Source organism: Chelmon rostratus, chromosome 11, assembly GCF_017976325.1.
Source record: "Chelmon rostratus isolate fCheRos1 chromosome 11, fCheRos1.pri, whole genome shotgun sequence".
Classification (NCBI taxonomy): domain Eukaryota; kingdom Metazoa; phylum Chordata; class Actinopteri; order Chaetodontiformes; family Chaetodontidae; genus Chelmon; species Chelmon rostratus.
In genome coordinates this window covers 966,073-1,087,595 of record NC_055668.1, presented here as the reverse complement: position 1 = coordinate 1,087,595, position 121,523 = coordinate 966,073, and the positions used below count along the sequence as shown (strand labels likewise).

At 41.3% G+C, this 121,523-nt stretch overlaps 1 protein-coding gene across 2 annotated transcripts; it reads right to left on the bottom strand.

Moving 5' to 3' along the window:
- Nucleotides 1–1,379: 1,379 nt before the first annotated feature.
- Nucleotides 1,380–99,796, bottom strand: LOC121613563 (sodium/potassium/calcium exchanger 3-like). 2 transcript variants are annotated; one of them, XM_041947014.1, is made up of 17 exons: nucleotides 99,495–99,796; nucleotides 57,168–57,290; nucleotides 23,883–23,959; nucleotides 14,787–14,861; nucleotides 14,571–14,655; nucleotides 14,105–14,208; nucleotides 13,343–13,417; nucleotides 12,811–12,836; nucleotides 12,628–12,681; nucleotides 12,088–12,215; nucleotides 11,319–11,479; nucleotides 9,954–10,194; nucleotides 9,368–9,534; nucleotides 7,930–8,044; nucleotides 7,129–7,241; nucleotides 5,649–5,714; nucleotides 1,380–5,465 (listed from the first exon to the last, which is right to left on the bottom strand). In XM_041947014.1, exons 1-17 carry the CDS (start codon nucleotides 99,685–99,687, stop codon nucleotides 5,316–5,318), a joined length of 1,953 nt encoding a protein of 650 aa, XP_041802948.1. In that variant the 5' UTR covers nucleotides 99,688–99,796; the 3' UTR covers nucleotides 1,380–5,315. The 2 variants fall into 2 exon arrangements, 1 of the variants encoding a protein (XP_041802948.1); XR_006007206.1 differs by lacking the exon at nucleotides 1,380–5,465 and having other exon boundaries at nucleotides 5,695–5,714; nucleotides 7,129–7,383.
- Nucleotides 99,797–121,523: the final 21,727 nt, after the last annotated feature.

The window sequence follows — 121,523 nt, the reverse complement described above, 5'->3', positions numbered from 1 at the left end:
ATCCTTGGAGTTTTGGGAGGATGTTGGCTAGGTGTTTGGCAATGTTTGAGACAACTGAGTTGACGGGTTGGCTGATGGGTCTGAGCAGGGGTCCTTTCTCGTGTATCTTGGGGAGTCTATAAATGCGAGGAGTGGCTTCTCCGGGGTACAGGTGGTAATATAGTGGTTGGTCAATGGTTTTGTCCTTTTCCAGTAACTGTAATCTTCTCCATATAGCTGCTGGTGGGAGTTTGTGTCAGTGTCTCACAGGTGGCTGTGTCGCTGGGTAGACTGGTCACCTTGGTGTGGTAGTCAGCTGTGTTTAGCACAACTGTGCATCTTCCTACATGGTGGTTGTTATGGTCCGGTCTCTCTGTAGCGATATCAGGGCTTTCCTTTCTTGGATGGTCAGATTGGAAGGTGGTGATTTGGCACTGGTGAGGGCAGCTAATACCTTCAACCTGAGGTGTTCTGCCTCTGTATCTGCCATCAGATTTTTGTCCAATGAGTATAGTGATGGTTGAACAGTTTGACAGCAGCAGGGGTGAATGACCTGCAGCCTGTCACTGAAGAAGCACATTTCTGCCAGGAAAAGAAGGAAAAGTTAGGAATGACAAACATAAAATAATTTATGATCATTCAACATTGTCAGACACTAAGTCAAAATTATTATATAGTAAGTCAGAAATATGATTAAAAATGTGAATTAAAATTCTGACCTGATTTTTTTTTTAATTACTTCCATTCCATAATTGTGACTTGGAAGTCAAAACGTTGACGTAGGTGTTCATCATTTTGACTTTCTACTTCATAATGTTGACCTACTTATGTCTCATAATTTTGACTTTTCATGATTTTTTTTTCTCTTTTTCTGATGGAAATGGGCTTCCATACAAATTCCTCTGGGAATCAGCAACTCAACAACCAACAATGTACGTCACATACTGTCTCTGAATGTTCTCTCTATTTTCCCTAGAAAACACAAAGTTGTTTCAGGAAACCTTTAAAAGCAATGATGGTGCCTACTGAATGAATGTGTCTTTGGTCACAGAGGTGCAGTAACATTTCTACCCTGGTATAACATGCCTCTGATAAGACAATCATTTCTTCTCACTCAGTTCAGCAGTAATTTGAGAAAGCTGTGTAGTGGAACAGCCATGATGATGTAAAGAGTTGTTGGGCTCTTTATGTTCATAACAGTCCTGTTTTGATTGTGCGTGTGTGCGTGTAAAAGTGTACATTCACTTATTCACTCTACATAATAAATAAAAAGGTACTGGTCAGCCCTTATAGGTACGTTTCTGGATGTATCTGTGAGTCTGTAGTAGGTCCAACAAAAGCTAATGAAATGACAAAGCTTGTGTTACCTTAAGCAAACACAACTTTATTAATGCTCAGGTAGCAAATTGATTTCTAAAATTACATTTGAAACATCTAAACACAAAGTAAACCATTCTGCTGAAAAGTTTCTTGTGCAGAAGAGGTAAAGCTTGGATATGTAGAGAAATGTATCTTCTGCAAACACTCTCTCTCCATCTCTTATGTCCTATACTAGCAACAAACATGCAGTCATCTAGAACGTCCAGTTCAGACTAAATCCAGTGCCATCTAAAACTCATTGGACTCTCATCCCAAAGTACATTAAGATTTACAATGAATAATTTATTATATTGCAATATCTCCATGCGAGTAAACAAAGGACAACAGCTTCAAAGGTCCCAAATGCATCAAAACAAAGAGGAGTACAAGGGAGACCTAGGATCTATGAAAATATATTCAACAGATATACAGATTGAGACAAAAAATATATAAATACATTTACACCTATCTATATACAAATGTACATCAGCAATATCACCAATGTGAATATCACAAATTATTTAGAAATCTTCTCTACAAGACAGCTCTTTTCAAAATGTGAGCATCTTTGTGGTAGTTTGGTTAGTTTGAAAGACATGGTAGCCTATGTTTAGGTGCAGTGAATAGCAGCACAGAATGCATTGAACCATATAGTCTGTAGAATCAGTTGTACATAGACGATACAAATATTTTCTAATACATACGGTAAACTGAAGAAATGCCCTGGGTTATAAAGACACCGATAATACTTGAAAACATTACAGGATGATATATGCCTTGTGGCTAGTGACAGATACTGGTTTGAGCCAGGAATGCTACAATACACAGATTTTTAGAATTATAATAAAATCACCAACTGTTGATATTTTGAAACTTAACTTTGTGTACCAACAGTCATCAGCCTTTCAGGGTTGGGAGAGATAAAACATAATTAGTTGACACTTTATTTCATTGGTTCCCTGGCTTCCTAACAACATCTTAGAATTCCAACAGAGATAGTGGTCAGGTGGTACACTTCCAGTTAAAGATAGCTAACAAGTATTTAAGTCAGTGCACAGCACGGTTAAGATGAATAGACAAAAATTGTATAATTGTCTACGGCCGAACACACAATTAATGTACATGATGAACCAAGTTTCCAGTTCTAAAGAAATATTTACTGTGGTTTAATGGGTCTCTGTCAGATTCTCCATTAACAAATAATCAATTCTTTCAAAGAATTCATGAAAGCTCATTTCTGCCAGAAAAAGAAGGAAAAGTTAAGAATTAGCAAATATGAAATAATTCATGATCATTCAAGATTTTCAGACACTAAGTCAAAATTATTATATGGCAAGTATAAAAATCAAATCTAGTTTATTTAATGCCACAATAAAATTGCTTTTACTCCAACCAGATCATGAGATTGTAAAGCTCAATGATGAGATATTCAGAAATATAATTCAGAAATATGATTTAAAAAATGTAAGTAAAAATACTGACATAAAGTTTTAAAAAAAACATTCTTACATTCTCATAATTGTGACTTGGAAGTCAAAACGTTGACGTAGGTGTTCATCATTTTGACTTTCTACTTCATAATGTTGACCTACTTATGTCTCATAATTTTGACTTTTCATGATTTTTTTTTCTCTTTTTCTGATGGAAATGGGCTTCCATACAAATTCCTCTGGGAATCAGCAACTCAACAACCAACAATGTACGTCACATACTGTCTCTGAATGTTCTCTCTATTTTCCCTAGAAAGCACAAAGTTGTTTCAGGAAACCTTTAAAAGCAATGATGGTGCCTACTGAATGAATCTTTAAAAGATGTGTCTTTGGTCACTGAGGTGCAGTAACATTTCTACCCTGATATAACATGCCTCTGATAAGACAATCATTTCTTCTCACTCAGTTCAGCAGTAATTTGAGAAAGCTGTGTAGTGGAACAGCCATGATGATGTTAAGAGTTGTTGGGCTCTTTATGTTCATAACAGTCCTGTTTTGATTGTGTCTATAGTCTAGAAATATTTCATAAAGCTGTTACAGTGTCACATGTTGAGACAGCATTTACAATTTGAATACAGCTTTTAAACTATTATACATTTGTCTTGTCAGTTTACACATTTGTAAGCTCATAGTTATTGCATTACATTAGATTTCAAACACATTTAAACCCTGTTTTCTGGTCATACAACAAACAATGGTCAACAAAGTACTCACCCTGTTTGTCTGAACGAAAGGTATACATGATATATAAACAGAAAACATTCAGTCGTAACATTTCCCAGATCTGATATTACTGATCAATAAATTAAAATTCACCTGAAACTAATCAGACATGTCTTCCCTCAATGAGAAAAAAAAAAGACTGGGACCTCTGTGACATTGTGATGGATACTGTGTGAGAATCAACAGGCTCTGACAAATGAGTGTTCACTGTTGCAGTGGTAGAAGTCTCTGAGGAAGAGTGTAGCTTTGCTGGCGTGCCTCGCCTCTGCAGTGAAAGAAAAATCACCTGTAGGGTTCACAATCCACACTACACATGCTCTAAAAACTAGTAGGAATATTTATGTACCACAAACCTACCATATATGGACAAATCTAGATATTAGGCATTACAAAATCAAAGAACTCCTTGATCAAAATAATGTTGATATCCCAACTTTAAGTATTAGAGCTGGGACACTTTATATTGCATCTTTACCCTACGACACCGCCACTGAAACACCTCCCCTCCTCTTTGGGACCACAGGGGGTGAAGTAGGACATCCATCCACCACAGAGCAAATACTGGACCTCATCCAACTCGATGTTGTTCAAATAATGCCACACTGCTTTGAGTCTATTTGGTCAGTGTCTTTGAGAAGAGAAAAGCAGCAGTCCATCTCACCACAGAAATCTGCAAAAACACAACCACTGCGTCTTTAAAACCTTGATATTTTCATACAAAGCTGCTTCATTTTACAAGGATGCCATCCTTATAATCAGCATGCGTTAGGAGGAGGAACAGTTACAGTCTCCCGTCAGTGCAAGTTTGAATTCTGTTTTTAAAATCCACACACATTACATAACTAAATGAAGTCATTAATAAAGTCGACTTTCAGAGGACATTGTGCTTTTCTGTACATGAGTGGTCATCTGAACAGATCTTAGGTGTGGATTTCAGCAACCCTGTGTCCATAAATAAAACCTGCCCAGGCGTTTTGAGACCTCCGGAGGAGAAATGTACGTATGTCAGGAATAAATAATAAAAATGACATCTGGGGGTATTTACAGAGGTACTGTATGCTATTTACTGGAGGACTCTCCATAAAGCTAACATAAAGCTAATTTATTTCCAGTACAAAACACAGAAGCTACAGCTGTGATGCTATGTAAGTAAGTTCATAAAAAAGGGACTGGATAATTCTCTGGCTCTTTGTGTGTGTCTGTGTGTGTGCATGCATGCGTGTGTGTGTGGGGGGGCATACTCAACTACACCCTCCCATCCATTTACATCATTGCTTTTATCATTACTACTCTCAACTAGTAGATGTAAGAGATCCACCTTTCCTCTCAGGAAAGAATAGCAGCTAGTAAACATCACAAGTTTCACACTTAAATACAGGGAGTTTCAAGCAGTCATTACACAAATACACCCCCCCCCCCCCAGTGCTGTGCTGTGCGAGGGCTTGTAAAGTCATTTCCTTCTCTGCTCTGAAATCGCGAAATCGCTCCAAAACTCTGTTTGTGAGCAAACACAAGAGCAGCTCCACATTGTGCCGGGGGGGATCCCATACAAATGTTATTTACAAATGATTCTTGCTTCTTGCTGCCCTGAATTTGGAATTAAATTTCCTGGTTGTCATGCCATCATCTGACACCACCATCCATTTAATATTTCACTTCATGTGGAATTCCTCGTAAACACCACTTCTAGTATGAATGTGTAAATCTGTGTGTGTGTGTGTGTGTGTGTGTGTGTGTGTGTGTGTGTGTGTGTGTGTGTCAGTCTCAGTCATCCCGGCAGGTTGGCAGGTTCACAAAGGTGAAGATGTTGTACTCGATGAGGCAGGAGAAACACAGGAAGACGGAATAGAGGAGGAGACAGATGAGACCCAGACGCTTGTCCAGTGTCCACTTGTTTAGGTGAACTCCCAGGACCTGGACAGACAGACAGACAGATGGACAGACGGACAGACAGGGAGGGAAACAGGTGGGTGGAGAGACAGGTAAACAGATCAATAGGCAGACAGAGAAAAAGCATGGAGAGAACTCAGAGGTCTGTCAGAGCAGAACCTCTCCTGCTTATGGAACGTGTGATAAGACTTGCTGCTGTATACTCACAGTCAGAAACACTGACGCCAGCAGCAGCCCCACAGAGAAGATCAGTCCTTTGCTGTTGAGTTTGATCTGCAACAAGGAAACGTGTGAGAAATCATTACGAACAAAAAGATCTCCTTTCATCACACTGGTAAACTTAGAGCTGCTCTAATGAATACTTCCCTCTCAGCTCTATAGTGAGTTTCATGACAGGATTTAAAAAGGGGAAATTTTGCAGCAAAATCACTTCATTGCGGTGGAATATCTGCGGACAACAAACAGAGCTGACCTTGGAGGAGATGGAGAGGCAGAGTCCAAAAAAGAGAAAACCTTTGCAGCTTATCAGCCGTGCTGCACTATCCACTTTCATTTACCCTCCTCTGTTACAGTAAAAACTGTTCCACAAAGAGAAATGTTTGCAGACAGTTATGTGACAAGAGTTAACACAAACACATCTGTGGTATAAACTGCGTCAAGTTATTGTCCCATTAGTGACTGAGCTAAGCTTGCAAACTGACTGTCTGAAGCTCATTAACTCGGTGAGCGTTATTTTCCCTCTTTAATAATTTTGTTCTTGAATAAAACGGCGTGCAGCGGTGAACAAAACACCACCAACAGAGAAGCTCTGGAACCACAGTGGCTACAGTTAGCTAACAGTTAGCTCACCAGCTACAGCACTTCACCAGCGGCTCCGGGAATAAGCACGATCTCACTAAGCACATTGATGACACACAAAACCGCACAGGTCCGTATATGGATCACCATGACAATCAGTCAAACTGATCCAGGTCTCGTGGCAGTTTATCGTTACAGATAAACTGCACCATTTATACGACAAAGCTGATCCACCATGCTGTCTTGTTGAATGTGTGTCATTCTAGTGAAATTATGTGATGGGCTGTTGAATGTATGGAGTTTTTATCAACTTTATTGAATGCTATAGACTGTTATGTAACTTTATGTAAAATGAATATGTGACCTAGAGAATGACGGCTCCATGAAGCTAACACAAGTAAGAAATGTACACAAATGATGCATCTGCTCAACAACTATTAATGATTTTAGTATAATAAATAAATAAAAACACGTCTGTCATACACACAAACACACGCACGCACACACACACAAATATATAGCTTGGCGCAACTTTTTCTGAACATGTAAATGTATAATAAAATAAGTAAGCATGCTTTTCTGGCTATTCTGACCCCCAATCCTCTGCACAGCAGAAGACTCATCACACTGGCTGCCTTTAAGTCTTGGCACTGATTCCAAATCGTATACTTTTACTTCATATTTTGCACTGAAAAGTTTGAAAAAAGTATGCTACATGGAACGCAGGTATGGAAAGACAACAATTAACTAGATTACTGCTGAAACTGAAGAAAGTCAAAATTTGATGAGCATGCTGCGCTGATTTCAGTAACATGTGTATGACATATATGTGTTCCAGTGTGACCCTGAGAAGGAGGGATGTGAAGAACATTGAGGAGTTGTTACTTACATCAGAGCCGTAGTTGATGGCCAGGGTCTTCAGGGCCCAGGGGAGACCCAGCCCCACCAAGATGTCAAACACATTACTGCCGATGGAGTTGGACACCGCCATGTCTCCCATTCCTAAACAGACAGACAGAGTTGGAGTTGCAAAGCAGCAGAAACTGATGGGTCGGGAAAAGAAAAGTACAGACAGACAGCATGAAAGAAAAGGTGAGTGGGCAGTGAGGAGACAGGAAGGTACAAAAGGGGTGTGGGGCTTAGGCTGCAAGAGGTTGGGACAGAGGTAGATTGATACAGGCGAGATCAGTGGAGCTATCTGTCCAACTGTTCCACAGAAACAACAAAGTGGTGACGTGCCAACAGCTACAAAGCAAAGGACGAACAAATAAACTATGTCAGCGAGTGTGTGTCTGCCTGTGAGCCCCTGCATACAGACAGACAGACAGACAGAGAGACAGACAGACAGACAGAACCGCTTAAATATTTGATGACAGGAGCAAGAACAAACACAGATGAAAGGTTGGAGGAAGTGACACCAAAGGGCTGTCTTCCCTCTCCCCCTTCTTTTAAAGCCTCAACACAGGGACAAAAGAGGGACAGTGGAAAAAGATGACAGGCACACAATCTTAAGCCCCCACCCACTGCTCCCCACCTATCCCTGCCTCTATCATCTCCTCGCCTCTTTGATAGTGGCTTCACTTTGATTCCGTTGTTTGGCTTCCATCGATCGTAGATGTGTGTGTTTGTGTTAAATGACAGATTGGCGGCCTCGGCCTCGGTCATCTGGTGTGTCTGTGTGTCTGATTACCTTGTCGTGCCACTATGAGGCTTGCCATGCAGTCTGGGACACTGGTACCGGCTGCCAGGAAGGTGATGCCCATGATGACATCTGGGATACCGAGAGTGAAACCTATCACAGTTACCTGACCAACAGACAAAGACAGAGAGAGACTATTACCGTATTCTGGAGGACATGTGTGTCCTTCTGTGTCCTTGGTACTTAATGAACATTATGGGGACCCACTCATAGAAAAAACAGCTCCATTTGCTACTAAAAGTCTACAACTCCACAGGGACCCATCAGCTAGCCAGAAACGTCTCCAAATGAATATTAATGTTGCTCTGTGTCTACTGAATCTGTAAAAAAGACACTGTTTGATGACATGCTCACCATATCACCTTTATCAGGTGCTAATATATCAATTCTGTACTTGGAACTTGTCTAGAACCTTAGCATTAATTTGGCCACCTGATGAATGTCCAAGTAAAATATCTGGCTCTCTAGCTGCTAAATGCTCCACTATGCTCACCAGCTCGTCACTAACTGTATCTGTCTGCTGAATGTGAGGTGTGCAGTGGGGTGTTAGAGCTTCTTCATTGAAAACAGCTGCCTGCTTCTGAAAACAAGGCTGATAATGAACCAAAACAATAATGTCAATCAAAACTGAAAGCTGCTGAAAAAAAGCTGAAAAATGCTACAAGTTCTGTACAGTTGTGGGTGTATGAGTTAATGTCAGCTGTCTGTGAGCATACCCTTTCACATTACACATCGTCAGCTGACCCAGTGTTCAAATAAAATACTGATTCCTTTAAGAATAAAAGATGTTTATTCTATTTTTTTAACTAAATATTCTAATTTTTTCTCCCTTAAGTTGGTTGATGGTGGTGGAAAAGATACAGATGTATACACCATCTAAGATACAACTGAGCTACAGCATGCTATCTGTGATCACTAGCAGTGTAGCAAGGTGGTGGTAGATTTAGCTTGCCAGCTACCACTGCAGCTTTCTGTTCGCTAATCACACTACTGATGTTTAAATGTTAAACTTTTTTTTAGCATTCCTCAGGGCTGCAAACGAAAAGAATAAACCTGACATTTATTTTGTCTGCAGTTTCTTATGCATCTTTTCTGGCTGCACTTGTCAATGTGCAACTAAATTGCATTTATTTCATTTTTGAACATTAATGTACATTGGTACATTAGTGAAAAAAAATGCATTTTTTTTCACTAATGTACCAGCAGCAGACCTTCCCTCCTCCTTTCTCCTGTTTGGTTTTCCTTTTCATTCTATTTCAGGTGATCAATCGTTTCCTTCTCGTTTATATGGCAATGGACACTTAATTTCACATGTAATACAAATAAGAACTTAAAGAAACAGAATCACAAAGGCTATGGCAGAAGAGCATAGCCCTCAAATCTGAGTGAGTGAGTTTGCCTTCCCTTCTTTTTTCTACCCGTCTCTCACCATCCAAACCATGATGTAGGAGAAGGCGGCGATCCACAGGGTGGAGGCGACAAAGGACAGCATGAACCAGTTGTCCCAGCGAGGTGTGGAGCAGTTGGGGACGGTGAAGTACAGCAGCAGGCAAAGAGGCCAGGCCAGCAGCCACTTCAGCTTGTTACACACACCGGCTGCACATACACAGGGCAGGATACAGAGTCAAGACTGAGATGAAGACTGGAGGGTTAAAAGACAGGTTATCATGTGCTATAAACACTGTCCACACATAAGAAAAGCTTGTCGTCCAATTAATACATTTTTGAACAAGATTCATTAAAGTTTTATCTAAATATACAAAATAAAATAAAAGCTAACTGGGATTTTGTGCATGTAACAATATTTTGTGCTGCATGTAGTGCTTGCTCAACCTGTAAAGATACAGAAATGCAAAAATTCAATTACAATTTGTGGTTCTAGGGGGAGCTACATGCTATGCTATTTGTTGCCAGCAGCAGTCAGGCACAGGCTTGTGCAGCAGTCACTAAACAAAAGCAACACAAAAATAATCACAGTAACAGAGTGGAAACACATTGCTGTCTCCAGCAGGTACCTGGGCACTGGAAGGGTACAAAGGGACCCTCGCCATCCTCTTCCTCTTCCTCTTCATCGTTCTCATTGTTCTCATTGTCCTCATTCTCTGTCTCGTTGCCCGTCTCTCGGTCGTCATGGCGAATGCCGACACCTCTCTCAGACCCGGAAAGCCCATTTTCAATGCCCCGTCTACTTCCCCCTTTGGCTGGAACATCTGAGTCTCCGTTGGTCAAAGTCCGTGTGTTGATTAGACGCTGCCTCTGTAACACACACAGTTACAAACATACTGTCATCTTTAACATGTACATATATTTACTGGGAATTCTCTCCATTTTTTCTTCCTTTCCTGACTAGCTAGGCTGCAAACCGATGTTAGCAGTGCAATTTTCCCCTGGGGGATGTTTGTTTGGCCGATCAGTCAGCAAACGTGCAGGATGACGCAGGTCTTTGTGGGACGCTAAGAACGAGAATTCAGGCATAAGGTAATGTGGGTTGCAGATCAGTCTGTGACTCTTTGTGTGGCATGTCTGATGCTACAATATCATGTTTATATAAAAATTGTTTAAAGAGTGTATCTAAAAATTAAATTGAAAGTCCTGCAAATATTAACAGTGTTAGCCAGTCAAACTTGAAGCCATTAACGGCTGTCATGACAACTAGCAAATTTAATTAGATTCAAGATTTAAGAGTCTTTATTGTCATTGAACATGTCAATGAAATTTTCATTGCAACCCCCATGTTAGGAACAGATTGTAAGAAAGATAAGAAGACTAGAGAGAATAAAATTAAGATAACTACAATAAAATTAAATAAACATGCAGTAAAAATATTTGTAAAAGCAATTAAAAATATAACAGAATGAAAATATACTAAGGCAATAAAATATACTTAACAATAAACAATAAAATATGGAAGTGAAATGTGCCAACAGAATAAAATAGATTCGAATTCGAAACCCATTAGAAGATCTCAGTGTGCCGGCAAATGTTTGTACTTGGCCTAAGACAGGACCTGTAAACAATAGAGCACATATGTATGCCGTAGGACAGAAGAAGGTTGGTTACAAGGAAGTGAAGCTCTAAGGTTTGCTGCAACAGCTTCATTTAGTGTAATTTGGGGACTTTAGATTTGTCAGTTAGCAAATGGAATGGAGTCAATTGTTGGATCAGGCTTCTGCCTCATGTCCCGAGTCCTAGTCCTTCAATAATGTAAAGCCTAGAATCTTCAAAGGTGGAGGTGATTTGTACCCTGGGGCTTCACCAGATTACCTCCCCTGAAGAAAACACACTGCAGCCTGGTTCAAATTGGAAACAGCATCAATCTGTTTTATCTCTTCTTCAATCAAAAGTGCAGATCTAGTGCGACGTGCGGAGTGAATCCTTACCTCGGTGATGAGCATTCGTGAGGCCATGGTGAGGCGGGTTCTGGGGGAGAAGTGGCTGGTGATCATGATCCTCATGCCGGCCTCTGAGAAGGACAGCTGGTGGGGGTATGCTGACAGCAACTCGTCCACCATCAGCACCGACGGCTTCCTGTGGTGGTTCGCTATAGGCCACACACACACACACACACACACACACACACACACACACACACACACACACACACACACACACACGTGATGACACAATTTACGCATGCACTTATGACAGCAAGAGAACACATCCGTCCACTATGTTCCACACCTTGTAATATCTGTGCTAGAACATATAGTTCAGTAGCAAACAGAACAATCTTTGATGACTGATTGACTGAATGTATTACCATAGCAATGAGTCCACACAACTCTGCTGTCAACAAGCAACAAGTGGGATAGGGTTAGGAATAGTTCAACACTTTGAATAATACACTTTTTTACTTTCTTCAATACTACTTCCAAATCATATATTGAGCCTTAAGTATGGAGGGGCAGGGAGGCATTTAGCTTAGCTTAGCATAAAGCCTGGATGTAGGGGGAAACAGTTAGCCTGACTCTGTCAAAAATAAATTTACCAGCACCTTTAAAGCTCAGTTATTAACATGAAATGTAAAAAATGCAAACATTCATCATTTAAGAAGTTGTGTAAACTATTTGTTGGCGAACAACAGTTTATCCATCTGCCCAGCAGTTCTGTGGACCCAGCTGTTGAATTCCAGTTCAACAAAAAGCGTACCTTTCTTCAGCAGAACAGTGGTAGCATCACAACCATCATCTACTTCAGCATTATTGGTTGCTCCATTCCTCAAAGTGGACAAGTTCTTCTTCCGCCTCTCCAGAAAACGAACAACATGGGAGTTCAACCTGAAACACACACCAACTCAAACATCTACTGTATGTACAGTGGGAAATTGCCCCATCACTTGGCATCACAAAAAACTCGCTAGTATATAACACTAGTGTTGTTGTATTGAGCTGCTATGGGGCTCTTGCTAGACCAGCAGCACTTCACATAAAATCCAGATCCAATGATTTGCTGTGTTTTGATATTTATCTGCCATTGATATTTAATGTAGGTTTCATTTTTTCTTAGCAGTTGCTTTACAATAAAAACAACAAAAATGAACAACAGTACACTGAAATACTTCGGCAGGTTAACCGCAATCAACAGATTGGGGACACCTGCTTTCAAGTACGTAGTTCTGACTACCTTTTAATTCTGTAAGAAAATGAAAGGTATTAGAACTGCGACTGGGAATTAAGCTTGTTTACTTACTTCATGATCAAAATGTAGACGAAATACATCAGAATCAATGTGAGCGCTTCCCACCTGGAAAACACAGTTTGCATCAAGATGAATGATTTGTAAATTTGATAGCTGTAGGTGAATTTGGTGATTGTCTTGCCATTAATTATTGTGCTTCATTTTAAACAATCAGCACTTATGAAATAGACTTACCAAACCACTTTTTCATCATATATGAACTGTAATATAGAAGAGGAAAATCATAGACTTGAATATTCAGCTGCTGATTATGTAGCTGATGAAATCACATATATTATATATACATGTAGGCATAATTACAGGTGGACAATCATGTCATCCAAAGTGGTTGTTAAGTAAGAAGATAAGATCTACCATTCCTGTACAATTAGCCCAAAACCACTATCCTGGAGGAAAACTGAAAGCTGTTCTTAAACCATCTGGAGTACATGCATGCTTACAGGAGTATCAACAGAGACAATGTGGAAGATTATCAGATCTGACAGCTAATTTGAAATTATGCAACATTTTTCTGTGGATTATTCTAACGTTTTGGAGTAAATATTTTACTGGATTGGATCAGTTGGACCTTGTTTGCTTTTGGTGGTGTTGATCAGACCTGCTGCTGTGATTGTATCTTCTATGTCATCACTGGACAGCTTTTACCAATGATGTGTCACATGAGAACAGTGTTTGACTGTTTGTGTTGTGTCAAGCTGTTCCTTACCACTATAAGAGCAGAGATAGACAAGGTGTAGTAAACAGAGTCTCTGAGCAGAGGCCAGCAGGAGAGGCGTATTGCCTGGGGAGGCAGGCAGACAGGCAGACAGACAGACAGGGTGAAAGAGTGAGATGATGCTAAAACTTGCAGAAAACATTTTTTGTCTTGTTGAGTAACACATCCCACAAGATACTCACTGCTGTGCACCACTAACAGGATAAACCAAGCTCTGTGTGTGTGAGTGTGTCTGTTTTGGTATTACGTAACATGTAATCTAAATAGAAAAAATCTTTCAAGTATGTTTTTCTTTTCCTCGTGGGATTACACCAGTGAATAGGACAGATATCATTTTTTGACTCATACACGGTTGCTGCAGAATAAATGCACTTATGATGAGGAAGAGAGCATGAGAGAGTGTGTAGTCCCCATCCAAGGTTGTTAATGTTAACTGTGATGTATCAGCTTAGGCGCATGGAAAAAAATCAGACTTGCTTGAGGCAGAAGATTAAAAATACTATATATATATATATGGCTCAGTTTTGCACTTGTCTCAACCTTTGTCTGTCCTTGTATAAGTCTGTATGTATAAGGTTGACATCGTGGTTTAGTTGGTGATTGTACTTGTATTGTTCTCATGGATGTATACGTAATAGTGTTTAAAATGCTTCCTAAAACTTTGTGTGAATGTTGCATGGAAAAATTGTTAGCAAGAGAGAGACAGACAGAGAAATGTCATGGATAGATGTGTGTGTGAGTTTTGTACTGTACCTGTACGGCGAATATCCCACACACTCCAATAATGCAGAGAATATTGAAGACAGCTGAGCCCACGATGGTGCCGACCCCAACGTCACCTTTAGTGATGAAAACTCCTATAGAACAGATACACAGACACTGGTTACCACACATGACAAGCTATCTGTTCATTTTTGCTGATAATTCCTGTTGGTTGTGTTTTTGGTGATGAGTGTCGTCAATACTCAGCTGATCTACAATGATTTGATTCGATGATTGCTATATTAACCCTGATAATGATAACTCATAATTGAGTTCACATTAACAAGAACAGTATTCTCAATTTAAACAATGAGTTGAAGAGCTGATGTTAGTTCAGTCTTGTCACAGAAAATGGGACTTTTGACTTTTGTAATCAATCAGGTTCCCTCAAAACACGTGTAAATACATACATGCAAACGTGGGTGTGTTTGAGTGTGACTATGTGTATGTTTCTCACCAATGACAGAGGTGAAAAGTTCAGGAGCTGAACTGCCTGCTGCCATGAAGGTTGCTCCAGCAACATCTTCACTCAGATGAAGACGCTGGTTGACCAAAGAGAAAGAAAGGAAGAAAGAACAGAACAGAACTACATCACAAAGCATTACTTAGAGAGTTCTTGTGTGGTGACATAAGCTCAGAAGTCATGCAGTAATAACCTGCAATGTTTTCTTACCTCACATATCTTCTCGAGTGAGGGGACAAAATAGTCGTCGCACACCAATGCCAGGGCATAGAACATGTAGACTGTCTGTAGGGACAAATGCACAAACAGATACGATAACACAGCCATACATTATTAATCTGTCTGTTTCTGAAGGAACCTTAATGAATAATATAATAACAACTAATAACATTTTAGGAAATATGCCTATGCCTACTTTATCATATTTTGCATCACACGGCGTGTTAAATGTTTCACCAGAGACAACAGAATACTGGACTTACTGTATGCAAACACAAAGGATGCTTGCAGTTCTTCACCCATCCCCCCACACGGCCACTCTGATCACAACCTGGTTTAATTGCTCCCTGCCTACAAACCTTTGGTTAATAAACAACCGCCAACCATTAGGCATGTAAAGAGATGGTCAGGGGAGTCCAGTATGGCACTGAGGTACTGCTTTGACACCACTAACTGGGAAGTGTTGTGCAGTCCACAATGGGAGGACATCAACAGTTTAACAACCTGCATCACAGACTATATCAATTTCTGTGTGCACAACACAGGAAGGTACGGTGTTTCCCAAGTAAGAAACCCTGGGTGTCCCTGTAACTGAAAGCCCTATTGAATGAGAAGAAAAGGATTTTTAGATCTGGGGACAAAACTGAGCTGAAGAGGGTGCAGAAGGATCTGAAAAGGGAGATTAGGAGAGGCAAAGACAGCCGCTGGTGGAAGCTGGAGGACCACCTTCAGGGGAACAATGCCAAGGGGATCCTGAGAGGCCTGAAAACCATCTCAAGCCACGCAGTGAATGAGATCAGAAATGTGCAAATGGGCCTATTCCTGATCTCCAGGAGCCATCAGCCATCATCTCCATGCCATCAGCTCCAGACAGCTCAGGGACTGTGCAGATCAGCTCTGCAGGGTCTTTACACATGTATTCAACCTGAGCCTCAGTCCGGAGAGAATTTCAACCCTGTGGAAAACTTCCTGTGTGGTTCTAGTCCCAAAGACTGTGCATCCCAGACAGCCAAACCACTTCAGACTGTAGCCTTAAGTTCCCACCTGATAAGGACCATGGAGAGGATCGTACTGAACCACCTCTGTCACCTGGTGAGCAGTGAGCTAGACCCCCAGTTTGCAAACCAACCAGCTGCACAGATCTCTTTCCAACCTGGAAAACACTGGGTGCACTGTGAGGGTAATTTTTTTTTACTTATCCAGTGCTTTAAACACAATCCAGCAATCACTGCTCAGGAAGGAGCTGGAGTAGACAGCCGCCTGGACCACCGACTACCTCATGTGTGGGATTAGCTCATATGTGAGGCTTTGTGACTGTGTGTCTGATCTGGTAGTTTGCAGCATGGGTGCTCTACAAGGTACAGTGCCCTCTCCTTTCCTGTTCAACCTTTACACATTGGACACAACTCAGACAGCTGCCAAGTCCAGAAGTTCTCTGATGATACAACCATCGTTGGATGAGTATCACAGGGGAACAAACTGGAATAAAGGGATGTCATCACCAACTTAGTCAACCGGTGTGGATTGAACCACCTGTACATAAACACCGGCAAGACAAATGAGATAGTGACAGACTTCCGCAGGAAGGTATCACAGACTACACCAGTGAACATCAAGGGTTTGGACATTGAGAGCATGGGAGTCAAAAATTTTTAATGTTTGGCTGTTGGCTGGCAGTTTGTTCGCCGAAGGGCTGGAGAGTGGCACAATAATGAGTGTCTGCAGACAACGGTGAAGCATGGTGGAGGTTCCTTGCAAGTTTGGGGCTGTATTTTTGCAAAAGGAGTTGGAGATTTGGTCAGAATTAATGGTGTCCTCAATGCTGACAAATACAGGCAGATACTTATCCATCATGCAATACCATCAGGGCGGTGTATGATTGGCCCCAAATTTATTCTGCAGCAGGGCAATGACCCCAAACATACAGCCAGTGTCATTAAGAACTATCTTCTGCATAAAGAACAAGTAGTCCTGTAAGTGATGGTATGGCCCCCACAGAGCCCTGATCCCCACACCATCCAGTCTGTCTGGGACTACATGAAGAGACAGAAGGACTGGAGGAAGCCTACATCCACAGATGATCTGTGGTTACTTCTCCAAGATGTTTAGAACAACCTACCAGACAGGTTCCTTCAAAAACTGTTCACAAGTATACCTAGAAGATTTGATGCTGCTTTGAAGGTAAAGAGTGGTCACACCAAATATTGATTTGATTTTTCTTCTGTTCATTCACTGCATTTTGTTAATTGATGAAAATAAACTATTAGCAATTCATTTGCATTTTGCATTTTTTCACACCTGCCTAAAACTTTTGCACAGTACTGTGTATACACACATACACACACACACACGCACACGCACACACACACACACACACACACACACACACAAAATAAACTACTTATTTTGTTTTTTGTATTCTTTATTTTCCATTGCCTTGCTATTGCAATTTCTATTGATGCAGCCTTTATCACCAATTTAACCCATCTGGGGATTAATAATAAAGTTTATTTTACCTTATTCTCATATGCAGTACCTTTTTGTTGACACTTCATGGGCCATTATTGTGTCATCCTAACAGGTTCACAGGCTCAGTAAATAATACTGGTGGTTGGGAATTGATAATACTAATATTACTTAACTTTGGGAAAGTGTGTCTAAACGATGCATTGAACTTTTTATGAAGTCATTAAGGTGAAAGGTGAGGATAATTTCAGGATTTATGCTGAAAATGTATATATTAATAATAACTATTGACAACTAGGCTGGTGGCAAGCATTATTGAAGTTCCAGCAACTACTATAAGTCTGGGAAACATACTGTCCAAACCATGACCTACATAAAGTAAAGTGACAGTGACAAACTATGCGTTTCTGTGAAGGAAGTACCATCTCTGCAATTGAATGAGTATAAGTGATCACAGTGGAATCTAGACATGCCCCAGGAGGAGGAGGGGGGACTCCCAGTGGCTGGGAAATTTCTGGGAACTGGATCCCAGCCTGCTAGTAGCCAAAAAGGCAATTATGAGTGCCTGGCACTGTAACAAGCACCGTTAATTCTGCATTGGGTTCAAATGATGTAAATTCACCCAGGTCAATGTCATTATACACAAACTGTGTAGAAAAAATGTCTGCAAGAAGAAGAGACTGGCTGTGGCTGAACACTGACGAACCTAAGATTCGACAGGTACCAGATGGTCTGTATTTGCTACCACCAGCTGTTTAAGATCACTTGTATGTTTAACCCCTTGACGCACTAATTTATTTAGAATTATATTAAAAAAATAATTCTTTGTGTTTTTGCATTGAAATTGATCCTAAATTAAGAGGAGTTTGTTAATTTTTCTGTAGCACATACAATAGATATAAATGTAGGTATGATGCAAATTAGTGACAACAGGCGTTAATGCTTGCATTTAAACATTAACACCTGTTGTCGCTAATTTGCATAAAAATGTTTTTTTCAAAATTCATAAATGTGCATCATAAAAGCCACAAAATTGGCGTACAACCATTACATTGTAACAACAACACAACAAATGTTTTCACTTTGACCGGTCCGACGAGACACCAGTGCTTGCAAAAGGTTCCTAGGTGTGTGTTGAATATGCACAAACCAGCATTAGAGGAATGCATGCGTGATTCGGCTGCGGATGTGGATTAAAGCGGTATGATGCAAATTCGCGACAATCGGCGTTAAGGGGTTAAGGAAGTAGCATGGTGTCTGCCTCATTTCTGACAGACACCTGGGTGATGATACTGAGTGGTTGTCCATCTATCAGAAGGTCTGTTGGTTCGATCCCTGGCACATGTCACAGTATTCTTGGGACAAGATACTGACCGTGTGAATGGTAAATGCTTGTAATCAGCAGCTTGGCACCATCATATGTGTGAATGGGAAAATGTAGACTCTTGTAAAAGTGCACTGAGACTAGAAAAGCGCTGAATAAATACAGTCCATTTACAACTTTATAGTTCATCAGTTTGACTGAGCTTCAGTGTGGCAGTCAAACAAACTGATTGTGATTGTGGTGGAGGTGGAGAGGGGATTGTCTAATTGGAATAGAGACATCCTCTGGATGACTTCAGTAATGTGAAGCAATGCATCGGGTGAGGATACAGGCTGTGTGCTGGCCTTTGTGCTTATCTGTGCATTTTTGCATACATGCATGTCACAAGGGTCCAAAAGCATGTCACAGGTGGCATTGAGCAGTCTACAACCAGTGAAGTTTGGATGTATCCCATCAGGCTTAAATTGATCTTAACAGATCCAAAAGATGTTGAAATTGTCAACAAATCATATCCCACAGGTGAGACCTGCCGATGTCAGCCATATATTCAAGGCAAGGAGTCTGATGAGAGATTTGATGCCTTTTCCCGAGGTTTGAATGAGTCCTGTTAAGAATTCATGTTGTGACTGACATCCGCTTAGTTTCTCCAGTAGCAGGCTAGTCTTTTTTCAGGAGCTCAGAGCCAGTTATCCTTTGCAGAATGTCAAAAGATCCACTGTGAATAATAATCTTCCTGTTGCTTGGATGTGTAGAGAGGAGAACTGGCAACTGCTCTGCTAGCTCTCTGACAGATTTGTCGGCCATAGTAAGATTTTCAGATTTTACATATCTTTTACTGTTTTTGTATTTTTTCTTCTACTGAGCAATACTATTAAGGGCGTATTTATTATCCGTGTTTATCTGAAGGCAACATATATTTTTTATACTGTAGTAGTAGCAGTATTGTCATAATCCTGCATATAATATACACAGCTGTTTTTCTATTTTTTATTCTGCATACCTTTTTTATTCACTATTTTGATCCTCTGATGTGTATCTTTTATTGTTATTTTGCTGCATGTAACAATTTGATTTCCCTGCCACAGAATTAATGAAGTCTTTTCTTATCTTATTTTGAGTCTTTTTCATTATTACATGCTTATTTTATAAGGTGTAGAGTGAGCAATACTTCTTCTAGCACATGGCCTAGCAGTAGTTTTGGGGCTATAATGATAGTGGTGTGATTAGTTTCCCTGGGTTCAACATAATTATATTATCATAGCTTTCGTTCAGAGACAGTGAGTCATACTGACGTTGCAATGACAGTTCAGGTGAGCATTAGTGATCTCTTATTTGGTTTTGTGCCAGATTAGCCTTTGCAGCAGATGACCTCACCCCAAGTCCTGGCGGGAGTGGATACTTTTGGTTCAGCTGTGCCAGTCATAAGCATTATTAGGAGAGGCTGGTTTGGGAGCCACAACAGCTGATCCAGTGGTGTTAGGATGCAACCAGGGCAGTGTGTCAGTCAAACCCGTGGAAGGACGCTCTTGATATAATCCCATGTATAAAAGTCTGTCCATTTTCAGCACCTTGTACAGTAGTTGCAACAGAATCAATTACTTTCTCATTCTTATGTATTTTATGCAGTGTTTCAATCTTAGTCGCTCACACTCACTCACAGATTTTGCCATCTTGTCCCTGTCCCAACCCCAGGTTGCTAGTCACAGACACAGCAAAAAGACTTGTGCTGTTTGGAGGTCATGCTTGCACAGTACTGAAGAAGAATTAAAAATGCTAAAAAACAGGGTAGTGTCCTTCTGTGAGTTCCATAAACTAAAGTCCCAGTGATTTATAAGTATCCAGAATTTACTTTCTATAGCTTTTGGCAGAAAAAAAAATAATGATATCATCAAAAGAATATAAGCAAAGCAGGGAGCAAGCCGAAAGGCATCTGCTCTGTTAGAGAGCAGGAAGTATAATTCCTGTTAATTACGAATATGAAAGTAATTATGGGGAATGATGTAACCTCTGTTTGACGTGTACAGCAGTTTTGCTTCTGAATCTGTACAGAGTCAAACAGTGTGTCCTCACATCACACATAAGCCTCCGCTCAACATCTGCTAAACACTGCCACACTGCACCACACTGAGCTGGCTCGAAGGGTGGATGCACAGTGTGGTCTGTGTGTGTTAGCTAGTGTTGGCTTATACTGAAACTCATATTTCTCCCATTAATCTCCAGGCTGTCATAAGTTTTTAACAGAGACAGTTTTTTTTTCCTGACTTCCTGGTTGTGATTTGTTGTTGTGTTTTCTCATCTTTTAGTGAGGAGTCTTCATGTTTTCTGATCATTTCCAGGTTTGATTTGCTGGTCATGCCATTTGCTTTTACAGTAAACTCAAACTTCTTCCATGTCTACATTGCACTTATTCCAGCAGCACTTTCATGAGTCATGTTATACTTACCGCTCTGCTGCTTTTCTTTAGAAGAAATACAGTTGTCACTGATTCATTCCCATTGCTTCTACTTTGTAGTTTTTTGTATCACTGCTCAGGTACCATCAATGAAAGTCAACACCACATGCACAGATGTTTCACACTAAAAGCCTTTCTGTGTCTCAGTGGACATAATTCATCCCTTTGCTGCACCGTTATGTTTAATTGGTGGTAACATAACAGCGATTAAAAGAATCGCACAGGAGAGTTAGAAATTGTAAATAACAATATTTCTGTCAAAAATAAAGTCAGAGCAGTAAAGTGGTGAGCATGACATGACTACATCTATAGACTAGACATAGTCATAGTAACTATTTGTTAACAAAATGAATATTTTGTGTGATTATGCTGATTCACTGAGTAATCTGTTGCAGTAGGGGTAATTCCACCTTCTCTATATTTTTCAAATGGCCTTTATTCACAGCAAGCCTTTGTGGTTTTGTTAGCTGTTATTTGAACACTTGAACACAAGTGTGGAGGCAATGGGGGAATGACACATTCACAGTTTCTGCAAGATCAAGATATGCAATGAATTTGTGTTACTTGTTAGGCAAATTAATGTGTTTGTCATGAAAGCTAGGTTAGCTTCAGCTACAGAATTAACTGGAACCTCAGTAGCAGGGGCGTAGCTAGTGCAGCCAGTGCAACCACACTGGTGCCTATGCTGTATTATTCTGCCTGTATTACAAGCAGGCCACACCTGATAGCAGGTGGGCCCCTAGTAAAGATGTGGTGAAAGAGCTTCAATGCTCTCCCATACGCTATCCATTACCTTCCCATTACTGTGTGTTGGGGAGAAACAGCAGTGCACTCTTACAGTATCTGCTCCGGTAGCAGGATCAGCCTGTTGCAGAGCGCAGGAATCAGATCACAGTGCGATCCTGACGGTTGTGCTGATATTTGTGCTGTAATAATGCAGAAACTAGGTGATTCGCAGGTCAGATCAAGTGCAGGTGTTGATTAACACATATTTTCGTTGGTCGGGCAGGTGGGTTGGCTCTCTTGATGGCCATAATATTATAATAGCCTGCACTGGGGCCTGTCGTTACTTAAGTCACTGCTCAGTAGCCTACTTTTGAGTGTTTGTAATTGACGAATCAGTTTTAGATAGCAGAATATTATCTTGGTGAAGTTAATTTTGAGAAGGATCTTCGAAAAAAGATCACTCCAGATCATCTACTTACTCAGTTTCACTCAGCGTGAGCAGTGAGAGACAAGGGTGGATCAAGAATAACATTCATAGGGCGGCGAAGGGGTTGGCAAGGAGACTTAAAGGCACACATTTAGTGATGGCAATTATCAAGTGTTTATCCAGTAATTCTGATTACACAGCAAAATGACTTTTCTCTGAGCTTCATTGTGGTGAAACTGGAAACTCTCAGGTACTTGGCCTCAAATTAACTCTCAGTACATTGCTGACTATGTGCCCTTTTGTTTGGGGATTGGAGTGAATGATGTAAATGCTTTTCAAACTGGGTGATTTTGTACGTTCCACTTGCATGCCTAATCTGAAATGTGATGTTTGTTTGCAGGATCAGCAGTTTCAGAGATGTTGGTAGCTGTAGGCAATTCGGAGACACTGGTGAGCACCAGTGAATGTTTGGGTTTAGTGAAGTTGAACCCATCCCTCACACCAATAAACACAAGTTACTATTATAAAACAAAACATGCTTTAGCAAACAAAGTTTTGTTGTTCTGTCAGTTTTTGGAGGATGATGATTTTTGGCATGACACCTGGACAGGGAGAGGCTTCACAGAAATCTGCCAGAGGTGGGATAAAATGGATGACCTGCCTGCTGCAAGGATGGCTAGTGGCCACCTCTCTGGTATTGTTCCTGTGAAGGTGCTCCTCCAGCTTTCTCCTTTTGTTATCATTGTCTCTCCTAATCTTCTTCTTCAGCTTCCTCTGCACCCTTCTCAGCTCATTTTTGTCCCCAGATCTAAAAACCCTCTTCTTCTTATTCAATAGGGCCTTCAGTTCAGGGGGCACCCAGGGTTGGTTATTTGGGAAACACCACACCTTCCTGGTAGGCACAGTGCTGTCCAAAGAGAAGTTTATGAAGTGATGCAGGTTGTTAAACTGTCGATGTCCTCCCTGTGTGGACTGCACAACACTTCCTAATCAGTGGTGTCAAAGCAGTCCCTCAGTGCCATGCTGGTTTCCTCAGACCAGTTTCTCACATGCCTTCTGGTCAGCAGTTGTGTATTTCCCAAGGGCATAAAAGGCTGAACCAGGTTGTGATCTTTGGTGTTTGCATACAGTAAGTCCAGTGTTTTATTGTCTTTGTGTGGCATCTGACATACGGGGCGATGGTGGGGAGAGTTGAAGACAGGAAAGTTTGATTGAAATCTCCAGAGATGAGGAGGAGGGCCTGGGGGTGCGATGTCTGCAGCTGTGAAGCAACAGTGTGCAGGAGCTCACATGCTGCTGCAGCAGTGGCCCACGGGGGGTGTACACCGTTATCGCTATGACATGTGGCCGAATGCTAACAGCTTGCAGCTCTATGTCTCTTGTGCAGCGCTGCTCCTTTACACTGTTTAAAGAGTTTTGTTGCAATCTCAGCATCCTGATATCCCTAACAAGAGCCTTATCGATAATCTTTTCCTCTGCTCCCCCTGTAGCTCGTCCTTTAACTACTGGATCACTGTGCTAAGTACCTTAACACAGAGGTAATGAAAAAAATAGGACAGAATAGAATGGTTCAGTTACAGCCATCCACAACTTTTGACGATAGAAATGCTGAAATACAGAAACCTTCAAATTGGGAAACAAATCAACCTGACAGGTTAAGTGTGGTTACACAGTGCTGCATGTGACACTCACACAGAGGACATGCAGGCCCACAGCTCCTTCAATGCGCTCCTGGTTGGTGAAGTAATCTCTTGGGAACTCATGGATTGCTGCAGAGAAAACACACAAACACACGTATGCTGAAAGGAGAACAAATATGAAAAATTAACTGTGGTGAGAGATGGTCTCATTTAAATAAACACAGAAAAAATAAGAAATACATAAAATCAATGTGACATCACAGTTATAAGTTAAATAGACAACTGAACGTAATATTCAAGAAGGGCACAAATACAACGTGGTTGAAATCCAACACCTCAAAAACAGAAAAATTAGTTTGATTCTTGTTCTGTGTTGGTCACTATAACAAGACTTTGTTATAGTGACCAATGACAACCCCAACTTTCCCTCTGACTCACATCATAGCTCTGTTGGAGGGGGGACCAAACCTGCATTTTTCAAGCAAATAGATGCTGTGTTTGCATATGACGTCATGTCACTCTTTTGATGTGGCGTGGACTGCACATGGAGGGCAGGAAGTGATTTTCTGTATAGGGAACACTGTAACACACACCCACAATGTCCTATGTTTTGCGTCGTTTATCAAACAATTTCACATAAGACATGTGAATGTAAATAACGTACACTGTCTTGTTACGCGATGATCCACATATTTGGTGCCGTTTCACTTAATCATTGTGAGTGGTTAACCTTCCATACAACCGTAATGTAAACATTAACATTCAGCACCGCAGTACTGAACATTTGTTCCTAGGTTAATCCACAAGACAATAAAAGTAACTAACCCTAGCAGAAACGAAGTTACAGTCATCCCGGAGCTCCTTAGTACCAAAGGTCATGGACCCAACCACTAACAAAGAAGTTGTGTGCCTCCATACTTTTGTATGCTTTAGAACTACATTTCCATGAGCAGGTAGTTGTATCTGGTTATACTGTATCTAGTGCCTCAATAGCAGCCAAATCTGTCAGTTCAGCTGCAAAAATTGCTCCTCCTCATAACATAACGGTCACATCCAACATATGTTCTGATTTTCTGTTTATACCCTTTTCAAGTAATTTCATCTGAACTAGGACAGTAAGAACTTTCCTCCATCTCATCCATTGCAGTTTTCACTGCCTGCCCCGATCTGAATTTAACGTCACATGACTGCAAACAACCTATTATTTAGAGTCAGTCAAGATCAAGGTGCGTGACACTGCTGTGCAAATAAAAACCTGAACCAAGGTCGGTGCAAAGCAGCTCTCAGTGGGATATCACTTTGACACTGCTCTGTCCCTCTATCCTTGACCTAATAGGGGTGACACCATGAATCCATCACTGCGGCCAATCACATCATGCCAAAATACACCAATATGCCACATTCACAGCCATCATGTACAATTCCTGTTGTATATGACTCTGGCTACGAGTGGCCAGGCTAAAAATAGACTCCAGTCCAGTCGGCCTGAGTATGTGTGTGTGTGTATTTGGGATTTGCTTGGCTTGCTCTGTGTGTGTGCTATCTGTGTGCTGTGAATGTGTGTGTGCACTTTCTCGCTTTGTGTGTGCGCTTGTGTAACATGAAGGCAACTGAATGTGCAGTGACATTCTGTCTCTCAACAGCCGAGAGCTTATGAGTCAGACGGCCTCAGCTTCAGTCTGCCCTGTGTGGCCCAAACACAACACGGGCCTGTCTGCTCATAGGAACTGACAGCAGCATGGAGAGAGAAGAGACAAGAGCAGCAGAAAGGGAAAATGAACATGAAGAATCTGACATGATGTGGAGCTGCCATTGAAAAAATGATTAGTGTGAGGAGAAAGGCAAGGCTTGAGCTTGGAATGAATAACATAGATCTTTATCTCTTATTCAATCACAAAAACTGAGAAATCCACTACATTTTCAATCCAATATAAATTCCTACATATTTTCACTTGTGCTGTCCTCAGTTTCACACCACTTACTATGAATTGAGCAAAGAATTATGGGTTTTGTCCTATATCACATTCCTGCTGTCGTGACTAAAACTGTTAAGACAGGTGCTGTAAATAGGGTATGGTTCATTGATAAAAACTTTGCATTGCAATAGCGATATATAATTTATGCATTTTTGAGACCAGTGCAAGATGAAATAACCAGTACACACATTGGTAATGACCACAGTCTTAACTGACTTAAATGAAAAGTTCTCAAAAAAAGTTCTCAAAAGTACAAAAGTATATACACATTGTAAAAAAAAAAGAAATCCCATGCACAGCAAAATGCTTTACATTGGACACAACACTGAAAGGACTTCAGAGTAAGGACAGAGGGGGTGGATATCTACATGTTCTTTCACAGATCAACTGACTCTTTTAAGGGTCAATTAAACAGGTTCCTTATGTGATGAAATTTTTTTAGCATTACCATTTATTTAACCTTTTATACAGGAACTGCAGTTCAAAGTGCTTCACAAGAAAGAAATCACATATAGCAAGTGAGTGCTTCACATAGTGGACATAAAAACAGGAGTTATAATATGAATGTAAAATACGATGGGGAATAAAACCCACTTGATAATGAATGGCTATTGCTGTAAACCTCCAATAGACAATGATCGTAGTGTTCTTGAAGGGAAGTAATAAATAAGGGAGTTAGCGATGTAGCTTGGTCATAGTCCAGTAAGGGCTTTGTATACAATGGGGAGGACCTTAAAATCCATTTTGAACGTCAGAGGAAACCAGTGCAGAGCAGCTAAAACTGGATAAATGTGCTCTCTCCTCTTGATTCTGGTTAATAGCCAAGCGACAGAGTTTTGAATGATCTGAAGTCTCTCAGTGTTTTTTTTCGGGAGGCTAGTAAATAATGCGTAATGAAATAAAGGTACTAATCTTTTTTTCTGCATCTTTTTGATCTGTAAATAATCAGAATTTAGCTATGATTCTAAGGTGGAAAAATTACGTTTTTATTTAACATTATCTCTCTTTTTGTCTTAGGGTTATAGTTTTCTTATCATTTAGCTTCAAGGAATTATTGCTCATCCATTTATTTATTGCCAAAAGACAGTTAGTAACAGAGTCTATAGCTGCAGCATCATTTGGTTCGACAGAGATGTACAGTTGTGTGTCATCCGCATGCTGTTGTCTCCTGTTGCTGGGCTGATCTGTTCACAACCTGGTTCATCTGCCCAGCCGCCTGTATACCCTTGATAAATAAACAACTGCCAGCCATTAGGCATGTGAGAAGATGGAGATTGGAAATGGGACAATGAGCTGAACCTGTTTTTTAACAAGTTTGATTCTGCCCCCATTCCCTCAGAGCCCAGACCCTGTACCCCCCACCCCCCGGTGCATCCCTGACACCAGCAGCTCTGTCCTCACACCACTCCACATCACACACCACTGACCCCTCTGGCCTCTCCATAGAAAAGATCAGGTGAGGAAAGAGCTCAGGAGGACGAAGGCAAGGAAGGCTACTGACCCTGATGGCATCAGCTCCAAACAGTTCAGGGATCGGCAGATCAGCTCTGCAGGGCTGATCACAAACTCCTGTGTGGTTCCAGTGCCAAAGACTGTGCATCCCAGGGAGCCCAACCACTTCAGGCCAGTTGCCTTAACTTGCCACCTGATGAAGACCCTGGAGAGGATTATACTCAACCACGTCCATCACCTGGTGAGCAGCGAGCTGGACCCCCTACAGTTTGCATATCGACCTTGCATTGGTGTGGAAGACGCTATCATCTACCTGCTCCATCGCTCTCTTTCCCACCTGGAGAGCGCTGGTAAAACAGTGAGGATCATGTCTTTTGACTTCTCCAGTACTTTCAACACAATCCAACCATCACTGCAGATGGGGAAGCTGGAGGGGGCTGGAATAGACTGCCACCTGGCTGCATGAACCATCGACTGCCTCACCAACAGACCACAGCATTTGAGGCTTTGTGACTGTGTGTCTGATGTGGCAGTTTGCAGCACCGGGGCTCTGCAGGTTACTGAGCTCAGTCCCTTTCTCTATACCCTGACCACATCTGACCATGATCCAGACATTCTCCGATGACACAGCCATTGTTCGATGTGTATGACAGGGGACGCTGGAATACAGGGAATGCATCACCAACTTTGTCAACTGGTGTGGAATGAACCACCTGCACATCAACGGCAGCAAGACCAAGGACATGGTGATAGACATTCGCAGGAAAGTGTCACAGATCCCACCAGTTTGGACATTGAAACCATAGGGGAGTACAAATACCTGGGTGTGCACCTCAACAATAAAATTGACTGGTCCACCAACAGAGATGCCCTGTACAGGAAGGGCCAAAGTCGTCTCCATCTGCTGAGAAGACTGAGGTCCTTTGGAGCATGTAGGACATTTTATGACTCTGTGGTTGCAGTTGCATTCTTCTATGCAGTGGTCTGCTAGGGCTGTGGAAGCTCTGAGAGGGACAGAAAGAGACTCAACAAACTGGTCAGGAGAGCTGGCTCTGTCCTTTACTGCATTCTGGCAGTAGTTGAGCAAATAAAGCAAAGTTCCCATGAATGTATATGCTATCTATATTACAGATTAATGTAAAATGCTAATTTTCACAAACTGGAGGTTCCATGTAGATTTTTGGAGCCTAAATGTATAGTTTTACCTGGTTTCAGATTTTTAGAATAATGGCAACTACAAAACTAAAACAGCAAAATATGAATGTTATGGGTTAATGGGTTACTTGGTTTGAGTCTGTTGTACAAAGTGGTTCCTTTATCCACCATGCGAGAATGGATAAGTGAGCATCCTAATAATGCATTTTAAAGTTTGGTATAAAACCGCCTGCATCCTTTAGTTTTGACATGTTCTTTAAAAATTCTAATGATTCATAGCTCCAAATGAAGGGTAAAATAATTGAATCCATTACTTAAAGTGAGAGAGAAGCAATTAAACATGGAAATGACTGGAAGAGAAGCCAGAGAAAGTGTGGCAGGACACTCATCTTTAATCTTAAATCCTCCTATCAGAGAGATTGGAGGAGTTTTCCAAAAGCTTTGTTTTGCCAATTCAATTACAGTTCAATGGTTCAATAGTTCATGATAACTGAAAACAAGAAACAGGGCGAGAGGGCAGCCTTCACGGGTCCCACGATGAATTGCAAAAAAGGCGAGAAAAAGTTTGATTTGCAGTGATTCAGACAGTTGGATGAGAACAAATCATCTCAATCTATATCATGAAGAAGGGTCCAAATCCTTGAGCCCAACCAAAAGAGTGTAAACATCATACAGGGCCACTCCACCTGATTAAGCACAAGTTGTGCATCTAATGAAATAACAATAGCCTCTTTTGATTGCTTAATATACATACTATGATAAAGGTCGTGCAGACTAAAATACATATATCTACCCAATGTAAAGCTGTTTTGCTCAGGATGAATAACAAAACATATGCATTCCTTTAGTCTGTTGGCTAGAACTTTTGCAAAAGATTTTTGTTTCAGTGGGCAACAACAAAATGGGACAATATGATGAAACCAAGTTTGGGTCATGGCCTGGTTTTGGAGTCAGTGAGATGTTGGCCTGAAAAAAGAAAGACAGCCACCCAGAGGTCAGCCCAGAAGATTCAACATGTGTAAAAGCAGAGATGACTGTTTAGCCATCTCGACCTGCTGCCCTATTATTGGGGAAGGAGGAGATAAAGTTTTTTTGATCTCATTCAGATTCAGATTATCAATATCGAGCACATTAACAGAATCCACTGCTAGCTTGGATGAATGTTCATATTTTCAAGATCCAGTACACTGTGTGATTGATAAACATTTGCATACAAATCTGCATTTATTGATTTCTTTATGGTCCATCTGGAAAGTACCATCTTTTGACAACACTGTATGGCTCTGGAGGCCTGTGAATATCTATCTACTAACCAATGGGGCTTTTTGATAAGCTCATAGGATGTCTGCATGACTAGTATCCGTAGTTGTGTAATCCAGTGATCTGATATAAATTTGCAATTGGCTAATGAAGTTAGCAGCTTGGACTCTAGCAAGAAATAACTCGATCCTCTAGAATTTCTACACTATGGAATTTTTGGGAAACAGAAAATATCCAATAATTTATTGAGTGTTCTACTGTTCATTAATGAGCCTTCTTGGGGCGCTGTCTATCCAGGACAGAATGCAACAGAAATCTCCACCTATGATTATGTCTGACAGATTTGTTGAAAAGATTCTGAAGATGGGATCATCAAATTTGGGCCTGTACACATTCATGAATGCATATATTGGTATGCGGTTTGATGTTATACTAACTGTTAAATATCTGCCCCTCTGGTCAGAGATTGTTTGAGTGTGGATAAGTAGTTTAATTTTCCTCATCAGGACTGACACGCCTCTTCTTTTTTTTTTTGTGCAAATGTTATCTAAAACATTTAAAACTATCAGTACAATCGTGAAAAAATCTCCACCAGTTGACGAACAACAACTCATTGTCATGGTAATAACATTGTGCATCTTGTGACATACACGGAAACCAACAAGGAGCACACACAAACAGACACAGAGTCTATAGTCTAACAGTCTCCAACAACTGGTGCATACAGTACATGTGTGCGTATTACTAAGTATGTGGGAATGTTCAATTTACACAATTAAAGCTTATACATACGAAAGTATATGCATACAAAACATAATCAGCAACACGGTGTGAATTGATTTGCACCTTGGTTCTGAACTTTGAGAAGCCTAGACCTCAAACATTATGATCAAAATATGCACAAGCCTAAAAAAAAGTTCGTGGAAAGCACCAAAGTTTTAGCTAAGGACATCAATCCACATATTTTTGAGTTGCAATTGCATGCTCACCCAATTGAAAAATGCATCAGAGGAAACAAGTTAACTCATACCACAAAATATATCAAAAAGTGTAATAATTGGAGTGTGACAGCTGGAAGTTTGTAGAAAACACTGTTCTACTCCAATTCAGCAAAACTGATATATATTACATATATGACCTCAAAAATCGTCTCCAATTACAGAGACCACTGACAAATGCAATCTAAAGTATCAAGTATGACTACCACTCTAGCCATTTCTCACCTCAGTTTTATCATGTATTTATGCTTTATTGCTTTCACTTCTGCTCTAAATAAGTCTGGCTACTAAAAAAGCAATAGCTGGACCCCTCAGATGCCAAACATACAGTCAGTCAATTTGTAAGAAGTGCTTATCATCTCTGTTGGACAGAAAAAAAAAGAAAAAACAACAACTTCAGTTTCTTTCAGTGGAATGTGTTTCCCACTGAACCTTCACAGTCAGGACAGCTTGTGCTAAGAGTAGTGCAACACACACACACACACACGCAAAACGTGGAAAAGAAAATCAACCACAGCAAACTGAGAACATGCAGAAAAGAAACACACAGTCACAATCATACAAACCCAAATACACACTCACACCTCACACAGAGGCCTCTTTCCATACTGATGAGACACCTTTTCAGCCAGATCCACAGCACCAGCATAGTGCCAACAACAGTCTTGGTCTGTTGGCATGACTGGTTCCTTTTGAGCGTCCTACACTCTTTGTATTTCAATTCACAGATTAGACCCTCACTGAAACTGGCCAATGGACACAGGCCAACTCTATTTCTACCAGAGATTTGTGTGTGTGTGGGCCTTTGTAAGTGTGTGCATATTTGTGTGTGTGTGTGTGTGTGTGTGTGTGTGTGTGTGTGACAGGCCATCATTACAAAGTGGTTCTTTCCTGTCACCTCTTGCTGGAACTGATACAGACGTTTCCTGAGGGAAGGATGGGTGACATACTACAAAATATCTGCTAGGAACAGACCTGTAGGTTGACTTCTTCAGTTCAGGTCAAATAATCAGTATCTTTGTATATGTATATATGTATATGTATATAAGCTAACAACTATAAAACTATAGAAACAACTATTAGCCCAGTGTTCCAACATCCGTAATCAAAATCTACTATCACAACTAAAGATTAATGAGATACAACAACAATGCCACGGCAAGGGGGAGCCAGGACAACAGGTCAGCGGGGGGATGTCATCATCATCACCCCCACAGCCAGAGATTGGGTACCAAGCCCCAACACAAGAGCTGCTGACCTGAGAAGGAAGATCGTGATCCAACTAGAAACCTGGAACCCCCGATGAATACTGAAGCTGAGTTGCCAAATACCTTCAGAAGATCTACTAATGGATGTGAATGCTGCTCTGAAGACAATCCCCACAGGAACCATCACTGAAACCAACAAGCTGACACACAGTACAGCAACAGTAATCATGGAGATGCTTGGCTACAAGGTGGCCTCGGGACATACCAAACAGTACCCACCACAGAAAAGACGGCTAGAGGCCAAAATAAAGGCAGCACGGAGAGAAGTTAGCCAGCTAGCAGAACTACAGAAAGGCAACATGGTGAATAAAGGGCCACCCAGGCAGTGCAAATCACTCTCCATACCAGAAGCACTCGAAACTGCCAAAAGGCAACTAACAGCTCTGGCCACCCGGTTGAAGAGATACACCAAGGAGGGAGAGGCCAGGAGAATAAACAAGCTGTTCTCCACTGAACCAGCCAAGGTGTATTCTCAGTGGCAGGGAAACAACAACCGCTCAGACCCACCAAGAGCTGAGGTGGAAAAATACTGGAAAGACATATGGGAAAGAGAGGCAGCACACAACACGATACCCAATGGTTAGTAGACTTAAGAGCTGACCACACTCACTGTCCAGGATGAAAACACTGGAAATTTGAGAATACATCAAACCCTGATGAGAGTGTAGAGTGCACATGCAACATGCAGTGAGACAGGACACAGGAGCAGTGGCCTGCCACATCAGGCGGCTAATGGAGAGGTGAAGGGTGGGGAAGGCTCTTGTGCTTATGTGTGTGTGTGGGGGGGGGGGGGGGGGCAAGTTTCTCTGCCAGCGGAGTTTCTCGAACCGGCGACCCTCCGGTCACAAGCCGCTTCTCCAACCTCTAGGCCACGGCTGCCCCAAGTGGGCCCCAAGTGGGAAGTGATATCAAGAAATCCTACCTGACAGACAGCATGGCAGCAGAAGAACAAGCAATAAGCACAAGAGCCATAGAGGCCAGGATCTACCAGAGTAGATTAGACCCAAGATGCAGAATGTGCAAAGAAGCCCCTGAGACAGTCCAGCACATAGTAGCAGGATGTAAGATGCTAGCTGGATCAGCATACATGGAGAGGCACAACCAAGTGGCTGGGATAGTATACAGAAACATCTGCAACCAGTATGGAATAGAAGTATGCAAATCCCAATGGGTCATACCACAGGAAGTGGCTGAGAACAACAGGGCCAAGATTCTGTGGGACTTCAGCTTCCAGACTGACAAACAACTCCTGGCTAACCAACCGGACATAGTGGTGGGGACAAAGAGCAGAAGAGGGTGGTGGTAATAGATGTGGCGATCCCAGCTGACGCCAACATCAGGAAGAAGGAACACGAGAAAATTGAGAAGTACCAAGGGTTGAAAGCAGCTGGAACAGATGTGGAAGGTCAAGGCTAGCGTGCGGGCAGTAACCCCCAAACTGGGAGAGTGGGTCCAACAGATCCCAGGAGCAACATCTGAAGCCTCACTCCAGAAGAGCGCAGTCCTGGGAACAGCTAAGACACTGCGCAGAACCCTCAAACTCCCAGGCCTCTCTGGTATAGGACCCGAGCTTGAGGATAACACAGATGCCACCCCACTGGGGTGAGAGGGAGATATATATATGTGTGTGTGTATATATATAGATAGATATCTATATGTGTGTGTGTGCATATATATATAGATATATATATGTGTGTGTGTGTAAATATATATATATATATATATATATATATATCACAGAAGAATACCTGTATGTATTGAGATTACTCAGTGAATGAAAAAAAGTAATATTGCACAAGGTAATTCATGTATGATGAATCACAAATCAGTGCAAAATCAGTCTGAGTCTGTTTTTGGCTGCAAAGTTGCAAAAAGAGAAATGGTGAGCCTTCATGTATAACCCCGATTGAAATAATGTTGGAACAGTGTGTATGAGTGTAAATTAAAACATGCAATCATTTGCAAACAAACTGTTTACTGACAATGGTTTTACAAAGTGTTCCTGAGCCCATGCAGTTATATATTTTCTACAATCATGTGTTCACAAAGTGGTGAACCTCACTCCATCCTTGCTTGTGAACGACTGATTATATATACATACTGTATATATGTACTTTTGTCAATGATGTCAAAAAGAATGAGTACTGTATTTGTATTGTATTAGAGAAAACTCAGTAGCTATTTTCCAGAGCACTGTTTTGAAAATTTTACATGAAAACAGATGAAAAAAAAACAAAACAAACTTTAATAGGTATGAGCCAACATGTGTCCAAACAAGGAGGTGGGCAGGTATGCTTGAGCTGCAAGTGGGTGACAGTGGGGCAGGTGGAGATTGAGGTGGCGACAATTTGAATATTTATAGATCATTCTAAAATCTACCATACTAAATGAAGGCGAAGGTGAGTTTTTAGGGGTTTAATCAACTCCAGGAGAGGAACTTTCAAATGAACTCTAGGACCTTACAACCTCAGTTAATTCACACATGCAGCAGGTTTAAGTTAAACCTCCCACACGGTGACCTCATTGGGGTGATACAGAGAAAACCCACCTGGGACTGAGAATTGGACCTCAACCTTTTTTCTGCAATACTGCCCCTGTTTTATTTACTGTGTTAAAAGTTTTTTATTTTTGTGTGACAGTACTGTGTAAATTCTGACTATTTTTGCTAAAATCGACTCTGACTGGTATGCCAGACCAAAGAAATATCATAGCATAACATAGATGGAGTGTACTATCAAACTGACAGAGGTCACAGGCAGATTTTCAAAAGGCAGTTTTTATTTTCCAATCATGCAATAATAAGTGCATATAACACTGTAATATATCAGTCAATATGTTCAGTATGAAAACAAAAGCAGAAACTGTGTTTATTTTTTTCTAGTTTTTTTCAACCTCAACAATTGAGGTGAGCTGCAATTACATGGTTGTGGTTTTCTGTTTTTACTTGCTTGACAATTCAATTTGACAATTATTTGGCCCTTCAAACAATTAAAGGGTTGCTTCTCTTGCTCATCTCAAGCAGTATGCAACCCTGCATAAAATCTTGGTATAACCTGTCCACAATCGTCATCAGGGACAATTTTTTTGGTGTACAGAAGCTGATGAATGAACGCATGAACAACTAAAACCAAACCTATGTGCATGGCTACACACTACAAGCTGAAACATATTTGTAATTTGTTTGTAGTTTCTTTGTGGGTGAGCCAAGCCATTAAAATCTTCATACTTCTTTTAGTGTTTCCAATCTGCACATGTTACTGTCTCCAGTGGAGATGCTGAGAAAAAACTTTCAGCCTGCAAAACACATGGCTTAGGCACTAAATGTTTGTAAAATCTAACACTGTAAGTAATGTGGGGGGAATCACTGCTGCAATTTTACTTATTTCTGAGAATGATACAAATGTGAGGCAGAGCTTTAGCCACACACACACACACACACAATCTCTCTCTCTCTCTCTCCCTCACACACACACACACGCACACACACACACGCACACACACACACACACACACACACACACACACACACGGTCAGTTATCAAATCCCCAAGCTGTGTGAGATCAATGTGGATTGACCCAAGCAGAGACGGACGGCTCACCACTCCAGGGGCAGTGACAAGGCCCCCACCCCCCACACCCAACCCAACCTGCTGGCACCCCCAACACTTACGTAACACCACAAGCATTACATAAGAGGTCTGCAGCTCCAGCAGAGACAAAGACACACACACACACACACACACACACACACAGAGAGAGCACTCCAAATCCTATACATCATTAAAGGGATCTGAGGAGGCTGCTGTGTTTTAAGAGCAGCAGAAAAGATGCTGCTTTATGCAGATGACAGATGGCTTTTCCTCCATCTATGACAAATCATGCTTAGCATCTGTTGTGATAGAGAGATACACACACATATGCACACATGCATGTGTAGAGGGAGGGTGCTGTCAGAAACAGACAATGGCCACTGCAGCCCTGCTGTCACATGAAAACCATGTATCTACAAAATTCTACTTTGTATTTTTGAGTGTTAGTGGGTTTTACATGTTTTTAAAATATGGGACAAAAAGGTATGACTTTTCTCAAGGCAGCACTAAGAAAAGACCAACATCATGGTAACTTGTTAGACGTGAGGAAGGTACAGTATTTGTTTTTATGTTGGGTCACTGTTCTGTTTAAGAAGCAGCGTTGTCATGTGGCTGTTATCACAAGCAGAATATATCTAAATATATAAAACCTAATGCATAAAGCTCAACGCCACTGCCGACATATAGCATCATGTTGATTTGTTTAAACATTTTTCCCTTTTTAAAAAATATTACAATATATGTAAACTGATATAAATTAAAACATATTAATATAAAAAATAAATAGAAAAAAGACAAGTATTATCATAACTAAGGGTTAAGCTAAATGAGTGAGAATGCATAAAAAATTCATTTTACTTTCCCATTAGAATAAAGTTTATACTTTATTTCATGTAGTTATTTTTTCTTCCTAAATTGTTTGTCTGTTTTGTGGGCTTAAACTCACTATACATTAGATAAAATGTACTGAAGAAAGTGAGACAGATGCCAAACAAGCACAGTCTGTATATGTCCACAGCCAAAACATCCAGGCACACCTGTATCATATATGAGCAAAATAGCCTCTACAATAGTTATCAGTTACCATTTTTTTCACTCTAAACAATTACATTCATTTACTAAGCAACAGTATTGCTCATGAAATATTTATGAACAAAACAAGTAAGCAATCTTCTCTAATAAGAGTATTCTTCATCCGGTTTATGTTTTTGTTGATGAACTCCTAGTTCAGGCTGGCTCTGGTGAGGCTTTGAAAACAAAGCTATACACAAAACAAAAAATATGCATAATGAAAGACTTCAAACTCAGTACCATATACCAAATAAAGACTTCTATAAATATTTACAGATCAGGCACTTTGTGTATACGAAGAATAATTCATTGGAAATCCCAAATGACTCCCATTTGTTGGATAGATTTTTTATCAACTGTATGCAAAAAAAGCACTTTATATCCAGATTCTATTCTGAGATGCTAAGCTTGAATCTGAGTAAACTTGTATGGTTAAGAACATCATGGAGTACCTTACTCAAATGTGTAATCGATGATGATGTGTGGGATGAGATTGTGCGACTGCCTTCCAGAATTTCGATTTGCAAGAGGTACAAATAGTTACAATATAATAACCCTATTTTCACCGAGTCACCATTGTTTTCCAAGGATCAGACAATAAGAGTTACCAAATGCTTTAAGGACAGGCAGGCAGTAATGAGCACTCAATGCATTATATATCTGAGGATATATGTGCACAGTACATCCTGTTCATCCTTGGTTTTAAAGTGTATTAAAAATGCTCAAGAAGTATGTAAAAATACACCAGTAGCCTAATTTTATGATTAATAAATTACACTTAGTTTTAGCACAGTCAAGTATACTTAATCCAACTTAAATTGGACTTGTGTGCAACTAATTTAAGTGTAATAAGTATAAAATTATTTGTTCCAATTTAGCACAATTTTAGCACACACTATCTAATACTCTGGATGCAAGGACCTCAGTATGCTCAGTTTTTTTCACCAGGATGCAGATCAGCTGTACTTCCGGGATGGAATTAATGAGAGGACTGCAGAAAGTACAATGGGTCCGGCCAGTGCACAATCTCCTCAAAGGGCACAGGTCAGCACTGTGGCAATCACACAGTGCTGGTCCATGAAAATCCTGCTGAGATGAGAATGTATTTGGTTCCAACTTAAGAGTGTCACATACATGATCCATGTTTCCTTTACTTCGTACTGACACAGTATGTTTTGTGCGCACACACACACACACACACACACACACACAAACACAGTGAGCCAGTCTTGGTTCGCTGTCCTAATCCTAAAGATGACAGTTTAATGCATTGCGAGGTAAGTGCAGCATTAACCCTGACAAAGTGCCATTCTGACAGTGCCATTTTAGTTCAGTGTTTAATGCAAACAGTCTTTGCCTCATGTATTTATTCTCTGAACTGAGCAGCTTACACAGTCAGCATGCCATGTACGTGCACAGAGCAGTGGGTATGAGGGAGAAATATGATGTAAGTATAAAATGCTTGACCTGTGGCCTTACGCCTGCAAGTGTTAAGCATTTTAGTGCATAGGAAAGCATGCAACTACACACACACACACACACACAAACACACTCACACACACACACACAAATGGCAGCATGTGGTTGCATTTTTCTGCCACAAATGCTTACAAGTAAGTGGGTGGTATTACCTAACATGTCAGACATTCGTAAGTTGGGAAGAAAGTGTAGGAATGAGAGAAAATGATGGGGAAGCACAAAAAGAGGTCGACTCTGTTTACAACACTTTCCTGTAAATCCTACACTGACATCAGTGCTGACAAAATAAAATAAAACACGTCTTTATCATGGCTCTTCCTTTAAAGTTATTTAAATTCTATCAATTTTTACTAAACAGTAAAAAGGAAAAATAAAAATAAAAATAAAACAAGGAAAAGTAAAACGGGGGAGGAGAAGAGCACATCAGGAAAAAACAGCTGTCCATGTTGAGCTCTCTGCTTTGCTCCCCTATAAACTGTTCAGGTGAGTGTCTGCAGCCTCAGGCCACAATTAGCACCAGCGGTGACTCAGTGAGGGGGACATCGAGTTCACACTCGCCACCCTTGAGCAGGGCAGCTAACCTCAGCACTGCCCTGTCTTTTGCTGTGGCCCTGGATCAGGGTTTCACGACTTCATCTTGTCTTTCATGGAGTTACGTGAATTTCACTTATTCACCTTCTTACCAATGTGTTACGTTTTAGAATGGCACTCACCGAAGTGATTGCTGAGTTTTGGCATTCTGAAAAACCCAGTGAACACTACATGCCCAGCACCAAACAGCGGACAGCGAGAGGCAGCAGCTAGCTGGTGAACGTAGTAGAGCATTTAGTAGTTAAAGAGACAGATATTATTGTTGCAGCAATACCGAGCTTGCAGGAAAGTGAGTAGTGGACATACAGTATATTCATCAGGTGGCCAGTAACATGACTTCAGTGCTAATGTTTCCTCTGTGTCTCCTGGATGTGTAAAGAGGAAACTTAACAATTCTATAAGATGTCAATATGTCCACATTTAGTTTAGGTTGTTGCTGGCCCAAGAAGCCAAAAATCTGTATGTATGTGTGTGTTAATACATGTGTGTGTGTGTGTGTGTGCGTGTGTATGTGTACATAGTCACCTTGTGGGGCCTTGTCTTCCTTACGGGGACAAATTGTCCCTAAAACATAATCATTAACTTTTAGAGTGAAGACTTATGTTAAGGTTGGAGTTAGGTTAGGTTAGGTTCAGGCAAGTAGTAGTTATAGTTAGGATAAGTTTTCAGAAAATTAAATTAAGTCTATGTAGTGTCCCCAAAAGTGATGCTAACATAGCTGTGTCTGTGTGTGTGTGTGTGTGTGTGTGTGTGTGCTACTTCCCAGATAAAGGTTACATGGTAATACTGGTATTTAATCTGTGAGGCAGCAAACGTGGGCAAGCAAAAAATCAGATTATGACCTGCTCTGACCTGGGACTCATGGAGGATAGAAATCAATGGAATTTTTTTTCAATGTCTCACCTGTGGATGATGGAGTGTGTGTGATATGTGTTCAAAAAATGGCTTTCATGATTGTTTTGCCTTTCAGTCTCAAATAGTGGAATTCATTAAGCGTGTCCATTCTTGTCAAAAGGATTTTTGCTGCCTACACATCATATCAAAGTACACAGAGATGACATGATTTGCAGCTCCAAATAACTCTCAAAGTTATCACTCAAAGGTCCACATCTGATTATTTTTTAAGGTCAAAGGTCTGGAACAATTGATGATAGCAAAATAATATTTAATCAATTAATTAACGTCACATCTCTTGTGACTGGGCCAGCATGAAACTGAGGCAGACAAGGTTCAGACAGTTAGTCGATATTTATTTATGACCATTTATTTTATGATCTACAGCGGCACTGTACATTCAAAACTCACAAACAAATGATTGATCAATAGTAAATTTATTTCAAAATAGACAGTGGTGGACTTCATAACATATTGTAGCCTATTCATAATACAAGATACTGCAGGGGTCCACAACTGTATTCGTCCAAGGGCCAGATTGTTTCTGTGGGAGCCAGACTTTTGTTTCAATTAAATTTATTTAGGTATAATTATCAATCATTGTTGAATAATTTCACTTTCATACAAAATTAATGTCATTTTTATGAGTCTAAATCAGCATGAGCAGACTCCTTAAAACATGGGAAATCCATAAAGATAATTAGATACTGAACTAGAAAAGACCTTTGCCAAGAATCAGTCAGTGCTCAATACGAAACCCACAGTTCAACTACCTATACATTAACTCTTATCTTGACTAAAAACAACAGTTGGCCAAGAAAATAAACCTGTCTAATACCCGTCTTTTCATGGACAAGCATTGTGGTTTTCTGTGAGTATCCATTTCTGTAAAACGGGTGAACTATTACTTTATGATTATTATTATTACTTTTTTCAGTACAAAACCCACAGTTCAACTACCAGTGAATAAGTCCTAACCTCAACAAATACTCCTGTTCAGGATCAAAGGAAGCAAACAGAAATACTCAGTTTGAGATTCAGTTGGCAATGAAAATAAAAGTTTGTAATGGACAAGCTTTGTGATTCTCGATGACTATCTGTCCGGACTTTGAGAAGCCCTGCTCTAGAGTCAAGTTAAAACATGCTAACCTCACCTTAGTACATGGGGTGCAAGCTCTACCAGGTGAGTTACCTGGGTGCCCCATAAATCAATGTTTCACATAATGATAAAATGACAAAATAACAGCAGCCTAATGCCTCCAGCTCCCAAATGTCCACCATCCCAAATATTCAGCCATCCAGTCAAAATACCTGACCAACAGACAGTTGGGTTCTGATGGCAGGTTCAATTTTGGATCTGGTTCCAAGTTAATTAAGTAAAGTATTTTTGTATAACCAAAATGTGCAATATGTAGCTTGAACTTCACTATAGCTACATGGACTATGAAATGCCACGTTCATTGCCTGTGACCTGTCTGAGAACAGCCTTATTGAAGTGATATTTGACAATTTTTCATTGGATAAATGTGATTATTATTAACCAATATACTTAAGTAATATGACATTTTCAAAGTCATTCTATTAAGCTGAGATATTCTGTTAGCTTTCAGAGGCTGCTGGTGCGAGCCTTCTGTAATGGCCGAGCAATGTTAGATATACTAATAAAGTCACTGATCACTCAAAGTAGAAATGTAAAGCTCTTACACGTTTTAAGAAAGTGAAGAATCCCTGGACTAAACCCTAGCATACTGGTCTAATATTTGTAACTGCAGCATCCCCAGTTTAAATGGAACTGGGCATATAATTAGAAATACATAAAAAATCATGCAAAGAAAAATAGCAAAGAGCTGACTACATTCATTCATTCAGAGCAACATTAGTGTCCATCTGATGAATGTAAGTCAAATATTTACTCTTCTTTTAGCTCCGTTTTGTTCACCTGCTAGTACCAAGTTTTGTTTGTTGTGTGCTCCTGGACGTTTACTGGACTGTGGGTTTAACAGAGCTTTAACCGAAAACAGCTGCCTGCTGCTGGAAATTAGGTTGATGACAGCTCAGAGACTGAACCAAAGCAGTAAAGTTAAAAACCACAGACACATGAAAACACCAATAAGATGAAAAACAACATAGTGCTCAGTGAATTGCAGAGTTGGGTTGTAATACTCTGTGGGTTTTTCAAACATACTTTCACATTACACATACTTATATGATAAACTCAAAATATCCTGTAAAGCTGCTCAAGCTCTTCCACGCTTTCCACCATTTCTGTGGCTAATTTTCTGTTTTTCATGAACATGGCATGAGGCATAGTTCTTCCTTGCCACCATCGCCAAGTGTTTGCTCATGTTGGGTCTCTGCGCTGAGCCTAGTGATCATTCATACTGCAAAACCTCCGTCTCGTACATCACGGCTATCCTGAGCACAACAAGGCTTGAGCACAGCTTAGTGATTCTGACTGAAAATGGGAGTGGAAGCAGAAACAAAGTGGATAGTGTTGTAGCCACAATGGGGAGCTAGTGTAGTTTCTAGGGGGAGAAACTTACTTGTCGAACCCGAAGTGAAGCGGTGAGCGAATGTAATGTGAGGGAGAGGTCCAGATTGAGTTAAACATATTGTCATATTGCCACTTGTGAAAATTCAGAATGATTAAGTCTACTGTAGACTACGAGGGAGTCAAGGAGTTTACTAAAACCCTGTTTCAGTAATTCAAAGGACTAGTCATTGCAGCCAACAGGCACAACTCTTGAGCAAGTGGCTGTTTGGCGACGATGCCGTGAATGTTTTCCAGGATGCCAATCACCTGGAAAACAAAAAGTCACTGTTGATTTTTTCCCTCACAATCCTCATGATCGACTCTCCTGTGATGAGCATGTTTGAGGCAGGAGCAGTTGGTGCTCTCTTTATCATACACCCTCCTGACATGGAATATATTATCCTCTTCAAACCATTATTGTCTGTAGAGCTCCATAAAGCACTAGCCTTTCCTACACATGCACACGATAAGACCTATTGTTCATCCACACGTTCTGTTCATATGCATACACAACCTACACATTAAGCCCATCATATATTTGACATCCATGTCTACATAAACAGATGGGCCTGCTATTAATCCCATCACACACACACACCATGTTACTTTAATGTTTCTTTTATTCTCTGTCATAACGTGATCCTGCTTTACATCCCCTCTCTACTGCAGATCATGACATCACTCTGGATGAGTGATAATGGGTCTCCTCCATGTGTCATCTCACTGTACTCTGGCTTATCTGGAGCATTATCAGCAGCTTTTACTTCTGTTCACTTTCTCTTTGTTGATGTATATTTTAGGCTGTCCTCTCTTGCTACTGGGAACGTTTCATCAGTGGGAACACAAGATCGTGGTGAAAATCAGTTTCCATCAGTGCACTCATATTTTCAGTAAATAAAAAACAGTGAAAACAAGCCTTGTATTTACACGATGTGGGAGTTAAGGATGAGGTGTTACAGGAATATCATGATTGTCATCAAGTATGGCAAGTATGGTGTGCAGGTGTGTGTGTGTGTGTGTGTGTGTGTGTGTGTGTGTGTATGGTTGGTGGGCTATGTCATGATAGAATTCTGAATTTCTGGCTCTACCTGGTGATATCTACAGCACTGCAACAGTAACAGCATCATGACAGAAATGAGCTTGCAGCTGACTGATTTAGAGCATGAAAAATACTGAGAGCAGACCCCAAAAATAAACTGACTCCAAAGATAAAGAGCAGAGGAAACGAAAGGAGAGAAGAGGTAAGAGGAGGAGCAGCAAGGAAATGAGACAATTTAGAGTCACTAGGATTTCATATTGTTCATGTGTCAGACAAAACAAGGCAACAACCTTGTGGACTTGTTGGGTGAATCCAAATAACCAACACGCCATACCTGGCCAGCTGCAGAATGCTGACCCAGAACGTATCAGAAATGCGTTTCATTTGTTTTTCACCGAACAGGAAATCTTGCACTACACTATCCTCTCATAATGATTCCAGCACTGTTCAAATTTTCTATGGTTATGTTTAGGCACTGGCTGGCAAAGCACTTTGGTTATGGTTAGAAAAGATCACTGTGTGTTTAAATATAGAAAAAGTCAGCAGTGGGGTTTCATGCTGGGAAACAGGATTCCTGGGAATCCCACCCAAATAGCTCGCTGAGAAATATAAAAACGAAAAATGGAAAAGAAATGCTTTTAAAAAAATATTTAAAGGATATTGAAATATATTTAGAAAATATTAAAGCACAAAACTCTATTGTAGCAAATAAACACATCCATAACAGTATGGCGAAATGCACCTCTACCTCATGCCTCGAATCATTACAGCCATCGCCAATGGCTGATTTTCTTTCAGTGACACTGAACACAGTAAAAACCTCAGAGGAGGCTTTGTTTGTTTTGTTCTTTAACCTTGGCCATGATGTTTCTCATGGTTAGGGAAAACAAACCTTTGCCACAGAGGAAGCTGATAAAAAAAAAACAAAAGTGAAAATTGTGTGATACAGTCTTGAAAGTAGATTCTCTCTATTCCTTTAACTGTTCGTAGGCTGGAGCTGGACAGAGTCAAACCAAGTTTCCTCACTCAGTATCACACATACATGCACTGTATTGCCTGCTAGAGGAAGTAAGCTCTCCATGACACAACTCATTTCCCATTTCTATTCTGTATTCCAGTGTCCATGTCCCTGTCTCTGTCATCCTGAACCCTCTGATTCGGGCCTGTCAACTCCGGCTCTTAAGCTTCTACCAGGAGAGTTTTGAAATGTAAACATCCCCCGTGGAGCTGAGTAATGCAGAGTGGCACGCAGAGGCATCAGAGAAGGCCAATGCTGCTGTAAAGCCTCTGGTATGCCAACAGCTGGCACTGTGCACTGTTGCTGGCAGTAAGCTATGAACTGAGATGCAGTGACAGAGTGTCCACGTAAGAAGCTGACATGCACAAGGAGAGAGATGTGGAAAGCTGTAGTCTTGAAACACGCATTGGACATGTTGTGTGTCCTCTTATAGCTACTTCTTCCTTTTCGTAAAACACACACCACTGTATGATCACACACATACACACAAAGTCCACTGGCAGGTCACACAGTTCACTGGTTGCCATGGCAGTAGTGGGAGGAGGGTTTATTTCCACCAGTGAAAACATTGCTGATTTGCCTGAGCTGCAGACTGGCCCTAAAGAGTGTACCTCTACTGCTTACACACAAGCATGCCTGCATGCATGTTTGTGTCGGCAGTGCTGTCGGCAGATCTGAGCAGTTGGAGTATCTGGTACGTCAGTAGTACATTCCTCTTGTTAAAGGGGAATTCCACCCTTTTTAAAGTCTGCTATAAACTATTTGTTGTAATTACTCTGGTGTGTGTCACTATTGTGGTATATTTTGGCTAACTGGACCTCCTTGTAGTTTGAAGTTGGGTGATGCTTTGCAAAGTGCAAAGTCCAAACTTTACATTCTCTAATAAAAATATGGTGGTCAAATAATGTTCAAGCTTTAAATATTATCTGTATCTGTGGATGTGGGACACATAAACAATTGAAGACCAGTAAAAGCACGGTGGAAAGGGGGGTAGGAGAAGATCATGTCTCTGATGCTCTGAGATACTGTTTTCATCATTCACTGATTTTTTTTTAAAAAAAGATTCTACTTTGCTGTTTTTTCCACTAAGCTATGTACCATTAATGCCTGTGACTCTTTATCTACAAAGACCCAACAATTCCCTCATGAGCAAGGGACAGTGGCGTATGTATGTGCACATGTGTTGCATTAACGCTAACCAGTAAAAAAGAGGGATTATCCTGTTTGAGCGGCTGGAAGTCTTTTAATGTGGAACACCTGTGCATGAAATGACATGACTCTGCTTTAGTGCAACATTATTGTATTTTTTAAAAGACAACAGGTAATGAGTTTACATTATCAGCACACAATATATTAGCAAATTATTGACTGAACACAGCTGCGTGGGTGTGAGTCACCATAAAATGCCAGACCAAACCATGATGACAACACCCCCTCATTCATGCACTTGTGGGCAGATCATTATCTTGTCAATCCAAAGGCAGTTTCCTGCTTGCTTCTATGGTTGCTGTGGTTTAAGCTAACAAGTGATACAGTTTTAGTCTAAAATTAGGCTATTTAGTAAGCTGTATAAATTAGCCAAGCATGCTATTGTTAGCAGCAGATGACCAAACCATTAAAAAAACATGATTTTATAAACCATATTAAATCCATCCCTTACATTGTGTTGTTGGTTCTGAAAAGCAGTTTCAAAGGAAGACACCAGCGACCAAGGTTGTATACTGAGTATCACTGATACTGGCCAGCTGTGGCTCAGGAAAGTTGGTGGTTCGATCCCTGGCTACTGCATCAGAGTACTAATACTGAGCTCCAAACTGCTCACAGCCATTGGTCTGTGTGTGTGAATCAGTGAATGTGGCATGTGTTGCGAAGCGCTTTGATTGGTTGGAGAATAACAATGCAGTCAAATTATTAGAGGCCCAAGCACACAGATTTGACTTGACAGTACTGGATGAGGGGTGTAGGTAACAATCAAATTCCCAACTCTACTTCAGAGTGGCAGTCAGCATCTACTTCTTTGATGCATGAGCTACTGGACTATTTTAGTTTGGACAGGTGTTTGTCAAGTTGCAAGATATCATTTGCACCACATGTCACAATGAACTACAGGTGGAAACAAGACACATGCTAAAGCAAGTGCAGCTATGAAATGAATAATATGTTGTGTTTTTTCTTCCTCAATGAAAGACCTGCAGTGAAAACAGAGTGAGAAATAAGCCAAAGGTTGAAAAAGGTCAAAGGTCATCCTTCACACGAGTGAGTCTATGGTCTCTAATAAAGGATCAAAGTCACAGGGGATGCTCGGCTCCACAGTAATTTCCTCAGAGGATTATACACTGACAAGAAAAAATCTCAAGCGCTCAATCATTTTTGCATGTGTACATGCGGTGCTCACGATAGGCCCAGGGGGTGGATTCAATTGAGGAGAATAAAGAGCGTCCCGCAGGGCTACATAGTAAGACATGCATCTTCTTCACTCGGCGAGATGTCTGCTTAAAACACATCAACAGTCAATTAACATAGATTTCCCTTGAAAAAGGAAAAAAAAAACATGTGGGGTGTGCTAGTGTGCATGTGCATTTAATGTGTGGAGCAGGTGTGTGTATGATGGATGATTTATTGGTTTTGTTAATACAAGATCACCAACCCAATCCCCAGTTGGGTTTGATAGCATTGTTGTCAGCGAAATTTCCATTTCTGTAACTCATACATGACATATTGTCCAAATGTAGCGTCCAATCAGCCTCTGCACATTCATCACTGCTGTCAAACTAGTTGCTCACACTGACCACTAACCACTGAACATGCTAATTAATTGTGAAATGTCAATGAATGTATGAAAATCTACTCACAAGCTAATTTTCATTTCATGACACTCATTTGAAACGTCATTTCATCAGGCTGCTGATAAAAAGGAAAATCTAGTTAGGGTTGGGTAAAATCAATATCACACTTTTTGAGAAATTAGCAATTCCATATGACAAAGTATTGAAAATTGGCAGGTACTGAATGTTGGCACTGAATGCGACTTCTGTGGAACTGTACAACTGTAGAAATGAGTCTCTACAGTAAACCTGTTTTGCATCTTGTCCTGATTTCAATCTTCTTCAAGATATGCTAATTACATGGTACATGAGAAACCTGGCTATTTTTATCCCTGCTTACATAATCATAACCGTATCAAGACTTCTGATCTTCCGCATGCAGGTTTGACTGGATTTCTCAACATCTTTGCCTCTCACTCCTGTGCTGACTAAACTATCCATGGTATGCATTTCCAGTCAGACTTAGCTTTTATTTACTCTGTTGATTTCAAAGTTTCAATTCAAGACCAACAAGTCCCGATTCAAGTCCCAAATTGTGTAATGTTCCGAGTATAAAACATGTCATTATTTATGACCATTCACAAAATGTAATATGATGTTAGAGTTTTAAACAAAGTAACAGTCAGTCTAGAAAAATGTAAAACAAAAATGTGTATTTGTAAATTTCAAATAGACTTTAGATAAGTGTACTGCAGGGTCTTATTCCTGTGACAAGGGCTCGGGATTAAAAACATTTTTTCAGATCTAATTCTAGTTTTAAAACAAAATTATTTGAGCTCACCTTTCAACATGTGCAACAAAAATTTTTAAATACCCAAAACTCAAAAAATTCAGTTGAGAGGGCAGAAACACTACATTCATTGGTTTTAGTGTCTTTTTCATTTTGTTGTTGTATGTTTAAAGTTCTCCCTGTGCAGCATGGGTTTTCACCGGGTTCTCCGGCTTCCTCCCACAGTCCAAAAACATGCTGAGGTTAACTGATGATTCTAAATTGTCCGTAGGTGTGAATGAGTGGTGTGTGTGGTTGTTGGTCTGTATATGTAGCCCTGTGGTAGGCTGGCGACCTGCCCAGGGTGTCCCCTGCCTTCGCCCGAGAGACGGCTGGGATAGGCTCCAGCCCCCCCGTGACCCTGCAAAGGATTCAGCGGTGTATAGATAATGGATGGAATTGATGTTTAAAGTTGTCAAGTTGACGACTCTATTCAAACAGACTCGAGAGTGAGTCATGTGAAAAGAATCCAGATCTGATATCTGTATTCTCGCAGCATTTCACAAGCATCATTTCGTTCTTTTGCATGACAAAACTACATTATACATATAATATGCTAAATTATACGATTATAATATACAGCATGTAGCTAATAAATACTAAATGTTAAATGTCACAGTATTCTATTGTTTCCTTGCTGCTGCTGTGATTTCAGATCCATGGGGAAGGATTGTGCTGACATGACTGTCCCTGAAAACTGCAGGTGCCGTGAGGTTGACGAGGGACATGGTCCAATGGAGTTCAAGTGGAAGCATGTGTTGTACAGACTAACACACACACATTCACAGCCACACACAAATGGGAACTTAACGTTTTCCTGATGCTTTCACACCTCTTTCTGCTGTACAGCCTGGCTCAGCAAAAGGTGAAGCATAACAAATCTCCAAACCAGGTTCTGCTAAAATGATAATCCACGATTATAAGGAAGCACGCTGCAGTAAAACCCAGGCAAACCGCCCAGACACTGATGAAATGTGACACCTCGTGTGTAGCTGGCCTCACTATTATGCTGCTGAGTAATATGACATTTAAGCCTTCATCTCCATCTGTGTCTGAGGTTGGATTTGTGTGTGCGTGTGTGTGTATACATGTCACCATGCAGGGAAAAAGTGCAGTGGCAGACTATGCATAATATTACACCATTATGTAGAGTGCTTCACTTCCTACTGCACGCAGAATAGACAAAGAGGTAGATGGCGGATTAAAGCCAGTTTACACACACACACACACACACACATTCATGACAGTCTATTCAACAAGGGTGAAGCAACAATCTGCTACAGTTTTCAAAACAAAATCACACTATTAAAAGTTTTTTGTCTGGAAAAAGCACTGTTCTGAGCATCAATGCTTTGACAGTGATACTAATATGGTAGCGAAGCACTACTTCCATGTTGCATTACTGCCCTCGTCAAAGCTCCACAGGCACACCAGAGGCAGAGCATTTTAGCGACATGACGGTTCACTTCTCTGTAAGATCAGTATGTAGCAAACAGCCAGCGGTTAACCAGCTGATTCTGCAGGAATGCAGAATGCAGGAGGGGCTTAAGAGGTGTCTATTAATGTGTTGACGTGTTCTCCACAGTGAATCCTGGTCACTGTTGGAATTCACGGGGAGTGCTGTGAAGCCAAGCACACCAAATCTGCTCTAGCGCAATTTGAACATCATTGTATCTAATTCCCAACACTGCAACACTGATAAGAGAAGATATAACTTCACTGATCACACGCCAAGAGACTTGGAAGAAAACAATTTTGCGGTGAAATTTAAACAAAGATCAGCGGTGGTGACAAACTCAACCACCTGTATTCACACAGCTGAATTTCCAGACTTTAGTTATGTAATGACACCTGAGCCAGCTGCATTCACTTTATGAACACCTCTAGACGTGAATGAAAGCTAGGAAAGTTAGTAGATGAAGTGAAATGTTTTTGATAAATACACTCTGATGCCTGTGACTGGATGAAAGTTTCCAAATTCTTAGTTGACAAAAAAGATCTATTTTTTTCAATATTATGAAGATTATGAAGATCTGGAGCTGAGGCTCCAGCAAGGGACTCAAGGATTTCCTGGAATGGGAAAAGCATCAGGGTGTGTCTTGGCACTGGGTTCTCTGTCATTAACACAGAATCTGGGTTTTCCCGTTTCCTTACACCTTACACCTCCAGCAAAATACTTGAGGGGTGCTAGGTGGTGCTGGGGTCGGGGGGAGATATGGTTAAGAGACTGTTTGATTTGATTTGTTTGTCTTTTTGTTTGCTTAGATGATCATGAATGTCCATCATGTCCAACATGACGCAGCATATATGCTTAAATTCTTTCGAAATTTTGAAAATTGACTTTTCCCTAATGCTAGTTTCTAAGATAAGATAAGATAAGATAAGATAAAACTTTATTAATCCCCGGGGAAATTTGTGTTTTACAGCAGCATGTAGCAGTTGGAAAGAAAAGTAGCAACAGAGACTTCAAAAAACAAAATACAAAATAAAAGTTGACTATATATGTAAGTATTATAGAAAAAAAACTCCCACATAACCAGTGGTAATATTTGTGAGTTAAGTAAGAAAATGAGTTCAGGAAATCCACAGTGTAAGAACCCAACAAACCTGTTTTACACAGCACACCTGAGCTCTACAGTGCATAACATGATTTTTTTCAGCTGGTTAAATTACACTGTTGAGGGTTAATATGGCAAAAGTAACAGTTTAGATTGTATAACAGGAAATTCAAAATATTTTGTTCCCCTTGATAATGTGTATCTGATTTCCTGACTCAAACTTTGTCTTTTTCATGCTGGTGGGATTCCTTTACAGGAAATGATGCAACATGAAGTGACAGAGATCACCCCCTCCCCCTGCCCCCCACCCCAACACATACACACACACATGCACTGGCACCCAGCTGGCCTGCAGTCTCTGACATGCCTAGTGAGCTTTCTTCGAGTGACAGATGGGCCACGGGCAAGGAGGGGATGGCTTGTTAAACATACTCATATAATCTCTCTCTCTCTCTCTCTCTCACACACACACACACACACACACACACACACACACACACTTGCATGCACAAGAGTGTGAAAACATGCAATCGTCCACACAAGCTTATTTCTCTATATGGAGCTGGCATAATGCTCTCTCTCATGCCTTCACCCACAGTCTGTGTTCAAGGCTGGATCCCCAAGGCTCCACATACGTGGGGAAACATGATCTGCCTGCCTTTCACAACCTGTTTGCCTATCCTGCCAGGCACCACAGGCCACACAACAACAACAGCTAGCCTGGACTATGGGCTATGATGTCTAAATAAATCTGATTGCAGAGGTTTCTTTTTAAAAGAATGTAGCTGTTGAGAGCTAATGTTGTTGTAGCTACATAAATCTGCCTTTAATTAAAAGTCTGATCGGCTCTAGTCACCATTGCCCACCTCTGATACGATGGATATGTAGCAGTATGAATAAATATTAGAGAACTGATCAATTTAACACTGGTTGTATCAGAAAAACAACTGAAGGACAACAGTTTAAATGTATCTTTCTACTGGATGTAGCGTTTAAAGGATGGTTATTGGTGATCATCTATCCAAAACTTTGATCAAAAGCAGGATATATAGATAGATAGTGTCACAGTCGTCTTGGGTTTTTGTCTTGTCATTTCCTGTTTTATTTTGAAGGTCTAACTCTCCTCTCGTTTCAGAGCACTTGCCCTTCCTCATGTGTCACCAGTGCGTCCGCCCTGATTACCTGTTGTCTCCACCTGTTCCCCATTACCCTCCACGTGTTAAATAGTCTGCTCCCTTGTCTTGTGCCGGATTGTCTTTGTCCTATGGTTGATTCACCCGAGCCTGTCCTTGTCTTTGCCCACAGCCACAGATTATTCTTCCCGTAAGCCGTTGTTCCTCTATACGAGTTGATACGATTTTTGTTTGTAAGTTTCATAATCTAGTTTTTTGTTTGTAAGTTGCGAATAGTTACTTGTCCTAGATCCTCCGCTTTTCAGGAGTGAATATTTGTACTTTTTTACTAGTTTGGTTTTCCTCCATTCTGAGTGTTTTTTCGTTTATATAGCCTTTGAGTTCCTCCTCCCTCAGGAGTGAATTTTGTTTAAGTATTATAGCCATTAGATTCATTTTCCCTTATCCTCCGTTCTTTTCATTGTATTGATTGTTATGTCCTCTCCCTTTGTGGAGTTAGAGGACACTGTGTCTAATAAACCTGTGTTCTATAAAATCTCTGCGTCTGAGTCCTGTTTCCAGTCCGGCCTGACAGATGGACTCATGAAATTTGATGTAGATATTCATTGTTTATTATTGAACCATTTAGAATACATCAGGCTATTCCTAATAACCCCCTGATATTTTGTCTAAATGTTTACTGCCATGTGGACAATGTTGTTGTGAGCTACATGCTAATGTCAGCATGCTAACATACTCACAATGACAACAGTGTGTCCTTAGTCGCTCCCTAATTCATTCCCAACAGAACGGTACTCAGTAGTTAACTCTTTAGTGAGCTGTAAATTGAGATGTTAAACTCTTACAAATCATTGTCACTGTGCATTATCACTGACAGGAATAGTGTTGCATGACTTTAAATTTCACATCCATGAGATGCATTTCATTGTGGGATTGTTAACAGAAAGCCATGCCATGGATGCTACTTTATAATGGTAAATATCATACACTGAGGGATATTTGGACACAGCAAGTGTTAACATGCAAGCTGATTTAATGTACTGTCACCATATTTGTTTAACATGTTAGCATGGTAATGCTAAATATTGTAGCACTTAACACAAAATCTGAGGCTAATGGGAATGCCATTAGTTTTTGCAAGGTCTAATAGCACAAGGGAAAGTGAGTTTTCAGTAGTGTGAGCTAACATTACCAGTGCTTTGAAGAAATAAAACCCCTTCAATCCCAATAAAAGTTAAACTACACAACAACACACGCAGATCAGCATGCTGACACTTAGAAAGGGTAAGATATTGTTAACATGGAAGAACTCGATGTAGATGTACCATTAACATTATTTTCAGTTGGCTATTTATGGTGTTAATAGGCTCAGTAGCTGATCAGTAGGAACAAGTGCAGGATTAATTTAGATGTAGAGCTAGACCAATATCAGCTGACTGCAGACATATCAGTACTGTGTAAATGTTGGCTGATAAGTTATAAGAAATTGCAGTACAGAATGGTAAAAAATACTGACCGAAAATGCATTTTAGTAGAGAGAGAGAGAACATGAGCTAGTGTGCAGCTGTCTTCCTGCACAGCGAGCAACAGTTTGTAGAGGGCATATGAGTAAAACTGAGTGAGAGGAGTTATTATTGCACGTTAATATGGAGAAGAGCAAACATGCAAATACATTTATTGAGCATACAACAGATTTTTGTTAGCTGAAGTTTGATAACTAAATTCAGGAACAAGACCATGCCCCCAATCACAGTCTACTTCTGCTCCATAGTGTTTAAGCTCTCCTGATTCATTAATTTCCCCTTTACTCGGTCTCCGCACCCCCTCTTCTTCTCTCCTTCTTCCTTGTCTCTCATCAGAATACAGGAACTGCCAGGGCTGAACCAGAATCAAGGAAATCACCTCCCCACCCTGAGTCTCAGCCTTGCCTGGCTTCCTCCCGTTTCCACACCGGCAGCCTACACCAGTCCACCATGGCACCCCATCATCCAAACTCCGAGTTCTCCCTCCATCCTCTCATTCCTTTCCTTCTACCCCTTCCCCATTCATCCTTTTATCCCTTACCTCCTCATCCTTCACCCTCTCATCCTTTCATCCTTTATCCCTCACCCCTCGACCCTTCATCAGTCACCCCCTTCCCTCCATCCCTTCATCCCTCACATCCTTGACCCTTCATCCCTCAACCTTTATCCTCTCATCCCTCTTTTCATCCCCCCCACATACTAGCGCATCCTCCTTCATCATCCCTGCTCTTCCTCATCCCAAAGAAGAGTGTGTGTGTGAGTTGGTATTTGTACTTAGGAGGATGGAAAATGACAAAAATGTGCAGCTATGCCAGACTCGAACTAAAAGAAAAAAACAAGCATTTTTTTGCCTCACATACATGCATGTCTATGTTTGCACATGTGTTTGTATTCAATTTTCCTCCAGTGTCAGGGCATGTCTGGGTACTTTGGGCTACTATTTGTTCTGTGCATAAGTATTGTATTGTGCTGTCTGAATACAGTGTGTGGTGAGATGAGAGGAAGAAGTAAGTACCATTGATCCGACTAATTCCAGCACAAGCAGAATGCTGGAGAAGCAGTCATGGAAACATGTCCTCTGACAGATTAGAGGAGACTTTTCTCAGGTCTGGTTCTGCCGCTGTGAGCACAGAGAGAGAGTTTAACCCAGACACTAACTGTGGTTGGTAATGCTGTCAGTGTTACCGTTTACCTCTATCTATTCCAAGTTTTGTATGATGCGTCATGGTGCTTTTCTTCCCATCTGGGGTGGGAAAACGGGATTATTGTCTCCTAACACAGAGGTGATCATCATAAGAGACAGAGGTGTCCAAGAAGCACCCGATGATCTACATGTGGCTGAATGTGCTGATACTGCATTTAATAAAGGAATTTTGTGAGGCATTCACTTGTACAAGTCATTTCTGTGCTAGCAATTGCCAGGGTTTTCATTCTACATTGTACAGCTCTATAACACATTTTACAGGGATAATAACAGTATCATGGCAACCATTATACCATGCTATTATACCGCACAGCACTGTAATATATTTTTACAGTAATAAACTGTAGAATAACAGTTTCATGCTGCCAACAGTAGCTGTCAGTAGTTTACTTTAACAGGGAAATTTGCTACAGTGTACATATGGATTTAATTGGTGACATTTTCTAATCTGCAGGTCTTCTATTTTGTTTTTGTTCCCTTTAGCACTCAGTACTGCCTGTGCTTTGTGCTGTATTTCGCCTGCCAATCAAATACTGCAAGTATCTGTGACATCATCCTTCATAGGTGTCTGTTGTTTGATGCTCCTTTTTTTATCTGATTAAGCAGCTTCGTGCTGAAAGTGAATGATTTAAACATTAAAGTCATAAAAATAAATAACAAATTTAATTAATCGATTCAAGTGGGGCAAATGTGAGGTTTTCTTATTTTCTTCACTTCATATGATCAGAAACTGAATATAACCTCAAGATGTGACCTTGGGCTCTGAGGAGTTATGATGGGCATTTTTCACAAGTGCTTAACATTTTCCAGAATGAGCTATTAGTAACTGAAAAGTAATGAACAGATTAATGTAAAAAGTTATTTTCCCCAGCCCTAGCGGCTATGATTCCTAATGCTCATCTAATTTGTCTTTTGGTATAAACTAACCCACCATTATATTTATGTGTTGTGCTCTCGACATGGCCATTACTGTGGTGTCAAACTGAGACTATTTTAACAGATAGTGAAAGCAGAGACAGGTTGTTCAGGGTCAAAAATCATCTACTCTGACCGAGGAGATGCGAAGGTGAAAAACAGCTGTGACATTGTCTTTGGAACAAAAAACACTGATATAATGTTTTTTGCAACCTCTAAAGCCTAAATGTGAAAGTGCTGTGTAATAATTCAGTTTTAGTTTGCATTAGTTGCTAGCTTAAATCATTAAACATGCTCTCATTAAACATGCTCTCTCCCTGACTGCTGGTGATGGGGACTGTATGTGAAAGTGGTTAAAACTTAAAGTTAAAGTTTTCTTAATATATTTTCTATCTCATTTGACAAATGATGATGATGATGATTAACCATTAAAATATGAATTTCTGTCATGTCTCACACATGTGCCTCCCACAAACAACATCTTTCTATTAAACAGTATCCAGCTCAGCACAGTTCAACTGATTTGCTCAGTTTAGGGAGGCACATAGACCCCAGCTGGCCTGAACCAACCGCAGAAGGAGCAGCTTTATTTGGGGGAATTTACCATCACATGTCCGAGTTCCACTGTTCCATACTTGCAGTGGGGGCTATACCTTGGCTATTTCCCCCCAAACTGTTGCTGTGAAAGCTCAACAACAACTCCAATATAGATTTTTTTTTTTTTACCCCAACAGAGGCATCTGAGGCCGATTCTAGCAAATATCTTACTCTCTTATTCCCTTTGAGCTGTCATTATTTCCATAAGGACTGCGCACTGAAAAAACAGTCTCCCCCATAAAAAGCCACATTTAAGACTTCTTCTTTGGCAGGAGGGTGAAATAATTTAACTTTGACCAGTAATTCATTCTGAAACAAGCAGGGCAAATCTCTTTATTCACAAATAAAAGAAATTCAATTTACCACTCCATCAGACATTTTCACTGCATTTCAGAAAATAAGGTTTAGATGCTCCACATGAGATTAAATATTTGTTTAGATGGCTATGTGCATGCCTGCGTTACCACGGCAGCATATCTGTTTCTCCTCAGTGTGTACACAAACTGTGTTTCCATGCATGAGTGTTTTCCTTTCCGGCTTTGTGCATGACACAAACACATTATGACTTGAAATTGAACTGATGATTGTATCTGTTAAATGAGACACACACACACACACACACACACACACACACACACACACACACACACACACACATACAAATCAACAGGCCCACAGAGAAAACAAACACACAGCTTTTGGAACACACTGAGGAAGAGACTAGCACACACACAGGTTACACACCAGCACTCAGTTTCAGGGGGAGAGGAGACTTCTACCTGGGAGATGTTTGAGTTTTTCATCAGCTTTCATCTTGATGTCAAAATTCCCATCAGCTTTCTCTCTGTGTGTTTGTCTCCAGCTCTTCACCAGAGAGAGTCCTGTTCACTTTTCACGTGTGTGTTAGTGTGTGTTTAAAGGTGAAGGGAAGTGAAAGAGGGAGGGGTCACAGTGTTTTTAATTCTGCTGGAAACCTGATATTTCTCCAACCCCAATTCACAAGATGCAGTGAAGGCTCCCCACTTTGTGAAACACATGACTGTATAAAGAATATTACTACATGGGCTCAGGAAACACAGTGGTTTTGTAAGTGCATTCTGCAATGATTGCATTTTCATTTACACTTAACACAGTGTCCCAGCTTTTTTGGAACTGGCAGCTCTGTGAGGCAGGTACCCTGTCAGCAGAGACTCCACAAAAACAATTCATAATCATTTGTTCAAAACTACAATATGAAAGCACAGCTGCACCACGCCTCATGTCCACAGGAATAAAGAAAGAATACAGCCTCTTGAAATCCGGCCCAGGTAAAACATAGTTGGGATTTGAAGGTCCACAATAAGATACAGTAGGCATGTAACAAACAGTAATGAGGGCCTCTTGAAATAACTGACCCTGGTCTTTGTTTTCTGGAGAACCTTTCCTGCAGACACCAGTTCTGCCTGCTCCTGTCACATGTTTTCTAACCATGCATCGTAGCTAGCCTTACCTGGTTCAGTGCAGTTTTTTTCAGGCTCAGAGTAGATCAAAGACTCGTCATAGACTTCTTGCAGAAGGTTACGACTTTCCCACCGTGCCCCCTCCTCAACCGTGGAGCTGGAAACATGATAACCTGAGAGAGTCAAAAAAGAAGCAGACAATCAGGAACAAAGAGAATGAGGCTGTGGGTTGTTTGCTTTAAGAATTCACTCACTGGAAACATCCATCAGACAAACCATTGGCAGCTCGGTTGGTTTAGTGAAAGAGGCTGAATCCTGTGGCATTCAACAAACTTGGTTTTATGTAATAAAATAACACTTTCACAGAGACATTGCTTATTTTTTGTAATTTCAACAGGTGAACATTAGGCAGTGATGTTTTTTCTTAAAATACATGCATGCTGTCATACAATGTCACTCACATGCACAAACAGACGAATGGCTGTGATCTAAGCTCTTAGTTCCGTAGTTATCTGACATTCCTGAATACTCAAACCTTCCCTCTACCCGCAGAACAAAGGCAGATGAGACATGCATCTTGTGTCACCACGCTCCTGCGGGAGCATTAGTACAGCAGCACGCTGAGCACCGCGAGGCCAATCATTCCAGCTCAGTCATCTGGGTCACAGTATCCTCAAGCGCCCCATCTCCTACCCATCTCCTCTCCCACCATGCAACAGGCCCTGACTTAGGTGCAGAACACGCCAGGGCTGCTATAAATAGGAACATGCTTGGCTGTATTTATTAAAATGCAGAAACATAGAATGTTTGAATTGTTAAGCAAACAGCCCATGTCACAGGCAGGCTGGAACAGGATAGTGATGAATGGAGCTGTAGTTTGCCAGTATTATGGTGGATATATGTTTGGAAGCATATGTTTAGCTAATAACTGTGAACACCAACCACTCCCCTTAAGCCAGTGACAGTGTCCGAACATCCCACCTCTGATTCAAATGTAGCTTTACTCGATTAGTGCAAGGCAGCACCAGACATCCCCTTTGGAATGGTGTGAAACCATGAGCAGGGCTGTGATTGTGTATGTGCATGGGACAAAGGGGACAAACAAACAAACAAAAAACACTCCTCCATCCTCTTCTAGAAGCCAAAAGCTCCAACGGGAATCTTCAATCTGTGAATTTATTATTGCACTTTTTTGTATCGCATATATCCAATGTTGGACTGCTTTATGGCAATATTGGATTTCTCTACGACTTTTTAAGATCAATGAAGTGAGGAAGTGTAAGGTATTGCATTTACTGAATTAGCCCAAAATAAATTTTTTGTCGTAATGTTATCAAGCAACAGTTTTTTAATTTATTTGAACAGACAATGTACTTTATTATGGTGATGGAGGACATTATCTAAAATCCTTATTCTTCTTTCTGTGAAGGTATGTGTCTGTTAAATAATTTGAAATGTACTGTAATTTTTCAATGCTGTGAGCAAATCCCATTCACTTCCAGTGTATTGAACTGGATGTGGAAACCTCAGACAGAGATATCTCAAAACCTGGATAAATAAAACCAAAGCCATCTGCACAGCTAGATACGATGAACAGAGCCTTAGATATTAGCTGAAAGAGAGATGTGCATTTTCTATTAAAACAAACACAATGCGCAGCTGTGGAGTGACACTTGATTACAGTGTGCCGTTCCACAAAGAGAACTGAAGGGTGAAATCTGCCAAGCTGCATCACCGCCAAAGCTTTTATACAACTGTGATGCCTTTTGCCCTCTTACTCTATGCTCTTCCCCTTAGCCAATGCTTCTGTGCATTTGTGTGTGTGTGTGTGTGTGTGTGTGTGTGTGTGACATTAGTAGAAGACAATGAACAGCTTGAAACACACTCAACATACTCCACAGGAATCCTCTCTATCTCTTGTCATTGTGTAATAACTTGAGTCTGTGCTCCATTAGACAGCACACACACACACACACACACGCCAGACAAACATGCACACACAAGTGTACACAGGCAAGAATACACACAATGAAAGTAGTCACACACACTTAATAGTGTGAGATGTGTGCAGAAACACACACACACATATATGAACAGACCCTGGTGAGTGTTTTAGGTGGCTGGAGGTCCAGAGAGGCAGAATGTACCATTTCGGTCAAGGTTACTATAGCGATGTGATGTAACAGATAAGATGCAGGAAGGTGCATGACATAACCCAGAGTAAGTCATGCACATGCACGGACACACAAGAGTGACTAACCAAGCTACAAGTAGATGCTATCACATGCGCTGTGCACTGTCAGCCACACAGGTGAAGGCACTCAGGCTCATAACAGCAGCCGAGGGCTCTTCACCGTAGCAGCTTGTTGAAATGTGAGCCGTTTGATCAGGATCATGTGAATAGCAGAACATTTCATATTTATATCTGCCTGTCAATAGTTCCACTGCATACTAATGCAAAGTTTTCAGAATAGAGTATTTTCCCTCCTCCAATGGGAAAGGTTTGTAAGGAAGCTCTGTCTATAAAAAGCTCATGTTTTGGATTGCTTTTGCTGTTTGTTTTTGCCTTGTGGGTCTTGAGTTTGGCAATATCTGCTGCACAAGTTGGATTTTTGGTGTTATTTCCCCCAAAAAGTTATGTCATAGCAAGATATCTTAACAACTACTGACCAGTTTGGAATGCAGTCTGGTGTTTTCTGTCATCCCCAGAGGATGGTACCGAATGATTTCACTCACCTCATGAGCTTTTGTCTATTGCCACTTTAAGGCCAAAATGTCCACTTGACATACTTTCTGGTCCATGTCAAAGTACCTCAAAATCTAATGCCCTGATTCTCCTTTGATTTGATTTTTGTGGTCCCAAGATGAATATTAACTTTTTTAATGAACAAGCAGATTTGGGATTTTCGCCACAGAAGGGTCAAAACTCAAGCAATACCCTTCTGGTGACCCCATGACCTTTCTTCTAATGCCAATATTGTGTCAAAAGGATTCATAACATCAAATAAGCAGATGTCCTCAGCACATTCATGCTCTCTACAGGATGTAGACTGTCCCGGGCATTTCATTTCATGCAGGATATCAAAAAGTAACTGTGACACTTCTGTGAAATTTGTTGAGCACTCAAGAATTGGATCCTTTTGATTTAATGACCCCATGGACAGATCTTGAGAACCACCTCAGGACTAACTTGTGCATCTTTGGTGTTGCTACCAGTAAGTCCCTAATGACAAATAAATAATCAATTAAGAACATTTGCAGATTTAGATTTATGTATTTTAAAGCAGTACTGACAGTTTTTTTTTTTTTTTTTTTGCCTTCTTGGAGGCCCCAAAACAAGTCTTAAACACAACTTAATGTATAAAGATTTGCTCTGTTTTGTCCCTCCCTATGTTCACCAGCTAGTGGCTGACTTTGTCTGTCATTTGGTGCTGGGGATGTAGTGTATGGTGGGTTTTAACAGGGCTTATTTAATGGCTTGTTCTGTGAGTTTGTCACATCAAGCAAGTCCTTTCACATTACACATAATTTGATCCTTCAATCAAATAAAAACATTGGTGAACCTTTAAATACACTCAGACAAACAGAGCTGAGAAACAGATAATCCAAACAGAGAATGAGAAACATAACTATGAACATAAACATATGATGCTCTCCAGATTTCAGATTTATCAGATCAGTATGGAGTCAAAGTGTGCTGTACCTGCAGGAAGTACAGATCTAGAACAAGAGTGTATGTGTGTGCGTGTGTGTGTGTGTGTGTGTGTGCATGTGTCATCCCCATCTCTTTCCCTCTCACTAACACAGTATCCCATATTGGCAAAAGTCCTATATCTATAGGTCCAAGCCGACCCCATAACATCACATAACATGGCTGCCCATCGCTCTTCACTGTCATGTTTAATTAGCTACTTTATCTTCATTAGTGTCCCTCGGCAGGCATGTGTGTGTATGCACGAGTGCATATATGTGCGTACATTTCTCCTTGTCTCCAGACTCCTTGTGTACCTGTGTCACAGAGTATATTTCTACGCTGGGTGTGTGTATATATTTGTATATTGTATATTTGTGTGCAGGGCCATCACTAGCCTATTAAGGTTGTGTGTGCATGCGTGTGTGCATGTGTGTGTGCACTAGTGAGTGCTACCTTCAACTTTGTCCCTGGAGAGGAAGGAATCAGGCCACAGGCATGTGGATCTTTCTCTGGTGCTCTAACATGCTACACGTGATAGCAACATCCTTGGATTCTCATCATAAGTCGTACAAAATCTAGGTTGCTGTTGTGTATGGATCATTTTACAATATATTCATTATACACGTATATACATTGATATATGTACATACAGTACATGGTTACATTATTTATTACATTTGCAGTATATTTCAGACACCTGTGTTGATCAAAGGAATAATTTCTGTTGTATGTTGGAAATGCAGCACTGACCTTTCAGGTCACCATACCCAACTGCCAACAAAGTCAACGACAACACATACAGTAGTGCTGTCTATAATATCATACAGCAGCTAGCAGCATCCTAAAACTGAGAAACTACATGTAGCACCTCTGAAGAAAACTTTAATACCATGCACCTAAAACAGGATTGTTAATGGTAGAACAGACATACAATATGGTAGAAAATGCTTCTATAAAAAAATACATTGCATATATACATACACACATACATTATACAGTGATAAAATAAGACTATTAAAATTTGGGTATCATAATTATTATATAATCATTCGGGTATTGTTATTATAATGCTACACTAAATTAACAAATCATGCTAATGTGGAAAGCTTGTGGGGTCACAAACATCAAAATAGCTTATCCACTTGGCAGCAATAATGTATTTACCAAATTTCCTCTCAATCTGCAAATTACATTATGAAAGACATTTTGTGCAACATAGAAAAATTGGTTTCATGATGGAACAAAGTAAATCAAAATGGGAAGGGTTCATTCTCTGTGGAACAAGAACGTGATAAATCTAAAGGCAGTCTGACTATTAGCTCTTGATATTTCTTGAGTGCGAGTTAATGACAAGGCCTTGTCACCTCAGTGCGAGCTACGCAGAAACCTTGGCTTCATGAGGGTGCTACATGAAAGGTCAAGGCGTCACCAAAACAGCCAGAACATCAACATCCTGTTTTATTCCATATAAATTTAGCAACACTATTCTGAGCTATTACTAATCATTTCATATTTATGAGGAAATAAGCCCCAAACTTACTGTTTGACCGAGTCAGTCCATAGACACCTGGCTTGTGTTCGGCAGATGTCACAGCTGTGGTGGGGCCATTTTTACTTCCCTCAATTCTCACTCTTTTTTTCCTTAACCTGATGAATTCTACATGACAGTGTTTTGCTATGCTAATCCTGTACTCTGCTAACCTAGGACTGAAAGAACTTGCAAAAGTTAAATTGCATCAGATGACATCAGTGATCACTAATCAAGTTAGCAATAAATCATCTAACACAATTAATGCTATGACTTACCTATTACTTCAAAGCCTACATGTCAGACTGGAAAGCCTGCGTCTCGTGTCTATTCAAGTGCATATGAGAAGACGATGTGCCACACTTGTCAGCTGTGTGAGAAAACCTCAGTGCAGCAGAGCACAGCTTCACAGTCATGTGACAGTCATGGTGACTGCTGACTTCATTACGAGCTGGACGTAGAAGGTGAAATGAAGCAGAGCATCATAGTCACTGTTGAGGGTAATGTAATATTCTTACACATTATGCAATTTGTAACAAAATGACATTTTCAACCACTGCAACAGTACTTTTGGTGTCTTGCAAACCCATGAGGGTTGGAAATTAAAACCAGTGTCTATGTCAGCGCAAGAAAATTGTTTCAGTTCAACAGATGGATTCATCTGCATCAGAAGCTGTCCAACATGCCCACCTTAAACTGGACTCTTGTCTGTTGTGGAGCAGTTTAAAATGAGTTTTTGATTAATATCAGTAACACAGAGAGTAAATATTGCTTATAAGTACCTTAAAACCTGTCAGACAAATTTGAAGCAAGACGCACAGATTAGTGTGCGCTTCCCAGTGTTAATAATAATAATTCCAGATTCCAGTTTATGAGATGTTTAAAAGAAGTAAGTAATGGATTTGTCCAAGCAAATTCCCTGAGGCCCTCAGCGGCACAAAGCCATTGTTTTCCTCTGGACGGTTGGTTTGGTGTCAGCATGAGGTTTTGTGCGTCACTCAGGTTTTCCACCTCACTGCCATTCTCATCGTTTTCTCAGTGTCAGCTCTGGCCTTGCTTGTGGGTGACCATTCACTGTGCCACCAAGGGGATCGCAGGGGAAAGCCCTGTAGGAATTTGTGAGTGACAATTATTTGTGAAACATGATGTCATGAGTATCTGCTGCCATAGACATTTTCAACCTGAATGCAATTCCTGATGAACAAAGCTTATTCTATATTCAGAGGTCCCAGAAATGCCCAACACTACCTTAAAATCACAAACTACCATCCTGACAGGAAGCATAGCAAAATGCCTGCAGTCACACAAGGCAACCAGGTTTGTGAACATGCAGATCATAAATAAAGTTTTTCTGCACCTGGTGGCGTTGGTGACATAAAGCTGTGCTACACCTGACAATCTAGTTATAATTTCAGGGACCTCTAAGGTCCAATAAATCACTTTCAACTGTAGACTTAGTCTCACCAACAAAAAATGCACAGCATCTACTTTCCTGCTGTCTGTGGCAGCACGTGTCCACACAGAATTTACTTTTCCAGCTAGTCAAACGGTCCCCGTGCTGTTGAAAATCCTGACTGTCAAACTGTCAGCTGGAATTCAGAAACACGCTATCTGCACACGCTCTAACACATCGACTCAATATCTCAGAGCAGGAGCACTGTAAAATTCAGTCGGCACTTCTGTCATACACTCTCTCAGGTGTACACATAGGCACCAGCTAAGCCTTGCCATGTGACTGCCCATCAATAAATCAATATGACTATGAGTGGTTGGAATGACACTGGACCCTTGTGTTTTAAAGAAATACTGTATGTGCTGCTGCAGCTGACGTCAAAGAGGATTCTCCAGAGGGAATATACACTGTATACTATCTATAATCATTTCTAAAAGGGACTTTATTTATATAGCACCTTACAAACCCAAACTCTAACCCAAAAACCCCATCTGGAATTTCTTTTCTACACTTTTTCTACCCACACAACAAAAACGAAAACTGAGAAACTTTAAAGTTTAAGCCAACACAATTTCAGAATTTGCAAAGAAACACAAATACTAATTTTAACATAATTTAACATGCAATTGAATTCCCCATTATTGTTAAAATTATGATCACTTACTTGTCATTCCGTTCTCTGGAAAGACAGATAAAAAAAATATGACCTTTTTTGCAGAACTTTCCAAAATTACATTTGACTAATGGGCATGGAGCCATAAGGTTTGCATGCACTGACGATTAGCTCGTTGGCTTATTATTAGCGCCACCTCAGAGTCTGTCCAGAGTCACAAACTCATGCTCTGAACACGCAGTGATCACAGTGTCTCATATTTCTTGACACACAAACATAAACACAGAACACACAGGCTTCCCGTCCTGTATTTATCCTGCCTCACTCAGTGGGGCCTCTTTTCGAAGTCACTGCCACACAAAAAATAGAATAAGACAATATGCAGAGTAAAATGATAACTACTGATTTTACTCCTCCCCTTTTCCCCAGTCATTCTCCGGCATTTTAACCTCTCTCACCGCTCTCCACCCATTTAGATATCTTCTGATGACTCTCCTGTGTTTTAAACCTCTTCCTTAAAAAGGCTGGCTGTAGCCTTGACAGGAGGTATAATAACTGGTGGAAGTATGCAAAACATTAACTGTAACATTTGGTGATGACAAACTGCACCCACAAATAAAACAAGAAGGAGGAGGAGCAGGAGGTGGAGGAGGAAAGTGACAGAGATGGTGTACCTGTCAAAAAGTCTAAAAGCTTACCATCTCACCAAATGGGAGTAAGTTTACCCGTACGCAACGAAGAGCAATGTCAGTCAATATCAAGTTGTTTGTAAAGTATGCCATACAGACTTTAGTGTACCACACGGAGGGAAAGGGGGCAAATCCACCAGTGACTGTATTTACACTATCTCTCCATCATCTTCATCATCACCCTCTGCTACCAGCTGTCTCTATTACCAGCAGCTTCTGTCAGAATCACAACTGAAGCTTAATGTGTGAGTAATGTGTCCACATCATTCAAGTACTACAGAAATACACTAAGTGCTGAATTTATCTGCCCTTTAGTGTTTTCATTGATATAATGCAGGGATGTTCACAGCATTACACTTTCAACCAGGAATCTAACTCTGACCACCTGACTGTAGTCTCTTAATGTAGGAACTAGTTAACTTGTTGCTCTGATATTTTAAAGCATGTGGTTACCTAGCAGCGGTTTTAGGATTCACTTTGTGTCCCCTTGTCTAAGAGGTATGAGGACAGTGGTAAGAGTGGTTGGACAACACTGCAATATTGCAAAGCAACGTATTACTTTCAGGTGACAGTAACTAGTAGTATGTAGTGCATTACACTGTGAGAGTAATGTACCCAATACTGCTCACACATGACCGTTAAACAGAAAATACTAAGTGGCTGAATAACAGCATGGTCTAATGTTACAGCGGTGTAGAAAGTACTGACATGGGGGCGATGAAGCATTAAGAAAATCTATTTTATGTGACTACTACTAACAGAAACACGCAATGAGTGTTGACAATCCAAATATATCATGCTTGGGTGGGTACTAAATGAAACAGGACAGTGCTGTCCTGCTGTCGCTGCAGTCTTAACGAATCCCTCGGGGACGCTTAATTGTTCGTGCACAGCAGTGGCGCTGCGGTGATAAAGCATTTCCAATTCATGAAGCTTGCCGTGCACCACATTGGGTCTCCGTCTAAAATACTCCCACAGATTAGATGATCATGGGCCAGGTTTTTTAGCTCCAGCTTCTTCTCTTCTCTCATGCTTTGACTATCCATCTTTGCTATTGGACTGAACAGATGTGATAGGCCGAAAAGCATCACGTGAGATGATTTACAGCACATGGAATTGGTATGTGACTTTCCTGTGCAAAACAGAAATGCTTCGACAAAATGTTATAATTTTCACTCATTTTTCGGTTACAGATCGTCCAAACTACTCTGGGCCCTCATCAATACAGCCACCACATGTGAAGTCGATCGGGTGACACTTGAGAAAATCAAAGGACAGACAGACAGAGATTACTTCTATTTTAGTGAGATATACAGCATCTTTATTTGTATGTGTATTTCTCTGTGTTAAATGATGTGTATGAGTATAAAATACGCCCCATCAGAGTGTTTCTTTAATTGCTGCTGAACATATTTGACAGCTCGTTAATGCTCTCATTAGCTGTCACTGCCACTGTTGTGAGTGTGCGCGGTTGCTGTCATCTCAGACATGTCTTACACTCATCTTTCTTTTACTCTGGAGAGAGGACTCAGGAGAGCATCTCTGCCTGAAGAAGAGGGGTCAACAAGGGGAATAGATGTGGAACAGCCCCCTCTCTTCCTGTGGAAATGTATCTGAGCTCAGCTGATGTGCTGTGGTCAAATTCAGGTAAGAATTATTTTTCCATGTTTCCACTGAATGGGATGACTCAACTTGATTCTTCTTGCTTTTGGTACCCCCTCAACAAAGATCACCACAGCAATGAAACTACCTGAAACCTGACATCATTTTTCCTGAGAAAACACCATATTCCCCTTCACTTTTCCATCAGATGTGAAACAACATAGGAGCTTTACTTTGGTCTTGACAAGCTGCAACCTTGACTCACTGTACAGCTGTAAGCGCTAAACTGACAAACTCACTGCTAACCTGCGAACACACCTTCCACAGACTCAGTGATTACAATCCTAAAGCGATCTCCATAGATTTCAGACGTGGCAGACAAAAAATGGCTGGTAGAAATGTTCAGTGAGGAATAATCTTCATTTCAGACCCTGCATGTGAGTGATGATTCCCTCTGACCAACCAGTAGTCTGCTGTGTTTTCACCACTCCTTTGAGTATCAGTTCAGCTCGACTGGAAACCCAACCCAGGTCATACCAAAAAGGGACTGTATAGAAAAGGTACCCAAGCCTGGGCCAGATGGGTTCAGGCCCGCTCACACATCAATAATATCATCAATGATCAGTAGCAGTCACAGGAGTCTGATGTGATAGGTGTGATAGTGCAAGTTGCTCTCAGGAGAAACTGAATCAAAAAACAGAAGTCACTCTCATTTATGCCCACGTTTAACTCCTCCTAACACTGAGCTTCAGTCCATGTTCAGTCCCAGCAATATTTGCTTTTTTGACTCACTTTCCACCGCACATCACTGCTATCTGAAGTTTGCTGGCCTTTTTATTAACTGAATATACAGCAAATAGCAGCACACACTAACATCTTCCTTTCTCATTAACTGATTTCTTCCTTTCTCATTAACTGATTTCTTCATGGGAATGGGCATCAAACACTCACTCTTGTTCCACTTTGTTCTTGACATTATTATATTTGAAGGCACACTCTCAGTTTCAGACTGCTATCATTACAATCTGCAGGTCACAGAAAATAAAATGCTTAGTAACATGAATATACAGAAAATATGGAATTATGATGATAGTAAATGTATACTAAATGTAATCAATCATTGTTATTGATAACTGATAACATCAAAAAAAGAGACACTGACAGCCAGACCAGACAGAGCAACACAGGTCACCAGCAGCACCGTGAAACACCTGTGAAGTGAGATCAAGGTGAGCAGGGCGAGGCTATAGCTTCTCTCTTTGGTCAAAACATTTAATATGGATTACAAGGTTTTACAGCCAAGGGATCTTTTGTGGTGAATGTAGCTATCTCCTCCAGCTCGCTCACAGCCAGGCACACACACACACACGCACGCACGCACGCACGCACGCACACACGCACGCACGCACACACACGCACACACACACGCACACACACGCATACACGCACACACACACGCACACACACGCACGCACGCATCATCATCATCATGCATGGGTATTTATCCTAGCTCTTATTTATCTTACACTACTAATAGGTTAATTTAGCTGCCACGGTGTCAGAAGATGAATTGCCTTTGTAGTCTTATCAGTCAATATGTATGAAAACACCTCAATCAATCAGAAAAAAAAATCAATAAGTAAAAAGATGTCAAAATAATTAATAAGCTAAGATCTCTTCCTCATATTTCATGAACAATGTGTTTTTCTTCTTCATTTGCTGTACATAAAATGCTACTGTTTGTAGATGTAGGTACTTGCCAACCCTCCACATTTGTCCCATTTTTCAATGTTTCCTTCCCCCCAACTACACATTTCAAAATTACTCAATACATTCACTAGAATGCAGGAAAACAGATTTAGACTGTGATGTCTAGAGGATCAGAAACACTCATTCGTTGTTGACCATGATTACTGGCTCTATTTTTCCATTTATAAACACTTGAAATTGTGAATGTTGCTGCTGCTTAACATTTTAAACAAAATTCCTGGGGTTGAATGGTGATGACACTGACCCCTGCTGTGGGTGATGTCACATAAGGCCAACTCATAACCTGCACTGACTTCACTAAAACCAAATCTCATTCCAAACTAAACTGAGAACTTGGCAGCCCTGTACAGAGCATTCCCTTCATGAACAAAGCCATATGTGGTTGAGTGTAAATATAGACACCATCGTAAAGAGAGCAAAAGCAGAAAACAAGCAAGAGTCTCATCTTATTGTTTGGTCAAGTCACAGAATTAATGCTACAACTTTGTCACACCGTGGTGAGGTTTGTCTCGTCTTGGGTTTTTGTCTCGTTATTTCCTGTTTTATTTTGAAAGTCTAACTCTGCTCTCGTTTCAGAGCACTTGCCCTTCCTCATGTGTCATCGGTGTGTCTGTGCTGATTACCTGTTGTCTCCACCTGTTCCTGATTCCCCTCCATGTGTTAAATAGTCTGTGTCTCCCTTCTTGTGCCAGGGTGTCTTAGTCCGAGAGCCGATTCACCCAAGCCTGTCTTTGCCCCGTTCCCATAGCCACAGCATCTCGTCCACGTGCTTTTGTCTTTGCTAAGCTGTTTTGTAGTCATTAAGAGAGTTTTTTGTTTGTTAGACTTTTCTTATTTAGTGATTGTAAATCCTCTGTTTTCTTAGAGCGATTTTTATTTTGAGTAATCTTCAAGTTAGGTTTTGTGTTCTTTGTGTTTAGTTTAGTTTAAGATTGTTAAGAGAGTTAATAATGGACTAAAATTTACAAAAAAAAAAGCTTTTGTGAAATTGTGATTCATGTGAGTCAGGTTTTCAAAAACTTCAGTAATCTCCCTAAAAGAAAACAGTTTGAGCAATTTAAAGTCATCTGGAATAATAATAATAGCATTACAAATGAAGCTATAGCGAAGGTTCAGTCAGGAAGACATTCAGCCATGCTGGCTGAAGCTATGCATTGCAATAATGGCATTCATGTCCCAAGCTTGAAAGAAGAAAAAGAAAAAAACAACAACAAGGGTTTATATATGATATGACATAATTTAATATATATTATATATCATAAAAAAGGTTGTTTTTGCTGGGGTCTGTACCAAACAACCATGTTTCCTTACATCTGGAGATATGATTTGTAGGAGAGAGATTTGTGTAATAACTTGATTTATTGTCTAGCCCTTCTGCTGACCATTAGCCATTGCTGGCTAAATAAAAATAAAATAAAGAAACCTAGCCGGGTCAGTTCTGACCCAGCCATTGCAGGGCACATTTTGTTTCTGTCCATTCATTCACAATACACTGTTGATGTTTAATTATTTAACCATATTCTGTGTCATTTTCTCAGCTTACTACTCCTCTTTGTTTGTTTAATCATGGTTTGTTTCAGTCCTGCTTGGTAAGTCAGCTTCCTCGAGAGAAATATTACACTGTGGCTTTGGGGTGGCCTTCAGAGGATTTATCTTGCCGTCGCTCGGGGCAAAAATGTCCCTATAGAGTCTAATCTATCCAATAACACAGTGACACGCCTTCAGTGTGCTGTGCTTTTAAATATGATTCTCTCTCTGCCTTAGCTTTTTTAATGGATTACCTCCACCTCCACCTCAATAGAATCATCAGCTACCACCAGTGCCTGGACTCCATGGGGGGGGGGGAGTCCAGGCACTGACACATATCACATATCATCTGTCATCACCTTTACTTCATTCACATACATTTCAAGGTGTTTCAGTACAAAACTGATCGAGAATGCCAGATAATTATAAAGCAGAATTTCTTTATTTTTAATTCTTCACACAGTTTGGTTAAAGCAATGAATTGTGCCAAAAAACAGGCTCATCTTCTTCAGTAGAGCCAAGGAGAAAAGCATCAGAGAAGTAAAAAGAAATCTGAGGATATCTGTTGCACTTTTAATTGTTCTTTTCTGATCTTTCCGCAGACAAATCAACTAAATCCTTTCTGATCCATTGCAGATCCATGTCTCTCATGAACAACTCATCCAGTAAGCATGTAACATACAATAAAAAACATGATGTAGCCATGTCACTTATGACTCAGTGGGTAACATAAGTGTCATGTCCATGAGTTAATCAAACGTGCACAATGCAAGAAACATTCAGGTACAGAATCTGGAAAGATCTTAACTTTCTCTCTATTTACTGCATGAATTCTACTCCATACTGCAACTCAGACTGAATAATGTATGAGCTGCTGTATAAATTGTCTTTCAAATGCAGAAAGAACGTCAGACAAGATAGCTATGTAATCAGGCTGTATTTGTTTAAAATTGTCCAAAAATGGAATTGGGTAAGTGTAAGATGCATTCTGTGTGCGTATCCCACAAGAGGTTAGAGATGAACCAGGCAGAAAAATTATCTTAGTTCAACAAAACTCAGTACGAGTAAAATGTAGTCTCATAACAAAATATTTGGTATATGAGAGTATGTACGTCTAAATGGACTGATGCACTTTCCCCATAGTCAGTAGAGACTGTCTTCTGCTTTTCCACTGTTTACCAGTATACAGAAGGTTTGCAGTCTGTCTTGTAGTTACAAGCTGCTTTCTTGTTTAATATTTTGAGACACTTAATGGTTAGTATGTCTTCCTTTTCAGATGCAAGCAATTAACATATAAAAATGTTATTTTGATATGACATATGCTGTTACTACAGCACATGTAAACCTCTTGTTCTGCAGTTCAGTATCAAATCACACATTAGCTGTTCATGTTAAGGGACAGTAGATGAAATCTGCTTGGCTATTCCAACAGTGTAACTTAAAAGATCACAGTATGGACAATTTAAAATTGGTTTCAAAATACATACTAATTACAACAAATGATGGAGAGTATAGTCTGATGTCTGATGTAGTCTGATTAGTGTGATGATAATTGTAAGGTTATTAGATACGATTTTTATCCTACAAAACAAGCAAATGCAAATTTAAAATTGGATAACATCTAGAAAAATTTTGGAATCATCAACTAAAATAACAGCAATATCACCCTTATGTATTGTTCAGTGGATCTGTCCTATATTCATATATATTTGTTGTAATGCAGCTAAATCAACCCAATGAGTGCTCTTCATACATTGTTCCTAGACGATGATTATAATTTGCACAGTGTGTTCTGGATAAATCATTAAGTGCTGTTGTAATTGTGAAGTAGAATTCTCTCATTGGTTTGTTAAATGTAATTAAAAGAACCTGAAAAATGATGAGTAAGGAGAACTAAGTGTTAATGTGTGGTTAGTGATTGATTTAAGGAGAGTTTAATTTGTATTAATTTGTTTTTTGCACTCAAAAGGAAAAAAAATATTGTCAAAAGCATGGCTTTTAAGTTACATATTGCAAATAATACATGTTATTCTAACCCATTATCTAAAGTTTACTTAATTTTGGAGGCAATGGGTTTGCATACTTTTTAAGTAAAGACAACTTATTGTATTTTAGAATATAAGTCCTATTCTCCTGTCTCACAGTGTACTTGGTAACAAACTTTTGATCAGACAGACTTGAATAGAATGGCTTCTGGCAGCCAGACAACCTATTAAACAGTCAGCTCTCTGAATGAAGAGTAGGCTGCAGATCAGGAGACAGTTTCACTCATTATCTTTCCTAGTGAGGAGATTAATATCCTCAGCATATTTGCCTTTTCAATAGGAAAGGCCTCTCTAATCTCTACCATAATAAACCTCTCTCCAACTGTCTCACATACATAGGCACACAAAAGCATACACATATTCAAACACAGACACATGGATTGTTAATTTCATTCAGAGTATGATTATGCTGATCGGAGTAATTAAAAGTATTGTGGGTTCCTCTAGCTCTGCTGAGTGCAGGTGAATAGCACTGGGATTGTGTTTGCACTGGTCAGGGGAACACAAGGGCCCTGCAGGCTAATCGCAGGCACGAGAGCTGAATCCAACTATGTCATCATCAGCCAACAAAGGCCACTCAGAGAATTTAGAGATAAAGCACATCTTTAACATACTCCAAATACTCTGGTTGGCCTGAGACACCAATTTCCAATGCAAATGTGGTGAATGTTGTCAATACAAACTAAGTCAACTGGTTATTTTGGAAGTCAGTTTGTCAGACAAAGATACTGCTCGTTGTCTGACAGGGGACGTGTTTCATGGACAGCTTGTGGCTTCAAAACAAAATCAAGCCATCAGAGTTGAAGGCTTAACTTTGTATCCAAATGCCACTTGCACCACATCTTGAACGAGTGAAGCACAAGCTGTTTGACTTTAAAAAGAAATGACCTTAACAGCTCCCTCTCTGCACAGCCAATGCTCAGGTTGGGAGTGACTACATAATATCTACTGAATGTTGTGATCCATTTTTGCCTGTTTGAGTAATGCTCTCAGTGTGGCTTTCAATGAAATCTTATGCAGACATGTATATCAACATTAGCACGTCCTCATTATGATCATGGCAGCATGCTGACATTAACATTTAGCTCTACGTACTGTTGGTCATATGTATTTTAATTAATAAGGACGATCGGTCATTAAAGTGTTGGGGGAAAAATTAAATTTAAGCATTTATAATTCCATAACAACTGGGCAAACCCAATTTGCTGATGAAGATCATTTGATAAGACTGATTGCTTCAGAACAGCTAATAAATGGACATTGCCGTTTTTCCCATTCAGGAAGTCCATCCTTAAAGGATAACTTTCGCTTTTTACAACCTGGACTTTATTTGTAGCATTAAATACGACCATTTACTCACCCAGACAACTTTGGTGGCATTTGGAGTCGTTTTGAAGAAAATAGCCCCAGAGGAGCGGCGCGTATATCCGTATAATGCGAGTACTCGGGGCATCCATGCGCAGCATCTATATGACACATAAGCTGTGGCGAAACTCGTTCATATTCCAATATTTTGTTATTATATGCTGGTGCTATTCCCCTCTGAGCCGGCAGTCGGCTAGTTTAGCTGTAGTTTGGCACAGCTACGGTTCGTTATTGCGTATTCGTAGCCGACCGCCGCAGAGTCAGCCGTGTTGTGGCTGGTTGCTCGTAGCGCACGGTGTTCGGTAATGACATCATCCACGTCATAAGTAGTTGTCTAGAGACGCTGGATGTTGATAACATGCCACCACGGGCTCAGAGGGGAATAGCACCAGCATATCATAACAAAATATTGGAATATGAACGAGTTTCGCTGCAGATTATGCGTTTATAGAGGCTACGCATGGATGCCCCGAATACTCGCATTAAACGGATATACTCGCCGCTCCTCTGGGGCTAATTTCTTCAAAACGACTCCAAATGCCACCAAAGTTGTCTGGGTGAGTAAATGGTCGTATTTAATGCTACAAATAAGGTCCAGGTTGTAAAAAACGAAAGTTATCCTTTAACACTGTGTTGACAATAAAAACTGTTACCTTCCTGGCTTGCTATATGGTTGAAAGAAAACTTTGACCAGAAATGCTGGGCTCAGTTAACCTTAGTATTTGTCTTCAAATGTTTGTTTCAACCTGTGTTACTGACAGCATCATGATGCATAACTTGGGCATTCTTATTCTATAGACACCAACCTACATTTCAGTACATAATAATTCTCAGTTGTGATAACTAACACTGACAGACTCCTGGCCTTTGGGGATGCAGCAGACGTACAGCGAGGGACTCCTCTGTATAGAAAGGCAGAATGTAGCGGGCCCGTGAGAGGTATAGCAGGTTTTTGCCTAGCTCCTCAATCATATGCTTAATGAGGACTTGTACAGTGCTTCTCTATTTATAGCTGCTGGGTCTACAGGTCAGAGTGGGACAGCAGTGGGACATGATTTAAAACATATGAAAATTTGACCATGCCAAGACTGTGGTTCGCTAAACAAGAGAAAATCACTGAGAGTAAAAGATACAAATAGTAAGAGTTTTAGTGTTTCCACAGACAAAGATTTATCCCTACATAATTACTGTAAAATGTTGGTATTTTTCATCTTTGGTTTCATTCTCATGAATATGTTCTTTCTGGTAATGCCTGCTTTGCACTCACCATTTAATGTTTTGACTCATCAACTAAATAGATTTTTGTAAATATATGCTTCTAAATATGCTTATTCTGCATTTGATGCCAGAGACTCGTTTCAAACAACTTGAGAAAGGAGGAACAAAAAGGTGGGAATTTGAAAGGTCTAGTCGTGTACAAGCAAGGGGTGAAGTTCACCACTTTGTGAAACACGTAATTGTATAAAAGAGCTTACTGCATGGACTCTAAACACTTCTTAAAACCGTTGTCAGAAAACACAATTCGTTAGAAATTACAGCATTTTGCTTTCATTTATGTTTTACACACAGCAACATTTTTGGAACCTGGGTTGTACAGAGAAGACTATCACTGGATTACTTTGAAACTGAAGAAAACTTTAAATGTCTGACGATTCTCGTAAAAATGCATGTGTCTGTATGCTCAGATTTGACTGATCTATGACTAGTAAGTGTTTTATAGTACCTTTATTACCTCCATGACCTGTATGTTGATAAGCAATAAGTTGGGGCTGGGCATTTTCAGGAGGAAAAAGAGGGGGGAAGAGGAGAAAGATAAAAAAAAAAGAGAGTTGGAAGATAAATTAGAAATACAGGGGAACTCTCTGGGCCAAAATTATCTTGAAAACTTAGTTATTTGTCTGTAATTCACACAGCAAAATGCCTGAGTAGGTATAAGATGGTCATTCTGCATCATCTGGGTCTTGAACTCACACCTTTTGCCACAAGTGGCATATTGTGGTCATGTTGATCACCTATGGGCCATTGCACCAGCTGTACACAAGTTCTCTCTTAAGTTAGGGTGCAAAGTCCACACTAAACTATACACTGAAACTAGTTGGTTTGACACTAAAGTTGCACCAAAGAGACAAGGTTCAATTTAACTACGCTGCCGTTTCGTCCAAATGAACCAAAAGATTGTTGCAGAAAATTACGTTTTCATCATGCACTGTTCATTACGTACTGACTCTTGTGCCCAGTCATCTCTGAACACGTTGCTTTGCAATAGCAAAGAGGCTAATGGCTAAAAAGCTAACATTAATCACCAGAACAAAAAGGTACATAGGACAAAGCATTATGTCATAACTATACAAACCTAATGTTCAGCTAGTGCGCAAATAATAACTGACATTGAATGGTGAAACCATGACAACATAGTGAAGGGGTTATCAAAGTTATTCCTACTTTAGTTATTCATACCTCAAAGGTAATAAGTAATTGCATAGTATATCTGCTTTTATTCAGAGTCAAGGTCAGATACAACCACATTCATCTGTGGACATCACTGTGAATGATCTCCAGTTACACTGTATATCAGACATCCCGAGCAACTTATTGATCAATAATAAATATATTTCAAAATACAAAATGTTACACATCATTGTAATGTAGACTATTCATAACACAAGGTATGGCACGGGTCCTCAACTACATTTGTCCAAGGGCCAGAATGTTTCTGTGGGGGGGCCACAGCAGAACAGACCTCAAAAGCCACAGTTCAACTACCAATGAATGAGTCCTTATCTCAACTAAAACTCAGTACATGTGGCAGACGGGAGAAGTCCTGGAATAGGGTAATATATATATATATATATATATATAATATAACCCTATTGTTGGGCGGACTAAACTATACTGTTATAATAAACTCATCATGATACAGTGATACACAGATACACAGAGAAAGGTATCTAACCCTATATCTTTGCTTGCCAACACCGCAGCATTAGTATCCAATGTCAAATGTATTCAAATTACAAGCTTTTCATAGAGACATTTCACAATTGCGTTCATGCAGAATGCATTGCTGAAGCAAAACAGCCTGTACAATTCACTCCTCCTCATCCTCCAAGTTATCCCACTTTTTCAAAACAATGTGCCATGCCATCCGTTATTTTACTGAGGACTTCATATCTACTAAGGGGTAGATGTAACATTTAAGTTGTAACTCTTGCCAGCGTTGGCACTACTTCAGTGAGGTTCAGTTTAGTAAAAACATTATGTTTAGACAGAAGCAAACCAGATAACCAAGGTGCAACCCAGGGCAGGGTTGTATGTGAAGGCAGATTTCAAGAGTCAGTTAAGTTGTCAGTTGTCAAGACAAAATTCTGAGAAATTGCGTACTTTATCTAGACAACATATAGATGTCTGGAATTTCTTTACAAAGATACATAAAAATAAAGAGTCATTGCTCCATAAGTGAGAAACTGATGTTTTAAGATGCTCTATTTCCTACTGACTGCAATCGATTACATGAGGATTCAATTCAAAATGCTGTCAAAGATTCTGTTTTTGAGATATTATTCTGAAATTACACACTGACATGACACCAAAATTGATACATTTTTTCATGAACATTGGAGATTCATTTAGCAAACTTTGCAGTATCCGATTATATTACTACTCAAACATTTTGATGCACTGTTACCTCAATTCTTCATTTTTCAAAAATCTGCCTTAACTAGAGAGACTGAAGCAGTCAGTGCAGTGAGTTTGGTCTCAATTGAGCAAAAAAGAAAAAAAAAGTTAGTCTTAGAGTTTTGGAGAAAAAAAAAAGAACATAATTCCTGTCAGGATCTGAACAGACTAAAAAACCCAAATGACTGAAACTATACATGGCAGATTAATCAAAAATAAAATAATCTAAATACTTCAATAAAATAGTTCATTTTAAATACATTTTTGTTTGTCTCCAACTCCAACTGTAGATAAATACTGAAATTAGCCCTCCTAATCAGCTATTGTAGCTAACCGCATAATGATCTACTTGTGGGGCAAATTCACAGCTAACCTAACTGTCTGCCTAATCTGTGCAAGCAGTAGCAAACAAGGCAAGTAAGCAGGTTTTTGGGTTGGAAAATACCATTACCTTTCAAAACTCAGTTTATATGTCTGCATGGGCTGCGTACTGGAGCATGAAATCCAATCCCTCAAAACTACGAGAAATTTCAACAATGGATGACAGCGCTAAGCCTGTAACTGAGCCTCATGTCAATTGTGATTATCAATACTCTGTATATCAATGAGTCTAATCGAGGAACGGGAGACTAGAGAAGAAAAACATTAAAGGAGAGGACATGATAGCACAAGAGGAAGGAAGGAAGTGAGGAGAAAGTGAAGAACTAAAGGAAGAGGAAGACAGAAGTAAAGACAACAGCATGTCTACAGAATCTTATACAATGGTCACAATCGTCCTCAGGGATGGGCCCCTTTCTTCCACACTGTCTCTCCAAGCCATGTGAGGATGTGAGGATCCCAGAATACACATGGAGGGTGCTAAAATAGGCTTTGGGCTCGGTGATGAATTAGGAAGGGCATATTTGGGGAGCAAGAGAGCAACACTGAGAGAGAGAGAGAGAGAGAAAGAGAGAGACAGACAGACAGAGAGGGGCAGAGAGAGAGAGGGGGAGAGAGAGGCAGAGAGAGAGAGAGAGGGAGAGAGAGACAGAGACAGAGGGGGAGAGAGAGAGGCAGAGAGAGAGACAAAGACAGAGAGGGGGAGAGAGAAAGGCAGAGAGAGAGGGGGGGAGAGAGAGGCAGAGAGAGAGACAGAGACAGAGAGGGGGAGAGAGAAAGGCAGAGAGAGAGAGGGGGAGAGAGAGAGGGAGAGAGACTGAAGAGACAGAGAGGGAGAGAGAGAGGCAGAGAGAGAGGGGGGAGAGAGACTGAAGAGAGAGAGGGAGAGAGAGAGGCAGAGAGAGAGGGGGAGAGAGAGACAGAGAGAGAGACAGAGACAGAGGGAGACGTCCACAAAATGAGAGATAGAAAATAGCTCCTAATGTTTAATCACAGCTAAATCTAATACAGTACAGAGCCCACAGACAAACTCAGCGACCCTTGCTTAGATTTGCTTATCTGTCCTAACCGAACTGTGGCTGTGTCTGGGTGTGTGTGTGTATGTGTGTGTGTCTGTCTCCTGATTGTCACCAACCACACACCCACACACACACACACACACACACACACACACACACACACACACACACACACACACCTAAAAAAATCTTCAAATTCTTCTGTTGAGGTTAATTTGACGATTTGCTGCTTTTCTGAAAATGTTTGGGTTTTGGACTATTGGTTGGACAAAACTAGCAATCTGAAGAAGGGCTCGACTGATATGTTTGTTTTTAGGGTTGATATTGATTATTAAGAAACAAACAGAGCAATACCCAATATTAGGAACCAATATATATTTGCAATGGAAATCAAACTAGTAGTAACACAAAACTTGTCTTAAATGACTTTAAGCATATGTTTCATTAAATGATGTAAAGAAGAACTTTTCAACATTATCTTTAAAAAAGTGAGTTCCCAGCAGCATTTTGTCCAAAGTTAACAAAAATTCTACATTTGAGTTGCTAAAGAGCCAACTATTGCTTTGCAGAAGCTGGTGAAGACCTCAACAAAACTTACAGAAGAGTGAATATTGGATTTCTGTTCATCAGCTGTACACAAGCACAACTCAAGATAAATGCTTGCTACTTGCTAAATAGCTAACTGCTTTCTAACATGGGTGCTACAACAGTTTTCTATGGTGATAATGTGATAATGTTGTGTTTACAGCTAGTTCCACTGGTCCCACGTGGACCAAAAATGTATGCTGCTTTAATATTCATATGGTATGTAACTACTGTAGAGTTGTGATATTTACAACACGGAGCAGTCATAGTCCTCTTAAGACAGAGCAAATGAACATCTGATTACAGTGGTAGCATAACTGATTTGGTGATAAATATGGTTCAAACAAGCTATTAAAAATAATTTCTTCACATTGACGCAGAATCCCAGAAAGGCTAAACACACCAAAAAACACTATCAAGAGAAGAAGGATGAGCTAGACGAGCTAGCTTTGATCACCAACAGCTCTCACAGACAAAAGCTACATCACAACCACCTGTCACTTCATCAGTGCTGACTAGGAGATGCAGTCCAGTGTGCTCCTCAGCTCACAGTTAACTGATTAGTTATTGGTTAAAGGGTGCTGGGCTACAGAGAGCAAAATTAACCAAAACTGACACCCCTATTCAAACTAGACTTATAATGATGGGGATGCTTTTCTATCTGTCTTCAGGGAAGAACATCAACAGTGAAAATTAATCTTACCATGCCTAAACTTGTTATTTATGCTCCCAATAATCAGAATCAGAATACTTCATTGATCACTGAGGGGAAATTGGGTACAACTTAATATCAAAGTGACAGTCAATAATTTCTAAATCTATATGGTAAGGCAAAACACCTGGAATCAGCTGAGTCACTCTTTCATGGCCTAAACAAATAGGTGGCCTTGCTATAACTTCAAATTGTACTATTGGCATTTCAGTCAAGGGTTTGCGGGCTTTGGATGATGAGGACTTGAATGTCCCCTGGCATTCTGCCTTGTTAAACCTCATGTACTACAGGACATCCCCTTTTCAGGTTGGGGTTGTACCAAAACAATAGGGCTGCAACTGATGGCTATTTTGATAATTAATTATATGTTGATTATTAATTTGACCAATCAATAACTAAATGGATAAATAGAAAAAGCTTAGTTTTATTATATCCAGCATTTCAAAAAACAAAACTCCTGTGGAACTCCCCTCTTAATGCTCACACTATGCACACCTGGGTAGAACTTCACTCATGACACGTCTTGAGAATCTACAAGCAGTTAATAAAACATATATCAAGCCATTAACTGACATTTTGTCACAAGAACAAGAGCTAGAAGCACTGGGTCACACATTCATTTGGACTGGACCACACATACAGCTTGAATAGGACTGCAACTACTGATTATTTTAATTATCGACTAATCTGCTGATTATTTCCACAATTAATAGATTCAATGTTTAGTCTATGAAGCTTTTCCCAAAGCTCAAAATGAAGACTCTGCATTATGTCATCCTTACATTTACGAAGCTGGAACCAGCAAATGTTTGACATTTTTGCTTAAAAATGATTGATTCTCAAAATAGTTGAATAAATTAATTAAGTTACTTTTCTTTTGTTCGTCTGACTAATAGCTGCAGCACTAAACTTGAAGTTTACATCCAATAATCTAGCACAGCAGCTAATGCATTTTAGAGGCTATGCAACATCTGTCTAGGCCACAGCCGTGTCCCAGTCTTTCCCCTCGGTTTCCTTATGTTTTCCCTTCTCTGTGTCTCCTGTCTGTCTCTCTTTCTCCCCCTCTGCCTCACTTCCACCTTGCCAGATCATAGACTCTGCTACCAGTTATAGTTGCTACGCTTCGAGCCTGCTATTAAGCAGTTTTACTATTCTGCATCCAGTGACTGTCTCCTCTCCCTGCAGTTCTGTCCACTCTGCTCCGGCCCGTCTCCCCGTCCCTTCATCTCATCTCTACTCCAGCTCAGCCCAGCAACTCTCCGGATTCTGCTCTGGACCTTTCTGGCTCATGTTCCCATCCTATTTACCTGCATTAAATTACCTTAAATCAGTCATATATCTCTGTGTCTGCACTTGGGTTCACCAGTAGTCCCTTAGCATACCACAAAGCAATACAGAATGAAACTGCCTCAAAGATATAACCTGTAACCCTCAGCCACACATGCACGCACAGGCATATGTTAACATTTGGAAATTTGTGAATCAAGGTATATATGACTCATTGAAATTCAGTGTTCACCTCCCCTGGATTTGTGCCTTGTAAATGACCCCACCTTTATCCAGTGCTTTTACTGCAACCAAAAAGACAATTCTGCAACTTTAATAACTGCAATTTAGATAATCCCTGATTCACTACGGAAACGCTTTTGTTCATATTGCTTCATATTGCAAAACTAGAGCAGACCACACTTGCAGGAATGAATGAATTATGGCGGAACAACCAGAAGGAGAGGCTCGAAAACTCCGACCTAAACTTTCCAAAGTTTGAACATTTCACAGAAAATAATCCAGCGAAACACGTAAAATGTAAATTCTGTGAAGCTCAACTATCATTTCATGGCAGCACGACGGCAATGCACGAACGCCTTAAACGCAGACACCCCGGAGCCACGGTGATGCCGAGTAGATGTTTTTTTTAATTAAATTACATTATCACGCCCTGGCTCGTAGGCCATGACAAAAATGGTGAGACAGGTTTGTAGTAGAGGTTAGCAAATTTATTTAAATCATAAAGCAACTAGACAATGCTAACTGGTTAATTAACCGTCCGCCTATGATGCACGTACATAATAGGTTTTTTTGTCGTACGTCTATCAGTCGGAAGCTTGCTGAGGGAACGCTAGTTCACTTACATTAATGCGTATTTTACGGCAGAAATCAATGAATCACAGGCGAAGCTGCTTTGACATACTTTATTTCAGCCCCTGTCGATACTAGCGTTTATACTGAATTGTAAACATCTTTCACTTATCAACTGTGTGATGTGGAGCATATTAATTCTATATTTAAGATGTAAAAAGTCAGTGATAATTTGTTTCAGGTATTATAACTGCCAACTGTTAAAATGGATGTTTTGTTTTATTTTTTTTTACTTTTATGGACTTAATTGTTTTAAGTAAAAGCAACTCCTTAGTTGGTTTAAACATTATTGCCTCTTCAACCAGCAAGGCTGGTTAACTGCAGCTTTTTTACAAATATTTTTTGTTTGCTGCCACTTGCACTTAAGTTTGTATTATTTAATTTTATTTTTTGTTGTGATCACAGTGACATTATATGTTCAAAAATATATCAGCTGATATATCAGCTGTTACAGATACATGTTTTATGTGTCATTATTTTAATATATTTGTTTAAAAGTGTATGCTGTTAGAGTACAACAGGGTAATTTCACAGGTGTGAAGGTTTATTAAGCAAGTTAGGTTAAACAGAAGCCCAAAATAGGTGTTTGTAAACAAAGAAGATAATTGTGACTAATCGTAACTAATCGAAAAAATAATCACTAGATTAGTCGACAACAAAAATAATCATTAGTTGCAGCCCTACATTTATCAACAGCTGTTTTTCCATAATGATATTCTCTCACTATTCATTTAAGAAAACATACATAATTTAAGTGATTCTTTTATTCCAACTGTGGCATAACAGCTTGAGTGCTCGTACCAAGTCTCCTCAGGCAGGAAACACATCACATGATGTTTGGTATCAATAGTGAAATTTGCATCAGAGTAACGAAGTGTGTTGATTTTTCTGGTATTTTATTTGCTGGATTAGCTAAAAAACTAAATCAAAACTGGGTCTTTGAGACAGATACGAAAAATCAAAATACAAATTAGGCCTACATATGCTGTTATAGAGGAATTTAACCCCATTACCCACTCATACCAGCAACAACCCCCCATACCCCATATCCACTACTAGTCCGAAACACAAAGATATTCAATTTCCAATGATAGAAAACAGAGAGAAGATGCAAAAGAGAATAACTTAAACCAGCAAATAAATGGTATTTATGATTCAAAAATGACTGAAATGAGTAATACAGGCAGCTTCTCTCATTAACATTTATTCACTCAGAAACAGCTAACATTCCTCAGTACAACATGACTTCCTCTGACTGTCAGCTGCTGTGTCTGATGTGTATCTAACACGAGATTCATCTCGCCTTCAGAAGATTCTCATCAGTGTGTTTCATGTTTAAAAGTGTTTTGTCATTTTTGTGACACTCTAATAATCTTTGACTCAAATGGTAATCGTTACATGGGTGTTAAAATTTTATTTAAGGAAACTTTATTTTACCTTTATAACAGTAACAATGAATATAATAACTTGTTCACATTATTTTAAAAAATCAGACTTTATTTTCGATAAAGTCAAACATTTAGATTTGTTTGTTGTTTTAATAAACTCAGTAGTACTTTTCAAAACACTGACTCCCAATTGTTGACTGGATGCCATTTTGAATGAAATGAAATGATTAATTTTTGATTTTGCTCCGTTGGTCTTGCCCCAATAATTTTGTACTTATCAAAGGCCAAAGTGGCCTGCTCAAAAAATGACTTAATTCCAGGCGTGCTGATTGATCAAAACAGTTGCAGATTGGCTACAATCACTTCAGCTGTACAAGACTTTGTAAAACTGCAGCAATTTTACATCTTCATTTATTTACATTTGGGCACCAGCGTGCAGACAGATTCCTAAACACAATGCAATGAGTTCATATCTGAGCGAGCCCTGACTGCTCGACTTGGCCATCAGCTCTTCTCATGTTTAACTTGCAATGATCTAGGGCTTATTGGAAATAGTGTTGGGCTACTAAAAACAGAAACACTGAAAAAACAATGAGACATCACTTTCTAAAAAGTAAATGTGATTATGGGCCAACAAGGCAAAGCTAGGATTACAGGCCTTTGACTGCTTTTGAGGCTACAGCCACATACCTGAATGAACACTGACACTATGCATACAACAACAATCCCTGAGTTGCAGCTAAACCCAGAGAGTAGCAAAGGGGACCTACACTGAAAAGCTGAAAACAGCATAACAACAGCCTGTATCAGCATGGAGAGACCAGCAATGCATCACAAGCTACAGGAAACCATCCCCCAACAGTGGAGGACCATCAATTGGTCGATGGCTTGTGGCATGTTCTTTAGTGCAGGTTTGGTAAGTCATGATTTACACCAACCGCTTGCTCCAACTCTATCATCACACTGTAGTGCCTGCCACCCCTCCCCCACTGCCCCCTACCTGCATTCTGGATCTGCAAAAAGCATGTGTGTCAGCTCTTTCAGAGACAGACCATCGGGGAGGCACCAAGCCTAGATGGGACGTCACCCTGCATCTGAAAGCCTGTGCTGACCAACTGGCCCTCATCTTCATACAGATCTTCAACAGATCACTGGAGTCCCCTCCTGCTTCAAATACTCAACTATCATCCTGGTCCCCATGAAACACTCTATCTCAGGATTGAATCGAAATTCGATCGAAATTATTTGAGAGGCTGGTGTTGACCCACCTGTAGGACACTGCAGGCCCCCTGAAGTTTGCCTACTGAGCAAACAAGTTTGCAGATGATGCTGTCAGCATGGGGCTGCACCATGTCCTCCAACACCTCTAGTCCCTACTGCCCATACCACACTCAACAGCAGTCTGTTTGGTGTGCAAACCTTCAGGTTTTTGGGGTCCACAGTCTCCCAGGATCTAAAATCGCCATTCAACATCATTCATTATCAAAAAGGCTCAGCAGAGGATGTATGGGCCAGCTCAAGAATTTATAATTGAGACTGTTTTGATTATCGAACTATTTTTTAACTTCAAATCCAATATGAACAATTTTCAGCTCCAAATGGACTAATCTTTCCTACTAGTAGCACTGGTGCTGCGTAGTAAAAAAATTTAACACGCACCAACACAAAAGTTAGGAGCAGCACTTATATCAACATGCAACACAACATATTATTATAATAGTCTCATGTGAATGGCTTTATCATCACTATCCTGCATTGCTATAAACCATGGGTCACTTCTCTCACCCCGTGTCCTAGGGCCATCTCAATCCATCTCCTTCTGCTTGGGGTGGATCAGGCCTCCTGGGTGCCTGGATGAGACGTGGCCAACCAATTACCAGTGTTGTGGCCGATCGTGAACGTCTATACCCATGTAGTGTGACATGCTAAACAACCTGTTGTATAACATCGGGGATGCCCCACAACACCCCAAAACACCCTGAGGAAAATATATATTTTTTTGTCTTGACACGACTAGTGACAATCTCCCACGACATGTTCCTGAGTGCTTACCAATTAGGTGTTCACTTCAGAGCGCAGTCAGGTAACCATGGCAAAGACAAGGAGGATACTGAGGTTGCTGCTGTCAGATGGGACAATGAAAGAGGTTTGTTTGAAAAACGTTTGTTGAGCTGTGCCAACAGTACCCCTGCCCATTTGACGTTTTCTTGAAGGAGTCTCGTCTGAGTCAAAAAAGGCAAATGTTGGTGAGAAATAGCAGAAGCACTTCATCAGCCAAGTGAGTAGCTGGCTATGCTGTCATAGCATTATCCCCAGTCCTAACTGGGGGAAATGTTTATCATTGCTAATTCCAGATCGAACGTTAAGTTAAGTCACTTGTTTGATGCAGCCAAGACAGCCAAGCCTGCTCCTTGTAGAAGTTGGGGTCATTACATAACATATTGTCTTGCCAGTCACCCAACCAAGGCATGGCAAGAGTTTATGGCACTGTGATTGTTAGATCTGACACAGTGACCATCATTAAAGACAAAAAAAATCATGTAGTCTGATCCAGGCATTACAAATGCCTATGTATTGAAGAAGTGGATCAATGATTTTAAAAAGAAAACAGGGGGCATATTTGCAAGTTGCAGTGGTGCTCCTAGTCGTAAAATTTCATCACACTTTCTCCAAAAATGGTCACAACACTCTGTAGCTCTGAAGTACAATGTATTTCATCGGAATTTGCAATGTTTAGTGAATGAACTAATGAACCACTACTCTACATCACTCACTCCTCTCATCATCACTACTACTCTCATCTGAACAGTCATGTGTGAGCTGACGGGGCATGGGGTAAGAGGTGTGACGCACAGCTCAGCACTTCCCATTCACTAGTCTCCAGCCACGATCAATGGGAGAGGGATGCTCTAGCAGTAATGGCTGGCAATACACAATATAGTTTGGCCATTTTGGATTTAAAGGTAAAAAATAGGTCAAATCACTGAAAAAACAGAAATTATGAATTTCTCAACCCAAAAAGTTCCACATCAATCAAACCAGCCAGGCCATTCAAAACATAATTTCCAACAGGCTAGATGGAAGACATTTGGATTTGGGGCTCTCACAAGGCTAGCCTGCACTGTCACAAATGGCTATAGAGCAATTTTTATCAGGTCTAAGTTTTATTTTTCAACATTCATAGATGAGAAATCCACTGAGACTAGCTGTAAGCGACTCAACTAGTACACCAAAACAACCAGACACAACGATTTCTTTCCACAAACCATCAGTCTGATGAACACTGTAACAACTGGAGTAACCACCAGGCAGAAGCACTCAACTGTGTGACTCAGCCACAGGAACTCAAGTAAAAAACAGTCTTCACTTGCCAAAAAACATTCTGTACACAGTTAATCAGCCAAACACACAGACTAAGGCCTTAACCACAACCTTAATTTCACAAAACAGCTCTGTACACACAAGAACGCAAAAACGATTCTGGCTAGTGGTGGTGTGCTCGGTTCGTGTACTATTAGAATAAAACAGACTGTTGGACATTTAGTCATCAAGTTAAAACAAAGGACAGTGCGAGCAACAGACAGTGGACTTCATGCTGCTTCATGTTGGAATGCTGTTTGGGAACCTTTCTGTGTGGGACGATCACATAGTAAAGCTGTTTACATGTTGCCTAAATTATCTCAGGTACACAATGACATTACCTTGACATCCATGCAAAACAACGATATACCTCCCATGACCTACATTTGCGCAGCCATTGTTCACTATAGGAGCCAAGTTCCAGCAATAACAACGGTTTGGAAAACGTCCTATCAGCGCAGATTAATCAACCAGACCAATTAATCGGTCAACCTTTATTCCAAACAGGGGTTTTTTCCCCAGGTTTTTTTGTTGCCACTGTCCCAACTTGTTTGAAACATATTGTTGGCATCAATATCAGAATAAGCATATATTGTAAAACATTACATTTATTGCCTTTGTACTGTTTTCACGTCACAAGGATTAGAAAATGATTACATTCTGTTTTATGTTTTACACAGCGTCCTTTGTTGAAATCAGAGTTGCACATGCATACACTGTACATAACCACTCACTTCATATCAATTCAATATTCATTACTTAGCACTATTTGCATTGAATACAATTTACGGTAACATCTGACATGTACATACATAAACCCATGGATTGTAAATTAGGTTTTCTGACTTCTGCTCCACATGTCACTGGCCTTTTAATGTCTCTTTCCCACACTGGGTAGCTTGCAACCAATTAGTTTGTATACGCAGATGTTGGAAGAATCACCAGACCAAAACAATGAGTTCAGGCTGCATGTGCACTGATTCATTGGTAACAACAGTGCTAACAATTCCTTCACATTAACAAACATTATTTCATTTTGTATTAAAACCAACAATCTCCTTATGTATATTCATATATTTGCATGTGGTCACTGCCTTTAATAGTATTACAGTACTGGCACGACTGAGCTGAACAACAAGACTGTACTCTTGTCCATCACTCAGTCAGAGAAGAGGACAGTATGATTCAAAGCATTCTGACCCAGCAGAAGACAGGCACCAGCAGGTGATCAGCTTGTTACAATAACACAAAGCCCTCTAAATCTAAATCTTCACTCTCTGTCACAAAGCCTACAAAAAGCAGCTCCTATAACAAAGTGCAGGGAGAGAGAGAAATGAGGCAGCTGTAATAAAATGCAAATGAGAGGGAAAGAAATCCATATATTGTAGTCCCTGATGAACACCAGCAGACCATTTGTACCTCATGTTCTGTTTCATTCATCACACACATACCCATACACACACACACCTCCTTCCTGTCATGTAGTTACTGTGCCCTCTTCAATGTACTGCATTAGATTGCACTGTAGTGGCTTTACAATTATTTTTATAGCCGTGTGATATAATATAAAAATAGAAAAAAAATATATATAAAAAATATAGATATATTGTGATTTAAATTTTAGGTCATATCATCCACCCCTAAACTAACTAACTCAAGTTTTTATATGGTTGTCATGGTTGGTTAAAATGTTGTAAAAGCTGCTGATCAATATTTTAAATTTACAATGGGGCAAATCACAATGCATAATGTCAAAGGTGTCACCTAGAATTATCACCTAATCTGCAGTCCACCTTTAACTGTAAGTAGCATTTTAATGTGTTTCAGCCTCACGGGACTCAGAATCAGAATCAACTTCGTTGGCCAAGGGTTGTCCACATACACGAAATTCATTCAACAAACTCATTACTATGCACAAAAGGAAAATAGAGCTCAACAAACAAAAAATAGTGCAAAAATCTAAAATAAACAATATGTGTTTATGTTGACTGTGGCAGAAAGTGGTGAACGTACATGTTAAAAACTGCATTATTGGATTATAATGGCAGCCAGTGGATGATTTGGTGTCAGAGGCTTAGTGACACCATATGACTGCAAAATGTTCATCAGGGTGACGGCTTATGGGAAGAAACTGATTTTGTGTCTGGCTGTTTTGCCGTTCAGTGATCTGTAGCGCCTACCAGATGGGAGAATTTGGAGCAGGATATGAGGTCTCTGCAGTGATGCTTCCAGCCCGTCAGAGTCCATCATCTGTTTTTGTCCTGCTTGGTGGCAGTCCACTGTCATCTCATAGGTTTGAGCATGTTCAGCTCCAGGTTGCTCTGACCACACTAAAGGACCAGCTGTTAGGTCTTGTCTGTATGCCCTCTATTCCCTGATGGACCAGGTGCTGGCTGTGATTTTCACTGTTTTAGTTTCATGTCTTTACACTTTAGGTTCATCTCACCCCTCTCACACACTGCATTTCCAACTGCAGTAAAAAAAAAAAAAAAAAAGATGAACATTTTGATGAATCCAGTTTACACTATCTGCCCAGCATCAAACAGCAGATAAACAAAGCTAGTGGCTACCTGCTGAACATAATGGAGAATCTAGAAAAAATAAAGAAAATACCCATTGCTTTTTGTTCTAGCCATGTGGGCATTTGAGAGTTTGGTGAGCACTTCACGCATTGTAGCTGGTGCTATGATCTCAACTGAGGCTGATGGCGCCCAATGAAACGTGACGGGTATCACTAAAGATTTTGCAGTTTATCCTGTGGGGAACATTATTGCCTCTACCAAATGGTGGTCCAATGTGGAACCACCAACATTGCACATCTGCAGAGCCTATCCATCACGATTTTTACAAGAGATGGGTTTTTTTTCACTAAAAAGGGTTTTATGGGAAAATTTACTGCATCTGCATCAGCCAGGACAGCTAATACTTCACTTCCATATCTGGATCTCTAGGTGTCTGCTCCTTTTATATTGTTCCTTCCTTGTATTGCAGCCATTCCTTGACTAAAACTAAATGACTAAAATTAACATGTGGAAAAAAGCATCAGTACTAAAACACAGGCATGGTAACAGCACTGGTATCTAAAATTGATATCCTCTATTGCACTATTCAGAAAGACACAAGTACAAATACATTTTTTCCATTTAGGTTAATCAGCATTAAATGATAAATGGACTGTTTTTATATAGCATTTTTCTAGTCTGATGACCACTCAAAGTGCTTCTACAACACAAGCCTACATTTAACCATTCACACAATGGCGGCTAGACCACCTGCGCAATACAAGCATTAACACACTCAATTTGGAGTTCACTATCTTTCATGTTGGCTGCTGAAGTAAGGGATCAAACCACGGATCTTCTGAGAGGTGTACGACTGCTCTGAGACAGCTCTACCTCCTGAGCCACAGCCAAAAGCATGCTTGGTCAAACAGATTACCATATTAAACTCAAAAACAATGACGCAGATATGGGATGATGCTGAGGCAAAACAGCTAAATAAATAAGTCAACAAACTGTTCAGCTTTACATTAGTAAATTCGGTGAACAGACCTATGAAGGCTGTGCACTGGATGATACAGGAGGGAGGAAGCACAGATGAAAAAGAGAGAGGGATAATAGAAAACTGCTGCATGGCTGGGACACTACGAAAAGTACAAGTGTTAAAGCTACAGGGGGATATACCCAAATGATAGCTGAGTGCCTCCAAAATGGAAGGAGAGAGGGACAAGATGAGAGCAAAGAGACCACGAGATGGAGGGGATGCTTGAGAGACTATGACACAGGAGGATGGGTGGATAGAAAAAGGAGAGAGAGGTTGTCTGTGACTGTCTCAGACTGGGGGAGTGCTGCTCTCTGTTCACACAGGCTGACCCAGATGCAGCTGAATTAGACACAGTCCTGTGTGTAGAGTTGTATGTCCATTAGAGCATGTGTGTTTGTGGATGATGCTACATGATAACCTAACATCATTAACATCATTAGCTGATTGATTTTGAGTCTGGTATGGAGCCTCAGTACTTCTGGTACTGACTGAAACATGAACTACAAGCTAGCACTGATTTGCTTGATGAGATTTGCTTTTCCTCTAAAAGACTTCATAATTTCTCTACAGCACTGAACAGCATTAAACCCGATGTTCAAACTCACAGGAATTTGTTATATAAGTCCGTAATTCAGCCATGTCTAACTGATTCCAAAAAGGGCCGTGTGGCTCCGGGTTTTCGTTCCAACCGAGGAGGAGCACACCAAACAAAACGAGTGTAATGAATGAAAACCTGCAGCCACACGGCCCTTTGTCGGTTTGACATGCCTGCTATAAGTGAAGATGTTTAACATTACTTATAGTTGTTGTTGACCAAAATAAAAGGAAGGGATTTGTTGAACATTATGTATCTATTCCTCAAAATAAGGTATTGACAAAATCAAACCAAAACACACGTACAGTATTGATAGTAGTATTATAAGATGCCCTGACATTAAAAACTAGTGTTTGCTAGCTGGCTGTCTGTACTGGCATTAAACACTGCTTTATACTGGATATTGGGCACCAACAGGGTATATTTGGTAAAAAATGTCATGAATTGTTCTGCAGCACAATACATGGAGAGGACCAATAATAAAGCAAAGAGAACAGGTACATTTGTGACTACATGACATGAGAATGTATCAGCCTACTTATTTTTTTTAAGTGATAACATCCTCTGACGTGAGCGTGGGACATTGCTGCCCTGGGCTGTGCTTCTCCTACAAACTTAAATACATACATTCATACATACATAGGTGACATACATACATAAATACATGCTTCATAACCAGTAATTATACATATTTTCTGTTTATTCATTTAATATTAATTTTTGCTGTTTATAAAGGCTTAAAATTCCTTGCAATGAATATTTCAGTCACCACTCACTATCAGCCATCTTCTTTGGCAACCAATGGAAGAAGATATTCCTCCTGTGTATCTCCACAGCTCTGCTGGCATTTTCTGAAGTTTAACAAGCCAATTAATGAATTTGTCAATCACACATTAAAGGCACCGCCCAGGGAGGAGCAGCAGTCTATGTGTGGGAAATGTCATAATCTGCCCAAAGGCAACAAGGAGATGAAAGAATTAAGGTAGAAGAGTTCCACAACTAATACGTAGAATACTGTAAAGTGAATATTAAAGTTCCTGTAATAGAGCTGCTTTAGATGTCTGATGACTGCTTGGTCATTTATTTTGCTCGGGTTTAGCTGATGGCGCTTTCACTTTCTTTTCCTATCAAATACTTTTACATGTACTGTTTCAACCTTCTGTGGTCAGTGTAAAACTACTTCAGGCCCTGAACTGCTGCTTAAAGGAAAATTCCACTTTATTGCAGCTGTAGTTTGGGCAATCATTTCTATCAGTTATGACAAAACTGATCAAAGTAGTTGCTAACGTAGTCTATTTGTTGTTGCACTAAATATTGCACATGGAATTCTAAATACCTGGAATATCCATCATTCACTTTGCATACATTATTATATTTATATTTCCCACTTTTGCTTGACTTCCTGAAGTGTTGGTAACATATTTTTATGGCAGTAATAATGTTCTAATGTAGAATTCACTTCACTTTGCTACAAAAGAGAATGTGTGATTTTAAGACTGGAAGTTTGAGCTTTGTAGTTTACAAGGATCAGAGTTAGACCTACTCGTGGCAACGTCACTGCGCTGTAACCAGATCAGTGGCAAGAAAAAAAAGAGTGGTCAGATGACCTGAGATGTTGTTAGCAAATTGAAAGTTCAGCTTAATTAATCAAAACCTTGGAGGGAAAGCTAAAGGTGAGCACACCTGAAACATCAAATAATCCCTCACTGCACAGGCAACTGTGTGTGCACATCTGCTAAATTCAGTAGTTCAAAACTGAAACTTTTTTTGCCTAATGTACCTTCAAAATACACTGGCTGACTTGGGGGTTTGTTTAAGAGTTTGTGTCTCTTGGCCCTTTGGCTTCTATTCGGCGCTGTGACCACAATCACAGATCTCAGCAATTAACTTGGTGAGTACATTGTTGTGATAAGTGATGACAAATGACACCCCAAAAAAGACCCAAATTGTTGTTTGAACTTTATTTGTTTGAACTTTTTAAGAAAAGGCCTTGTGCAGTTGATATTTAGGGTAGAGAGAATGACAAAAAGACAGAATGATCTCATAACAACTCCAATAAAATCAGAGTCTGTGCTGCCTGTCCCTTTAAGCTTGACCTCTCTCCATCCCCCCTCTTCTTTCTCCACTTGCTCTCTGACTCATGACAACCTTAACTACCATTTTCACTTCATCCACTTCTACACGGACAGGCTATGCCCTTCATCGTGCCTGTTTGCCCCAAGTCCACATCACTTTCTTCATCCTTCAGCATCTCCCTCCTCCACCTCTTTCCATGACTGCCACTGCTGTCCATCTCTATCATTTTTTGTCCATTTCGGCTCCGAGACCTCAGGCGTCATCAGCGCAAAGTGCTCCGTCTGTGCGTCTTTGCTCTCCCCTCCCATCCTCTGCTAGCGTGCAAAGAGAACGGGACCCACCCACGAGAGTTTTAAGTTATGTAATAACATCATCTGGAGACTAATGCTGTATATCAGATATACCAAGCTGCCATTAGTGGCTTCTCTATAGCATGACCATTTGTCTGACTGGTACACGCCTTTTAGGGATTGTCACAGATGGAGGATGGAGGGACTTTAGCTTGAGTACGAAGGCTCAATGATACTAAAACCTCCAGATGATAGCAACAGTAACATGTGTTTCTGTAATCCTCCTTTGTACAGTGCTTTTGTCCTGGACCTGGTTTTTACCTTGTGTTTTCAGGAGGTGAGATGTGGATGGATGAGTTAATGGGATGGTTGTTGAAATAAGGACAGATGGAGGACAAGGGAATATAAGGACAGTTGTGTGCACATCCACGTGTCGGTCCAAAGCATCATGAAGCGAAGCAAGGCATTGTGAAATATACATACACCCCAACACGTGTGTTTGTGTGTGTCCTTTGAAAGCCTCAGCGTGGCATGAGGGTTACTATCACTTGCCGTATTTCCATCAACATATTTTTATACTCACATGAGAAAAGGTTGATGGAAATGGCAAAATCTGACAGGGGAATTGCTGCCACAACTACTGCTTATCTAAATAAACAAACTCCTAATAATGACATGATAGTACTGGAGGGAAAAAACATTCATTCCCATTTTCTTTGCCATTTTTTCTTGAAATTCCGTTAAAATTTGAGATACTCTTGGATGGAAACCAAGCGATTGACATCAGAGGAGATCCTGGTTTCCCTTGTGAGAGTCCATGTCAAAATGCTGTTAATTAGCATCCAAATCCCATAATGTAATACTTAACATACCACTAGTTACTTCATTTGAAAGTAATAGTATAACAATATTACTGTTTGTGTAGAGTAAAGCTGATTAAACAAACAGAAGTGATTATACTACTTTCATGTCTCCAAAATAACTGCAGAAGTACAGTGTTATATTTGGCTATATATTACAGTGATATTATCAGCTGTAATATTAACAATATAGCCTCAGGATAACCTGGACACTAAAGAAATGTTAGTTTATCTTATTGCTGGTTTTGACGGGTATTTTGCAGATGCAGTTTTCCCATGTGCACATCTCACAGACACACTCTATACCAATGTCACTTTGTAACATTAGCATTTGTACAATAGTGTTCGTAATGTGTCTGTTCAGAATGTTGCTGTTGGTAATTGACAATTTTGTGCTGGTTTATAGTTGAACATTAGTGAGGTGGCTGCATTTTCAAACTCTGACATTTGGGATCCATACATTTCATACATCGATTTTTCTTACTAGGTTCGATTCCCCCACCGGACTGGCATTAGCCCACTGCTCCTGTGTGTTTCACTGCATGTTGCATGTGCATGTGTGTGTTTCAAAACAGTAATGGGTGAAATGCAGAGAAGAATTTCCCAGTTTAAAAGTGAATAAAATTAAAAAATTAAAAAGAAATCTACAAAATACCACAGAATATTAAAAAAGTTCAACAGTGAAAAGCAGCAAAAGACACAGCAATAAGGATGTATTGGAGCTAGTCCTGTTAAAACTTGGGCTGGGTAACAAACGTCTACCAAGTATCAAGTCACCAATCTTTGGAGCCTGAGAGCACATCAAGGTGAGAGAGACACCTGCAGAAAGCAAGAGACAGCGAGATTGCCTCACCCCTCCGGCTCGTCGAAATTTTGAGCAGACAACAGTCAATGCAATATCTGCAATATGAAATGCAAAATCTGTCCAGGGCAACGTGTCTAACCTGAGGAAACACCTCGTCAAACATAAAGCACATCTAGATACTGCACCCCCTCCTGAAGCAGCCACACCTGATGCCTGCATCCAGCGCCAAAGAAGTTGAACTGTTCATGGACAACAAGCCTTTAGTGAGGTATGAACAGCTTCATCGGCATCTTCAGGAAATTAATTAGCTGACTGGATTTTTCACTGTCTTCGTTGACATTAGCTTAGCATCTTTACTAGCATTAACACTAACACACACAAGGAAGACACAGATTACAAGAATGGGATGGGGAACTTCTAGGCCCCACTCTCTTTCAAGTAAGTAAACCTTCCACTGTTTCCTCCACTGCCTACGAGGACCAGCATGCCATTAAACCACCGACAAAGCAGCACAACAACCCTGTCATTGTCTGAGATCGAAGAAAGGCTGCCGGACTCATCGGACGAATTGAAACACATTTTAATCGCACCCAAATACTCAAGTAAGTAAATAATAATAATATTGAAATTGAAAGTTTGGACTTATTTTTTTCAACTGAAATCATACTTTTGTTAGAGAAAGTAAAGTATCAATAAAAAGGTCTGCCGCTACTGAATTTCAGGTACCAAACAGTCCGAAACACAAAGCTGTTCTATTTATGGTATGGTATGCATTATCTGAGATGCTGGAACCAGGGAATGTTTAGCACTTTTTTTCCAATTAAAGAACTGCCATAACTTAAATTATTACATCTGTAATTCAGAAAACCTAATTTTCACTATACTACAGTTTAGACAGGCTATTAGGGGCTATTTTAATTTTTATAACATCTTTCAGGGGCCATACTTATCATATACTAATTATCAGGCGCATATATAACACTAACCTCAATGACATGGCTGGAACTGCTTTTCTTTGGGCTAGGTGTTTGATATCAGATGGTAGTGATGATGATACTCGCAGCAGTTTTCCTAGTTTGGGTCAGCAGAACCGAGTCTTTGCAAGAGTCAGTTTTGAAGATAACTGCTCACAGTAGGCTGTCCCAAACAAAGAGATGCAAACTTCAGTGCATGGGAAAATCCTCAGGATGTACATATAGTTTATGGAAGTCCAGCAGATGAAGGAAGATGTACCTGGCTTTGAGCCAGCTCATTAATTTCATACCATAGGTTGTCAGGCATCAGCTGGTTCCACATTAAATGGCACAGCAAATATGTATAGGTCCTGTTGTTAACTTTTCATGTCCTGAACCTCACCACATGCCTGAAGCAGTTTTCACCCTCAGCAGCATATTCAGATGGCAAAGCAGGCTTTTGTTCTTGCACAGTAGGAAAATGCAGTGTTGCCTTTTTCCAGTTGCGCCCCCCACAGCTTTAATTTTACCTCAAATGATTTCGCATTTGAAAACAGAAAGCTGAGAATGTGGTCTGGACCTTGAATCTTGACATTCAGCTCTGGAACGTACTTGACAACGTCCACCATGAATGCCAAATCACACTGCCACTTGCTAACACAAAATTCCATGACAGGTTTTCCCTTCATCTCCATCAATTGCTTTACTTCTTCCGTCAGTTGATGAAACTGTGAGCATGTTTGCACGGATTAGCCATCACAGTTTACAATAGTAAACCAGATCTCCATATTCTGTCATTACATTATTAAGGTTCAGGCAATGTGCCCACGCTCTCTTGATACAGGACACAGTGGCAAACAACTAAATCACCTGCATCGAGACTGAGACAACTCATTTTTTTTTTGACCAAAGCAGTTAATGTTTTGTGGGTCAACCATGGGTGGGATTCCATCTATGGCCACTTCACTTCTCAAATTAAATGTAACCTTAAAAAGGTGGTATTTCATCAAGATCACTTTATTCTTTTATTTATTCTTCTCAAGACTTTTTATGTTGCATTTAAAATTTAGCAAAAAAAAAAAAAGAAAAGAAAAAGAAACCATTTTCACGAACCAGATCATGCAAAATAACCCATCAAATTCTGCACTCCTAGGCACAACTGGAAAGCCTTGAATGACTACATTGACACCACCAGTCACAGGACAACGATTCAGCAAAAAGTCTACTGAACGACAGGAGATGAAGCCAGTATCCAGGAGGGGAAGATGAGACATTGTTTGTTTGTACAGGTTGCAAAAATGTAAAATATTTCAATATCAATAGTATGTGGAGCACCCACTTTATTTTTCCAATGTTGGTAACACTTGTGGGTGCTTGTAGAAATGTTGTATATGTAGATTTCTTTTTCTTAAGTGTTTAGAAAATAAATAATTAAAGAAATAGAACTTAATTTTGTTGTCCTTTTTATGATTTATAGCATTATATCTCTGTTATTAAATAAGAACACATTTTGCAGATCTCTCTACTTCTAGCCATGATCGCGCTGTTTCCATAGAGGTACTGGACTTATATATTGCGGTGAAAATGAGCCCACAGTGAGTTAAAAATGCCCAGAAACTGCTTGGGGTTCAGAGGGTTAACTACTTCACGGGCAGGATCGTATACGACCTGGATGCCGGAGGTTCGACTGCCCAGGTTTACACACTAAACCTTCATCTTCACAAACATCTCACAAAAACAGGCAAGACATAAGGGCTCCTAACTTACAAAACTCATTGTTTTGTAAGTTAGGAACAACATTGTTTGTTGTTATGTGTAGGTCATTTGGTTGCAATCCACCTGTGCAAATACATAAAACTCAAAGCACAAACTCAAATGATCAAATTTCTTTTAACTATTAACATCTTAATACTTTCAGTCCTGCATTTTATTTAATTTCACTGCAGTTGTCTTGGGAGTACACACACACTTATGAAAACAGATGTACACCACGATGAGCACTATAACTGAGAGCACAGAAACTCATCACCAGTCTTGAGAAACCTCATGACTGTTTTCATGTGTAAAGTGCCACTGGTGGGAATGTCTTGGTTCCCAGTCACATATTTCAGAATCTGGCATTCTCATAAAGCCACTGCAATCAAGTCACTGTCTAATCCTCTGTGTGATCCCCAAAAACAGAAGATTCAGCACACTATCAGAAACAAATCAGTGAGTGCTTCAGCTGCCAATTTAGTGAACAATTACCACTATATGTAGAAAATCATACTGTGCTACAGGCAATCCCTCTGGTCAAAGACAGTTCATTTAAGATTTAAAAATCACAAAAACAACGATGGAAATATTCTGGTCCCCAGTATGTTTCTATACAGCTGCAACAGATTTGTTTACATCCTGATGAAATCACTGGACTGTCTGGTTTTGAAATTGGTAATATTCAGTAACATTAACTGACTTAATCATTAACAAGACCTACTTTGCAAACGGCTTGGATGTTTGGTGATAATACACTCAGTATCAATCTCCATAGCCAACCTCCAGCCTGCCAGGGCATTGTCTAAATCATCTTTCCAGTTAAAGAAGGCTGTCATTAAAATTGTCATTGTAATCAATGTTACCAGTCAGACTAGAAAATGACACCTCATATCCATCTTATCAGCTGTCCTCTGTTAACTGTAGCTATCAGGAGAAGGTAGAACAAGTAGATTTCTATTCAAGGGCCAATGTGTAAGATTTAGGAGGCTCTTTTGGCATAATACAGCAGAAATGTAATATAACATTGATAATTGTGGTTCATTCGTGTATAATCACCTGGAATTGCTGTGTTTTCGTGACTTCAGAATGAGCTCTTTACACCTACAGAAGGAGTGGACCCTCTTCCATCCTGTACAGCCTCATGTTTGTACAGTTTCCAAGAATGGACACTGGTACAACACTGACTCCAGAGAATGCCTTTTGCATACATTTGCGAAATACGTGGCCACCACAGGTTCTCGTACACCAATGGAAAGGGAGGGGTGATGTGAGGGGTATTCAGTTGGTTGCAATCTGCAACCTTACCACTACATGCTACTAAATCCTATTCACTGGACCTTTAAGTGATACAAGCAACACAGAACAGCATAGTCACTGATATACCATCCATTTCCAGGATTGTTATTAATAGAAACTGAGCTACAAGAACTCATTTTGTTGATTTGTTTTTTACAGCACTGATACACAAAGAGCTGCATCCCAACAAAAACTCTGATCTAATATAGCTGCGCTAATCCTAATGGGAAGTATATCGTTTCATGTCTTTGTCAGTCTGTGCAGTGGCAAGTTGCAAAATATTTACTGTCATAACTGTAGGGATGTAGTGTCTTTGTTGTTCATTAATCAATACTGATCTTACTTAGATCAGTATTGATCCATGTTTTATATTATTTCTCATGCTAACATACAGGTACATCAGTGGCAACACTTTCTGACTTTACTATACTAACATTAATCACAGTAGGGCTCATTTGTAATTCATTTAAAGATAACAAAATAAATTCATAGATATAAATACAACCAAGATTGAATGTTTCTCTAACAGCCCGTTTGCCTCCAAACTGCCTGTTGTTCCTGCTTGCCACAAACTCTGTATGGATGCTATCTTCTGCACAGTCGAAACATGTAGTTTGGGTTGGTTTCCAGTGACAGACCAAGATGTTTAAACTGCCCCTCACCTGTTTTCTGGTCCACAGACTGGAGCCCTAGAACGAGCCCCAGCAGTATCACCGCAAAGCACATCTGGAAAGCAAACAGCTCCTTTCGTTTTCTCCGCCTGGCTTTGCTCCTCCGTCTGTTCAGCATAACTCCTCCTCTGACGGCCGTCTCCGGCATCCCTTCAACCACCACGCGGGCCATGGCGCTCCTCATTCAGCGAGCGTTCCGGCGGAACCCCCGGTGGTGGCAGAGGTACAAGAAACTGAAGCGGGCCGAGGAGAGAGACGGAGAGATGCGCTGCGTGCGTACTCAGGTTATTCGACGATAGAAGATATGACTGGCTTGTGGATGTATTTGTAAAGTCAACCAAAGTGTTAAAGCCGAAACGTCCGGTCTCACATTTCAAAGTAAAGGTTTTATATTAACGTTTGGGATTTTTTTTCTAACCAAAAAAAAAAAAAAAAAAAAAAAAAGAAGAAGATTAAGCATCATTTATCTCGAAGGGAATTGTTTCTGTCCAAGATATTATTTGTACATAGTCAAACAAAGATATGTTTAACAGTCAAGGCTGGATATTATAAACTGAAAGCTGCAGCTGATGATGTGTTTTGTGTGTGAGTCACATTAATTTGGATTAATTAATTTTCCCCTCACATTGTAATATTCTTATCTGGCAGACATTTGATGCAAAAACTGATACGTAAAATAATGTTTTTTTTTAATCGGCTAGAGGAATGGTAGTTTGAAGATAATTCTTGATATACTCAAGATAATGCGTTCATTTATTTTATTTTGAAGTTTGCATTTCCGGTTCCTTGCTAACAACTCTGAGCATCTAACGCAGATTAAAGAGCTTGGTAGTAAGTGCCTCCACCGTTTCTCGTTTCTTCCTCCTCCATGGTTGGAGTTGGGGGGCTTCCTCTCATAATGATCCGGGACAGGAGTGTGGTTTCTCGCCGTGGATGTTAACTTTGGACTTAGATGTGCTGGTTCGGAGATGTCACAGACAGAGGGAGGGGCGTGTGTGTGTGTGTGTCCGTGTATACTCATGTTGTGGGGAAACAAATATGTTTACGCAGTCACATTGTGAAGACAAAATGCAAGTACCCAAAATGTAAATCATGGAATTTTAAGGTGAAGACTTGGGTTAAGCTTAGGTAAGGGTTAGGGTTAGCCAAGTAGTGGGTGTGGGTATGGTTAGGGTAAATCTCCATGTAAGTCTATGTCATGTCCCCAAAAGTGGTGGAAACGTGTTTGTGTGTGTGTGTGTGTGAGAGAGAGAGAGAGAGAGAGAGAGAGAGATTAATGAAGCGCAACTATGAGTAGAAAAGTCTGTTGTTACAATGGCTCAGTAAAAGGGCCTTTGAAGAAGAGTGCCATTCGGACTATGACCATTAAAAACAATGAGATTCATCTTTTACCCTTGAAGCAGGCACATACCCTCAAAGGCACTCTGGCTGATTGGGGTCACACCCTTTGACCTCAGATCAGATGGATGCTTTTATTCTAGACGCAGAACAGTGAAAGGAAGTTAAAAGTGAAAGGGAAGGAGAAAGTCAATAGTTCGGCCCTTGAGACCGTCACTTGAAAACGATCAGATCAGATAAGGCTTTCTATTACTGTGGAGCACATCATCTGACTACATGTGTCATGTGTTAAGTTTTAGCAGAAATCGCTCCAGCTCTTTGTTCATTTCTTGCTCTCCCACAAGATGTCTAATGATGTCACTACTGGCAGGAAGACCCGTAATACCATGTAAGAGATGGAAGGCAGTGTGGCATTAGCGAATGAGCTCCTAGATTACACCCACAGCCCCTTGGCCCTTGTTTAGACACACATACACACACGCACACTTGTTTCAGGATGGATTGGGTATAATCCTCACCCTGAGCAATAGCATGTGATGCCTATAATTCAAGACAATGACAGTGACATACCAAGTGTCCTGGATTAAACAGCAGCTACATGTGGTTTATTATATCCACAAAAAAACAAGTTTTTTTTTTGTTTCAGCACACAATTATAATTATTTATTTATCTACTTGCACTATTTGTTTGTTTACAATCTACAGAACATTTGATTTGTATGTTGACATTGTATGTTGTTGGTCATTGTTACTTAATATATATATATATATATTATTATATACACCTATTTCTGAACTACTTGTATGTACATAATAGTTATATATTTATTTTTGACTGTGTGTCTATTTCTATTTTGCTGTAAATTGCATGTGCAAGTAAATTGACAACTTCATTCCTGCTATGTGTGCACATACCTGGCCAATAAATAAAGTTCTGATTCTATTTCATACATACACATATTTAAGATTACTAATTATCCCTCTCTGTAGATAAAGAGTTTGGTCTGTACCTATATATATAAAGTGTCCTGAGACAACTTTGGTTGTGATTGGCGCGATATAAATAAAATTGAATTGAATTAATAACTTGCCCCTTTCAGGGTTATCAGTATCTCTGATGTGTGAAATTCGAGAAAAAAAAACAAAAAAAACAATCATCAGATTTTCTTCAGTTACAAACTAATGCACGGATAGTTGTTTGTACAACCCTAAAAAATGCAATCATTTGCAACTGTTTTTACCAACAACAGTTTTACACAGTGCTCCCAAGGTCATGTAGTAATATTCTTGATACAATCAGAGAGTGATGAACCTTGCCCCATCTTTGCGTATGAACAACTGGCCTTTTAAGGATGCCCCTTTCACTGACAAAGACCATGCTGATAAGACGCAAGTTTATATGCTTTAATGTATATTACGGATGGACAAGAGCATAGATGATGAAAGAAAATGCATTGGGATGAGGGTCAAGGGATGAAGGAAGGGATGGATGTGGGTCCAGGGATGATGGGATGAAGGCATGAGGGGTGAGGGATAAAGGGACAAGGGGTGAGGGATGAAGGAAAAGAGGGATGGGCTTGAGGGATGAAGGGATGAAGAGGTGAAGGTATGAGGGATCGAGGGATGAGGGTATAGAGATGACAAAGTAGGGGAAGAAGAGTAAGGGATGAGAGGATGAAGGGATGGAGTGTGATGATGGACCAGTGTGAGCTGCCGCCATGGAGACAGGATGGAGCCAGGGGAGTTGAGGCTTAGAGTGGGGGAACCGTGTCTTCAGATGTTCTCAGATTTTCAGTTAAAGCCCCAAAGGAACTTCAAGAGAAGGGCATTACTGATGTCTGCCAGTAAGTGGTGGAGGCGGCTCCAGAGCAGAATGGATGTCCAGTGTCTTCTGGATCTGGATATGATTTTATGGCAGGTGGTGGTGAAGTCGCAGGACGCTTGGCCGTTTCTGAGACCATCAGACCATCAGAGGATCTTGGAGGATGCATGACTGGCTAGTATGTAGTCATCAGTAGGTTCATGTGGACTTAGGAATGAATCTAGTCAAAGACGGGGACAGGTTAAGGTGAATTGGACTGGTTAGTATAGCTGTATAAGGGGTGGTAAGTAAGAGTCAAAGGAATGGATGAGATGTTGAGACATGGCTGCATGTCGAGATGGTTGGTAGAAGAGGATAGTGGCTGTGCAGTATAGAAGGCCAAAGAATGCTGGTAGGAACATGGATTCTGAGACTTTACCTATGAGCGGAGACAGAAAATCTGAGTGGAGAGCATGTAGCAATGAGCCAGGATTGAGAACAATTAAAAGCCAATGGAAGGGGTTTCATCTGTGAACAGGTGGATGTCTTCCTTGCTTGGTGACATGGTTGTCATAAAAGGAAGAGATCAGTGGGGATAGAACTGGTGCCGTGGCTTTAGCTCTGTCTTGCATGCAGTGGAATAGTTGTAGTTGTTATTATTATTATTATTATTATTATAAGTAATTCTTAACAGGAATGGCCTTTTGTTCAAACATACCTAAAACAATCCATGCTTAAATTGTACATAAAAACAACCTCATATCACTTTGTAAATACTGTCATCCCCCTCTTTATATACTGTATATAGGGCAGGTGTAAGGATTTGCGTGTTGTTTGCATCTTGTTTTAATTTGTACACACTATTTAACAGAATATAATGTTAAACAATAGGTATACCTTACCTAAGCTTAACCCAAGTCTTCACCTTAAATAGCTTCTTTCCAAATGTGAGGGTAGAACATTCATAATCTCATGTCTGTGAATTAACTACAGAGCTGTAAGTGTTTTCTCAATCTCCTCCTGACTCCAGCTCTGTACTTAAAACACAAACATGACAGTAATATTCATCTTCTCATCTCACTCTCGAAAAGAACATGCTCTGTCCTTTAAAGGATGTCCGAGATAGCACAATGATGTTCAAAGACGGAAAAGGCTAAATTATCTGTAAATAAAAATCCAAACAAAATTATCTTAAACCCAAGCAGCTCGTTTGGATCTGACAGTCTTTGGTCTGGCAAACTAACTTGAGCTTGAAGCTATCTACATGACAACGACGACACAGGCAGATATATTTTGATTGAGACATCACTCTTAAATCATGCCATGAGAACTCGTTGGCCACTTGTCGAGAGTTACACTCTTTCAGTTAGACTCTTTCAGCTGAACTGCACTCAACCCAGCTGACTACACATCAAGAAGGTTGTTTTTGGAGCTGACATGTCGCCAATGTTCAGGGTTTGTGCTAGATCTTATGTGTTAGATCCAGTTGGCTTCAAATGTGTAAAAACTCTTGCCATAGTTGTTCACATAGCCAAGGACCACCTTTGAGTCAGTCCAATAATATTCTTGCAAGTTTTAACTTTCAAGCTCCTTTTGAAGACATTAACGCAGACTGAAGTCACAGCTGATGACAATTCTAGTCTTGGTATTGTTGTCAGCGTGGTAGGGGCTGTAGACTCTAGAAGGAGGAAAGAAGGTGGAAGGAGAGGGAAGGAGAAAAATGGTCCAATTAACCCAAACTCTTATCAAGTGTTATGAAGCTTGAATGCCATACCACCAAATAGTAATACTTTGTGGTATATTATGGTTACACAATGTAGGTTATAATCCCCATGAATTCAGGGTTACTAAACTCAGTTAGAGGTGTAATCTCACACCAGAATAGAAGGTGGCGCAGCTACCTGGTGTCTCTATGTCAGAGCACGTTTTCAGTGTCTCGTCTTTTTTTGGTCCCGACGTCGTCCTGAAAGGCTGCTCCTAACGAGCTTACATACATAGAGAGGGGTGAGGCCACCCACCTGAATATAAAAGGTGTGCACAGTGCAATCAGCGTGTTGAAACCTGTCACAGCGCTACGCAGTGACAGGGAGGGAGGCAATGTCTGGTTACACATGCATTTGTTACTTCCAGGCTGGATTATTGCAATTCCTTACTATCGGGCTGTCCCCCCACTCTCCAGTTAATCCAGAATGCTGCAGTACATGTTCTGACAAAAACGAGGAAAATACATCTCCGATGTATTGCTCCACACTGGCTCCCTGTAAAATCCAGAATAGAATTTAAAATCCTTCTCCTTACCTACAAAGTATTAAATGGTAAGGCACCATCTTATCTTATAGAGCGCATAGAACCCTGTTACCCCAGTAGAACATTGTGATCCCAGAATGCAGGCTTACTGGTGGTTCCTAAAGTCTCTAAAACCAGAATGGGAGCCAGAGCCTTAAGCTATCAGCTCCTCTCCTGTGGAACCATCGTCCAGCTATTGTCTGGGAGGCAAACACCCTCTCTACATTTACGAGCAGGCTTAAAACTTTCCTTTTTGATAAAGCTTACAATTCAGGCTGGCTCAGGCTTGTCTTGGACCAGCCCCTAGCTATGCTGCCATAGGATTAGGCTGCCGGGGGACTTCCAATGACACACAGAGCTTCTCTGTTTATCTCTCCCTCTCCCCCCTCCATCTGTATGTATTCCTGTCCTACCAAGGCACATTAATGGCTTTCTCCCCGGAGTCTTTGTGCTTTCTCGTCTCGCAGGTCCGAGTGGAGAGCTGCTGAACCCGGCCTATTGATTAGAGTTGGATCTCCTGCCGTGGCCCTGCCAGACATCCACTGCAACTTGCTAGCTGTGTGATCAGTTGAAAGACTGCACTCATGCATCTTTGCTTATTGCTCCTCTTAGATCCCTCCTCGCTCCTTGGAGCAGAAATAAGAGCTTTGGGACGGCTGACAAGACGGCAGACCAGATGTACTTTTGGTTACTGGTTACTTCTGGTTTGAGCGAGGATCAAGGAGTGAGGAAATGACAATTAAGAGAAATGAGATGCACCCATAGAGCTGCTAGCTGTTAGCATTCGGCCATATGACCTCCGAAGGGAGTTCTCGCACCTGCGATAACTGTGTACATCCCCCCCTCGGCCAATGCTGCGATTTCAACCACGCTTCCCTGTCTTCAGCTCTCCCCACCTTCACCCAGTATGTCACACCAGAGACAGTGAAACATTGGACTTACTTACGTAAGCACAAAGGATGTTTACAATTCTTCACCCCTCCCCTCAGTGGGCCAGTCTGACCACAACCTGGTTCGTCTGCTACCAGGCTGTTCATCTGCAGGGGAACAATGTCAGAGGGGTTTGGAGAGGCCTGAAAACAATCTCAGCCACCTCCAGAAGTTCTCTGGTGATACATCATTGGACATGTATCACAGGGGATCGAGCTGGAATACAGAGAAGTCGTCAACAACTTTGTCGACTGGTGTGGACTGAACCACTTGCACATCACCGCCAGCAAGACCAAGGAGATGGTGATACTGAGCATCCGGGGGTGGGGTTACAAAAACCTGGGTGTGCCCCTCAACAAAAAACTGGACTGAACCACCAACACAGATGCCCTGTACAGAAAGGGTCTGTTTAACTCCTGAAGTTAACAGACAACAGACTAGTCATCAGCCTCATCCAAGGTGGTGATGAGATGCCATACAGAAGGGAGGTCAAACAGCTGGTCCTCTGGTTCATGCTGAGTGCAAATAGCTAACCATTTAGTTAAGCATGTGTGTACTTAAATGTTAAGTTCACAGAAATTGCAGGTGAAGGTGGAGGTGAAGGTGGACAAAGTGCAGTGTGCAGTGGCTCATAGTCCTCACAGTCTCTCACTCCAGTGAGGGGCTGCTGGGGGTAATAATAGCTCTGACAGCCCTGGGGAAAAAGCTGTTCCTCAGTCTGTTGGTTGAGGTCTAGATATTCCTGTACCACTTTCCTGATGGAAGTTGTACAAACAGTCTGTGGCCCGGATGGCTGGGGTCCGTGACGATGGATCTTGTCCTCTTCCTGACCCGGCCTGCATATATAGAGTCTAGGTCAGGAAGGGGGCATCCCATGATGCCCTGTGCAGTTTTAACCACCCGTGCCAGTTGTTTCCTCTCCTGTGCCATGCAGCTGCCATACCACACTGTCACACTAAGGCAGAGGATACTTTCAGTTGTGGCCCTGTAGAAGTTGACGAGCAACCGAGAGGAGAGTCCAGCCCGTTTCAGTTTCCTGAGGAAGAAGAGCCTTTGTTGTGCCTTCTTCACCAGGTGGGAGGTGTTCATGGACCAGGAGAGATCAGATGTGATGTGGAGGCCCAGGCACATGATGACGCTCCACCGCTTCTTCGTCCATGAGGAGGGGGGCGTGATCTTTCTGGACCTCCTGAAGTCAACAATGACCTCCTTGGTCTTCCCTGTGTTCAGCACCAGGTTGTTTGCTGAACACCACTGGGTGAGCTGGTGTATCTCCTGTCTGTAGTGGGTCTCTCTGTTATCTGAAATGAGACCCACTACTGTAGTGTTGTCCGCAAACTTCACAATTGTGTTGGTGGGGTGGATGGCAGCACAGTTGTGAGTAAACAGAGTAAAGAGGGCTGGGCTGAGCACACAACCCTGTGGTGTGCCCGTGCTGAGGACCAGTGGGGATGATGTAGTGTTCCCTATTCTCACCACCTGAGGCCTGTTGGTGAGAAAGTCTCTGATCCAGTGGCACAGTGACGCAGGCAGACCCACTGCGTGTAGCTTCAGCACCAGCTTGTCTGGGATGACGGTGTTGAAAGCTGAGCTAAAGTCTACAAATAGCATCCTGACGTAGGTGTTGGGCTGCTGCAGGTGGGTCAGGGCTGTGTGTGGACCGATTCCCTCTGTAGGCAAACTGAAGGCTGTCTAGGTCCAGAGCAACAGGCCGGTAATCATTCAGGCAGGCGATGGATGTCTTCTTAGGTACCGGAATGATGGTGGAGGACTTGAGGCACTCAGGAACCATAGACAGCTGCAGGGACAGATTGAAGATGTCCAGGAACTCCTGGTAGCTGGTCAGTGCATGTTCTCAAAGTCTGGCCTGACACCTTATCCGGTCCTGCAGCTCTGCAGGTGTTGATCCTCCTCAGGGTGAATGTCACCTGGTACTGCTGCAGGACGAGGGGCTGGTGCTGCTCCTCCAGCCGGGGTAGGTGTATGGCTTCTCTGCTGCCTGATGTGTTGAAGCAGGCAAAGAAGCTGTTTAATGTGTCAGGCAGGGTGGGGTTGTGGCTTGTAGTCCATCATGGTTCTGATGCCTCACCACATGTTCTGGGGGTTGTTGTTATTTGAAGTCTTCAAAATCTTTAATTTTGTCTTCGTACCGGAGCTTGGCCTGCTTAATTCCTTTCTTCAGCTCTGCTCGAGCCCTGCTATAAGCCAGCCTGTCTCCAGCTCTGTAGGCAGTATCCCAGGCTTTCAGCAGGAACCGCACAGTGCTTTTCAGCCATGGTTTCTGGTTAAGACCATTGATGGTCTTAACAGGGAGGACAGCATCAGTGCAGAACTGAACATCAGACAATACAGATGATGTATATTCCTCTAGGTCTGCCTCTTCTCTGAACACAGTCCAGTCTGTCAGCTCACAGCAGTCCTGAAGTACAGAGGAGGCCTCCTCAGTCCATATCTGTACTGTCCTGGTGGTCAGCTTTGTTCTGCAGGCCAGAGGCTTGTAGGCAGGAATGAGTTTCACTGAGATGTGCAGCCTTGTCAGCAGCAGGGATGTTTCAGTAAACCTGATCCAAAGTGTTACTGTCTCTCGTAGGAAAGTTTATGTATTTTGAAATTTGGGAAACACCACTTTCAGTTCAACGTGATTAAAGTCCCCCACCACAATCAAAGCCGCCTCCGGGTTGTCGTTCATCTGCCCGGTGATAAGGCAGTACAGCTCCTCTAATGCTAACTTAGCGTTAGCCCGTGGTGGGATATAGGCGGCCACAATAACAACGGACGAGAGTTCTCCAACAAGTTTGAATGGTCGCCATTTCACCTCCAGGTATTCCAAATCAAGAGAGCAGAATGTGCTGATGGTGCGTGTGGCTGTACACCAGGCATTGTGTACATACAGCGCCAAGCCTCCGCCTCTGCTCTCACCTGAAGCTGCAGACCTGTCAGCCCAGAACAGAGAGCGCCCCGCTACCTCCACCGCTGGGTCCAGGATGTTGTCGTCCAGCCAGGTCTCTGTGACAACGGTAACAGAGCTGTCCATCCGGCGAGAGACCTAGCATTTGTGAGGAAGAGACTGGGGAGAGCCGGTCTGTGAGGGTTAGCTTGTAGCCTAGCACGCAAGTCGGCTCTTTTGCCCCGGTGGTGGGCTCTGGGTCCGTAGCAGCTCCGGTGGAATAAAGTTTAGTTTAGGGGGTGAGTGGAGTCAGAACTGTACTCCAAAGTTCAACAGTTCAGACCTACCATACTGTATCAGAGCTTCCAAAAGAGTGGTGAACGTGGAAATGAGTAAAAACTAACAACAACGTAAACACGGGAGCTACGAGCCGCAGCCATCTTGTAAATAGAGAGGGCCGAAGCCAAGGCCCCTGACCACTGTCCCCTATCAACAATATCACTTCTGCTTTGGAAACCTTCAGGTTTCTGGGATCCACCTTCTCCCAGGACCAAAGGTGGACTTCAAACATAACTTCAATCATCAAGAAGGCACAACAGAGGATGTATTTCCTGCAACAGCTCAAAAAGTTCCTACCTCAACATCTGCTGATCCAGTTCTACACAGGAATAATCAGTCTGTTCTATCAACATCCATCATCATCATCATCTGCCACCAAACAGAACAAGAGCAGACTATTTGGTAAAATACTGCATTTACATTGATTACAGTGATAATAATGCAATGATATAATATATAATATAATGACACTCACAGGGGGCATTTTTCTTTTCATTGAGTAATTTTACTTTTAATACTTTATGTACATTTTCCTGATTACATTCTCTTACTTGAGTAAGATTTTCAATGCAGGACTTGTACTTGACACAGAGTTTTTTATGCTTATGGTATTAGTACCTTAATTTATGGATCTGAATACTTCCTCCACCACTGGCCATATGTGTACACATTGTGTTGGGATCTTCATAAGTGATTTCAGTTTCAGCATAACAACATCCAAATCAGCTTAATTCACTAATACAGAGAACAACTTTTTTTAATGGTGGATATGACAAACTTTCACAAGGTCCATGTGCAGTTTGCCTATAGTTCTTCCTCTGAATTTGAGTTTTGAACGACATATCTTGTCAGTGTTATGTGATTAAGAGATTAAAAAAATACCACTGGTCTCAATTGCATCTGTTGCAACTGACAATGCTTAAACTTCTTAATGTTACATGATTTCTGGCAATTCACAAACAAACAAAAACTGCCTACTGGATTGGAAATATTTTTAAGCCAAAAATGTGTGTGTGTGCATGTGTGTGTGTGTATATATATATATATATATATATATATATATATATACAAATGAGAATTGGCCAAGAAGTGTAGATTTTTCACTCTCCTCCCTCTGTTTCAAACATATACACACTATACCTATCCTCCCTCTATGCACACTCTACACACTTACATACACATGGACACACACTGCCTTTGTAGTGTGATGTTATACCTACCTTTGATGTGTTGTTGGTCCAGGCATTGTACTGTAAATCGTTCCAGGATTCCTTGTTTATCCCTTTCTGCATGGACCATTGAAGTTGCTCCTCGCCTCTTTTGATCATCAGGGATTTGTTTGTGATAGTTAAAAGGATTTTTTTAAATAGAAGATTTTGTGTGCTTGAAATTCATTACATGAGACACAGAAGACTGTCCCATCCTCACTGACAGGGACACTCTTGGTTCAGTCTGTTTTCTGTAGTCCATAGACCACAAAATTATTTATGATAAGTTGAAACATAAAAGAAAAATGTACAACACATCATCTACAAAACATCTGCTCTATCAATAGAAAGCTGGTCTAAGCAACAATGTCTTTTAGTTTAATTCCTAGTTGTACCGAAGAGTAAAGCATAAGGAGTGAAATGTCTGATGTGCTATTTCCCCCAGGTAGTTCAGGTCATTACATTAAGAATTCTAGTCTTCAGAATGACTAAATTCAAGAAGGTTATAGATGAAACCTGTTTATTACAGTGGTTGCCAAAGTGGGGTCTTAAAAGATTCAAATAACAGGATATAAACTATAAACAGGACTACAGTGTATTTGAAATACTATATAGATGACAATTATTGTAGATACTATGATGATTGATGACAATTTCTGGTGCTCCGACAAGACTTTATGTAACATGCTATATATATATATATTTATTGTAGGTGAAATGAAATGGTGGGGTGGTGGTCCCTCTATTTAAGAAGGGGGACCGGAGGGTGTGCACCAACTATAGGGGGATTACACTCCTCAGCATCCCTGGTAAAGTCTATTCCAGGGTACTGGAGAGGAGAATTCGACCGACAGTTGAACCTCGGATTCAGGAGGAACAATGCGGTTTTTGTCCTGGTCGTGGAACACTGGACCAGCTCTCCACCCTCCGCAGGGTGCTCGAGGGTTCATGGGAGTTTGCCCAACCAGTCCACATGTGTTTTTTGGATTTGGAGAGGGCATTTGACCGTGTCCCTCGTGGCATTCTGGGGGAGGTGCTTCGGGAGTATGGAGTCTGGGGCCCTTTACTACGGGCTGTCCGGTCTCTGTATGACCGGAGCAGGAGCTTGGTTCGCATTGCCGGCAGTAAGTCAGACCTGTTCCCAGTGCATGTTGGACTCCGGCAGGGCTGCCCTTTGTCACCGGTTCTGTTCATTATTTTCAACGACAGAATTTCTAAGCGCAACCAAGGGCCGGAGGGAGTTTGGTTTGGGGACCACAGGATCTCATCTCTGCTTTTTGCGGATAATGTTGTCCTGTTGGCTTCTTCAAACCAGGACCTCCAGCATGTGTTGGGGCGGTTTGCAGCCGAGTGCGAAGCGGCTGGGATGAGAATCAGCACCTCCAAGTCCGAGGCCATGGTTCTTGACCGGAAAAGAGTGGCTTGCCCCCTCCAAAAACTACAGTTGAGGATAATGGGAATGCAACTTTTGTAGGTATTTGGTCAAAAACAAAAAGTAGTGAACAAATTAAACTTTAACCTGATGATAAATCTAGATTAAAAATCAGTGCACCACCAACATTACTAAGAACTAGTGGGGTCACTAAAAAAATTAAAAAAACCTGATGGTGGCACTATAGGTTTATTGCCTTAAGGCATGATAATGGGAGGACATTTGTGTTAGTAAGGATAATGTTCTGCTTGTGGTGTGGTGTGTGTGTATGTGAGGCTGGGGGTTGGGTTTTGTGTGTGCTCTCTCTGACAGTATCGGTGTGGCTTGCGGGTTGAAGGAGGAGCTGGCTGCACACACCTGTGCCTGATCTTCATCAGGAGCTTACTTAAGGCGGGCCCGCCAGTGTTCTCGCTGCCAGATTGTCACCGCTTTGTGGTGTAGTGCCTCAGAGAATTTTCGATTGCGATTTCCTATACTTACCTGTGTTTTCTATGTTCAGGATCCAGCTCGTTACCCTCAAGCCACCCAGCACCTGTACCAGTCAGCTCGAGCCACCGCTGTGCCACACAGCCCACCTTCCTCGCCGCCTGCTTGCTTGCCTCCCCAGTCTTCCCTGTGTCTGGAGACACCACCTCTACCTACGCTTCCCCCCTAACCGCTGCCTCAATAAACCTTCACCTTCACCTAGTCACCTTTCCAACGTCTGTTTGTCTGCATTTGGGTCCAGCTCCCTAGCCTCGTCACAGAACAATCTGGCCAACTATGGACCCAGCAGACCAAGACGCTCTTCAGCAAGCCCTCACCACCCAAGGAATATTGCTTGGAAGGCATGACCGATTACTCGCTGATGTCATGAGCTCCCTGCAGGATTTGAATTCCAGCAGGGCCTCAATTGCCTCTCAGCTGTCCACTCAGACTCCCCCAGTAGCAGTGAGTAACCCTGCCCCCACTCCAGCCGAAACACACCCGTCCTCAGCAGTTAAGGAACCTTTTGTTCCTCCCCCAGAGCATTATTCAGGCGATGTAGGCTCATGTGGCTGCTTTCTTTTACAGTGCTCTTTGGTTTTCGATCAGAAACCTTCTAGTTATCCTTCTGAAAAATCTCGCATAGCGTATATAATTAATTTACTTAGAGGGAAAGCGGGTCAGTGGGCAACTGCATTGTGGGAGGGTAGATCCAGTATCCTAGAGTCCTATGGTTCTATTATCTCCGAGCTACGCAGAGTGTTTGACCATCCCATCCAGGGCCGGGAAGCAGAAAAACGTCTGCTGTCCCTACATCAGGGGTCCTCATCTGTTGCTAGCTTCTCCATAGATTTCCGTATCTTAGCCGCAGAGTGTGGGTGGGACACCAGGGCATTACAAGCAGTTTTTGTTAAAGGGCTCTCCGATGATGTAAAGGACGAATTAGCTACTCGGGATGAGCCTAACTCATTAGACGAGCTTATCTCCTTGGCTATCAGGGTAGACAACCGGCTGAGGGAAAGAAGCAGAGAGAGAACCAGCAAGGCCCGAGTGACTGCCTGCCCCTTCCCCCCCTCCTCCCCAATCTCTGGCTCTTACAAGTTCCCCAGTCAGTCCCTCTAGTCCTGGCAGAGTCCCCTCTCTCTGTTGAGGAACCCATGCAGGTTGGACGAGCTTGTCTAACCCCGGATGAACGTAAACGGCGGATGCAAGCCAGACTCTGCCTCTACTGTGGCCTGGCGGGACATTTTATCGCCTCTTGCCCCCAGACACCAAAAGGCCGGGCTCACCAGTGATCGAGAGCGCCCTGGTGAGCCAGACGACGTCCCAGCTCAGCTCTCCTCCTCAAGTAAGTGTGCCTGCCTCTCTTGCCTGTGTAGGTGTAACCCTCCCATTCCAAGCCTTAGTGGATTCTGGAGCAGATGAAAATTTCATTGACTGTGAATTAGGTACTCAGCTGCAAATCCCTCTCGAGCCTCTGGTCAAGCCCCTGATTGCTAATGCACTAGATGGCAAGCTCTTAGCCACGGTGACTCACCGCACAGAGCCGGTGTCGCTAACTATTTCTGGCAACCACCATGAGAAAATTCAGCTGCATGTTCTGCCCTCTCCCATCACTCCAGTGGTTCTAGGTCTGCCGTGGTTAAAACTGCATAACCCCCATATAGATTGGCAGACATCTTCCATCATCAGTTGGAGTGTACACTGTCACTCCTACTGTCTCCACGCTGCCGTCCCTACCTCCAGCTCCCCCCAGTCTCCCCCACCAGCTCCACCTGATCTATCTAATGTTCCACCTGAGTATCATGACCTGGCAGCTGTTTTCAGTAAAGATCTGTCTCTCCCTCCCCACCGACCCTACGATTGTGCTATAGACCTCCTCCCAGGTGCCAAATACCCCGTTAGCCGTCTCTACAACCTGTCCCGTCCCGAGAAAGAAGTCATGGAGCAATATATTAACTCATCTCTGGCAGCAGGTCTAATCCGTCCCTCTTCCTCCCCACTTGGAGCTGGCTTTTTCTTTGTTGAGAAAAAGGACAAAACTCTTCGCCCATGCATTGACTTCCGAGGGTTAAATGACATCACTGTGAAGAACAAATATCCTCTCCCCCTTATCAATCCCTCTTTTGAACCCTTATGTCATGCCAGAGTTTTCTCCAAGCTCGACCTCCGCAATGCATACCATTTGGTCCGGATTCGTGAAGGAGATGAATGGAAGACAGCATTTAACACCCCGTTAGGCCACTTTGAATATCTGGTGATGCCATTCGGTCTCACCAATGCGCCTGCGGTCTTCCAAGCCCTAATCAATGATGTCCTCCGAGACATGTTAAACCATTTTGTTTTTGTTTATCTCGATGATATTCTCATCTTTTCCCGCACACAGGAAGACCACGTCCAGCATGTCCGCCTGGTTCTGCAGCGCCTCCTGGAGAACAGGTTATATGTAAAGCCAGAGAAGTGTGAATTTTATCAGTCGGCAGTCAGTTTCCTGGGCTACATTGTGGCACAAGGTCAGCTTAAACCAGATTTAGCCAAGATAAGAGCAGTAGCAGAGTGGCCAACACCCTCCTCTCGCAAACAACTGCAGCGCTTTCTTGGTTTTGCCAATTTTTATCGCAGGTTCATTAGAAATTACAGTAAAGTAGCAGTCCCTCTGACTTGACTCACTTCCTCTAATGTCCCATTCACATGGCCTGCTGAAGCAGAACAGGCTTTTCTTCAACTCAAGACATTATTTACCAGTACTCCGGTGCTCCTCCACCCTGATCCTTCCAGACAGTTTGTGCTGGAAGTGGATGCCTCGGAGTTAGGAGTGGGGGCTGTCTTCTCTCAGCGAGATCCAGAGACTAATAAACTTCATCCCTGTGCTTTTTTCTCCAGGCGACTCTCTGCTGCAGAACAAAACTATGATGTTGGTAATTGGGAACTGTTGGCTATTGTGTTGGCATTACAGGAGTGGAGACACTGGCTGGAAGGAGCTGAACACCCTTTTCTCATCTGGACAGAGATAAGAATCTGGCTTACCTTCATTCTGCCAAACGTCTCAATTCCCGTCAAGCTTACTGGTCCCTGTTCCTTAGCCGCTTTAATTTCATGCTCTCATATCGCCCAGGTTCTCGTAATCTCAAACCTGATGCTCTCTCTCGCCAGTTCTCCCCAGATTCATCTTCACAGGAGTCAGTACCCATCCTTCCCTCCTCTTGTTTTGCGGGAGCAGTGCAGTGGGAGATTGAGTCCGTGGTCAGAGCAGCCCAACAGACCCACCCTGATCCTGGTGGTGGCCTGGCTAATCGTTTATTTGTTCCCGAGACGGTTTGCTCCCGAGTGTTGCAATGGGGACATGCGTCTACACCTGCCATCCAGGGTTTCAGCGAACCCTTCAATTCCTCCAGCAGCGTTTCTGGTGGCCGGGCATGACACAGGGCACTAGGGAGTTTGTGGCTGCCTGCTCTGTCTGTGCCCGAGGTAAAGCCTCTCATCGTCCTCCAGCTGGTCTGCTACATCCTCTACCCATCCCGAGCCGTCCTTGGTCACATATTGCCATGGACTTCATCACTGGTCTACCACCATCTGGAGGTAACACTGTCATCCTCACTATAGTAGACCGTTTCTCTAAATCTGTTCATTTTGTCCCTCTCCCTAAGTTACCCACTGCTCTAGAGACTGCAGACCTTCTTGTGTCACAAGTTTTCAGGATTCACGGTATCCCAGTGGACATTGTTTCTGACCGAGGCCCCCAATTTACCTCTCAAGTGTGGCAGGCTTTTTGCAGAGCTATCGGAGCGACCTCCAGTCTAACTTCTGGTTACCATCCTCAATCTAACGGCCAGACAGAGCAGGCCAACCAGGATTTAGAAGCAGCCCTCCGGTGGGTCTCTGCCAGACATCCCTCTTCATGGAGTATCCAGCTGCCATGGATTAAATATGCCCACAACTCCCTCATCAGCTCGGCCACAGGTATGTCACCATTCATGGCAGCTAACGGTTTTCAACCACCTCTGTTCCCCACCCAGGAGCGTGAGGTAGCAGTGCCCTTGGTCCGTGCTCACCTCCGCCGAGTTCAAGAGGTGTGGAAAGCCACCCGAGCAGCACTCACTCGCTCTGTCCGGCGCAACCAGATGCTGGCGGACAAACATCGCACTCCAGCCCCTCAGTACCAGCCTGGTCAGAAGGTATGGCTATCCACACGGGACCTCCCCCTGCAGGTGGAGTCACGGAAGCTTGCACCCCGCTATGTTGGTCCTTTTGAAGTACAGAGGGTAATTAACCCATCCGCAGTGAGACTGAAGTTACCTGATTCTATGAACATTCACCCAACATTCCATGTGTCTCTGCTAAAGCCTGTGTCCTCCAGCTCCCTTAGCCCTCCGGCCGAACCCCCTCCTCCCGCCCTGACCATTGATGGCCATCCTGCCTTCGTGGTGCACAAGATCTTGGATGTGAGGCGTCGGGGGCGTGGTTTTCATGCAGGCTTGCGGGTTGGAGGAGGAGCTGGCTGCACACACCTGTGCCTGATCTTCATCAGGAGCTTACTTAAGGCGGGCCCGCCAGTGTTCTCGCTGCCAGATTGTCACCGCTTTGTGGTAGATCGTATGCTAGTGCCTCAGAGAATCTTCGATTGCGATTTCCTATACTTACCTGTGTTTTCTATGTTCAGGATCCAGCTCGTTACCCTCAAGCCACCCAGCACCTGTACCAGTCAGCTCGAGCCACTGCTGTGCCACACGGCCTACCTTCCTCGCCGCCTGCTTGCTTGCCTCCCCAGTCTTCCCTGTGTCTGGAGACACCACCTCTACCTACGCTTCCCCCCTAACCGCTGCCTCAATAAACCTTCACCTAGTCACCTTTCCAACGTCTGTTTGTCTGCATTTGGGTCCAGCTCCCTAGCCTCGTCACACGTGGACCACTATAGAAAATTGCAGATGAACATTATAGACACACAGCTAACAATACACTGTCTGGCCATGTTGACCTAATCTTGTTGTTTGATAGGTGGTGAGATAGATGGTTAGCTGCTGAGACTATGTGCTGCAGGGAGGTGGATGCCTTCTTGGTAACTTCAGACCAAACATAACATGCCTGACACTGCAACCAAGGTTTGACATTAAAATGAATCACAATCACAAAGTGTCTTACTATAGAAACATTTTACGAAGTTCAGATCAGTTATAAATCCAACAGAAACTGCATGTGGCAGCAGCAAGACTCTAACTGCAGTAACTGCAGTTCTCTTACCATGTTTATGAGATTGTTATGCCCCAGTCTTGGGGAACCTTTGACAAGGGACACACCCGCTCCTCGTTCACACATCCATTAGGACACACACACACACACACACACACACACACACACACACACACACACACACCTAGGAGAGAGGGGAAAACTGAAACAAACAGACAAAACTAAAATATGAACCACAGGGTCATAACAGAGATGTCTCAGAAATAAACAAATTTTAAGTGTGAATATGACTTGTGACTTGTGACTAACTTTGTCTCGATTTAAAATAATCTCAGCCTGAAAAATGGTAAACAAAACATCTTTGCTGGTTTCAGACTGTCCTGTGTTAAAATGTGAGTGCTGTGCAGGATTTAGGGCCGACTGCCTTACCCTTGGTGATCTTCTGGCAGGATATGGAGAATGTGGCTGGTGCAGTGGCAGACAGCACTCTTACTCTCTCTCGTAGAGCCTCTGGTGACCTGGAGAAGCCTTCTCTCAGAGGCATGATGGCTGATGCGTATGACTACCACAATCATGTTCTGTTATTACCATTAGGTATGATTTGTAGATTATAAAACAAAAATGCTCTAAAACTGCAATTATGAAAATTAGAATGATAAAATAACATTCCATAAGAATCAGATGAGCTTTGATCGTTTCTTAAATAGTTGCAGCAATTATTGTTTCATTTGTATGCTTTTTGTGATTCAGTCATGTGTTCCCCATTACCCTCCACGTGCTTAAATAGTCTGCGTCTCCCTTGTCTTGTGCCAGAGTGTCTTTGTCTGTATTGTCGATTCACCCAAGCTTGTCCTTGTCTTTTGCCCACAGCCACAGAGTTTGTCCACGTAAGCCTTTGTTCCTCTCTATGAATGATTTTTGTTTGTAAATTTCATAGTCTAGTTTTTGCCTTCTTGTCCTTGTTTTGCTCATAGCCATTATTGTCCTCTTTAAGAGTGTTTTTTGTTTGACAGTCATAGATATTTATCGTAGATCCTGTTATTTTCTCTAGACTGGCTTTCCTCCTTTTGGAGTGTTTTTTCGTTTATATAGCATTTTGAGTTCCTCCTCCCTCTGGAGTGATTTGGTTTGCTTAAGTTTTGTAGTCATTAGAGTCCTTTTTCTAAATCCTCCATTTGGAGCATTTTTTTGTCGTATTGTTCTTTTGTTGTTTAGCTTGTGTATTTGATTCCTTTGCTAAGTTAAATTAAACCAAGAATTAAAAAATCACGGCATATAGAAGAGGTCAACAAGAGATAACTCTACTCAAAATAGCAACAAACAGGGTGTTAGCTTAACAAACTGACCTAACAAACTGAAACATAAGGGAACATATATACCGGTTTGGCCAAACCAACAAACACAAAAAGGGGAAACAAAATGGACATCAACTAAAACTAATACAAAGGAAAACCTAACTAAACCTAAATCCCCCCCTCTGACATGGCTGGAGATGGTCTGGCCTGATGAGCTTGCCACAGGATTTAATGGATCCAGCCCCTTGATCACGTCTTTTGCCTCTCCCAGATGACACCTCCCACATGCAGCATGGTAACTCAAAAGAAAGAAAAAAATGATAACAGCAAAAAAAAAATACTTGTCCTAACCTTACAATGTGTGCATTCCATTTAAACAGTGTAAAGCTAAATGAAAATAAAGACATTATGAATCAAATAAACTGTGTAGTGTGGACATGAATTGTTTGTGGTGTGGTTGACTGCAAATTAAAACGTGTACTGAAAGTAAGGTAATACTGTGCACACACAGTATTACCAAAACCTGTCCTGTGTGGCCTTGGCCATCACAATCATTGACCTGCATAGCTATTCGGCGTAAGTAAAACACCCAGGCATAAGCAGAGTCATTTGGTGTATGCAGTGGAATACAACGACAGTACACCAGGCCAGGAAGGCTACTGGCGCTGATGGCATCAGCTCCAGACTGCTCAGGGACTGTGCAGATCAGCTCTGCAGGGTCGTTCAGCACCTCTTCAATATGAGCCTCAGTCTGGAGAGAGTTTCAACCCTTTGGAAAACATCCTGCATGGTTCCAGTGCCAAAGACTGTGCATCCCAGGGAGCCCAACCGCTTCAGGCCTGTAGCCTTAACTTCCCATCTGATGAAGACCCTGGAGGGGATTATATTTATCCACCTCTGACATCCTTGTGAGCAGCGAGCTGGACCCCCTACAGTTCGCATATCAACCAGGCTTTGGTGTGGAAGACGTAATCATCTACCTGCACCATTGCTCTCTTTCCCACCTGGAGAGCACTGAGAGTACAGTGAAGGTCATGTTTTTTGACTTCTGCACTGCTTTCAATACAATCCAGCCGTCACTGCTGAGGCAGAAGCTGGAAGGAACCGGAGTAGATTGTCACCTGGCTGCATGGATCACAAACAGACTGCAGTATGTGAGGCTTCCCGACTAGGTGTCGGATGTGGTAGTCTTCGCAGGGTACTGTGCTCTCTCCTTTCCTCTTCACCCCCTACGCATCAGACTTCAGACACAACTCAACCAGCTGCTACATCCAGAAGTTCTCTGACGATACAGCCATCTTTGGATGTGTATCACAGGAGAACAATTTGGAATACAGGAAAGTCATTGTTAACTTTGTCAACCCGTGTGGACCAAACCTGCACATAAACATCAGCAAGACGAAGGAGATGGTGATAGACTTCCACAGGAAAGCACCACAGACTACACCAGTGTGCATCAAGGGTCTGGACATTGAGATCGTGGAGGAGTTAAAATACCTGGGTGTCCACTTCAACAATAAACTGGGCAGGTCCAACCGATGCCCTGTACAGGAAGGGCCAAAGTCGTCTCTGTCTACTGAGAAGACTGAGATCTGGAGTATGTAGGACATTACTGAGGACTTTTTATGACTCTGTGGTTGCATCCACAATCTTTTACACAGTGGTCTGCTTGGGCTGTGGAAGCTCTGAGAGGGACAGGAAGAGACTTAAACTGGTCAGGAGGGCACCCCAGAGAGGCTGAGTCTTTCTGAAGTAAAAATGGGGAGGGGTTCACCACTCTGTGACAAACTGTGTTGGCAAATTTAAGCTGCACATTTGGGCACCATTAATGCTGAATGATATAGACAGGTTTTAGAGCAACATATACTGCTAAGTAGATGACGTATTTTTCAGGGAAGGCCTTGCTTACGTATTTCAGCAAAACAATGCCAAACCACATTCTGCAGGTATTGCAACAGCATGGCTCTGTAGGAAAAGAGTTCAGAGGGACTGCCTGCAGTCCCAACGTGTCACCCATTGAAAACGCTTGGTGCATTATGAAATGTAAAATATGACAAACAAGACACTGAACTGTTGAGCAGCTGAAATTGTACATCAAGAAGGAGTGGAAAAAATTTAATTTTCAAAATTACAGCAATTGGTCTCTGAGTCCTTTCATGAATACATCGCGGAGTGCTGCCTTGTTCCACACACTCTCTGCTGCCAGAACTCTGAACTTAATGGAGTAATTGGCTACACTTTGACTCTTTTGTTTAAGGTTGAATAACCTGGCCACGTTCCCTACATAATCTGTCAAAAGTTAGATCTTCCAGTGGTGCTTTAGCATATCGTGCTTCGGCTCACTCTAATGCTGACCCTCTCAGCCAACCAATCATGTAGTGAATTTTAGAAATCTCAGAATGGAAGGTTAATGGCTGACATGGAGGAGAAAATGTTTTCAGCTACCAAATTCTCCAGAGAATAGTTCTGGGTCTGAAGCGTGAGACTCTTAGATAGCTGACTGTGCTGGAACTTGATTGGATGATTGAGCACACCTGTGTTAAATCAGAGGAGAGCCTAGCTCGAGCTGTCAGCCCAGCCCTGGAGTCATGTCACTCACTAGACAGACAGGGGAGAGACAGACAAGAGACAAAAGGAAGGGAAAAACACAGTGACACAAAAGAGACAGAAGGAGGAGGGACTGCAGATCTCCACAATCACGGGAATCCCAGGAACTCGAACTACTTGTTTTTAAGGTATAACTTCAGCTACAGTCAAATGCATAGGTCAGATTTCAAGTAACACTGAACACATTTATAGCTGCTGCTGCTGCTGCTGCAGTGACCCAAGGACAGGGATTCTGAGGAGGAAGA

Coding starts and splice junctions, on each gene's coding strand:
- LOC121613563 (XM_041947014.1), bottom strand. CDS start 99,687: ATGAGGAGCGCCATGGCCCGCGTGGTGGTTGAAGGGATGCCGGAGACG. Junction 57,291..99,494: donor GTCTGTGGACCAGAAAACAG/GTGAGGGGCAGT, acceptor TGACTCTCTCAG/GTTATCATGTTTCCAGCTCC. Junction 7,242..7,929: donor CCTCATAGTGGCACGACAAG/GTAATCAGACAC, acceptor CTGTCTGTTTAG/GAATGGGAGACATGGCGGTG.